Below are 143,840 nucleotides of genomic sequence, written 5' to 3' on the forward strand. Positions count from 1 at the left end.
AGTTGCTCAAAAATGCCTTCCCTACTCACAATCCTCTCAAATGGATTAGTATTGGCATTTGAGGGGTTTTGAGGGATGGGAAAAGAGATGCCGAGAGAATTGACTGAGGCATTTGCTTTTTGGTGTTTGAGTTGTTAAACTTTTCTAAAACACCATAGGCATTTTTCAATGGTTTTCATCAAACTAGAGAATGTGGACACATTATTAGAAAAGCAGAAGGAAGTCTGTAGGAAAATTATTTACTCTATAATTAAAATGCTGCTGCCAGGCTACAGAGAAAGACTCTGACTTAAGCTTCAAGGCAGAGGTGGGGTAAGTGTGCTGGGGTGGGAAAAGTACCTAAACTTTCCCTTCCCTGGGAAATGTGCTTTTGGTCAAGATAAGCAGATCTATCCCAGTCCACCCCTCCTTGCCTGTTGTTTTTAGAGCACTGAGCAAATGCAAAGCCCACACCGAAAGAGCCCCAGGAACTTTTTCCTGCCCCTGGGGCTCTAATGCTGTGATCACTGCTCTTGCCTGCCTTTGTGATACTATAGCAAAGGCCAGTGCTGGGTTAGAAATGGGATTTTAGGCTGCTAACCCAGTTGTCTTGGTAGGAAAGAGCTGGATGGAAGAAGGGAGGAAATGGAAAGGCTCCCTGCAGGCATGGGAAACTGGGAGAACGAGTGAGAAAGTGCTGAAGGGTGCAAACTAGGATGGGTAACATGGGTTTGGGAGGTGTCATGAGTTGAGTGATATCACTCCCAAATAGATATGGTAAGGCCGTAACCCCTACTGCCTGTGTCTGTTAGGCCATTCTTGCACTGCAATAAAGAAATACTTGAGACTGGGTAATTTATAAGAAAAGAGGTTTAACTGGCTCACGGTTCTGCAGGCTGTCCAGGAAGCACAGCAGCATCTGCTTCTTGGGAGCCCTCAGGAAACTAACAACCATGGCAGAAGGCAAAGGGGGAGCAGGCTTATCACAGGGTAAGAATGGGAGCAAGAGCAAGAGAATGGGTGGGCAAGGTGCCACATACTTTTAAGTGACCAGATCTTGTGAGATCTTACTCACTATCTTGAAGATGGCACCAAACCATGAGGGATCCGCCATCATCCAAATACCTCCCATCAGGCCTCACTTCCAGCATTGGGGATTAAAATTCAACATGAGATTTGGGCGGTGACAAATATCTAAATTATATCACTGTGAATGTGTCCTTATTTGGAAATAGGGTGTTTGCAGATGTATTCAAGTCAAGATGAGGTCATTACAGTGAACCCTAATTCAATTAATTCAACATGACTGGTATCCTTATTAGTGGGCAACATTTGGACATAGAGACAGACTCTCACAGAGGGAAAGTGGTGTAGACATGAGAGAATGCAGCCCTGCGAGGGGCCACGTCGTGACGGGATGGAGGCAGAGAGATTGGAGTTGGGTTGTCACGAGCCAGGGAACATCTGAGGCTGCCAGAAGCTGGAAGAGGAAAGGAAAGATCTTCCTCTGAGGCTTCCAAGGGAGCGTGGTCCTGCCAATACCTTGATCTTGGACTTCTAACCTCCAGAACTGTGAGCCAATGAATTTCTCACAGTTGTTTGAAGCCACTCAGTTTGTGATATTTTGTTGTGACAGCCCTACGAAACTGATACAGGGGGTGATGTGGGGTTTAGGGAACCAATACAAAAAAAAAAAAAAGACAAACATTAAAAGACTTCATTGGGAAACCCAGTATGTATAATGTGATAGCATTTATTCATCTATGTAAAATTACAACATATGCATATGTATAAAGAAATTCAAATTAAAAATAGAAAATGAAGAAGAAAAATATCTTCCCCATGTTTTCAGCCAAGTAGAGATTCATTCATTTGGATTCACAGGCATCTATTTTAAAACACAAACATCCCTTGAGATCATTAACTGGAAGAGTTCATTACATTTCATGTAAAGTTTTGTAATTAGCTAATCAAAATACTTAGCTCTTAATGCTCAGCAGAAACCAGTATAGAGGGCCTTCAAATTTTTGCTTAAGAGGAATGGAAGGGCTGTAGTATCTCAGTATGATTAACTTAACCGGGAGTTCAATATTTTTTTTAGGACTAATTCTATTTTTAAAATTTCCCTCGCTATTTGGCTTGTTAAAAATTCTACTATATTTGTTAGGCCATGTGACCTGAACCTTTGCTTGAAGCATGTAAAGTTTGGAGAACTCTGGGTAGAATGAACACCTGGCCAGGCACAGTGGCTCGTGCCTGTAATCCCAGCACTTTGGGAGAATTGCTTGAGGCCAGGAGTTCAAGACTAACCTGGGCAACACAATGAGACCCCATCTCTACCTACCCCCAATTTTTTTTAATCAGTCAGGCGTGGTGACTCACACCTATAGTCCTAGCTACTTGGGAGGCTGAGGCTAGAGGATCACTTGGTCCTACATATTTGAAGCTGCAGTGAGCTATGATCATGCCACTGCATTCTACCTGGGATGACAGAGTGAGAGTCTATCTCTGAAAAAAAAAAAGAAGGAAGGAAGGAAGGAAGGAAGGAAGGAAGGAAGGAAGGAAGGAAGGAAGGAAAGGAAGGAAGGAAGGAAGGAAGGAAGGAAGGAAGGAAGAAGAAAGAAAGAAAGAAAGAAAGAAAGAAAGAAAGAAAGAAAGAAAGACAGAAAGAAAGAAAGAAAGGAGAAAACCTAAATAGTGTTCCTCAGTAAGAGTGCTTTAGACAACAAAGGGACAGGCAAAGGCCAAGTGTCATCTATGGGAGGGTTCCAGTGGTTGCTGCCATGGGAAAAGGGAAAATAAGGTGAGAGAAAAATTTTGCCGAGTTTCATCATTATGAAAACTGCTTCTTGATACCCTTTAATGTCATTTGGCTATTACCTTTTTGACTTGCCAGTATCTGTATTGCTAGTTAACAAACTGTTGCAAAAATGCAACTGCTGATATAACGGATCCTGCATCCTAATTCATCCTAATTCTCTGACCTCAAATTTAGTTTGGTCCCATGCTTGGGTAGGTTGTACTCTCTTTTTTGGTTGATTCGACTAATAACAATTTTTGAATCTTTACACCAAAGCACTTTCCTTTCACTTCTCCTCAAACTAGAGATGTGCGTGGATGTGTGTCCAGCATGAGGGGTGAGGCAATGGTCACTGAGGAGAAAGTTTGAAATGGCCTGCAGCAAGCAAAAAGTTTGGGATTTTTCCAAAAATTATTTAAATTTTACATTCTACTCAGTGCTTTATCAGTGTTTGTTTTAACATTAAAATGTTTTGGCCAGGTGTGGTGGCTCACGCCTGTAAGACTAGCACTTTGGGAGGCTGAGGTGGGCGGATCACCAGAGGTCGGGAGTTTGAGACCAGCCTGACCAACATGGAGAAACCCCATCTCTACTAAAAAATACAAAATTAGCTGGGCGTGGTGGTGCATACCTGTAATCCCAGCTACTCAGGAAGGCTGAGGCAGGAGAATCACTTGAACCGGGGAGGCGGACGTTGTGGTGAGCCGAGATCGCACCATTGCACTCCAGCCTGGGCAACAGGAGCAAAAAAAAAAAGGTTTTCATATTTTAACCCACACATAGGTTAAATAATGTTTTCATTGACTTTCCTATTAGGTTAATTCCCTTTCTCCGTATGCCCCTCTCTTCTGTCTTTGAGCAAAAAAGAGGCTCTGTAAGAAGATATGCCATGTTATGTGCTGTAGCTTAGAGGACCTCCTCTCTTTGGCCACCTCCTTTTTTGTATCCCAGGAGTACATACATTCCAGCTCAAGGGGCATAAAGCTGGCACTGCACATAGGAGCTCAAACCACAGGAGTGACTTAAGGACCACAGGAAATGGGAGTGAGTAAGTCAGTACAGAGAACATTCCAGCGATCTGCTGCTGATGCCCAGCTCTCTTAAGGCCTCTTAAGGAACTCTCAGAAGTGCTACAAGCCCATCAGGCCTGGGCTCACAGCTGAGGTCATCTCAGCTTCTAGCCTAATCAAGATGTAGGACTGGTCTTTGACAAAACTTTGAAGGAGGCAAAGTGTCGCTTCCTCCTGTTGATTCTGCTTTTGAATTGTTGTATAAGACTGCTCTTCCCCAAAGTGCTCATTCTTCAGATATTTGTCCTTGTCTCCGTGTCTTAGTCTATTTTGTGCTGCTATAAAGGAATACCTAAGCCTAGGTAATTTATTTTAAAAAAAAAAAAGGTTCACAGTTTTGCAGGCTTACAAAAAGCATGGCACCAGCAACTGCTTGGCTTCTGGTGAGGGTATCAGGCTGTTTCCACTCATGGCAGAAAGTGAAGGAGAGTCTGTGCAGAGATCATATGGAAAGAGAGTAGGAAAGGTGTGGGGGTTGGGAGTGGGAGGTGTCAAGTTCTTTTTAACAACGATCTCCTGTGGGAACTGAGTGAGAACTCACTCACAGTCTCCCACTCCCAAGGAGGCCATTAATCTATTCATGAAGGATCTGCCACCATGACCCAAACACCTCCCATTAGGCCCCAACTGCAACATTGGGAATCCAATTTCAACATGAGGTTTGGAGGGGACAAATACCCAAACCACAGTGACTAGTTCCTAACACCACTCAACTCTTACCATGGATATTTGCCTCTCCTCTTTACCATTTCTAGGCAATGCCTGCTGAGATAGGCTTTTAAATAGTAGGATTTTAGAAGAGATTTCATTTAAGCATCATGTAGATGGATGAATGTGTTATCCTGTTTGCACTGCTATAATGGAATACATGGCTGGGTGTGGTAGCTCACACCTGTAATTCTAGCACTTTGGGAGGCTGAGGCAGGAGGATTGCTTGAGCCCAAGAGTTTGAGACCAGCCCTGGCAACATAGCAAGACTTTGTCTCTACAGAAAATTTAAAAATTAGCTGGGTGTGGTGGTGTGCACCTGTTGTCCTAGCTACTCAGGAAGCTGAGATGGGAGGATCTCTTCAGCCTGGAAGGTTGAGGCTGCTGTGAGCCATGGTCATGCCACTGTACTCCAGCCAAGGCAATAGAGTGAGACCCTGTTGAAAGAAAGAAAAGAAGGAAGGAAGGAAGGGAGGGAGGGAGGGAGGGAAAAAAGAAAAGAAAAGAAAAAAGAAAGACAGGAAGCAAGGAAGGAGGGAGGGAGGGAAGGAAGGGGAAAAAAGAAAGGAAAGGAAAAGAAAAAAGAAAAAGAGAGAGGAAGGAAGGAAAGAAAGAGAGAGGAAGGAAGGAGAAAGAAAGAGAGAGAAAGAGAGGAAAGAAAAAGAAAGAAAGAAAGAAAGAAAGAAAGAAAGAAAGAAAGAAAGAAAAAAGAAAGAAAGAAAGAAAGAAAGAAAGAAAGAAAGAAAGAAAGAAAGAAAGAAAGAAAGAAAGGGGGAGGGGAGGGAGGAAAAGAAAGGAAAAGGAAAGAAGGAAGGAAAGGGAAGGGAAGGGAAGGGACCTGAGGTTGGGTAATTTATAAATAAAATATATTTAATTAGCTCACGGCTCTGCAGGCTATAAGGAAGCATGGCATCAGCATCCCTGGTGAGGCCTTAAGAACCTTACAATTATGGAAGAAGGTGGCAGGTGTATCACATGGTGAGAGCAAGAGCAAGTAATGTGGGAGATGGCACGCTCTTTTAAAAAAAAAACAAAAAAAACAAAAAAAAAACAGATCTTGCATGAACACAGAGTGAGAATTCTCACCACCAAGAGGGTAGCGCTAAGCCCTTGAGGGACAAGTCTTCGTGATCCAAACACTTCCCGCCAGGTCCCATCTCCAAAATGGGAATCACATTTCAATATGAGATTTGGAAGGGACAAATATCCAAATCGTACTAACAAAGGATACATTTAGAGACAAGCAAGCTTTGAGAATCCTTCAAATTGTACTGGGAAAGCAGCTTCTCTTCATCACCTCCCCTCTACCCTTCCCAACCTCTGGTAACCATCATCTACTCTCTACCTCCATGAGATCAACTTTTTAAGCTCCCACATATGAGTGAGAACACGTGACATTTGTCTTTCTGTGCCTGGCTTATTGCACTCAACATAATGACCTCCAGTTCCATCTATGTTGCTATAAATGACAGAATTTCATCTTTTTTTTTTTTTTTTTTTGAGATGGAGTTTCGCTCTTGTTGCCCAGGCTACAGTGCAATGGCACGATCTCAGCTCACTGTAACCTCTGCCGCCCAGGTTCAGGCGATTCTCCTGCCTCAGCCTTCCCGAGTAGCTGGGATTACAGGCATGTGCCACTGCGCCCAGCTAATTTTGTATTTTCAGTAGAGACAGGGTTTCTCCATGTTGGTCAGGCTGGTCTTGAACTCCTGACCTCAGGTGATTTGCCTGCCTCAGCCTCCCAAAGTGCTAGGATTACAGGTGTGAGCCACTGCACCCGGCCTAGAATTTCATCTTTTTAATGTCTGAATAGTATTCCATTATGTATATATATCACATTTTCTGTATCCATTTACCTGTTGATGAACACTTAGGTTGATTCTATATCCTGACTGTTGTGAATAGTGCTGCAAAAGACATGGGAGTGCAGATAAGTGTTAGACAAGCTTTGTTCAGGCATGAGGTATAGTGCTGTCAGGTATGAGTTCAATGTTAATGAATCAACAATACTTATGCTATGATTATTCTGCTATGGTTTGAATGTTTGTCCCCTCCAAAACTCATGTTGAAACTTAACCCCCAATGTGGGAGTATTGAGAGGTAGGACCTTAAGGGGTGAATGAGGCTGGGCATAATGGCTCATGTGTGTAATCCCAGAACTTTGGGAGGCCAAGGCAGGAGGATTGCTTCAGGCCAGGAGTTTGAGGCCAGCCTGGGCAACACAGTGAGACCCTGTCTCTACCAAAAATACAAAAATTAGCTGGGCATGGTGGCATATGTAGTCCTAGCTACTTGGGAGGCTGAGCTGGGAGGATCTCTTGAGGCCAGGAGTTTGAGGGTGCAGTGAGCCAAGATCACATACTGTACTGCAGGCTGGGTGACAGAGCAAGATCTTGTCTTGAAAAGAAAAAAAAAAAAAAAAGACATAATTGGGACATGAAGGCTCTGTCCTTTTGAATTAATCCATTTATGGATTAATGGGTTAATGGATTAATTAGTTGTCACAGAATGGGACTGCTGGTGGGTTTAAAGGAAGAAGAAGGGAGATCTGAGCTAGCCCACTCAGCCCCCTCACCATGTGATGCCCTGTGCCACCTTGGTACTCTGTAAAGAGTCCCTACCAGCAAGAAGGCCCTCACCAAGTGTGTCTTCTTGACCTTGGACTTGTCAGTCTCCATAATTATAAGAAATAAACTCCTGATGCAGTGGCTCACGCCTGTAATCCCAGCACTTTGGGAGGCTGAGGTGGGTGGATCACCTGAGGTCAGGAGTTCGAGACCAGCCTGACCAATATGGTGAAACCCCATCTCTACTAAAAATACAAAAATTAGCTGGGTGTGGTGGTGTGCACCTGTAGTCCCAGCTACTTGGGAGGCTAAGACAGGAGAATTGCTTGAACCCGGGAGGTGGAGGTTGCAGTGAGCTGAGATTGCGCCACTGCACTCCAGCCTGGGCGACAGGGTGAGACTCTGTCTAAAAAAAAAAAAAAAAAAAAAGAAACTCCTTTAAAAATAAGTTATCCAATTTTGGAATTCTGTTATAAGCAACAGAAAATGAACTAAGACAATGTCATTAAACAAAAACAAACATAAAACAATATTATGTACTGATTGGTTGATGAACATATTGTGACCAGAGGCTTCCAGGAACCTGTGTTGTCCCTAGGTTCAGTATTCTGAACTAAACAATACTGAACAATGATTCAGTGCTCACTGAGTCAGTGTTCATGGTGACTTTCTAGTTACCATGAATAATGAGAATCAACTGTGCCTCTTTTTCAAGGGCTCTGTGAAGATTCAGTGTGAGCATTTAATGTGAGGATTCAGATTTTCTTTTTCTCCCACACTCCCGTGAGTCAGACACATCCATAATGATGACAGCCTTTTGTAATGCGACTTAAGACTGGGAAGAATATAAACACTCTCTTTTAGTATTAACAAAGAGAGTATTGACCATTAAAATATAAAAAGTCTGATTGCCTGCAGATGTGCCAACCTGAGACCAGACCACCACAAAGACTTACTGATACTTGTCTCCTCCCCCATCTTCCTTCCAGCAGTGGAACCAGAAACAATGTCTGGCTCCTAGACTGGTGGCTGGACAGCAAAGGAGGTGAGTGAAGAGCTCGGGAGTGAAGAGATGAAAGGAGTGGACACGGCTCAAATGTGGACAGCACCCTGGAAGATACTCTTAGCCAGCCACGGAGGTGACCATGTAATGTGGTCCCACTGTCCAGGATAAAAGGTCCCCTGGACAGAACTAGAGATAAGTTGAAAGGACCAGAGAAGCTACTTCCTAGTTTCTGATACCTTTGCACTCATTTCTTATTTCTATGGACTCTGTGAGAGTTAGAATATAATACTTGAACTTAAGTAAAAGTCCTAAATTCGTATTTCTCAGAATTTCATGGGTGTGGTTTATAGGCTAAGAGTAAAATCATTTTGAAATGGACTTATTCCTCCACAGTAAGTGTCTTAATACTGGAGTTACATATATAGAACACAGAATAGTATACCTGGCATATAACAAGTTTTCAGAACATGAAAAAATATTGAGGAAAGTGGAGCAAAATGGACAAATAGAATCCTTCACCGATTATCCTCCCTGCAGGAACACCAAATTGAACAATTATCTACACATAAAACCACCTTCATAAAAACCAAAAATCATGTGAGCAATCACAGTACCTGGTTTTAAATTCATATCACTGAAAGAGTTACTGAAGAGGGTAGGAAAGAGTCTTGAATTGCTGACACCGCACCTCCCTCATCCCAGCTCCTGGATAACATTTCTAGACACATGTTGGGCCAGAAAGGAAGGACTCAGTCCAGGCAGGATTTATCACCTGCAGACTAAAGAGTCTTTGGGCCCCAAATAATTAGCAGCATTAACTAGGTAGTACACACTATGGACCTTGGGTAAGACGCTGAGATATACTGGCTTCAGATGTGAGCTATCATATTCACAGCTATGGTGGCAACAAGGATAGACTCCTTCTGCTTGAGAAAAGAAGAAGGAAGAAGAAAGGGGACTTTGTCTTGAAGCTTAGGTAGCAACTTGGCCACACTGAGGAAAAGCACCAAACAGGCTCTCAGTGTCCCCAGTTCCAGCCCTTGGCTTTTGGGTGGCATTTCTGTACCTACTCTGGGCCAGAAGACAGCCCACTGTCCAGAACAGTGAGTCCCATGCCTGGCAGCATCCACCACAAGCTAACTGAAGAGCTCTTGGGCCTTAAGTGAATATCAGCTACACCCTGGAAGTACTTCCTGTGAGCCTGTGCTGGTGGTGGACATGGGGAGAAATTCCTCCACCTGGGGAAAGAGGAGGGAAGAATAGGATGGACTTTGTCTTGTGGTTTCTGTACCAGCTCAGCTGCAGTAGAATAGAGCACCAGGTAGAGTTCTAAGATTTCTGGTTCTAGGCCCTGGCTCCTGGACAACATCTCTGGACCTGCCCAGGGACCAGGGGAACTTGCTGCCCTTAAGGGATGGACACAAGCCTGGCTGGCTTTGCCATCTGCTGATTGCAGAGACCTGGGGCCTTGAGCAAATAGGGTAGACAGGTAGTGGTTACAGCAGACCTTGGGTGAGGCCCGTGCTTGCCGGCTTCAGGTCTGACTCAGCACAGTCCCAGTGCTGGTGGCCACAGGTGTCCCTGCGTCACCCCTCCCCCAGCTCCAGGCAGGTCTGCACAGAGAGCAGCTCCACTTGTTTGGGAGAAAGTAAGGGAAGAGAACAAGTCTCTGCCTGGTAATCCAGAGAATTCTTGCAGGTCTTATCAAAGATCATGAAGGCAGTACCTCTACTCTTTAAGAACCACAGCATTAATCGGCTTGGAGCCCCAAATGCAGATACAACTGCAGTAATCAAAAACTTAGATCACAACACCCAAGTCTCTGTCTCTTTGAATACCTGGAATGCTTTCCCAAGAAGGAGGAATACAAACAAGCCCAGACTGCAAAGACTACAATAAATACCTAACTCTTCAATGCCCAGACACCAATGAACATCCACAAGCATTTGGACTATCCAGGAAAACATGACCTCACCAAACAAACTAAATAAGGCACCAGGGGCCAAGCTTGAAGAGACAGAGATATGTGAACTATCAGAGAGAGAATTCAAAATAGCTGTTTTGAGGAAACTCAAAGAAATTCTAGATAACACATAGAAGGAATTCAGAATCCTCTCAGATAAATTTAACAAAGAGATTGAAATAATTAAAAAGAATCAAAGCCAGGCATGCTGGCTCACATCTGTAATCCCAGCACTTTGGGAGGCCAAGACAAGTGGATCTTGCCTGAGCTCAGGAGTTCAAGACCAGCCTGGGCAACATGGTGAAACCCCATCTTCACAAAAAATACAAAAATTAGCTGGGCATGGTGGTGCACTACAGTGACCCATAGTCCCAGCTACTTGGGAGGCTGAGGTGGGAGGATTGCTTGAGCCTAGGAGCTCAAGGCTGCAATGAGCCATGATCATGCCATTGTACTCCAGAGTGAGACCCTGTCACAAAAAAAAGAAAGAACCAAGCAGAAGATCTGGGGTTGAAAAAATGCAATTGACATACTGAAGAATGCATCAAAGTCTCTTAGTAGCACAATCAATCAAGCAGAGAAAATAATTAGTGAGCTTGAAGATAGGCTATTTGAACATATATAGTCAGAGGAGACAAAGGAAAAAAGAATAAAAAGAATGAAGCATGCCTACAACGGCTAGAAAATAACCTCAAAAGGGCAACTCTAAGAGTTATTGGCCTTAAAGAGAAAATATAGAGAGAGATAGGGGTAGAAAGTTTATTCAAAGGGATAATAGCAGAGGATATCCCAAACCCAGAGAAAGATATCAGTATTTAAGTACAAGAAGGTTGTAGAACACCAAGAAGATTTAACACAAAGAAGACTACATCAAGGCATTTAATAATCAAATTCCCAAAGGTCAAGGATAAAGAAAGGATCCTTTTTTTTTTAAGAGTTCATGGTATTTTTTTTTTTTTATTGTACTTTAAGTTTTAGGGTACATGTGCACAATGTGCAGGTTTGTTACATATGTATCCATGTGCCATGTTGGTGTGCTGCATCCATTAACTCGTCATTTAGCATTAGGTGTATCTCCTAATGCTATCCCTCCCCCCCGCCCCCACCCCACAACAATCCTCAGAGTGTGATGTTCCCCTTCCTGTGTCCATGCTGCTATAAAGACACACGCACACGTATGTTTATTGCAGCACTATTCACAATAGCAAAGACTTGGAACCAACCTAAATGTCCAACAATGATAGACTGGATTAAGAAAATGTGGCACATATACACCATGGAATACTATGCATCCATAAAAAAGGATGAGTTCATGTCCTTTGTAGGGACATGGATGACGCTGGAAACCATCATTCTCAGCAAACTATCGCAATGACAAAAAACCAAACACCGCATGTTCTCACTCATAGGTGGGAATTGAACAATGAGAACACATGGACATAGGAAGGGGAACGTCACACACCTGTTGTGGGGTGGGGGGAGGGGGGAGGGATAGCATTAGGAAATATACCTAATGTTAAATGACGAGTTAATGCGTGCAGCACACCAACATGGCACATGGATACATATGTAACAAACCTGCACATTGTGCACATGTACCCTAAAACTTAAAGTACAATAAAAAAAAAAAACAGGCCGGGCGCAGTGGCTCACGCTTGTAATCCCAGCACTTTGGGAGGCTGAGGCGGGCGGATCACGAGGTCAGGAGATCGAGACCACGGTGAAACTCCGTCTCTACTAAAAATACAAAAAATTAGTCGGGCCTGGTGGCGGGCACCTGCAGTCCCAGCTACTCGGAGAGGCTGAGGCAGGAGAATGACGTGAACCTGGGAGGCAGAGCTTGCAGTGAGCCGAGATTGTGCCACTGCACTCCAGTCTGGGCGACAGAGCGAGACTCCGTCTCAAAAACAAAACAAAACAAAACAAAAACAAATAAACAAACAAAAAAAGTTGAAATTACTTTTAAAAAAAAAAAAAAAGAAAGGATCCTAAAAGCAGCAAGTGAAAAGAAACAAATAGCACACAATGGAGCTCCAATACGTCTGGCAGCTGACTTTTCAGTGGAAACCTTATAAGCCAGGAGAGAGTAACCTGACATATTTAACATGCTGAAGGAAAAAAACTTTTACCCTAGAATAGTAGATCAGGTGAAAATAGCTTTCCGACATGAAAGAGAAATAAAGACTTTCTCAGACAAACAAAAGCTGAGGGATTTCATCAACACCAGACCTGTCCTATAAGAAATGATAAACGGAGTTCTTCAATCTGAAAGAAAACGATGTTAATGAACAATAAGAAATCATCTGAAGATACAAAACTCATTGGTAACTGTAAGTACACAGAAAAACACAGAATATGATAACACTGTGATTGTGATGTGTAAACCACTCATATCTTAAGTAGAAAGACCAAAAGGTAAAACCACCAAAAATAACTGCAACAACTTTAAAGACATAGATAGTATAATAAAATATAAACAGAAACAACAAAAAGTTAAAAAGTGGGGAGATAAACTACAGAGTTTTTATTACTTTTATTTTATTTATTTATTTTTTTTTTTTGAGACGGAGTCTTGCTCTGTTGCCCAGGCTGGAGTGCAGTGGCGCAGTCTCGGCTCACTGCAAGCTCCGCCTCCCGGGTTTATTACTTTTATTTTTGCTCATTAGTTAATTTGTTTATGGTATCAGTGTTAACTTATCATGAGTTTAAAGTAATGGGTTATAAGATACTACTTACAAGCCTCATGGTAGCCTCAAAACATACAATGAACACATAAAAATAAAAAGCAAAAAAAATTAAAATATGTCATCAGAGAAAATCACTTTCACTAAAAGGAAAACAGGAAGGAAGAAAAGAAGGAAGAGTAGCTACAAAACAACCAGAAAACAAATACCAAAATTATAGGAGTAAGTCCTTACTTATCAATAATAACTGAATGTAAATGGAATAAGCTCTCCAATCAAAAGACATAGAGTGACTGAATGTATTTTTCTAAAAAAAGCAAGACACCATGATCTGTTTACAAGAAACACACTTCACCTGTAAAGATGCACATAGACTGTAAATAAAAGGATGGAAAAAAATATTCCATGCAAACGGAAACCAAAAGAAGAGCGAGAATCACCGTATCAGACAAAATAGATTTCAAGACAAAAACTATAAAAAGAGACAAAGAAGGTCATCATATAATTATAAAGGAGTTAATTAAGCAAGAGGATATAACAGATGTAAATATGTATGCACCCAATAGTGGAGCACCCAGATTATGTAAAGCAAATATTATTAGAGCAAAAGAGAGAGATAGACCCCAACAGAATAATAGCTGGAGACTTCAGCACCCCTCTTGCATCATTGCACAGAACATCCAGACAGAAAATCAACAAAGAAACATTGGACAAGAGAAAGAAATGAAAGGCATCCAAATGGGAATGAAAGAAGTCAAATCATCCTTGTTTACAGATGATATAATCTTATATTTGGAAAAATCTAAAGACGCCGCCAAAAAACTATGTGAACTGATAAACAAATTCAGTAAAGTTTCAGGATACAAAATCAACATATAAAAATCATAGCATTTCTATATGCCAACAGCAAATGATCTGAAAAAGAAATTAAAAAGTAATCCCATCTATAATAGCTACAAATAAAATTAAATACCTAGGAGTTAACCAAAATGAAAGATTTCTACCATGAAAACTATAAAACATTTATGCAAGAAATTGAAGAGGACACAAAATATAGAAAGATATTCCATGTTCACGAATTGGAAGAATCAATATTGCTAAAATTCCATTCTACCAAAAGCAATCTACAGATTCAATGCAATCCCTATCAAAATACAAACAATATTCTTCACAGACATAGAAAAGACAATCCTGGCCGGGCGTGGTGGCTCATGCCTGTAATCCCAGCACTTTGGGAGGCCGAGGTGGGCAGATCCCCTGAGGTTGGGAGTTCGAGACCAGCCTGACCAACATGGAAAAACCCCATCTCTACTAAAAATACAAAATTAGCCAGGCATGGTGGCCCATGTCTGTAATCCCTGCTACTCGGGAGGCTGAGGCAGGAGAATTGCTTGAACCCAGGAGGCAGAGGTTGTGATGAGCCAAGATCATGCCATTGCACTCCAGCCTGGGCAATAAGAGCAAAACTCCATCTCAAAAAAAAAAAAAAAAAATGAGAGAGAAAAGAAAAAAAGAAAAGACAATCTTAAAATTTATGTGAAACCACAAAAGACCAAGAAGAGCCAAATCTATCCTGAGCAAAAAGAATAAAACTAGAGAAGTCACATTACCTGGCTTCAAATTATACCTCAGAGCTATAGTAACCCAAACAACATGGTGCTGCCATAATATAGACACATAGATCAATGGAACAGAATAGAGAATCCAGAAATAAATCCATACAGCTATGGTGAACTCATTTTCAACTAAAGTGCCAAGAACATATATTGAGGAAAAGACAGTTTCTTCAATAAATGGTGCTGGAAAAACTGGATATCCATATATAGAAGAATGAAACTAGACCCGTATCTCTCACCATATACAAAAATCAAATCCAAATAAGGCAGGGACACAGATGGAGCCATGAGTAGGCTGTGTGGGGAGGGCCAGGCCAGGCAGGACCCCAGGCAGGGTCCTCTAGTGTGCTAGTAGGCATGAGGAGATGGCAGGGCATGATAGCTGATGCCTGTAATCCTAGCACTTTGGGAAGCCAAGGAAGGAGGATTGCTTGAGCCCAGGAGTGTGAGACCAACCTGGGCAATATATAGAGACCCTGTCTCTACAACAACAACAATAACAAATTAGCAGGGCGTGGTGGTGGTGGTGCATGCCTGTAGTTCCTTCCAGCTACTGAGATGGGAGGATGGATTGAACCCCGGAGTTCAAGGCTGCAGTGAGCTGTAATAGCGTTCGAGGCCCCAGTGCTGCAGTGAGCTGTGATCATGCCACTGCACTCCAGTCTGGGTGACAGAGCGAGACCCTGTCTCAATTTTAAAAAATAAAGAAAGAAAGAAAAAGAACGTGAAACAAATAAGGAGACAAAAGAATTCAACTCAGAGCCTGAGAAGTTCAGCTCAGTTCCAGGCAGCTGGAGCACACCAGAGTAAGGGGACCAAGTCCCAGGTAGCAGCTACCCTCCACTCTACTTTGGTTTTGAGCAGTTTTCCTGACATAGATGGAAAAAGAACAAGCAGGCCAATCCACATACTAGAGAAGTCAGAAGAAGATTAGGTTTTCTGGAAAGAAAAACAAAAACAAAAACAAAAACAGTTTTTATGAGTTCTGGGGTTGACTATTTTAACAAAAGTCAGCAAAGTGAGCCATTCCTTTTTTTTTTTTTTTGAGATGGAGCCTCCCTCTGTCGCCCAGGCTGCAGTGCAGAAGTTGGATTACTTGATATGTACTGGAGATTGAGGCCTGCAGCTGCAGTTGCCTGCTATTTCAGGCATACAATTCATCTTGTAAACAGATGACATAAATCTACAGTGTCTATAAATACATTTACAGTACTGTAAATGTATTTTCTCTTGATTTTCTCAATTACATTTTCTTTTCTCTAGCTTTATTGTAAGAATACAGTACAAGCATACAAAATATGTGTTAATCAACTATTTACATTATCCATAAATGGTCATCAGAAAGCTATTAGTAGTTAACTTAGGCTAACCCTAACCCCTGCATTGTTCAAGGGTCAACTGTAGTTCTTACAGCTATTAAAAGCATCAGAGTTGTTCCCATTGTGCCAATTGGGCTGTAGTAAGAAACACAGAGTAGCAATGCTCCTGGAAGTTTTTGGTGTCTGTCTCTAGGGACATATGAACAAAGAGATTCTGAAGGATTCCACACGATATCCCTTCTGAAAGGTTCTTGAGTAACACTTGAGAGTAACATTTGTGAGTGTGTTGGTTTTCCCCAAGAAGGCTTATTTTTAGAAATTTTACCTAAACTTGCTCTATTTTACATTATTATCACTAAGATCATAGTCACAATTTTTATCTAATTTTTTTTTTTTTTTTTTTTGAGACAGAGTCTTGCTCTGTCACCCAGGCTAGAGTGCAATGGTGTGATCTTGGCTCACTGCAACCTCCGCCTCCCAGGTTCAAGCGATTTTCCTACCTCAGCCTCCCAAGTAGCTGGGATTACAGGCGTCCGCTACCACGCAAGGCTAATTTTTGTATTTTTAGTAGACACGGGGTTTCAACATGTTGGTCAAGCTGCTCTGGAACTCCTAACCTCAGGTGATCACCCGCCCACCTGGGCCTCCCGAAGTGCTGAGGTTACAGGCGTGAGCCACTGCGCCCAGCCTAATTTTTTTTTTTATTGAGATGGAGTCTCACTCTGTCGCCCAGGCTGGAGTGCAGTGGCGGGATCTCCGCTCACTGCAAGCTCCGCCTCCCAGGTTCATGCCATTCTCCTGCCTCAGCCTCCCTAGTAGCTGGAACTACAGGTGCCTGCCACCACGCCTGGCTAATTTTTTTTTTTTATATTTTTAGTAGAGACGGGGTTTCACTGTGTAAGCCAGGATGGTCTCCATCTCCTGACCTGGTGATCTGCCCGCCTCAGCCTCCCAAAATGGTGGGATTACAGGCGTGAGCCACCGCGCCCGGCCCAGCCTAATATTTTTTTTTTTTCTTTTTTTTTTTTGAGACGGAGTCTCGCTCTGTCGCCCAGGCTGGAGTGCAGTGGCGCAATCTTGGCTCACTGCAAGCTCCGCCTCCCGGGTTCACGCCATTCTCCTGCCTCAGCCTCTCCGAGTAGCTGGGACTACAGGCGCCCGCCACCACGCCCAGCTAATTTTTTTGTATTTTTAGTAGAGACGGGGTTTCACCGTGGTCTCGATCTCCTGACCTCGTGATCCGCCCGCCTCGGCCTCCCAAAGTGCTGGGATTACAAGCGTGAGCCACCGCGCCCGGCCCAGCCTAATATTTTTTAAACTGTGGTTTATTGCAAGCTGCTGACCCTGAGCATACAACAGGAATAAAGCAAAGAAAACTAGGAAAATATGTAAACTTTGACAAGCATAAAGTGCAGATGAGCATTGAAAAGAAAGAGACAAAAGTGATTGTATATAACTAGTAATGTATACATTTTAAAATGTTTCATGTTATATCATAAATTTGTTTTAAGATGATTGCTTTTTAAAAAACATTTAGGCCAGGCATGGTGGCTCACGCCTGTAATCTCAGCACTTTGGTAGGTCGAGGTGGGCAGATCACCTGAAGTCAGGAGTTCAAGACCAGCCTGGCCAACATGGTGAAACCCTGTCTCTACTAAAAATACAAAAATGAGCCGGGCATGGTGGCAAGCACCGGTAGTGCCAGCTCCTCAGCAGGCTGAGGCAGGAGAACCGCTTGAACCTGGGAGGTGGAGGTTGCAGTGAGCCAGGATCATACCACTGCACTCCAGCCTGGGTGACAGAGTGAGACTCTGTCCCCCAAAAAAAAGAAAAATTTAAACTTTTATACTAAGAAAAGCTTTTTACAATCCCAAGTTGAGGTTTTAGTCCTCAGGTTAACATTTTGGTGCATATTACATCAGGCTTTTTTCCTTTGCTTATATTATCTGCTTATCTATATAAAGATATAGATATAATTTTACATATAGACATATATAACCATATTTTTTTTTTTTTTTTTTTGAGACAGGGTCTCGCTCTGTCGCCCAGGCTGGAGTGCAGTGGCTCAATCTCGGCTCACTGCAAGCTCCACCTCCTGGGTTCACACCATTCTCCTGCCTCAGCCTCTCCAAGTAGCTGGGACTACAGGCGCCCGCCACCACGCCCGGCTAATTTTTTGTATTTTTAGTAGAGACGGGGTTTCACTGTGGTCTCGATCTCCTGACCTCGTGATCCGCCCGCCTCGGCCTCCCAAAGTGCTGGGATTACAAGCGTGAGCCACCGCGCCCGGCCATAACCATATTTTAATATATAATTACATGTAGTTACACACATAATATATAATAATTATACACAGTTTTATTTATATAACTTTTTATGTATAACTTTTAATAACAACATACTCTATAAATACACAATCTGGTTTTTAGGCTTTTTTTTTTGAGATGGAGTCTCGTTCTGTCGCCCAGACTGGAGTGCAGCAGTGTGATCTCAGCTCACTGCAACCTCCACCTCCCGGATTGAAGCGATTCTCCTGCCTCAGCCTCCCAAGTAGCTGGGACTACAGGTGCACGCCATGACGCCAGCTAATTTTTTGTATTTTAGTAGAGACAGGGTTTCACCTTGCTGCCCAGGCTGGTCACGAATTCCTGAGCTCAGGCAATCTGCCTGCCTCAGCCTCCCAAAGTGCTGGGATTACAGGCGTGAGCCAAGTTGCCCAGCCTAATACTGCATTTTTACATTTGTTTTATTTCTCTTGACTGTGAACGGGGCCCATGTAAGATCTGTGTTTGTGTGTATAATAAGTTCTTATAAATTTTAACTTTTTATAATAGATTTGTGTATTATGTTAGTGAATGATAAAATAGGCTGGTATCTGCATATATCTTATGCATTGATGACATGCCTTTTTCTTAACTTTTTGGATATGTCTAGGCTATGCAGTTCATTTGTCAGTCTTTTGAAACTGTCACAGATCTCCAAAAAATTTTCCAATATATTTATTGAAAAAAATTCGTGGCCAGTGTGGTGGCTCACACCTGTAATCCCAGCACATTGGAAGGCGGAGGCAGGTGGATCGCTTGAGGCTAGGAGTTCAAGACCAGCCTGGTCAACATAGCAAAAACCCGTCCCTACTAAAAATACAAAAAAAAATAGCTGCATGTGAGGGCACATGCCTGTAATCCCAGCTATTTGGGAGGCTGAGGTAGGAGAATCACTTGAACTCGGGAGGCAGAGGTTTTAGTGAGTGGAGACCGCACCACTGCACTCCAGCCTGGACAACAGAGTGAGACTCTGTCAAAAAAAAAAAAAAAAATCATGTATTTTGAACCTGCACAGTTCAAATCCATGTTGTTCAAGGGTCAAGTATATATGGAATGATCACAGGTTCTACTTGTAAATTATTCTTCTTGCTTTTGTCATCCAGTCTAGAGTCCCCATGTGCTTCTGGCTCTGGTGTACCACAGATAGTACAAACAGAGGCTTTTAAATCCCTGTGGGAGTTTATCAAAGTCTGACAGTTGACAACCAAGGTGAGTGATCCTAGAGTATCATAATGTGATTCTCTAGGTTATATGAGGTAAGAGGAGGAGTGGCAAGGAGACTGTGCACTCAACAATGCTAACCTCATAATGTCAAGTAGGCACGATAGGCTGATTATGGCCGAATTTAATGCTCAAATTCTTCAATAATTTAGTTCTTCCTTCTGGATTATAACCATTTGGAGAGCAGGTTTTATTAGAAATTAACAAACACAATAGTAAGCTTAAATATAGGCTTTCTTCCAGTCAGTTTAGGTAGAGCTTGCAACCGGCAGTTGTTTGAATAATTTTGCAAAGACCAATGATTTTCGTAACTAATAATTAATCCTTTCTCATTTGTATAGTGGTTAGTAAGAGGGGGAAAATAAAAATAATAATCTCCCTGCTTCTCATAGATTTTTCTCAAAAAAAAAAAAAAGAAAACACTTTCCCACCTCCCTCCACCTCCCTCTGCAAAAAAAAAAAAAAAGGGGCCAGGCATGGTGACTCATGCTGTAATCCCAGCACTCTGGGAGGCCGAGGCGGGCAGATCATAAGGTCAGGAGATTGAGACCATCCTGGCTAACATGGTGAAACCTCGTCTCTACTACAAATACAAAAAATTAGCCAGGCATGGTGGCAGGCGCCTGTAGTCCCAGCTACTCGGGAGGCTGAGACAGGAGAATGGCATGAACTCGGGAGGCAGAGGCAGAGCTTGCAGCGAGCGGTGATCATACCACTGCACTCCAGCCTGGGCGACAGAGCAAGACTCCGTCTCAAAAAAAAAAAAAAAAAAAAAAAAGAACAAAAGAAATGCCTTTTTCCTTCATTCCAACAAAACAAAACAAACTCTATAACCAATCTCTGGTTAGAAATGTAGCGCGTACTACATATTAGGTGTGGTAAATGCCTTTTCTTTTGTTTACTATTGTTTTAATTATGTGTCAGGGTGGAGAGAAACAACTTTAAATGGAAGAAGGAATTGTGTAGTCACTACCCACATCTTCTCAAGAATTGGTGGAGGCCTCAGCCTAAGTGAATATTTGGGATCCATTCTCCAAGTAGCAACAGGAATGTGCTAGCAGCCACTTTCACATTAATGGGAGAACTGTTATAGCCCTTGAGTGAAAGCATGGCTTATTTCACCTAGTATCCCTGGTGCAGGGCTTAGAGCAGGAGTTCAAAAAGTTAGCAGATCAGAAGTTTTGCTTGTAAAGTATTCTGCTTCTTTTTTCATCCAGTCTTAGAGCCCCTAAAATGCACTCTTGGATCTGGTGCACTGTTGTTGGTACAAACAGTAAATCACAGGCTCTACCTAAACAGTTAATGAATGAACAAAACGTCTTATATAAAAGCTCCATCTTAACAGAAGTTTAAAAAAGTTCTGTGTTGGTGAGGGTTGGAGGAAAAAGTGTACTCCCAAACATATTATTGGGGAAATGTAAATTGTTTAAGTCCTGTGTAATTTGGCAATGACCATTACAGTTAAAAATGTATATACCCTGTGACCCAGCAAAGTCTCTTCTGCTAATTCATCCTGCACAAAAACTCTCATATATGCACAAAGAAAAGAATAGTCATTACAGCATTCTTTGTAATAGTAAAAGACTAGAAACAACTTAAATGTCTCTTCAATAGAGAACTGGTGAAATAAATTATGGCATATACATGTAATAGAATTCTGTGCTGATGTTAAAAGGAATAAGAATTATACAGGTTGACATGGACTGACCTCCAAGATAATACTGTTAAGTAAACAAAGTCAAGTACAAAATCACATGTTCAGTATGTTACAGCTTATGTAAATAACAATAATGGGGAGAAGGAATATAAATATATGTTTCTATTAGAAAAGACTATCTCTGGAAGGTTACATAAGAAACTGGTAACAGTAGTTCAATTTGGGGAGAGGAACGGAGGATTGAAAGAGGAGAAAGGGAGCTTTGTTTTTCACTGTTGTGTCATTTCAGTTTCTAGCCCTATGTAAACCATTTAAAATTATTAAAATAAAAATGTCCAAAGTAAATATTTTAAAATTGATTTCCAAAAAGAATAATACTTTTTTTCTTTTTTTTCTGAGGCAGCGTTTCTCTCTATCCCAGGCTGGAGTGCAGTGATACAATCATGGCTCACTGCACCCTGGACCTCCCAGGTTCAAGTGATCCTCACACCTCAGCCTCTTGAATAGCTGGGACTACATGCACACACCACCAGCCTGGCTATTTTTTTTTTATTACTTTTTGTAGAGACAGGGGTCTCACTGTGCTGCCCAGGCTGGCCTTGAACTCCTGGGCTCAAGCAGTTCTCCCACCAGGGCCTTCCAAAGTACTGGGATTACAGGTGTGAGTCACTGTGCCCAGCCGAGAATACTTCTTTTTTTTTTTTTTTTTTTGAGACGGAGTCTCGCTCTCTCGCCCAGGCTGGAATGCAGTGGCGTGATCTTGGCTCGCTGCAAGCTCTGCCTCCTGGGTTCACACCATTCTCCTGCCTCAGCCTCCCGAGTAGCTGGGACTACAGGCGCCTGCCACCACGCCCAGCTAATTTTTTATATTTTTAGTAGAGACGGGGTTTCACCGTGTTAGCCAGGATGGTCTCGATCTCCTGACCTCGTGATCCACCCACCTCGGCCTTCCAAACTGCTGGGATTACAGGCATGAGCCACCGCGCCCTGCCGGAGAATGCTTCTTAAAGATCCCTAGTGTATTGTGAGTTACATTTGGATCAGAAAAAATAGAGAAGGGGGAATATATCTACATAATCAGTTGTATAAGCATAGAACCACCCTGAAGAGGAGACAGCTAGGGATACAGGTAAAAGGGAAGACTTAGTTCTCTGTATCTTTTTGTACCTTTAGATTTACATACATATCTGTGTATATACATATATAATACATACAGATTATATTATTATATATTATATATAATTGAAATTAGTTTTTGAAGTTTACTAGAAGCATGGAAGTGGAAAGAGAAAGATATCTTGAAGTAGAAACAGCATACTCAGTAGGTTCAGACAACTTTAGTTTCAAATCCTGACTCTCAATAGCTTTGTGATGTTGGGCAAGCTGGTAAATCTCTGGGCCTCTTCTGCCAAAACCCTCAGAAGGATAAGTTGATTAAATGGAAAATATTATATATAAAGCGTCTTTCCTATGATAGCACATAAAGTTCAATAATTTGTAGTCATTATTATCATATGGCTGATGAAATCCTTTCTATTCCAAAACAGTTTCAAGTGTTCCAAAGAAGCCATCCATAGCAAGAACCTTGGACTCAGGAGGGTATTGCTCCTGGAGCTGTATAACAGCCTTACAACATGGTGTTGCTACTGACCTAGATTAGTGAGAAGCCCTGATTTGCCCAAAAGTGGCCCCAAGTGACACAGTGTCACTTTACAGCACCAATTGATTAAATGTTGGCATTGCTTACTCACATGGTGATTTTCCCCAAAAGCTATATCGAATGAACAAAGAAGAGGTTTTTTTTTTTTAAAGATAATTAAATAACAATATAGACTCGTACAACTCACCGAGCATTTAGCACTTCATCTTTTTTTCTTTCCTTTCTCGTCTCCTCAGGGCCATTGTTATAATCCTAGCACTTTGGGAGGCTGAGGCGGGTGGATCACAAGGTCAGGAGATTGAACCATCCTGGCTAACATGGTGAAACCCCATCTCTACTAAAAAAATAGAAAAAATTAGCCAGGCATGGTGGCAGGCACCTGTAGTCCCAGCTACTCTGGAGGCTGAGGCAGGAGAATGGCGTGAACCCGGGAGGCGGAGCTTGCAGTGAGCCGAGATCGCGCCACTGCACTCCAGCCTGGGTGACAGAGCGAGACTCCGTCTCAAAAAAAAAAAAAAAAAATACTATAGCAAACTTATTAGTGTGTTATAAAGTTACCAGCTGTGACCAAACATACTTTTATTTGCTTCTTTGTAGATCTAGGTTGCATCATTGAAATGGATAGATCTCTTACTATTCTGATGGCAAACATATATGAATCTTACCAATCATATTTCTATTGTCGAAAAACCTTATATACGATACCAGGTATTTATCTTTTATCTCAGTAGTGCTTGGATGAGTGTTATACGTTTGGAACTTCAGTACACAAAGGATGGTGCTTACAATGACTCCTCATACACATATCCACACAAAAATGTCTATTTTGAAAATTGCTTTTTACTATTGCCAACTTTATATATTTTGCAGCATGAAACAAAATAATTCTAAATGTACAAATTTTTGTGTCATTTCTTCCTGACCGACGGATGATAATTTTCTAATTTGTTTCCTAGCTTGCATAAATAGCAGTTGCATTTTTTTTTCAATGCTGAACTTAATAAAAGCAGAGACAGAGGATAAGATATGTAACATTTTGTAATAACTGCTGAAATTCCATAACCTGAGTGCTGACAGGGCTGGTGAAGAAAGTAGAGAGGATCTAGCATCACAAGTCCTGGTGCGTCGTTACAAGAATGGAGGACCAGCGACCCAATGTGGCAAAGCCAATTGTTGCACCCGGGGCCACAGGGGAAATTCTTGATGCTTGGATATTACAAAGGATTTTTGAAAGGCTCTTTATTTTTGTAAACTGGATTCGGAATCAACCACTGAGCACCTACTCTGGGCTAGATAAATTTATATACCTGTTACTTCAACATCTTTTGTTTTTAGGTTGACATACCTGATATATTGGTTCAGGAGGAAAATTGCAAGCATTGATAGTTTTGATATGCTGTGCCTTTGAGAACTGAAATAACAGACAATAACCTTGAGTTGTTGTTGCTGTTTAATCTGACTAGTTATTGACAACATTAATATAGGCTGAGCCAAGACTTTAGGGAAAACATGTTAGACAACAGGGGAGAAATATCACTACTCAAAAAACCCCAACCCTCATATATTTTATATTTCATAAAGCAGATTTTCCTGGGTTAGTACTTTTGTTTTAATGTACTTTCAACTAGTTTTCCTAAGAATTGAAGATTGGGAGGCTGAGGCAGGCGGATCTCTTGAGGCCAGGAGTTCAAGACCAGCCTGGCCAACATGGTGAAACTCCTTCTCTACTAAAAATACAAAAATTAGCTGGGCATGGTGGCACATGCCTGTAATCCCAGCTACTGGGGAGGCTGAGGCAGGAGAATCACTTGAACCTGTGAGATGGAGGTTGCAGTAAGCTGAGACCACGCCACTGCACTCCAGCCTGGGCTATAGAGCGAGACTCTGTTTCACAAAAAAAAAAAAAAAAAAAAAAAAAAAAGAATAGAAGAAAACAAACTGCCATACTGTTAAGTCAAAGGAAATAACATCATTAATATGGAGGATGCCCATCCCCTGACATAGTTCTTTTAGAAGGCTGATAGGTTTTCTTTCTGAACAATCCCATCCTCCAGCAATTCAATATTTCAGGGCCAATAGTCTTAGTGTCCTATTACATTTTTTATTGATTAAAATTTATCAAAGGATTCACAAGTGTGCGCTTTTATCTGTGTCAACATGTGATTTGTCCTGAAACATCAGATGTACTGTGAAGTTTATTTCCTTTGAAATTCATTTCAATGGCTTATTATTAAATGAAGCCGTGGTTCCAATGGGACATCAACAGACCAAGCCAACCTGAAATTACGAATGAACAAACAAATGATCTGTTTTCTAGTATTTTTCCAAATTATCAAATGGAGCAAAACCTGACTTTAAGCAAAATCATCTAAGTGTGACTTTCATCTTCTTTGTGCTGTCAGATTTACGATTCTCCTGCACAGTTTGGTTACTCCGCACACAGTGCAGGACAGTCTTAAATCTGGGGAGGAGACAGTCCCATCTCAGGCTTTCCAGAGGCTAGGGGGTGTGGTCCTCATCATCAAGCCTCTCGAACTGTTTTGTTTTAAGATAAACGCTGAACAAGTGGAACAAATATTTTACTCTCTTTTAGCCTAGATAGGTATTTTACTTCTAGGATATATTATCTTCAAACATGAGAGATGTTGGAGATAGTACTGAAGAGAGATATCAATGTTCAGCGATATCAAAATCTAGTTAATTTGCTGTATATAAATTACTTGGCATTTAAATGCTACATTGATTTAAATGGATAACGGTGTATTATAAACTCACAAATAGCGTCTCTTCAATATTTAATTATTACAAAATATCTCAATATTTTATACTCTTCAGCTACTAATCAAACACATCATAAAAACATAGATTGGAAGAAGAAATATTTTGGGGATTTGATATGCATCTACAGTGACAGCTATAATAACGGGGACAACAGTTAACATAGGGTACTTATGCACGCTATGCTGGTTATATTACACATGTTAGCTCAGGTCTGCAAACTCTTCTTGTAAAGGGTCCAGTAATAAATGTATTCTCCAGCTTAGTGGGACACATAGTCTCTGTCCCCCAACTACTCAGCTCTACCCTTACAGAGCAAAATAGTCATAAATGAATAAGCGTGGGTTGTGTCCTAATAAAACTTAGTTTAAGGTCACTGAAGTGTGAATTTCGCATAGTTTTCACATCTCTCTCCTTCTTTCTTTTTCTTTTCTTTTTTTTTTTCAGGGACTTGCTTTGTCCCCCAGGCTGGAGTGCAGCGGGGAGATCACGGCTCGCTGAAGCTTTGAACTCCCGGGCTCAAGCAATCCTCTCGCCCTAGTCTCCAGAGTAGCTAGGCGGCATGCACTACCATATCCAGATAATTTTAAATTTTTTTGTAAAGACGGGGTCTCCCTGTGTTGCCCAGGCTGGTCCTGAACTCCTGGCCTCAAGCGATCCTCCCGCTTGGACCTCCCAAAGTGCTGGGATTACAGGTGTGAGCCACCATGCCCAACCTGTCACATATTATTCTTTAAAATATTTTTTAAAATAATTTAAAAACAGAAATAATCATTCTTAGCTCAAGGCCAAAAAAAAAAAAAAAAAAGGCAGTTTTCCCACCTGCTTCCCCTTTTCCTCACCTCCCCTCCCCGCCCCACACACAAGACTGGATTTGGCCCTAGTTCCATAGTGTGCTGACATCTGCATTATCTCACTGGGTTAATAGGGCTTTTCTAAATGATCAGATATACTGTGATTATATTGTCAAGTGAATGGGAAAGAGTTTTCCCACTAGCTTAGTTTCCCACCCTCTGCCACTGAGGCTGATGGGGTTTTAGTCAATCGTTTCTAAGGTTAAAAGTAGGCACTGCATGTCTAGACTCTAGACAAGGATCAATTACAAGGAGAGGCAGCAATCTTAAGGGTTTGAGCGCTGGAGTGTCCTGATCAGGTTTGGGCGTTTTCACAGATGAAGCTCCCTTGATCAAGAGTGGCAAAGGGACAGAGCAACAAGTTGTTGCAGTAATCTGGGGATAAAGGAAGGTGATCTGGACTAGGCTGGTAGAAATAGGGGACTGAGACAGGCTGTTTTTAGGATGCATATTTAGCATTGGGTGCTTGCTTGAATGACGATTGATTAGCTGTTTTAAATACCTCTCACAGGATAAAAGAAACTGATTTTTTTTTTTTTTTTTTTTTTTTTTTTTTTTTTTTTGAGACAGAGTCTTGCTCTGTCGCCCAGGCTGGAGTGCAGTGGCGCAATCTCGGCTCACTGCAACGCCTCCTGGGTTCAAGCGATTCTCCTGCCTCAGCCTCTTGAGTAGCTGGGACTACAGGTGCGTGCCACCACTCCCGGCTAATTTTCTCATTTTTAGTAGAGACAGGGTTTCACTATGTTGGCCAGGCTGGTCTCAAACTCCTGACCTCGTGATCTGCCCGCCTTAGCCTACCAAAGTGCTGGGATTACACGCGTGAGCCACCACGCCCGGCCTGAAAATTTTTTTTTTTTTTAAAAGAAATGGGTAAGTTTTAAAAGTTTTTAAAGCGCTACCTAGGTTTAGCTGGGATAATGCATCATTTCATTCTTCTTTTACTTATTAATAACCATTTTAAAAATTGGAAGATCCTATCAATCTGTCTGATTTACTGATTCCCCTATTCCAAAGTGGAGCGCAAAATTTTTATTTTTTCAACATAAAAGTTAGTTTAAAATACTTTTTCTTCAGAAAAAAAACAAAGATCCGCATTCCCCACAGTCACTGGACAGGAATCTCGGCGTGGAGAAACCCGTTCCATTTCCAGAGGTCTACCTTCCCCTACCCGGGTTCCCGCCGCTCCTCAGCGCCCAGACGCACCTCCTAGACCCGCCCCCATGCTTCTTCCAGCCTTCCTCCTTCTTCTCCCACTGCCTCCGCCCATTCCCTCGCCCACCCGGGAAGCTCCGCCCCTCCAGCTCCGCAACCCAACTCCTTCTGTCTTGCTGTCGCTTTCCTCTTTCCCCGCCCCCATAGCTGCCTTCGATTGGCTAAACCTGCTGGGCCGCGGCGGGGATGCGGCGCAGCCGCATTCTGATTGGCTAGACTTAGGCCTGAACCCTCGTGATTGGCTGATAGAAGGAGCCAGCAAGTGTGGCTGAGCTCCGGGGTGTGTGGACGCCGCTTTGTTGCCTGAGGGGGGTGGTGGTGGAAGTTAAGGGAGTCAGGGGCTGTCGCTTCTCGGGACTCGCAGTCGCAGCCACTGCAGTCACTTCGCCAGTTAGCCCTTAGGGTAGGAGTCGCGCCGGCAGCAGCCATGAGCGGCGGCGTGTACGGGGGAGGTGAGTGAGTGCGGCCGGACGAGAGAGCGCGCCTTTTCGGCGTGTGGGGTTTGTAACCGCCGCTCCCAGCCCTCCCCTCCCCGGCGTTCCCTTCCGGTCTCCCCCTCTCGGGACCCCGGCCTCCCCGCCCCGTCCCCGCCCCGCGCTCTGCCCGCCCCTGGAGCCCACCCGGCTCGCCGTGCTCTTCGGGCGCCCTGGAGTGGCGGCTTTCTGTGGCCTCTTCCTGCCTCTGTCCCTGGAGGAGCAGGGTTTTGGGGTGCGCGCTCGGTTCTCTAGGGAGCCTCGGGCTGGGCGTTAGGCTTAGTCTAGCCGGCCGCCGGGCCCCAGCTTGGGTGACCGTCCCAGGGTCGCATCTCCCCGGGTGCCTCCTGGACTCAGCTGTGTCGGGGCGCGTGTGCGCGCGCTTAAACTTGGAAGGTCCCGGCGGTTTGCAAGCGTGGACGGAGGGTTCCCAGAGTGTCCCATAGGTGGCAAAGCGAGCCTCAAGCCGTAGAACTGACTAGGGAAGCGGCGGCCACTTAGGGTACTGCCTCCTCCCCGTCTGCGCCCCATGCGCGAGCTGCCTCACCTTTCAGTAACTCCTGCGGGTTTGTTGGCTGCGGAGTCTCCAGAGTGACTTGTGGGCGGGTCTGTTTGAGATCAATTCAGGAGCACGTGTAATTTAAGGATGCCCAGAAAGTTTGCTGGGGGTCGTAGGCGTGTTATTTTTTCACTTTCCTTGATTAGACTGTGGTGCGGTAGAAAAATTACCAGGTGCCGGGGGTTACAGACCTGGGTTGGAATATCCGCCTCACTCTTTATTAAGCGTTTTGGTCTTGGGCAATTTACGTAACTTTCCAACTTCAGGCCTCATTTATGGAATAATTCCTAGCCGATGGGGGTGGGCGTGAAGGTTAAATGAAATAATGCTACATTTGCCACTTAAAGTCTGGTCCATGGACCAGCAGTGTCAGCATCACCTGCAAGCCTGTTAGAAATGCAGGATCTCACGCGTCATTCAAAATCTACTGATTTAGAGCCTCCATTTTTGCGAGATCTGCGGGTTAATGGAAACACTGATACATATAATTCATGTGTTGGGTTGTGTTTGATGAGTTAGAGACCCAGAAAACAAATCCAGACTATTACTATGGTTACTGTGTCTAGTAGTGATGCTGTTTCTATAAAGGATGTCATTTTACAGGTAGGAAACAACAAAAATAAGATTTTTCCTTCATGTTCCCCAAGAAATTCACATCACCCCTAAACTTGGAAGGAGAAAAACATTGAAATCCTCAAAAAAGAAAAAATCCTTTTTAGTAGAGTAGAGGTTCAATTCTTGAGGATTTTTATACACTAGAAATTGCATCCTAGGTTTTAAACATCCAGAGCTCTGTGGTTCTATTAAGCCTCCTGCCTCCCATTGCCACTCTCCTACTTTGGGTTCATGGGGCTTGATTGTTAGTGAAGCAGGGTACAGGAATTAGATGTATCTCCCATCCTGGAAGAGGAACAGATGTAAAATTCTAAGAATTTAGAGTCTTAAATTAAAATTCCACCATATCCAGTTTACTAAACTAATTAGGACAGGAAAATGAGCTGATATGTGGGATTTTTTCTATTTCAAAAAAATATTTTTTGAGTACTTGCTATGTGGCAGGTATAGGCTCTTGTGATCAAGAAGCTCAGTCTTGTAGATGAGTCCGTTAGGTAAATAGATACCGTATTCACTGATTCTTAGTTGTACATTTTTTCCCACATTTAAACTAAGCTGAAGTTGGAATATGTCTTTTTTTTTTTTTTTTTAAATAGAGACGAGTCTTGAACTCCTGAGCTCAGGCAGTCCTCCCACCTCAGCCTCCCAAAGTGCTAGCATTACAGGTTTGAGCCACTGCCCCCAGTCAGAATATGTCTTAACAGTGCTGGCGTGGCAGAGTTTAATTGCCATATTATTTTGTTAGTGATGCAGGAAATAGTGGTGCATCATGTAGTTGATAGCATCTTATATTGATCAGAAATGGTAACTGTAATTCAATGAGACGTTCGTTGATACCAATATGTAGAAGGGGCCAGGTGTGGTGTAATCCCAACACCTTGGGAGGCCGAGGCGGGCGGATTGCTTGAGGCTAGGAGTTCAAGACCAGCTTGGCCAACATGACAAAACCCTGTCCTACTAAAAATACAAAAATTAGCTGGGCGTGGTGGCGCATGCCTGGAGTCCCAGCTACTGGGGAGGCTGAGGCACAAGAGTCACTTGAACTTGAAACTGCACTCCAGCCTGGGTGACAGAGCAAGACTCTATCCTAAAAAAAAAAAAAAACAACAAACATATATATATGTCATATATATGTCATATATATGTCATATATGTCATATATATATATATATATAGTGCAAAGGTAGCTCAGAGAATAAAGTTATTGATTCCGTGTGGTGGAGTCAAGAGACTTTACAATAGAGGTAATGGGGATGATGGAGGAGGAGTGGAAAGGGACAGCATATGCGAAGGTTAGCTGAGTGAGAGTATGTGGTGTGTTCAGGAGATGACATATTACCCAGTAAGTTAGTGTATGAGGCAGGAAGTGAGACTGCTACCAGATTTTGCTACACCTTGAATTTCAACTGGCTAGAGTGATTTAAATTTTATCAAATTTAAATTGGGTCCTAATCAGTATGACTGATGCTTTTAAGAGAAAATTCAGGCCAGACGCAGTGGCTCACACCTGTTAAGCCCAACACTTTGGGAGGCAGAGGCGGGCAGATCACGAGGTCAGGAGATCAAGACCATCCTGGCCAACATGGTGAAATCCCAACTCTACCCAAAATACAAAAAATTAGCTGGGCATGGCGGTGCACACCTGTAGTCCCAGCTACTCTGGAGGCCAAGGCAGGAGAATTGCTTGCACCCGGGAGGCGGAGGCTGCAATGAGCTGAGATCGTGCTATTGCCCTCCAGCCTGGGTGACAGAGCAAGTCTCCGTCTCAAAAAAAAAAAAAAAAAAAAAACAATAACAATAACAACAAAAAAACAGAGAAAATTCAGACTTGGACTTGTACAGAGGGAAGGCCATGTGAAGACAGAGGAGGAGATGGCCATCTACACACAGAGACAGATCTCAGAAGAAACCAACTCTGCTGACACTTAGATCTACCTCCAGCCTCTAGAACTGTGAGAAAACTAATTTCTGTTGTTTAAGCCACACAGACTGTGGTACTTTATTATGGCAGCCCTACAAACTAATGCACACAGTTTAGGAAATTATGAATCCCTTCTTAGAATGTTTTTAAATTTTTATAAAAGAAACCAATTATAATAAAATATAGTTCTACCGTGGAAACTTTGGGAAGGCCACAAACCCATGTTAGGAGCCCCTTCCCTAATTTACCCTTTCCTGGGTAACATATTCTACTCCTATAGCTTCAACTTCTACCTAAATACTGATCTCAAATCTCTCTCTCTCTCTCTCTCAAGCTCTAACCAGTGTCTACATCTGTATCCTGAACTTTTTACTGTACATCAACACAATTGCATCTGATGTCTCATGGGTATCTCAAATTCAACACATCTGAAGCATTGCCTAACACATTGCTGACCACCAGTCCGCATTGGCAAAAACCTGAGAGTTGTGAACACCTCCATCTTTCAAGTTCTGCCAAATATTTCTCCTAAGTGTTTCTCAAATTCCCTCCTTTTTAATACCATTGCCACTGCCTTCAATCAAGCTCTTATCTCAACAGGGAAACTACAATTCCCCACAGATATTGTGCCTCCACCTCTTTGCCTCTTAAATCCACCTTTCCAACTGCTGCACTGTAATCTTTCAATACTGTAACTGTCCCTTCTGGTTGTCTTGTATTTCACCTATATCTTTGCAAATAATTCCCTTTAATAAGTAAACTGAAATTACCCAGTTTTAGTGTACCATTTAACTGATTGAACCTCTACTTAAATACGGTGTATGACTTGTTATATTTTAATTAAATGATTCTTTAAGGTGTATTTGAAACTAGATTCAAGTGAGTAATAATATGAATATAATTGGGCTGAGTGCAGTGGCTCATGCCTGCAGCACTTTGGGATGCTGAGGCAGAGGATTGCTTGAGCCCTGGAGTTTGAGTCCAGCCTGGGCAACACAGTGAGACCTTATGTCTACAAAAAAATTTAAAAAATTAGCTGGGTGTGGTGACATGCATTGTAGTCCCAGCTACTTGTAAGACTGAGGTGGGAGGATTGCTTGAGCCTAGGAGGTTGAGGCTGCAGTGAGCTGTGATTTTCATATGGTACTTTTGCAAGCTGTTAATGCTAATTATCTTTAATCTTTTCAGATGAAGTTGGAGCCCTTGTTTTTGACATTGGATCCTATACTGTGAGAGCTGGTTATGCTGGTGAGGACTGCCCCAAGGTAAGTGTAATGTTAGAGTTAATTGGATATGTAGAGCCATTCATGTAAATTAAATTCATGCAGAAATTCTGATTCAAAACAAAATAGAATAAAATACATTAGTTGGGGAAAAAATGCCTCCTTGATGAAAGGTGAAACTTGTATATCATGTTGCTGACTCTTACAGGTGGATTTTCCTACAGCTATTGGTATGATGGTAGAAAGAGACGACGGAAGCACATTAATGGAAATAGATGGCGATAAAGGCAAACAAGGCGGTCCCACCTACTACATAGATACTAATGCTCTGCGTGTTCCGAGGGAGAATATGGAGGCCATTTCACCTTTAAAAAATGGGATGGGTATGATGTTTTCCCCATGGAATTGATTATGGAGTGTACATGTTATATTTTAGATATAAAGCAGTAGCTTCTTATAAGTTGAACATCAACCATGGTTTTTTTGTTTTGTTTTGTTTTTTATTCCACAAACTGATTTCCAGACACTGAGAATACAAAGATGCATAAGAAATGTTCCTTTTCCTTAAAAGCTTACAGTTAGGGGAAATAGATGTATATATACAAATAATGGAATACAGTGGGATAAGTGCTATAATATAGGTATATGCAGTGAGCAATGAAATTAGAGAGAGGAGGTGTTTGACTCTGGTGTTGGGAGTCAGTGATGGTTTTCACAAAGGAGGTAACTTGTGATGAATCTTGATCAATGAATAAGAATTAGCTTGGCTGACAAAGCTGGATAAAGCAAAGGGACCAGCATGTGTGAAGGGATGGAATTGTGAAAGAAACTTATGTGCTTAAAAATGTAATACAATTAAGTATAGTTGCAGCATTGGGCTCATTAAGGTCAGTATCAGGAAAGGTAGGCAGAGAGCAGTAGCAGGAAAGGTAGGCAGGGAACAGTCATAAAAGGGCTTGTAAACCATCCCAGGGTTGTATTAAGCTAGTGACTGAAGGATAACCCCAAAGGAATTTAAACAGATGTGATGGTAAGAGTCCAGATGAGAAATGAAAAAGGTTTAAACTATTATATAATGCTGGTAGAGATTCTGAAGGGACTTTCCGGGTAACCAGGAGACAGATGGTACTAAATGATCGAGGGAGTGAAAGCAAGAGATAAGTTGAGAAAGTTTCCTAGATTTTTGGTTGGGGTAACTCTGAACAGAGAGTACCATGCATTGAGATAGGAATAGAAAGGGAAGGAGCAAGTTTTATGGTTTTAAAAGGCATGGTTGGCCATGTGTGGTGGCTTGCGCCTGTATAATCCCAGCACTTTGGGAGGCTGAGACTGCAGGTGGATTGCTTGAGTCTAGGAGTTTGAGACCAGCCTGAGCAACATGGTGAAACCCCATCTCTACTAAAAATACAAAAATTTGCCAGGTGTGGTGATGTGTACCACCTGTAATCCCAGCTACTCGGGAGGCTGAGGCACGAGAATCACTTGAACCCAGGATGCAGAGGTTGCAACTGAGATCCCATGACTGCACACCAACCTGGGTGACAGAGTGAGACTGTCTCAAAAAAAAAAAAAGCAAGCTTATTAGGGATAGCCAAAATCACTCTCAGGTTCAATTATTCACCAGCAAGACTCACTCACAGGACTCAGCATATGGTTGTATTCACAGCTAAGATTTATTGTACTGAAGATTCAGATACAAAACAAAATCGACAAAGGGAAAAGGGACAGGGATGATGAAGTCCAGATGCAAGCTTTGGAGAGTCTTCTCACAGTGCAGTCACACAGGATGTGCTTAATCCCTCCAGCAACAAGTTATAACCTGTGTTACCTTCCAGGAGAACTCTGAGACTCAGTACCTAAGGATTTTACAGAGGGGTGGTTATGTAGGTACCATCTACCTGGCATGTAACAAAATTTTAGATTCTCAGAAGGAAAGCAAGTGTTCAGAACAAACCACACTGTATAAACAGTGTAGGTGTAGCGAGCTACTCTTACCATTTAGGGACAAGTTTTATATGAACATAGGGAACTGTTTGCCAGTCATGTTTCCAGACACCAGCTAAGAGTCAGCCTTATAAGCAGGCCTTTCTCAGGCTTGCAGTGTTAACTCTTTCATGAGTAGTAAGTAAAGGATTTTACAGAGGGCTGATTATGTAGGTACCATCTACCTGGCATGTAACAAAATTTTACATGTTCTAAGCACTGAGTTCAAAGTGCTTAGAATATCCAGGTGATAATTCAGTAAACAGGGGAATAAAAGGTTATAAGAAAGATTTTAAGACATGGAGTTGCATTTTATAACTCTGAAAAAATTTGGAATATGAGAAGAGGGTTGAAGATGGAGTTCCTAGCAAAAACTTGTTGTATATTTTAACCAATAGAGAATAAAAGGTACCCTTGAAGGAGAATGAAAGGGAACAATTAGGGATGTAGGAAAAAAATCAGGAGAAGAACAAGAAAAGAAAAAGTTTCTGGAAGCATAAAATTCCAGTTTTTCTCAGTGTTTTCTGTTGTGACATTGAAAGCTTTACAGTAAGAAAGAAGTTAAAAAAATCCAGGTGGGCCTGTGGAAATATATAATTAATGACATTTTTTCTTTGGGCTGTGACAGAAAAGTTTGTAAACTCTTGTGTAGGCAATGCTGTCATAATTTAGAGAAGTCAGATGAGATTAAAAATGTTAAGTATCCACGAATTTGCCTAGTAGAAGATCATTAGTGGCTGGGGGCAGTGGCTCACGCCCGTAATCCCAGCACTTTGGAGGCCAAGGTGGGCGGATCACCTGAGGTCAGGAGTTCGAGACCAGCCTGGCCAACATGGTGAAACCCTGTCTCTACTAAAAATGCAAAAATTAGTTGGATATGGTGGCGGCCACCTGTAATCCCAGCTACTTGGGAGCCTGAGGCAGGAGAATTGCTTGACCCCAGGAGGCGGAGGTTGCAGTGAGCTGAGATTGCGCCATTGCGCTCCAGTCTGGGCGTCAGAGCAAGACTCCATCTCAAAAAAAAAAAAGAAAAAAGAAGGTCATTAGTGACTTATGTCAGTAGTTTTAATAAAATGTTTAGGTGGAAGCCAAATTGAAGACAGATGCGCTTCTTTGAATTTTTAACATGTCTTTTAGTCTTTTTCCAAATAGACTGTAAATTTTTTTGAGTATCGGATCTAGACCATACAATTCTTTCTTTTTTTTTTTTAAATCCAGCTGTAGTATCATCAGAAGGCCATACAATTCTTCTGTACTTCCTATTATCATTCTGATCGCATTCTGAGCCTCTAATAAGTATTCATTGAATTGAATAACATTTACTTCATATTTTAGGTCTGTTAGATTAATTACATTTGGGACAGGTCTGGGGGCTGGAGGGACCAAAAAGAAGTTCTATATATCTAGAAGGCAAAGGTAATCTCTATATAAAAGTACTGTGGTATGAAGTTGATCTGTAAAATCAGTAGGTTCTGTATACTAAAGTATTAATTGTTAAGTCATGGAAAGAATTTCTCAAAAGATGCTGTATTCATCTTCAACTATGCATTGTTTCCAAGTTACTAATCTTATATTCTAGTTGAAGACTGGGATAGTTTCCAGGCTATTTTGGATCATACCTACAAAATGCATGTCAAATCAGAAGCCAGTCTCCATCCTGTTCTCATGTCAGAGGCACCGGTGAGATAAAGATTTTCTTTTTCATGTTTCTCTAGTTGTTTTTTTTTTCTTTTTTTCCTTAGTTTTCTACTCATTTGATGAATATTTTTCTTTAAAGAGGCATAGAAATTCATATTCTGAATTTGAAAATTAGGGAAAAGAATTAATTTTTTAATACTATTGTAACTTTTATTTTACTATTCCAATAAATAAAATATCCAGAGAACAACAAAACACCCTAATGGATTCTTGTGGTTATTTATGTATTTCTAGGGATTTGTTTAACATTTTATTTACTAGGACTCCTTCTCATTTTGAATTATGAATCATTTCTTGTGCCCCAAGAGCAGCGTGTATCTACTTTTATCCAAGTTTCCAAGAGAGAATTGAGATGTTGAACAAGGGCTGGAAATTTCTGGACCAAAGTCTCTTGTGAAATACATTTGGTACATAGACAAAAAGGTCCCAGAAAGCAAGCATAATGGTCATAAATTATCAGTATCTTATTATTACTAACTTGTAGTATTCTTTTATGAGTACCAACTATAAGTGGGAGAATTTGGTGGTCTAAAATTCGTACTTAGGATTTGGATTACAATATTTACTCTTTAGATTTAATAATATGTTTATAAGAATCCTGATTTCCTCATATGTGGAAAAGTCTGTAATTTCTAAAATTTATAGAAGCAATTTTATTATTAAAGAATTTTAATTCTTATCTGATTGATTTATTAAATTTAATCTACATCTAAAGAAATATTATAGAGGTTTTGTTTTTTATTTTTGTGAGCTATTATTATGAAAGATGATTTCCCATGGTATTTTATTCTGTTCTTAATGTTTTATATCTTTGTTAATATAGTGCTAGATTTTATCTGGAGATAAAAACAACTTTTTAATTCTTAATAACTTGCATTTCTTTTTCCCCTCTTCTCAAGTGGAATACTAGAGCAAAGAGAGAGAAACTGACAGAGTTAATGTTTGAACACTACAACATCCCTGCATTCTTCCTTTGCAAAACTGCAGTTTTGACAGCGTATCCTTGAAAGAGTAATACCTTTCCTCTTGAAGTATATATGATACTACTGAATGTGATAACTCTGGGAGAAGACATAAGCCAATTATTGCTTGTTCAGAAGTTTTTTTCCCTTTTCTCTTGCTTTTTAGCTATTCATCTTTTAGTATTTCTTATTAGAACTGATGATACACCAGAAGGTATGAGGGAAATAAAGTAACACTCAAATTCTGAGTGTTAAGACATTTTTGTTTTTGTTTTTAAGAAGGGGCATGTGGATAGAAGGCAATGTTTTAACCAGTTGGTTAGATGAATTGAAAGATTGCCATTTTAAAATTTCCCTCCCTTCCAATATCATAGAAAACTGGAAATTGGCTGTAAATTCATTCTCCTTCAAATTTAGTCAGTCATCAAATCCTACTTATTCTTCCCTGCTATTTGCTTCTCTCTGTCCCACTGACACAGCATTAGGATGAAGCTATTTCCAGGGTTACTGAAGCACATCCTCTTGTCTGCCCATTCTTTACACTGTTGCTCTAATAATCTATTTTTATTTATTTATTTATTTGGTAGAGATGGAGTTTTGCCATGTTGCCCAGGCTGCTCTCGAACTCCTGGACTTAAGCGATCTGCTTGCCTCAGTCTCCCAAAGTGCTGGGATTACAGGCATGAGCCACCATGCTCAGCCTCTAATAATCTTTCTAAAGTGCTAGTCTGCTTTAAGCCAGAATCGTCTTCTACATTTCTTCCTTTATTTTATTTTCAGACCGTACTAAGGTACTTGCAGTTCTCTGACCTGGCTGTGTTCTCTTGCCTCTTGGTCTTCCCACATGCTCCTACTATTGCCCGTTCCCTTCCCCAGATTTTACTATTGAGTATCTCAGGAATAGGTTTCTCTTTTACACCACCACCTTCCCTGGGACATCCTGAGCTTTTCTTTTTACAGCTTTATTGATCATCTACTTCACTAAACAGGATAACCTTCAGGGAAAAGGCAGTTTTGGTGCAACATTATGTGTCTACTGTGTTAAAGGAATTTTAGTGCCAGGTGAGCAGCCTCCCTGTTTTCCTCCCTCCCTCCTTATTAAGCACCAGACTTAGTAGACACCTAATAGATGCTCAGTAAATATTTGATGAATGAGTGAATGTCCCTGCTCCTAAACATCAGTTTAGTATATTCAGGTAGTATAGGCCTTCTGCAGCATAGAACTGTGGAAAATGGGATCTGCCAGTGTTCACCAACTGTGGAATTCACCTGGAATAGTTTTCCCGCTCATTGAGTTGGAGGAGATAGGAAGTGCCACGTGGCTGCCAAACTGCTGAAACAGCTCTTCAATGCTTTGTGAGAATGGTTATAGTCCCTAGCTCAATTGTCACAACCTCCCACTGTTCTTACCAAGTTTCTGTATATTTTGTTAAATAAATGCATCTCAGTTTGCTGTAAGCTCTTTGATCAGTCTCCAGAGACTTTTAGTGATTATGTTAATTTTGACCAGCTTAATAGTAGCTGTTTCTAGGGTAAAGGTTTCCCTGAGTTCCTGATACTTCCATTCTGGAATTCCTGCCTCTTGCTATTTGTTTTTAAGCCAGAAATATTATTTTATACCAATTTTTATCCCTAGATTCACTGTAATACATTTTTAACTATAAGGTACATGTTTAAGAAATAGTTTGTGAAACATTATAAGAGCCTGCACTTTACAATAAACATTATTTTAGCGGCCTTGATACTTTCTTTTCCTTAATGTTTTAAACTAGATTTGCTAATGGTCGTTCTACTGGGCTGATTTTGGACAGTGGAGCCACTCATACCACTGCAATTCCAGTCCACGATGGCTATGTCCTTCAACAAGGTAAATGTATTTAACCAGGATACACTGAGATGATTTTAGATGCCATGAGGATGTACATAATGAAATAAAATGATGAGTAGCACTACTAAAGCATATCAGTTTCTGAATAAGATTTTAAGTATGTTAAAAATCTTTAGTATATAATGTATATTTAAAACTGATGCATGGCTTTATTTATGTGTTGAAGGATAGTTCAGTTCATTCTACCTGAAAAAGTTATTCACATAAACACACCCACAGAGGAAATTCGTTCTAGGAAGTTTGGACTTACTGCTCTCTTAGCCTTGTTTCATCTGTTTCATAGGCATTGTGAAATCCCCTCTTGCTGGAGACTTTATTACTATGCAATGCAGAGAACTCTTCCAAGAAATGAATATTGAATTGGTTCCTCCATACATGATTGCATCAAAAGTAAGTAATTATTGAATTTTCTTTGTAGAACTTACTTCTAGCTCCCCCACCCCTATGAAATGAACTCTGTTAACCTAGCATCTCTTGGTACTCTCAGGAAGCTGTTCGTGAAGGATCTCCAGCAAACTGGAAAAGAAAAGAGAAGTTGCCTCAGGTTACGAGGTCTTGGCACAATTATATGTGTAATGTAAGTAACCCTCATTCTCTTTACAAAAATGTTACAGGCTTTTTGCATGAGTATTAAAAAAAGTTATATATAGGCTGTAAATCCTTGAGTAAAATATGGGCACTTTATATTTTCAAGCTCTTTTTTTTTTTATTACTAAATATATTTTGAAGATTAAATAGAACATGATCTCAGGGTCACACTCTATATTTTTAATGATATTTTACTAACAAAAGAGCCTTGCTGTGAGAGGCATGCTTTTCATATTTGCCAAACAGATATCTCTACAAATTACTACATATTCACTTGGATTACTGTGGTGAGACCTGGAAGGAATTTTGGTTTTATGCTATTCTGAACATTTTTGGCTTAGGATTTGCAGAGGCCTACTAGTATGTCTCAGTTATGTTCTGTTTCCTAGCATTAGTCAGCAGTATCAAAAATGTGTTTTTGTTCAGAACAAGGAACCCATGAGAGATTCTCTCTACTAAAAACCCATCTCTGAACGTATGGCTTACTGATGGGAAAGAGGTTAGTAAAACAACCTGACACCACAGATACGCCTTAATTTCTTTAAAAAAAAAAAAAAAAAACTTATTTTAGGTTCAGGGGTACATGTGCAGGTTTGTTATATAGGTAAACTCGTGTCACAGAAGTTTGTTGTACAGATTATTGTCCCCCAGGTACTAAGCCTAGCACCCAATAGTTATTTTTTTCTGCTCCATTCCCTCGTCCCTCAGTGAGTTCCCACTGTCTGTTGTTCCCTTCTTTGTGTCCATGTGTTCTCATCATCTAGCTCCCACTTGTGAGAACGTGCTGTATTTGGTTTTCTGTTCCTGCATTAGCTTGCTAAGGATAATGGCCTCCAGCTCCATCCCTGTTCCTTCAAAGGACATGATCTCATTCTTTTTTTTTTTTTTTTTCACTTCATAATATTCCATGGTCTGTATGTACCACATTTTCTTAATCCAGTCTTCCACTGATGGGCATTTAAGTTGATTCCATGTCTTTGCTATTGTGAATAGTGGTGCAGTGAACATACGCATACATGTGTCTTTATGATAGACTGATTTATATTCCTTTGGGTATATACCCAGTAATGAGATTGCCGGGTCAAGTGGTAGTTCTGGACCAGGCATGGTGGCTCACGCCTGTAATTTGAGAGGCTGAGGTGGGTGGATCCCTTGAGCTCAGGAGTTAGAGACCAGCCTGGGAAACATGGCAAAACCCTGTCTCTACAAAAACAGAAAAATTAGCTAAGTGGGGCCGGGTGTGGTGGCTCACGCTTGTAATCCCAGCACTTGGGGAGGCCGAGGTGGGTGGATTACCTGAGGTCAGGAGTTCGAGACCAGCCTGGCCAACATAGTGAAACCCTGTCTCTAAAAATATAAAAAAATCAGCTGGGTGTGGTGATGGGTACCTGTAATCCCAGCTACTTGGGAGGCTGAGGCAGGAGAATTGCTTGAACCCAGGAGATGGATGTTGCAGTGAGCCAACACGGTGCCACCGCACTCCTGCCTGGGCAACAGAGTGAGAATCCATCTCAAAAAAAGAAAAAAAGAAAAATTAGCTAAGTGTGAGGGTGTGCACCTTTAGTCCCAGCTATGTGGGAGACTGACGTGGGAGAATCACCTGAGCCCTGGGAGGTCGAGGCTGCAGTGAGCTGTGATTGCACCAGTGCCCTCTAGCCTGGGTAACAGAGTGAGAACCCATCTCAAAAAAGAAAAAAACAAATGGTAGTTCTGTTTTTAGCTCTTTGAGGAATTGCCACACGGCTTTCAACAATGGTTGAACTAATTTACATTCTCACCAAAAGTGAATAAACGTTCACTTTTCTCTGCAGCCATGTCAGCAGCATCTGTTACTTATTTTTCTCGAGACAGTCTTGCTTTGTCGCCCAGGCTGGAGCACAGTGGTGCAGTCTCGGCTCACTGCAACCTCCGTCTCCCGGGTTCAAGCTATTCTACCTCAGCCTCCCGAGTAGCTGGGACTACAGGCGCATGCCACCATGCCTGGCTAATTTTTGTATTCTTAGTTGGCCAGGCTGGTCTCGAACCCTTGACCTTGTGATCCACCCGCCTCAGCCTCCCAAAGTGCTGGGATTACAGGCGTGAGCCACCGTGCCCGGCCCTATTTTTTCACTTTTTAATAATAAATAATAGCCATTCTGACTGGTGTGAGATGGTGTATCATTGTGGTTTTGATTTTCATTTATCTGATGGTCAGTGATATTGAGCCTTTTTTCATATGCTGTTGGCCGCATGTATGTTTTTTTTGAAGTGTCTGTTAGTGTTCTTTGCCCACTTTTTAATGAGGCTTTTTTTTTTGTTCCTTATAGAAGCTGGATATTAGACCTTTGTTAGATACATAGTTTGCAAATATTTTCTCCTGTTCTGTCTGTTGATAGAAATTAATGTGTATCCAGCAAAAGAAACTAAGAGTAAAATTATGAGAGGGATCATATCTATCTGACAGGTTTTAAGAAAATTATTTATATCATATATATATATATATATTTTAAAGACAGGGTTGGCCGGGCACAGTGGCTCATGCCTGTAATCCCAGCACTTTGGGAGGCCGAGGCAGCAGATCACTTGAGGCAAAGAGTTCAAGACTATCCTGGCCAACATGGTGAAAACCCGTCTCTACTAAAAATAAAAAAATTAGCTGAGTGTGGTGCTGAGTGCCTGTAATCCCAGCTACTTGGGAGGCTGAGGCAGAAGAATTGCTTGAACACGGGAGGTAGAGGTTGCATTGAGCCAAGATTGTGCCACTGCATTCCAGCCTGAATGACAGAGCAAGACTCTGTCTCAAAAAATAAATAAATAAATAAATAAAGACAGGGTCTCTCTCTGTCACCCAGGCTGGAGTGCAGTGGTGCAATTGTAGTTCACTGCAGCCTCAAACATCTGGGCTCCCCCTGCCTCAGCCTCCTAAGTAGGGAGGACTACAGGTGCATGCCACCATGCCCGGCTAATTTATTTTTTATTTTTATAGAGACAGTGTCTTGCTATGTTGACCAGGCTGGTCTTGAACTCCTGGCCTCAAGCAATCCTCCTGTCTCGGCCTCTCAAAGTGCTGAGATTACAGGCATGAGCCACTGCACCCAGCTCTATCTGACAGTTTTTGCACCTAAAGATAAAGATTTTGTCTGTGTGTACATATAATATATGAGGAAAAATTAGGATGATTTGTCATTTTTCCTAGATATTAGGCAAGATTTTTCCAGAGGTCGTGTTAGTTCACAGCATTTTATTAAACTGTTTTATACTATGTACAGTCATTAAAAGTTGCACAAAATGTGATGTATATGCACATGTGTATATGTAGGTAATGAAATCTTGCTTCTAATCTAGCTTATTTTTAAGGAGAAAGTGGTGTTCTGAAATTGGTTTTGTTATGCAGGACTGTGGTGCAGGGGTTCCTGCCCCTGCAGTTGTTTATCTCTCGCTTCATAACTGTTGTAACTTAAATGTGTGTAATTTAGCTTCTAATGCAAATGTTTAGAATTAGGTTTCTTGATACTCAGAATCCTTGTTAGGTACATTTATACTCTTGAAATGATTTACCCATCTAGAAACATGGTCCAATTTCATTCTGAAAAGTATTTAAAATATGTTATAAAAGTATCGATTACAAAGATAAATCTCAACCTTGTTTGTTACTTTTTTCTTTTACTCATAGTGTGTTATCCAGGATTTTCAAGCTTCGGTACTTCAAGTGTCAGATTCAACTTATGATGAACAGTATGTTTTCTTATTTAAATTGTATACTTTATAAATGAGGAAAGGATTTGTTTTAAAAATATAGAAAGTACTTAATTGAATGTTTAAAATATTCTTACTCCCCATTTTTTATGTTGATAATTCCCTAGTAGTTAATTTTGAAGAGAATTATTTTTGTCTTTTGTGTAATATGGTTTAATATGTTTTCAGAGTGGCTGCACAGATGCCAACTGTTCATTATGAATTCCCCAATGGCTACAATTGTGATTTTGGTGCAGAGCGGCTAAAGATTCCAGAAGGATTATTTGACCCTTCCAATGTAAAGGTATAAAAGCTTATTTCATAATTAGTCTGGCTTTTCCTATATAGGTAAAGAGCTTTTGTGGCTAAAATGTTTTGGATATGCTTTACTGTATGAAGAACTTCCATGTGACTACTTGTTTTCTTTTGTTGTAGGGGTTATCAGGAAACACAATGTTAGGAGTCAGTCATGTTGTCACCACAAGTGTTGGGATGTGTGATATTGATATCAGACCAGTAAGTGCCAGTCTCCTGTTATGGTTTAAAGGTATCTTTTAGGGGACTGAAATGCCCCCAAATCATTGTTAGATTGACAGTGACCTAATGGTTGTCAGTGTCATTGACTTTGAAGTTCATTTTATACCAGTATATGTAAAAAGATGAAGTACTAGAAAAGGAAAAATGTGCAACTCTAGAGCTATGGTGTCCAGTTTTGTAGCTACCTGCCACATGTGGCAATTTAAATTAATAAAAACATAAAACTCAATTCTTCAGTTGTAGTAGCCTCATTATAAATGTGGCTAGTGGCTGCTGCATCAGACAGTGCAGATATAGAACATTTGCATCATCACAGAAAGTTCTTGTAGACAGTGCTGTGCTAGAGATTTCCTGAAATGTGGCAAACCAAAATATGTGTTGTTGGTGATTTTCTTACAGATAGCACAACTTCTACTTTTATTTTTCAGGAAGGTGTGGTTTAAATTATATGAGTAACTTTCACATGAAGTTTATTTTAAATGACCTTCATATTTTTTGTGCTTTGTCAGGTTTTAAATACTAACTCCATTTATATACTTCACTCATTATTATCAGTGATAGGTTCTTGGAGACTGCAACTTTAACTGAAATGATGTACAGTAGGTCCTTGAAGGACATTGTTTCAGGAAAAAAATTGGTTTTGTTACATGTCATTTTGCTGAAAGTCAGTTTCCAAGGTCATATTGATGACATTAAATGAGGACTTACTTTATCTTATTGAAACCCAATTCAGCTTATCAACCACATACTGCCTAGATTTTGAGTAAATTAATTTGCTTAAAGCATAGTGCTAATAGCTACTATGTTGTTCAAAAAAGGCTTTGAGTGGCTATGGAAATCATACTTTATTTTACCTTTATTTCACCTGGTAACCTAGTAGGCATGTGATGTTTCTAGGACAATAGTAGTATAAGTTTGGGATTTTTTAGCCCAAATACAATTCCACCTTTGGGGGAAGGTAATTGAATTGAAGTATATTTGTTGCAACAGTGATAACTTTGTTTTTAGTGAAGTTTCTCGTTTTAACTAGTGAGATACTTTTGCATTCCATTTTCTGCTTCAAAATTTAGATGATTTAGACATTTGAAATGTTTTAAAAATAGGAACTTACCCACTAAAACAGGTTGACACTTAACTTTCTGATGCATACATGCAAATTCAAAGTAAATACACTCCTTATAAAAGTAATTTATTTTTATTTGGGAAGGCCTTAGCATGTGTGTTTTGGAAAAGCTCCCATGTGCTTCTGATGCTTACCTCTGCAAAAGAGAAAGGTAGCAATAATTTTGGCAAGGAATATGTTCAGAGTTTATCATTGTCTTTCGTAATCATAAAATAATTGTGTAATTTTGAATATCCTAACTTACAGATAAGCATTCTTTTTCAAAATATTTGTAATTTTAATTTTTGGCTGGTGGTTGCTATTAATATTTCCAGATGAGCATTCTAAGATAAAGTCATTATAAAATGTACTTCTAATTAAATATTGGCAGCTATCTGCCAAAAAAAAAATTATGATTTTTAGAATTATTCCTTTAAGTCAGTGGTTCTTAAAACTTTGTGCACATTAAAATAATCTTGGGAGTTAAAACCATGCCTGCCAGGCACATTGGCATGTAGTCCCAGCTACTTGGGAGCCTGAAGCAGGATTGTTTTGAACCCAGGAGTTTGAGGCTGTAGTACACTATGACTGTGCCTGTGAATAGCCACTGCATTCCAATGTAGGCAATATAACGAGACCCCGTCTCTAAAAGTAACCTTGCCTGGATCCCATCCCCGGACATTTTTATTTAATTGACCCTAGGAATTTGTGTTTTAAAAGCTCCTTAGATGAGTTGAATGTATAGCCAGGATGGAGAATTGATGGATTAAGCTATTAGGTCTATATAATAGTAAAACATTTCCAAAAAACGAAAGTGAAAATTGTAGTAGAGCACATGGTTATATTTGTAGTTGTATTTAAAACTTTTGGAAACATGTGGAACTGACTGATTTTTCTTGTATTTTTATCCTAGGGTCTCTATGGCAGTGTAATAGTGGCAGGAGGAAACACACTAATACAGAGTTTTACTGACAGGTTGAATAGAGAGCTGTCTCAGAAAACTCCTCCAGTAAGTTCTGTTTGTTCTTTAATGGTATTCTTCAGTCATATATTTCCTCACTGATGGTGTAATTTTGTAGATAAGGGTTCATTTTTCAATAGATACATGATATTTTGTGTGTGCCTGGTATAGTATCACTGAAGTTAATATCCTTTAACCAAGTTTTCCTAGTTGACATCTATTAGTTTCTCTTAAATTATTTGAATCTCATTTATTAACTTAATATTTAAATATGTATAGTCTGCTAGGCACTAGTCCCTGCACACCAAGGGCTCAGTCTACTAGGATGGTTAGACATGCAGCAAATGGTGACTGTAACATGCTCAACAATTCAGTACGTCATGAACGAGGTGCTGTCGGGAACAGCAAGAAGCCACTACTTAACTCTATAGGAGTATCAGAGGATAGCCTCATGAAGAAGCTATAGTTTGAATGAATAGTTCAACTCATTGCTAATTTATGAAAGGATATCTAGATGGAGGGAATAAAACCATTTACAAAAATACTAAGAGAAGATGGGTATGTTCCAGTAATTCAGAGTAGTTGGCTTCTAGTCTTTACATAAGTGGGGAAAGCAATATGGCTAGAAAGATGGATTAGTTTTCTAGAGCTGCCATAACAAAGTACATGTTAGTGGCTTAAAACAACAGAAATTTATTGTCTTACAGTTCTTGAGGCTAGAAGCCTCAAGGTGTCAGTGGAGCTATGCTGAATCTCTAGGGGAAAATACTTCCTTCTTCACAGGATAAAATCTAGCAGTGGACTGATGAGCCCATATGTTTGTTTTAAAAAGATCAGTGGGTATACTATAATAACTTTTAAAAGAATAGAAAAACTCGGTTTGAGAAGGTAATTTATATAGTACTTCGATAACAGAATGACAGTTACAATTTTTTAACTTTAAAATTTCTATCAGCTGGGCACGGTGGCTCACGCCTACAATTCCAGCACTTTGGGAGGCTGAGGCAAATGGATTACGAGGTCAGGAGACCAGCCTGGCCAACATGGTGAAACCCCGTCTTTACTAAGAATACAAAAATTAGCTGGGCCTGGTGGCGGGCGCCTCTAATTCCAGCTACTCGGAAGGCTGATGCAGGAGAATTGCTTGAACCTGGGAGGCGGAGGTTGCGGTGAGCCGAGATTGCGCCACTGCGCTCCAGCCTGGGCGACAGAGCGAGACTCCATCTCAAAAAAAAAAAAAGAAAAATACAAAAATTAGCCGGACATGGTGGCACATGCCTGTAATCCTAGCTACTTGGGAGGCTGAGGCAGGAGAATTGCTTGAACCCAGGGGAGGTTGCAGTGAGCCGAGATCATGCCACTGCACTCCAGTCTGGGTGACAAAGCAAGACTCTGGCTCAGGGGAAAAAAAAAAAAAAAAAACTTGAAGTGGTTTTTTTGTAAGGTGTTCTGCACTAAAGATTAAATTTAAAAAACATTAGTGGTTATATATGCCCTAACAGTATCTATAAATCTGTATATTTAATAGTCTTTTCGCTTCCCATATAAAAGAATGTTTTACATATGCCACATTTCTATAATTAAAAGTGATATCTAAATATATAGGCACACAGTTGACATCTGCCTTGTATTTTCTAAATTCTTGGAGATCTAGGGCATACCTGAATTATAATACTAATCATTAGATCCACTGATTGATTGATTTGAGATTTATTTATTTATTCACTTGAGACGGAGTCTTGCTCTTGTCCCCCAGGCTGGAGCGCAGTGGCGCGGTATCGGCTCACTGCAACCTCCGCCTCCTGAGTTCAAGCGATTATCCTACCTCAGCTTCCCAAGTAGCCGGGATTACAGGCATGTTCCACCACACCGGCTAATTTTTTTAGTAGAGACGGGGTTTCTCCATGCTGATCAGGCTGGTCTCAAACTCCCGACCTCAGGTGATCCACCCGCCTCGGCCTCCCAAAGTGCCAGGATTACAGGCGTGAGCCACCGCACTGGCCTATAATACTAATGATTAGATTTCATAGAAAGTCCCTGAATAATGAATACAGATAAGCATGACTCAAGGTGTGGTCAAGGCCAGTTAGAAACTATCCTTGTCCTTTAGGAGGTGATAACAATCTACGAAAGAACAGGGAAAAAATTCTATTTAATAGTTACCAATCTTTCTCACCTACAAAAACCCACTTTACCCTATCCCCAGTACCTTCCACCCACCCATATCCCATACTATGCCCACCCCTGCTGTACACATACTTATTTCACTTTGAAAAGCTCAAAAAATGTGTTCATTTATAGAATAATAGGAAGATGTCAACAACTTGAGAACTATCCCCAGAGGCAGATTCCTTGGTAAGAGAAAGAAAAAAACCTCTTGATATAGGAAGTGAGATAGGGGATCGTACTGTGCAATAAAGTTATGTGTTACCAAGAGAAAATGAGAGTCAGAACAGAAGCACTAATTTGGAAGGAAAGTAGTATGAATAAAAAACTAACCTGAAATCTGATGGATGCGTTTTTATTTGGAACGGTTGGGGTGAACTAAGGAGGGATTAGGATAGCAGGAAAGCCTAGAAAAGAAGCAGTTAGAAGGATGGGGAGGACTACAGAAAGGGAGACAGATTGGGATGATAATTAGGTTGGTGTTGGATGAAATGAAATAATAAAGACTTAGCACAGCACCAGATTTATAGTGTTAGGTGTGGATTTGCTATTTTAGGATGGAAATTGTGAATGCTATACTTCAGTATGCAGTTTTTTAAAGTTTGTATATTTTCCATCATATAATTGCATATTAAAAGCCATAATCAAAGTACTTTAAAAGTCTATATATTAGTCTAACCTATGCTTGTTATCTTAGCTATTTCAAAATTACCATATTTTAATCAGTGTTTGAACCACAGGGAGCCATTAAGAAGTCTGTCAAAATTGAATTTCCTGGCTGGGTGCAGTGGCTTATGCATGTAATCCCAGCACTTTGGGAGGCTGAGATGGGTGGATTGCTTGAGTGCAAAAGTTGAAGACCAGCCTGGACAATATGGCGAGCAAAACCCTGTCTCTATTTAAAAAAAAAAAAGAAAAAAGAATTTCCTAAGTTGAGTCACAAGATTTGATTGTACTAATGCATATTCTTCTATTTCAGAGCATGCGGTTGAAATTGATTGCAAATAATACAACAGTGGAACGGAGGTTTAGCTCATGGATTGGCGGCTCCATTCTAGCCTCTTTGGTTAGTTGATGAGCTACTCTGCAAAAGTGTTCTTACTGAATTATACTAGTAAAAATACAAAAAATAATTCCAGTGCTTCATTTATCTTTGCATTTTATAACTGTCAAATGAGTGGAGGACCTAATAGAATAACCAATTTTATGTGTTCTGATATAACAAAATGCCTCTTTGCCTAATTAGTGGACATTTTCCAGCCTAATTTCAATGTCCCCTCTCAGAGGTGGAAATATGTTAATGTATGCATGCCTTTTCTAATAATACCCCCCACTGGCACTGGTCAGGGCTTGTCTGGAGTGCATTTAAAATTAAAACATTCCTTCTCAAGTTCTGGTCATTCCCCAGTCTACAGTGAGGTCTAGGAAGTCAGGAATTGGTCTTGGAGCAAATGGTGAAGTCATGGTGCTGGCTGTAAGATGTTGCTTGGACTACCATCTGCCTTGAATAAGGACAAAAAGTCCTTGTACTTTTCTGCATCCTGGACTTAGAGCATTTCTCCCTTTATATACAGTTTATATACTTATATATATATATACAGTATATATACATATATACACACACATATATACTGTATATATACAGTTTATATACATATATATATATATATACTGTATATAAAGGGGCGGATGCCCTTTACCTCAGAGCAACAAAAGTAAATGTCATTCAATAGTCAGTCAAGCCTTCTGACAATTTCTGTTATTGCCTTAGGTTGGCATCAAACCATCACACCTAAACCCTCAGTCTTGCCAGATATTTTCTAAATCCTGTACAATGTAACAGATACAGAAGGACTTGGTATTCTTTTTAACCATAAAGGCAAGGCTAAATAGTGTTTGGATGGTTCTAGAGGAGGGCAGAAATAATCGAGTACTATTTTGGGGGACGGGACTCTTAAGTGAATTATTCAAAGTTTAGGAGTTATGAAAATAAGATATTAAAAGAAAAAAAGGCTGGTGCAGTGGCTCACACCTATAATTCCAGCACTTTGGGAGGCTGAGGCAGGAGGATCACAGGTGCCCAGGAGTATAAGACCAGCCTGGGCAACATAGTGTGAGATCCCATCTCTACAACAATTAAAATTAGGCCAGGTGGCACGCCCCTGGAGTCCCAGGCTGAGATGGGAGGATCCCTTGAACCAAGGAGTTCGAGGTTGTTGTGAGCTACGATCATGCCATTGCACTCCAGCCTGGCTGACAGAGCAAGACCCTCTCTCAAAAAAATAAATTAAAAAAAGCCATTTCTAGCAAGAAGTAAGGCATAATTATATAAATTTCTTTCCATTTTACAGGGTACCTTTCAACAGATGTGGATTTCCAAGCAAGAATATGAAGAAGGAGGGAAGCAGTGTGTAGAAAGAAAATGCCCTTGAGAAAGAGTTCCCAAGCTTCTACCTTCCTTTTGTCACCTTACGTTTCATAGCTTTAGTATACTCAGGAAAAGAATGACCATCTTTTGTAGAATGTTTATACATTTTTGCATATTTCAATTTCCACTTAAATTTTTTAAAGCTTTAACTGGCTCTATAAATTAAGATAAGTTTGTGCTTTCCTTGAAATGCACTTATTCTTATTACAAGCATTTTATAATTTTGTATAAATGTCTATTTTCTCTAAATATTTTGCTTTCAGTAAAATGCTTTCCAACTCTGTTTAGTGTATTAATTACCAGTGGATTGGTAGAATTGCTTTTTATTGACCAGTAAAAGTTACTGCCTATTCTTTTTACCTTAGGCTTATAGAATCAAATAAAAATTAGCCATTCCAGAAATATATTTTGGACTGTTGTGCACTGTGATTACTACTTTAAGGACTAAATGTATTTCTGATTATTTTGAATCAAAGTACTCACTGTTTATTAACAGCAGTACCCACATCCTCTTCATATCCTATTAACAACAGAGTTAAAACTGTTATTCAAATTCAAAAACTATGGTATTGTCTTTGCTGTGGCAGTTACCATCACCCTTACACTCTAAGGTAGCAGGTGACATTTAAAGCCTGCTTAAATGTCAGAATTTATAAAGTGAGAATTTAATCTGAACTTTATACCGATTTTTAGAAGCAAATTAGCTTCTACCAAATTAGCTAATTAGCATGCCATATTCACACTTAGAACAACTGATTAATAAAGTCACTTGACTAAAAACAGAATTTCTTTATAAACCACTTAACATATTTACTCTTGTACACAGACTATTCAAGAAAAACAAAATGGTAAATTTAAGAGTTCAGACATCTTAGACAAGACTTGACTTCTGGGCTTCAGCAAGATGTGGAAACTTTTTTAGAAGAATTTTTGCTTTCTTTCTCTCTAAATTTTCCTTCCGTGCTTTGATGCGGGCTCGTTTCTCACGTTCCAGTCTAGAATAAAAAAAGCATTAACAGCAATTTATACAAAAATATTTCTTTGTTATTCAACACTATCAAAATATGCATAAATCAATTACATCAAAGCCTCAAACATGCCAGTCTCTGGTGTGTTATATATATTACTAAACTTGAATAGTAATCACTGTAAACCTACACAAGTCAAGAGCATCTGAAACCCTATACCAACTATCCCTATTTCCTGACTAGAAAGAATGTCCAGATCTTACGAACCTGTAACAAATTGGGCCTTAAGTTCAATCCTCATATGACTAAGCATCATCTCTTAGCAGAGTGTTAATCTGTGTATAGGGGAAATGATAAGCTAGATTGAGTACTATTTGAAAGTAGGGAATTCCCATAAGTCTCAGGATGTATCTCATGACGTCAAAAATAAATTCTTAGGCTCTGGCTAGACTTACTATTCTTTAAATCAGTTTGTTCCCATACATCAGTATCCCAGGGCATGACACATTTGCTGCATAAATTACAACATAAATTACTTGACCTGTAGGGTCAACTTGGGAGTTGTAAAAATTGAAAATGAAAAAAATCCTTGCATACCAAGCTCTATTTGAATTGATATCTTACAGGATATTTGTCAATAGAAATAAGCTTATATAAAATACAGCAATAAAGAGATGTACTGCTGAAGTTACTAAAAATGAGGTTTTGGGGGAAAAAAAGACAATACAATATGCCAGTGCTATGGGAGAGGTCATAGAAAATTGAGATAACACGTATTACAGCTGGGTGAAGTAAAAAATATGCACATGTAGGAAAAGTATAAAGGCTAAACAAAGTCAAAATGAGATTACTCATTCTATTCATCAGTCTTTGCTTCAACTAAATTTTGACTACAAAAACAAAGACCCATCTGAAAGAATAAAGTTTTGCTATTCTTAATATTAAGATGATGATGCTACATTCTGAAGGTGAGGCTTAAAAAGGCAGTTTCAAAAACAAAATCATTAGAATATGTATAAAACCTGCAAAAGTGATACTGGATTGATACATTCTCATAAATTATTTTAAAAGTTATGGCCAGGTGCAGTGGCTCACACCTGTAATCCCAAACTTTGGGAGGCCAAGGTGAGAGGATCATGAGGTCAAGAGATCAAGACCATCCTGGCCAACACGGTGAAACCCTGTCTCTACTAAGAATACAAAAATTAGCCAGGCGTGGTGGCACATGCCTGTAGTCCCAGCTACTCAGGAGGCTGAGGCAGGAGAATCGCTAGAACCCGGGAGGCAGAGGTTGCAGTGAGCCGCGATCGCACCACTGCACTCCAGCCTGGCAACAAAGCAAGACTCCATCTCAAAACAAAACAAAACAAAAGATTTATAACTTCACCCTGTATGACTAAGGGACAAAAGGATCAAACAGCACAACCCTGGGCTTGGAGCAATCTCAGAGAAAAAGTGCAGTCAGATTTCTTCAGTTGCTTAGCATCTCAACTGGGTGGGTCTTAAGTGTGAATAGCAAGGATTTAAAAGCTGTAGCAACAGAAGAAGCAACAGTGGAAAATAAGCAAGAACACTTAGGAAACAAGGCAAGAGTTCTGACATCGATGGAGGGTAGGTAGCTAAGACTTGTAGGAATGCTGGGAGGAGAAGAATTTAAGATTTTATCCTGTAGACAAGAAGCTGTTGTATGTTTCTGAACAGCCCTGATGTGATTTAAAAAAAAAAAAAAAAAAAGTCTTGAGGAAAATTAGCCAGGAAGCAATACTTGATTGGACTGGCAGAGTCAAGAAGATGTTCGGTAATTCAATTTGATGAAGACACAGACTGCACTAGGGCAAAGACAATGGGAGAAGAAAAGACAGATCCTGGAGACATTCTGCAGCAAGAATTAAATCAAGGACTGATTAAATATATAGCAATGGTGATGAAAAAGATGACGGATGGTTTAGTGCCTATGTGGACTGGATATACTACAGATAAAATGAGGAGAGGTAGCTGGTTCAGTAGGGAAGATGAGTAATTTTAAACGTGATTCTAAAGTGTACTACACACTTTAAAACCAAGCTTAAAGATACATTCCATTCCTATTTAAATTGTTTTTAAAAGTTTGTTTTGGAAAATCAGGGAGGGAAAATCAGTTTTTGAGGAACTTGCTAAAAGTAGAATGTATTATTCAAGAGTTGTTAAAAGCTGTGGTTCTTGTGCTGCTATCGTGCTACTACGATTTCCCCTTTAATTTTCCAGCTGCCTTCCCAGCCTTGAATTTGATTTCTAGCACCTTTAGCCAGGAGCCCTTTGGTTCCTCTGCCCTGTCTCTCTCTGGAGCCACAGCAATGGGAGCTGAGTAGCACCCTTGGCCCAGGAAACCATAAACTAGCAATACTTTTCCCTTCTAATTGCAGTTTTGGGGATTAAACTATATCCTCTGGCTTTGTCTCCTTTTGGATATGGCCCAAGTGTTCTAAAGTAGCTCTTTAAAAAAAAATCTTAAGTTTGTATAGTTATCAGCGAGCGGTTCATGGGAACACTGCACTCCTCTATCATAACAGAAGCCCTATGTTCTCCCTATTGAATGATAAACCTAATGCAGGAAAAATGTGCTAAAGGAAGTATTTGGAGATCAACATTCTGCAGGACAACATAAGTTTAGGTATAATACAACAGACTTCTCTTCCTAGCCATATTTCTTTTCAACAGCCTTGCAATAACATGAACTCACATTGTATGCAACTGAATTATTTGGACCTTCATTTTAACATAACAGTAGAAATTTTTCCATTTACATATAGATACAAGAATAGAAAGGCAATAAAACTTTTGAAAGGATACATACTATAATGTTAACAGTGGCTATTTCTTTTGTTTGTTTGTTTTTTGAGATGGAGTCTCACTCTGTCGCCCAGGCTGGAGTGCAGTGGTGCAATCTCAGCTCACTGCAACCTCCACCTCCCAGGTTCGATCAATTCTCGTACCTCAGCCTCCTAAGTAGCTGAGATTACAGGCACATGCTACCACGGCCGGCTAATTTCTGTATTTTTAGTAGAGATGGGGTTTCGTCACGTTGGCCAGGCTGTTCTGAAACTCCTGTCCTAAAGTGATCCGTCTGCCTTGGCCTCCCAAGTGCTGAGATTACAGGCATGAGCCACTGCGCTTGGCTGACCGTGGCTATTTCTGATGGTGAGCTTATATATGACTTCAACTTTCTTTTTTACCTGACTTTCCTATTTTTTTGTTTGTTTGTTTTTGAGATGGAGTCTCACTCTGTCACCCAGGCTGGAGTGCAGTGGCACGATCTCTGCTCACTGCAAGCTCTACCTCCCGGGTTCACGCCATTCTCCTGCCTCAGCCTCCCGAGTAGCTGGGACTACAGGCGCCCGCCACTATGCCCGTCTAATTTTTTGTATATTTAGTAGAGACGGGGTTTCACCATGTTAGCTGGGATGGTCTCGATCGCCTGACCTCGTGATCCACCCACCTCGGCCTCCCAAAGTGCTGGGATTACAGGTGTGAGCCACCGCGCCCAGCCTGACTTTCCTATTTTTTAAAATACTTACATAATAACAGAAATTAAAATTTAAAGACAGCTTAAGCTTTCTTTATGTCATCTAGTATGATATATGACCATATGTCATCTGGTATAAAGATAATATGTTTTATTAAAGGTACTTGTGCTCACCTGAGAAAATGGTCCACATAAGGCATGGCAAAGAATCGTTTCCTATTGTATCTTTTATTTAGGTGCCAAGGTATAACCCACTGCTTGAACTTGTGCCTGCCAATAAAGAAGTTATTTGCCTTAAAGATAACATTTAATACATTTTCACTTTCCTAATTTACCTCAAAAGGATTAGTCCAAATAAACATTAGTAGAAAATAAAACAGATAAACGTTTTTAGTGAGATGCTTTGGCAATTTCTTTTCTGTGTTGGACTTAAATCCCATTAAAAGAACCTACCAAATGAGTTATGAGTTAAGTGGTATAATGTCAAGAGTACAGGGAAGGTCTCTAACCAAAATGCCTTCCCCATTCTGCCTCTGTTTAAAAGTCTAATGATATTTCATCTTGGTTGTTCAGCCCAAAGGTAAATAAACCTCCCCCCCCCTCCTTCTGAGGGGAGGTTTATTCACCTTTGGGCTGAACAGCCTCCCCACCGAAGGAGGTTTATTTACACCAGGTCTTCTCAGTTATTTACACCTCAGCATGAATGCTGATTATCAGATCCTTTCCCAAAGGCTGACAAGACTCTGGGATTTGAATGTAGGAGAAAGAAGGAGGTATAAAAAATAAACTATTTCATAATTTGCCCTAGGGCTTATCCTGATGGCAATGGGAGCAAACTGAAACTGGTTCATGTGACATTCCCTGAGACTTAAAAAAAAATAGTTCCAGGTTCTCAATGGGCAAAGAGGGCAGGTGTGTGTCCTGAAGTTAGCTTCATGGATTTTATACCTTTTGAAGTGATATGTGTACATGTACATTTTTCTGAGGAAACGATCCATAACTTTCATCAAATTCTCAAAAGGCCTTGTGATTCATATAAGACTAAGAACCACTACAATAAAGACTTATAGGTAACTGAATCGTAGGAATGAGATGTCTGGGCTGGTTTCACCAGATAAAGCTACCTTCATTCATATCCTCCTTCATTAAAGTCCAAAGGGGTGTGGCGCCTCTTCTTTTATTAGATATATCTCTAATATTATCTCATATGGTGCAAGTTTTTTTTTTAAAAGATATTGGGCAGGGGAATGAGGCATGGATTTCCACTCTCATCTTAGAAGAGCCACAGTGTTAACTACATACCAGATGATCCTTCCAAAGATGTCTCTTCTCCAAGCACCAGGTCTAGCTCTTTCCTGACCAGTCTGAAGAAGCCTTAGGGCGTCTTCTCTTTCCTGGACAACTTTATCTAATGCATCCATGGAATCTACTACCTGAAAAGCGAATAGAAAGATACAATTTCAACAATCACCTACTACAAAATTCCTAAAAAAGAAATGTATAAACACTTCTGCTACAGAAAATTTATAATGAATATTTATGCCAAAGAACCACTCTGTTAAGTATTTCCTAAAAATCTTTTTGGCACAAGTATGTCTACATGGGTGTCTAGATTACCACTTTCTATATTTTTAAAAAAGCTTGTAGTTTTTTAATATAATTTCCATATATTAGTTTTGTTTGGAGATACACTTATATAGATTCCTTTTGGAGACCCAATTTGATTCATATTATTTCAAAACTCAATGAGCTAATAAGAAGTGGTAACAATTTGCTATTTTCATTATATTAAAAAAGACATGTTCTGGTCTCAACTAATCACTGTGTCCCTGACATGCAGACACAGATATTGCGGCCTGCTTGGTAACTGTTGCTACTACAGGGAAAGGAATAGCAGTCCATCCAGATATGAATCTCCAAAGATTTATCAAGATGCAAGATGATACTATTAAACTTCTATTTATTTTTACCTCTTTAAGATTTCTATTGTTTTATAATGTATATATTGGCAGAGTAATGTAATATATATATATATATATATATTTTTTTTTTTTTTTTTTTTTGAGACAGTCTTGCTCTGTCATTCAGGCTAGAGCACAGTGGCATGATCCTGGTTCACTGCAACCTCCACCTTCCAGGTTCAAGCGATTCTCCTGCCTCAGCAGCTGGGATTACAGGCACCCGCCACCACGCCCGGCTAATTTTTTGTGTCTTTAGTAGAGATGGGGTTTCACCATGTTGGCCAGGCTGGTCTCAAACTCCTGGCCCCAGGTGATCTGCCCACCTTGGCCTCCCAAAGTGCTGGGATTACAGGCATGAGGCACTGCACCCAGCCTTATATTTGTTTACATATAAATATTCATATGTTGGGGACTGTAATGTGAGATGGGCCAAACTTTTTCATAGTCCTAAATACATACTGAGAGCCATTTTATGTGTATGTCCCTTAGGCATCACAAGAGATATCAAATACTGCGTAAGCACATTTGTTTCTCATAAGAATCCTCAAAAAAAGCACAGATTATAATCTCCCAGGTAGCTATGAGACCTGAAAAAGATGTGAAAGCCACAAATTTAGATAAATTACTTCATGTTTCCTTTTTGCTTTTTGAGACAGGCTCTAGCTCTGTCACCCAGGATGGAGTGCAGTGGCACAATCTTGGCTCACTGCAACCTCTGCCTCCCAGGCTCAAGCAATCCTCCCACTTCAGCCTCCCAAGTAGCTGGGACTACAGGCATGCACCACCACACCCGACTAATTTTTGTATTTTTTTGGTAGAGAAAGGGTTTTGCCATGTAGCCCAGGCTGGTCTCAAACTCCTCAGGCTCAAGTGATCTATTTGCCTTGGCCTCCCAAAGTGCTGGGATTACAGACGTGAGCCATCACACCCGGCTCATAACCTGCTCAGTACAAACTCAGCACTTCTGCTATCCTCAATTTCACTAAACACCTTACAGTAGCTGAATTCACACGCCTTCCTCTTAACTATTTATTTTCTACAAAATCCCTGAAAAAGAAAAGATTACTAAGACAAATTCTATTTTGAAGACAAGCAAACTTAGCAGAGTAAAGGGACCACACTGATAAGGGCTTTCTATAAAACTCTCTAATCTTTAGAAATTTTTAGTAAATCTGGTTGTTCACTAACTACATTAAGGAGTTTGCCTAAGCAAGGGTAAGATTTGAGGCTTCCAGCTGAAATCCAGTGTTAGCTCACAAAGAAAGTAAATGGCTACCAAGTCCACAGAATTAACATTCAGAAGTTCATGACAAGAAATGTGAAGGAAAACCAAAAGTATTATTTAGATATACCTTATTGAAAACAAGTCAAACTCAAAGAGCCTTCTTTTCTATAAGTTTCTCAGTGCCAAGAGCGTCAGTTGAGAGAATATAAAATTAATAGGACTGTGTTCCAGGGTAAGAGTATACACTTCTCTTTACAGCCAAGAATTAACATTACAGAGTACCCCTTGAAACACATTTTTTTAAAAGAGACAAAAAGATACACTTGCAAAATTATAATCAATCTTTTATCATTTGCCTTGTTTCTGCATTTCAAACACAAGGGGACTAACACGTCATTTATTTGTGTGATAAATAGGTACTAATACTCTGAAGAGAAGCACATATAGTGAGCGTCTTTTATCTCAAATGGATAGTTAATACTTTAGTTACAATCATAGCTAACTATTGTGCCAGAATTATATAATTTCTCCCTTGTTATATTATTCTGTAAATAAAATCTGTCTGTAATATGCGTCAACTGGGTATCAACTCAGATCAGCCCAGTGATAAGAATTATATCCCAATTATAATTCTTCTTTTCCCTTTTACTCTTCCTTAAACAGTTTCATATCTTCGGTTTCTATCTTATATTGAGAGTTTTTTTTACATTTTTGCTTAATAAAGTTTCCTTAGTAGTATGTCACAAAACACTGGAAACACCAGATATATTTGAAGTTTGAAAAAATTATGGTCACTTTCAGCTTCTCTGGAGTAAACTTTTAATATTTTGGGTTCTACTGATTGAGAAACTGCAGTACATATGACCTATTGGGCTGAAGTTCACCTCTGAAATATATATTTAAAGCAGATAATCCACTGTTGAAGTTCAAAAGTTCTATAACAGCACCATTATAGCAAAAGCTTTTTCATCAAATAATGTGTTCTTTATAAAGCATCCTTACTTGTCAATGCACTTTTTACTTTTTATTTATTGCAACAGGGTCTTGCTCAGTCACCCAGGCTAGAGTTTGGTGGCGCAATCGTGGCTCACTGCAGCCTCAATCTCCCAGACCCTATACTTTTAAAACAGTTCAATGTCAGGAAACACAAAGAAAAACTGAGTCTCCAGATTAAAGGAGACTAAAGAGACACATGACAATTCATGATGCAGAATTTTCTTTTGCCATAAAGGACACTTGGGATAACTGATAAACTCTGAATAAGATCTGTAGATTACAGCTAATAGAATTGTATCAATGTTAATTTCCTGATTTTGAAATTTACATAGTGATTATTAAGGGAACATCCTGGTTTTTCTTAAGTTTTTATAGATAAAGGGATGTCATGTGTACAACTTACTCTCAAACATTTGAGAAAAAATAGTGTGTATGGAGGACTGATAGATGCATAGAAGGATAAGGTAAATGCTGCAGCAAAACAGAGGAATCTGGGTAAAGGGTATATGAGAATTCCTTCTACTATTCTTGTAATTTTTCTGTGAGTCTAATATTATGTCAAAATAAAGATAAAAGAAAAAATGTTATATAACTCAACTTTCACTACATCAGAATAACCTTTTCCATAATTAGGGTAAATCAATGAGGTTTCATTTTATACCTTCTTTGATTTTCTCCAGGGAAAGTTACGTCCTTCCATCTTAAAAGCAGTGTGGTAATAATGGCTGCGACTGGTGTGAGGAAAGGAAACTAAAGCAGCAAAGGTTAGGCAGCAGGACTAATGCTATTATAAAAACTGAGTTCTGTTCTCACTACTTACTATGCCACAGAAAAAATCAATAAAGGGTTGATCCTGAAAGCAATCGAGTAAAAACATAAATCTAAATAAAAACATATGTCTTTGGCCGGGCGCAATATCTCACACCTGTAATCCCAGCACTTTGGGAGGCCGAGGCGGGCAGATCACGAGGTCAGGAGTTCAAGACCAGCCTGGCCAACATGGTGAAACTCCATCTCTACTAAAAATACAAAAAATTAGCCAGTAGTGGTGGTGTGTGCCTGTGGTCCCAGCTACTTGGGAGGCTGAGGCAGGAGAATAGCTTGAACCCGGGAGGCAGAGGTTGCAGCGAGCTGAGATCGCGCTATTGCACTCAACAAGAGCGAAACTCCGTCTCAAAAAAAAAAGTAACCAACTTTTCACAATATTGTAAATATATTAAACACTACTGACTGTTACACTTAAAAATGGTCAAGACAGTAAATTTTGTTACATGAGTTTTACCACAGTTATTTTAAAAAGCAGTAAAAAACTGATCTAGATACTAACGAAATGGTTAAACCAGGAAGTAGAAATGTAAAGTGGTATAGCTACTTTAGAAAACAGTTTGGCAGTTTCTTAAAATGCTAAATATAGATTTATCACATAAGCCAGCAATTTCACTCCTAGGTATCTACTCAAAAACATTTGTCCACATGTACGTTAGAAGTTGCAGGTAGGTTTGGGAAGCCAAGGTGAGTAGGTCACTTGAGTTCAAGAGTTTGAGACCAGCCTGGCCAACATGGTGAAACCCCATTTATACCAAAAATACAAAAATTAGCTTGGCATGGTGGTACGTGCCTGTAATCCCAGCAACTTGGGAGGCTGAGGCAGGAGAATCGCTTGATCCTGGGAGGTGGAGGTTGCAGTGAGCCAAGATATCACACCACTGCACTCCAGCCTGGGGGTGACAGAGTGAGACCCTCCTGCCACAAAAAAAAAAAAAAAAACCATGTTGCAGGTAGAAATGAGGAATGACTGCAGATGAGTATGAGATTTCTTTTAGGGATGATGGAAATGTTTCCAAATGAGCTATGATGGTTGCACTACTAAAATTTACTAAAAATCAAACAAATAAGAAAAAAGAATCTATTTGACAAGAAATACAGGAACCACATACTCACTCCTTTTAGCTGTAATCATGTATACCACTCTCCAGCCTCCCCAGTCCTTACCTTATCTAACCGCTCTGGACTTGGCATTGGCAATCTCTGCCGCTTGGCCTCCTGCTCTAGGGTTAGAAGCATGTTTCTTTCTTTCAGTAAGACATACCTATACAAAAGAACACAAACCTTGTGATGCTATTCTGTGGTTATGTTAATGAAGTTGTGATTTCTGACATCAAAATTAATTATCTGTACTTGAAAGTCACTTAAGGGCGAGGTGCTGTGGCTCACACCTGTAATCCCAGCACTTTGGGAGGCTGAGGTGGGAGGATTGCTTGACCTCAGGAGTTCAAGACCAGCCTGGGCAACACAGCAAGACTCCATCTCTACAAAAAATAAAAAATATAATTAGCCGAGCATGGCAGCACACACCTTAACCCCAGCTGTTTGGGAGACTGAGGCAGGAGGATTGCTTGAGCCTGGGAATTCAAGGCTATAGTGGGCTAAGATCGCACTACTATACTTCAGCCTGGGGATAAAGTGAGATCTTGTCTCAAAAAAAAAAAAAAAAAAGTCATATTAGAAATCTCAATATATAGAATATGATTACAAAGAATAATCCTTTATACACAGCTATCTTTGCTTATCTATTTGCTCAATAAACTTTCCATCTGTCACATGTATTAAGGCTAAGAGAGTTACAAAGAGGTGTAAAACATAGTCCTTACATTCTGAGGAGAGAGTAGAGAAGGCAGATGGAAGATAAATAACATTTACTGAGTACCTATTATATGCCAGACAATGTGTTAAACATTTTATATACACTTATTTCATCTAGTTTTCACAACCACCTTCTGAGGTTGGTATTATTTCCACTTACTAAACGAAGAAGCTAAGGCTAAGAGAAGTAAGGTATTCTGGGTCATACAGATAATTCAAGATTCAAATCCCTGATCTCCGTGTACAAAATCCATTCTATTTTAACTCCACCATGCTGCTTCTGAAACTGTAATGTGATGTGGGATAATAAGTGGGACAGGCAATAAGTACCAGAAGAATTAAGTGGGGGAGATGAGAAACATCTCTTCTAGCTAAGATGACCAGGCAAAGAGTCATAGAGATGGAATTTATGATAGAAGGGACAGCAGAGCAAACATAATCAAAGGTACTGAAGCAGCAGAGCTAAAGTGAAGGCAGATTTTCTGAATACATCTATTTGAGAATACGAGTTGGGGCCGAGTGCAGTGGCTCACACCTGTAATTCCAGCACTTTCAGAGGCCGAGGCGGGTGGATCACTTGAGGTCAGGAGTTCAAGACCAGCCTGGCCAACATGGTGAAACCCTGTCTCTACTAAAATACAAAAATTAGCTGGGCGTGGTGGTGCGTGCCTGTAATCCCAGCTACTCAGGAGGCTGAGGCAGGAGAAGCTGGAAGGCAGAGGTTGCAGTGGGCTGAGATCACGCCACTGCACTCCAGCCTGGGTGACAAAGTGAGACTTTGTCTCAAAACAAACAAACAAACAAAAAAACAAAAAAGAGAAATGGCAAAACTTTGGTTGGTTGCAGCCATGATGAATGTTGAAATAGCCTTAACTATCCTTTCACTGATAACCCAAGGTAACTAATAGTGCTTTAATACACCTTATGTTTTTATAATGAATAAACATAGTATCAGTGGTTTTTATAAACACTTTACAATTCTTTAATTTGTCATGAAAGATAAACAATGCTTTACATCAGGGGACAAAAAAATGTTGGCCGGGCACAGTGGCTCATGCCTATAATCCCAGTACTTTGGGAAGCCAAGGCAAGTGGATCACTTGAGGCCAGGAATTCAAGACCAGCCTGGCCAACATGGTGAAACCCCATCTCTACTAAAAATACAAAATTTTAGCTGGGCATGGCAGCGTGGGCCTGTAATCCCAGCTACCTGAGAGGCTGAGGCATGAGAATTGCTTGAACCTGGGAGGTGGAGGTTGCAGTGAGCCAAGATCACGCTACTGCATTCCAGTCTGGGTGACAGAGTGAGACTGTGTCTCAAAAACAGAAAATTTAAAAAAGTAAATGTCTACTAGAGTCCCTAGGCAGATAACAATTATGAAGGAAGTAGACGTAGTGAAAGAACCACAGGGTGGCTGAGAAGTGGTGTGTCCCTGCTCCATCTAGAAGGGGCAGTTGCTCCACAGACCAGCCAAGTTGTTGCCATGTAGGAATGCAGGACCAGTGTTGCCAAATCACAGGTCTCATTATTCAAGAGCCGACAAATAATATTTTCTGTGTGAAACTTCCCAATTTAAAAAACAATTACGGTCCAAACAAAACATATCTTTGGGCTACATATAGTACATTAAAAATGCAACCCTGTCTTAAATCCTCTTAACCCTCTCTAATTCATCAGAGCCTGCCAGAAAAATCTACCTAAATTCTCAATTAAATGCACCCTCCAACATACCTTTCCAAAGCAAATACGCTAAAGATTGCAGGTCATGAAAATGTAATAAAAAGGAGAGAATTCTAAATATAACCAATGGCTGGGTGCAGTGGCTCACGCCTGTAATCCCAGGATGTTGGGAGGCTGAGGTGGGAGTATCACTTGAGCCCCAGTGAGACCAGCCTGGGCAACGAAGGGAGACTTGCTCTCCACAAAAAGCAAAAAAATTAGCTGAGTGTGGTGGTGAGTACCTGTGGTCCCAGGTACTCAGGAGGCTGAGGTGGGGGATCACTTGAGCCCAGGAGGTCAAGGCTGCAGTAAGCTGTGACTACACCACTGCACTCCAGCCTGGGCAACAGAGTGAGACCTTGTTTCAAAGAAAAAAACAAAAGCAAACAACTATTCTCTGTTTCATTTTATTAATTGACTGAAATTGCTAGTATAAAGGTGTTAGTAGGACCAATGTAAATTACAGTAAAATTTCTGAATTCCCAACTACTTGAGAATTGTGACATTTGTCATAATCTAACCTCTGTCATATAAAACCTTTCATGATCTTTAACATCAGATTTATCATCCATAGTACTACAAAACAAATCGCTTTACTCAATTTCTTATATCAGATAGATTTAGTTTTTACCTCATTGTTACACTATAACTGCTTCAAACGTCTAGATGTTAATGTACTTAGTATACTTACCAAAGTTTGTGTAAATCTTCATTACTTTTGTTCCTCAGTTGCTGACAGGTCCATGCTGCTCCTATTAAAATAATACATAACATTAAATAATATTTCTAGCCATGTGCCCTTTGGCAAATTATTTAAGCTCTCTAAACCTGTCTAAACCTGTTTCCTTATCTGTAAAATATATAACAGCTTTTTTATAGTATATAACATGTGTAATTAGAGATAAATTAGGTAACATACAAAAATACTATTAACATGACTGGCAATAGCTTCAAAAAATGTTAGCATTAGTACAGAATGTATTTCACACCCTAATGACAAAATACTTTATGTCATTATAAATTAACCGGGGCGGTGGCTCACACCTGTATTCCCAGCACTTTGGGAGGCCAAGATGGCGGGGATCACCTGAGGTCGGGAGTTCAAGACCAGCCTAACCAAGATGGCAAAACCATCTCTACTTAAAATACAAAATTAGCCGGGCGTGGTGGCACATGCCTGTAATCCCAGCTACTCGGGAGGCTGAGGCAGGAGAATCGCTGGAATCCGAGAGGCAGAGGCTGTGGTGAGCCGAGATTGTGCCACTGCACCCCAGCCTGGGCAACAAGAGCAAAACTCCATCTCTAAATAAATGAATAAACTTTAAATTGTCATTAAAAAATAAAATCTAAAATAAGCCCTAAACCTTACTTTAGTTAGCTTGCAGTGAGCCGAGATCGTGCCACTGCAGTCCAGCCTGGCACGACAGAGCGAGACTCCATCTCAAAAAAAAAATAATAATAATAATTTCAACCTATTCCTTTTCTAACCATCTTGCCAATCTGCCAAGGAACAATTAACTCTACTATTATATTGTCCCTTTAATTTTCTCTAGTAGACAGTCCCAAAGAAAACTGAAAAAGGAAACATCTAAATAATTCCTAAACTGGATATATAATCCTAGAACGATGGGGGGGTTCCATAAATATATTTAATGTTGACAAATCCAAGTATCTCACCAGATTTTACTTTTTCTTCCCCCCAGTTTTTTGGGTCATCAAAAAATTCTTCTAGTCCTTTCCTTGACAATGTGGTATGAAGTAATCTATATTGGTGAAAGGATGTCACATTTGGTATACTCTTAGGCAACAAACTAAGAAAAAACCTGCAATTGAACACACATAAACAAGTAAAGTTTTATAATATCTGGATTTTATAAGCCATAAACATTATCATAATAAACATAATCATTTTGTCATCTATAACGTTTTAAAAAGCTACTCAGGGTTTCTGCACAAGAATTTTTTTTTTTTTTCTTATTTAGAGACTGGGTCTCACTATGTTGTCCAGGCTGGTCTCGAACTCCTGGGCTCAAGTGATCCTCCCACCTTGGCCTCCCAAAGTGCTGGGATTACAGGGATGAGCCACCATGCTTGGCCACAATAAATTTTGAAAATGCTTTAGAAAGTATTTTTAATACTGCATTATAGAAGCTGCTACCTTACAATTTCAGAGGTAACAAATTTACACAACTATATTTTAAGGTAACATTTCTGGGTTCTTCTTACATTGCTAATGGGTGCAAACGCAGGTAAAAAGAGCAGTCAATTTTGCAACATGTAGGCTGGGCACTGTGGCTCACACCCGTTATCCCAGAAATTTGGGAGGCTGAGGTGGGAGGATCACTTTGAGCCCAGGAGCTCAAGACCAGCCTGGGCAACATGGCAAAACCTCATCTTTAACAAAAATACAAAAATTAGCCAGGCGTGGTGGCACGTGCCTTATAGTCCCAACTACTTGGGAGGCTGAGGTGGGAGGATGGTTTGAGCCTGGGAGGCAGAGGTTTCAGTGAGCTGAGGTCACACCATTGCACTCCAGCCTGGTCGACAGAGTCAGTCCCTGTCTCAAAAAACAAAAACAAAAAAACCTCACAATTTTGCAACATGTATCAGGAGCCTCAAATACTTCCTCCTTTAATTCAGTAATTCTACATCTAGAAGTTTCAACTGAAGAAATTATCATAGATGGGAATTTATAAATTAAGATGTTTATTAAAGCACTATATAGATATCAAGTTTTTAATTATGTAAATACGCAGCTGAGAATGGTTTAAAAATTACTGTACATCTGGATAATTATTAATTCAAAAATTCTGTTTTTAAAAAATAGCTAATGACCTGAGATGATCTGAAACTAAATAATGAAGTTTATCACAAGTGTTGTATCCCTACCGAAAATATTTAGCCTAAATCTAATCATGAGGAAACAATCACACAAATCCAAATGAAGAAGATTCTTAAAAAGCTAATCTCATCGAAATGTCAAGAACATTAAGAGAGAAAAAAAAGAAATCGTTCCGGATTAGAGACTAAAGAGTCATGGCAACCAATTTAATAAATGATCCTTCACTGGATCCAGGACCAAAAAAATAAATAAATAAAAGAAGTTACTAAGTTACCAGTTACTTTCATTGTAACACATCCTGTAAATACAAATATCTCTTCTTTTTCAATCCATCCAAACTTGACAGACTTGAGTATCATAACAAAAACATCTTCGGTAAAGTTTTTCGCACCTCACCCTGCCCAGGAGGATGCTTCTGTACTTAAAGGTTTATTTACTTCAACAAATGCTGGACATCTACAAACCCCATATACTGTCTTGTCCACAGCAGGCAGCAACAAAATGAGGAAGGAATAGAAATGTCGGAGGTAGGCGACTTCTCCAAGGTCACTCACTCCTCACCAAAGTGGGCTCCGGCTCTGCCATCCAGGCGGCCGTTCCATTCTTGAGTTGTTCTAGGCATCTCGGCAACCAAACAAGATGCAAAGTTGGAGAGGTGGGCAAACCTACTTTATACATCACTTACCCTGTGCAGGCAGGGGCCTGAGGAGTTATTAACGATCGGGAAGTTTTCAGGGCGGATGAAACTCTCCTACAAAGAAGGGCCAAAACGGCCGCAGCCATGTTTTCGCATAACTGGCAAAACGCGTTTCCGCCAACGATAGCGTCACTTCCGGCGTCTCAAGCCGGCGGTGAAGAGAATAGAAACTTGCCCTCACTTAAGAGGGCCACATCCTGCCTTTGTCCTCATTGGTAAATTGGCTCTCTCAGCTTCCGTGACCCGCCCCCCTTCTTCCTCTTGCCCGTAGTAGCCATGGCGGCCATGAGTTTGTTGCGGCGGGTTTCGGTTACCGCGGTGGCAGCTCTGTCTGGCCGCCCCCTTGGCACTCGCCTCGGATTTGGGGGCTTCCTCACTCGTGGCTTTCCGAAGGCTGCTGGTGGGTGCTGGTCTAGGGAGAACGGGCGTGAAGCGGGTGCGGGGCGAGAAAAGGGAGGACGCTTCAGGGTGACCTTGGTGGGATCCGGCGGGAGCCGGGACAAATTGTGGGCTTGGGGCTTGAGAGGAGAGACGAAGCACGAGCTGTATGAGGGGTTTTCCTGAAGTAGCCGGATAGATCGTGTTTACATTATTAGCATTTCTAAAACGTTGTTATTCACCATCCCAATTAATGTTAATTTGCGGAAGCTGAGTCTAGAAAGGTATAGGGCTGAGACCTGTATCTCCAGGGCACAAGCTTATTGTTGAATTCCACCTGCCCAAAGGCTAGGTTCTAGTCACAGATGCAAAGTCATCTTGCTGAGAAGCCCACCTATGCTAAGGAATATGAAGACAGGTAATATGTAGACAGGTAAAGAGGCTCAGGGCCAACTTATTCTTTAGGCACAGTAAGTACCGTGCCGCCCAATTATGAGATGCAGATGAACTGGGGAGGAAGAGAGGGTTTTTTTGTTTGTTTGTTTGTTTGTTTTTGGAGACAGAGTCTCACTGTTGCCCAGGCTGGAGTGCAGTGGCGCGATCTTGGCTCGCTGCAACCTTCGCCTCTTGGGTTCAAGCGATTCTCCTGCCTGAACCCATGATAGTTTTAGGGGTCCACGAAAGTCTTTTAATTTAAATTTCTTTTTTAAAAGGACCATAATGTTTATGAATATGATAACGAATTCAGCCTGTATTATGTTCGTTTTATACCAATGCAGTCATAAAATATTATTTTTAATAACTTAGAGGAAGGGGCCCTTGAAGGCAAAAGTGCCTAGGTCTCAGGAAAGTCATAATACAGTCTTTTTTTTTTTCTTTTGAGACAGAGTCTCACTGTGTCACCCAGGCTGGAATGCAGTGGCACCATCTTGGCTCACTGCAATCTCCACCCCCAGGTTCAAGCGATTCTCCTGCCTCAGCCTCCCCAGTAGCTGAGACTACAGGTGCACACCACCACGCCTGGTTAATTTTTGTATATTTAGTAGAGATGGGGTTTCACCATGTTGGCCAGGCTGGTCTCGAACTCCTGACCTCAAATGATCCGCCTGCCTCAGCCTCCCAAAGGGCTGGGATTATAGGCATAAGCCACTGCACCTGACCAATACAGTCTTAATAGGGCTATTTGGACCCCTTTGGAGACAGTTTCATCATGGCAGTGTGAATAATCAGCAAAGATCAAATGCTTGGTATTCAGTGTACTTTATTATCTCAAAGACTCTGCAAAGAAATTACAATGTTATTTCCATTTTACAGATGAGGAAACTGACTCAATTATTAAATATTGTGTCACTGTACTAAATAATAATGACAGCCAGCATTTACTGAGCACCTGTTATGTGTCAAGCATCCTTTTTTATTATTTTTTTCAAGACAGAGTCTTGCTCTGTTGCCCAGGCTGGAGTGCAATGGCATGATCTTGGCTCACTGCAACCTCTGCCTCCTGGGTTCAGGTGATTCTCCTGCCTCAGCCTCCTGAGTAGCTGGGATTACAGGTGCACACCTCCATGCCTGGCTAATTTTTTGTATTTTTAGTAGAGATGGGGTTTCATCATGTTGGCCAGGCTGGTCTCGAACTCCTGACCTCATGATCCACCCGCCTCGGCCTCCCAAAGTGCTGAGATCACAGGCGTGAGCCACCGCACCTAACCTCAAGCATCATTTTAAGGGTTTAAAGTATTAATTTATTTAATCCTCTTCGTTAAACATATACTGTAAGCCATTTGCCCTGTGCAATAGAAGCAGGTAAAGAGGAAGTGAAACACTTAAAGTCAGAAAGTTGTCTACAGCCTCAAAATATCTTGTTCTGTTTTTACCCCTATTCTCCCAGTTTAATTTGAATTATGCCACTCCACAGGGTGAGGCAATATACATAGGGATTTGCTGGAAACATGATGCAAAGAACCAGTGATATTTAACAAATTTCCAGCAGGAATTTGAACTTGATACAAAACTAGATAAGCTCACATTCCTTGATGAAAATCCCTTTATAAGCCATTTCTGATTACAGATATCCTCATATAGCCAAATACAAATCCTTCAAATACTCGCCCTGGTAGTATTCAATCAAATCTAGCTGGAGATAAACTGCAGCAAAATTTCACTCCCAGTTTCTCTTTCTACATTATTGCCCTTTCTTGGGGTTCTCAAAGGATCATTACCGTGTTCTGCGCCCTTTCCAATCAGAGCAGGGAAGGATCTAATAGCTATCTTTACTAAAGGTTACTGTGTTTTTAGCTGTGTACCTGCTTTCAAAGGTATTTTGCATCAGTCACTGTGATATGAAAGCTTTTAATCTCTTATATGGTTGTTTATATCTGTCCCTACAAGAACATAAGCTCTAATGTAGTAGAGAATCTGTCTTGTTTTGTTTTTTCTGGAGATAGTCTACCTATCTTCAAATTCTGGCTCTAGAATTCAGAAGCCATGTCTGTGAACATCACATCTTGGAAGCTAAAGTGGAAGACACCTAATTGCTCATAACCTGCATTTCCTCCTCTTTAAAAAAGATGAGAATTTTAACCTGCCTCAAAAGGTAGTTGTGAAGAGTGAGTGGAAAAAATCAACAGTGCCTGGCAGCAATAGCCTTTAAAAAAATTGTGGTAAAGGACGCATAAGATTTACTATTTTAACCATTTTTAAGTGCACCGTTCAGTGGTATTAAATACATTCCTAATGCTATGCAACCATCACCATCATCCAACTCCAGAACTTTTTTCATATGGTAAAACTAAAACTCTGTATCCATTAAACAATAACTCTACATTCCCCTTCCACGTAGCCTCTGGTAACCACCATTCTGCTGTCTGTCTTTATGATTTTGACTACTCTATTTCTCATGTAAGTAGAATCATATAATATTTGTCTGTCACTTAGCATAATATCCCCAAGGCATATTTATGTTGTAGCATATATCAGAATTTCCTTCCTTTTTAAAGCTGAATTGTCCATTGTCCATTGTATGTATTTACCCCATTTTGCTTATCCATCATCCCTCAATTGGGTTGCTTCTAGGTTTTTTTTTTTTTTTCTTTTTTTTTTTTTGAGACAGTCTTGCTCTGTCTTCTAGGCTAGAGTGCAGTGGCACTATCTTGACTCACTGCAACCCCTGGCTTCCGGTGTTCCCGTATCAAACTGAGGGTCAGGCTGCTATTTCTTGCCATCCGATAATGAGATGCAGATGAACTGGGGAGGAAGAGAGTTGTTTTTTTTGTTTTTTTTGTTTTTTTTTTTTTTGAGACAGAGTCTCACTCTGTTGCCCAGGCTGGAGTGCAGTGGCGCGATCTTGGCTCACACAGCAACCTCTTCCTCCTGGGTTCAGGCGATTCTCCTGCCTCAGCCTCCTGAGTAGCTGGGATTACAGGTGCACACCTCCATGCCCGGCTAATTTTTTGGATTTTTAGTAGAGATGGGGTTTCACCATGTTGGCCAGGCTGGTCTTGAACTCCTGACCTCAGGTAATCCGCCCGCCTTGGCCTCCCAAAGTGCTGGGATTATAGACATGAGCCACCATGCCCTGCCAGAAGAGTTTTTATTCCTGTAACCGGTTACAGGGAGAAGTCCTGGAAATTATCACCAGACCAACTTAAAATTACAGTTTTTCAGAGCTTGTAGACCTTTTAAGCTATATGTCTACATGTAAGTGTGCACTCATCTAAAGACAAAAGTGACTAACTTTTTAAAATCTATAATTAAGGTCTGAGTCCTGAGGACCTTCCTCTGGAGCCTTAGTAAATTTACTTAATGTAAATGGGACCAGGTGCTGGGCTGATTACCCTTATCTTGTCTCCTGCTAAATCACGGGGGTTTGGGAAGTTCCTTCAGACCTCCAGTAAACTTGTTTGTGGAGACCTGGGGAGTTTCTTCAGACCCACAATAAAACTTGTTTAATCCTAAATGGGTTCTGTTAAGAATTCCTTCAAACTCCTGTCCTCAAGTGATCCAACTGTCTTGGCCTCTTAAAGTGTTGGGATTACAGCTGTGAGCCACTACGCCAAAGCACTTGCAGATTTTAATTACTGTAAAGCTTCACTTAAAATCATTGGCTCTTGAAACTGCGACCGTCAGAACCTATAATAAAGAAGGAAGTGACGTTGTTTAAGGACCTGCTGTATGTGGTTTCACTTAAAGTCACAGTTTCCAAGAACTTATCAGTGACATTGAGTATGACTTGTGTTGTGAATAATGTTTCTGTGAACATGGATGTACAAATATCTCTTCTGAGACCCTGCTTTCAATTCTTGTGGGTATATCTGCAGAAGTGTAATTGCTGGGTCATGTGTGTCATGGGTGTTACTGGCTGGGATTGGCATTGTGGATGGTAAAAGAATTTACCAAGACAGTCATAGGTAAAGAGGACAGATTTATTAGAGAAAACACGAAGATCGAGTTGGAAGAGAACAATGGGCAGCACAGCAGAGAAGGGGCTATCTGCAGAGTGAGGGACTGGAGGGAAGTTTTATGGAGTCATACTGAAGGGGCTATAAGCAGAGAAGATGTGCAGATAAGGTCACTCTACTGGGGCTATGTGTTGAACGAGGTATTTGGGAACAGGATGTTGTGCCTGTGGGTTGCCTGTGATTAGCTGTGTCTCAGCAGAATTGCTTTCCTCCACCTGGGGCCCCTTCCTTGTTGCTTATGTATCTTGCTAGGACTCCACAATATGGTAATTCTGGTTTTAATTTTTTGAGGAACCCTCCTGCTATTTTCCATAGCAACAATACCATTTTACATTCCTTTGTTTACCAACAGTGTACAAGATTCCAGTTCCTCCATATTCTCACTGACACTTGTCATTTTCTGGTTTTTTCATAGTAGCTATTCTGATGGGTATGTGATGATATCATTGTAGTTTTGATTTGCATTTCCCTAATTAGTTTTGTTGAGCATCTTTTCGTGTGCTTCTTGGCCATTTGTGTATATATCTTCTTTACAGAAAAGTCTATTCAAATCCTTTGCTTATTATTTATTATCTTATTATTTTTTAACTTGAGTATGAGGTCTCCCTATGTTGCCCATGCCGAACTTGAACTCCTGGACTCAAGCAATCCTGCTTCAGCCTCTCAAGTAGCTGGGACTACAGGTACATGCCACTCTGCCAGGCTATTTGCCTATTTTATTTATTTGTTTATTTTTGACAGGATCTTGCTCTGTCACCCAGGCTGAAGTGCAGTGGCGCAATCATAGCTGACTGTAGCCTCAACCTCATAGACTCAGGTGATCCTCCCGCCTCAGCCTCCTGAGTAGCTGGGATGACAGGTGCACACCACCACACCCAGCTAATTTTTTAAGTTTTTTGTAGAGACGAGATCTTGCTGTGTTGACCAGGCTAGTTTCAAACTCCTGGGCTCAAGAAGTTCCCTACCTCAGCCTCCCAAAGTGCTGGGATTACAGGAATGAGCCACCATGCCCAGCCTATTTTTAAATTGGATTGTTTGGTTTTTTGTAGTTGTTGAGTTTTCTATGTGTTCTGAAATCAGTGCCTTATCAGATATATGATTTACGTATATTTTCTCCCATTCTGTGGGTTGCCTTTTTACTCTGCTGATAGCATCCTTTCAGACACAAAATTTTAAAATTTTCATGAAGTCCAGTTTGTCTAGTTTTTCTTTTTTTGCCTGGGCCTTTGAAGTCCTGGCATTAGCCTTCTACAAATTCCTGTAGCCTCATCCTTCCTAAAAATCTAGTGCTGTCATGTTCTTCATCACCCTCTGTAAACCTTTCTCAGAAAATCAGCAGATAAGGCTATTCTGTTTAATTAAATTGTTTCTTAAACATCAAAGATGGTATAATTCCAGAAATGAGCTAAGTTCTCCCCTCAGCTGCAGGTAAATTTAATTTATAATTGAAGACTGATATGCATAAATTATGGTTTTTAAAAATGTGAAGAGTATTAATATGGATGTATAAACAGAGTGCTGTGGAGTTAATCCAGACATGGAATAGATGGGGCATTTTAACTGAATTATAAGGATAGTTTTAATAGGTGGAACTGGCAGAAAAGTAAAGGTTGAGTTTTTTTTTTATTGGATATGTGACTCTTGGGGTAGGTAGGTGTTGGGAGAAAAGGCAAATAAAGGAAAGTTGGGACCAAATTCGGGGAGGGGAGGGACTGACTACAAAGCCAAAGTGTCTTCATTTGATTTTGTAGGCAACAGAGTGTTGTAGCAGAAGAGCAATATCAGGAGTGTGTTATAGGAAGATGCTTCTGAATATTGGATGGCTTATAGGGGATGTTGATTACCTAGGCCAGTAAAGAAAAGAAGGCATGGAATGGAATGGAGAATTTAACTCTTAGAATCAAGAGGCCTTGGCAAATGATGAATGAAGGATAGATGCAAGGAAGATGATTGAGATTTTTATCCAAGGTAATTGAGATGGTGGCGCCCTTTACTGGGAATGAGGGAAAGAAAATGACTAATTTTCAGTTGTTGTCTTTTTTTTTTTTTTTTCTTGAGACAGTCTCGCTCTGTCACCCAGGCTGGAGTGTAGTGGCGCGATCTTGGTTCACCACAATCTCCGCCTCCTGGGTTCAAGCGATTCTCTTGCCTCAGCCTCCCGAGTAGCTGGGATCACAGGCCTGGCTAATTTTTTGTATTTTTAGTAGAGACGGGGTTTCACCATGTTGGCCAGGCTGGTCTCGAACTCCTGACCTCAGCCTTCCAAAGTGCTGGGATTATAGGTGTGAGCCACTGCGCCCAGCCCAGTTGTTGTCTTTGACACACAAAAAGTTCCTACATTATCTTATTCAATTCTTATAAAAATCGCAATCGTCAAAGGCTTAATAACTTTTCTGAGGCTATTTGCATTTTTAAAAATTAGTCATTGAAGCCTTGGCCCTATGAAATTAATGAGTACTTAATGGAGAAATTTCAGGCTTTAGAGAGCAGTGAAAGGTGCCTATTTTTGGTGTCAGGAGGATCAGGGTTCCAGAAATCTTGGTAGTCACCTCATTGTAAGCAATGTTCACCTTAATAATTTAATTTTTTTTTGAGGGGGAAGGGTCTAGCTATGTTGTTCAGGCTGACCTCAAACTCCTGGGCTCAAGTGATCCCCCCGTCTCAGCCTCCTGAGTAGCTGGGAGTACAAGCACACACCACCATTCCTGGTTACACACTAATATTTTTAGATTTAAGCAGATGGCCCTACTACATCAAAAATCATGAAGGCTCAAAACATTTAAAGAGAGTTAAGGGCAAGTCGGTTGTGGTGGTGCGTGATGTAATCCCAGCTACTCCGCAAGCTGAAGGTGGGAGGATCTCTCGATCCCAGGAGTTTGAGACCAGCTTGAGTAACATAGCAAAAAACCTTGTCTCTGGAAAAAAGAAAAAAAGAGTTACATGCTATGAAATATACCTTGAAACAATATTAATAAGTTATCTAGGACTTTTAATGACATGACTAATTGTTTAATAATTGGGTAATATGTGTAAAGAAAGAGCAAGCAGTTCACATTACTAAGTGCATTAAACTTTTTTTTTTTTTGAGACGGAGTCTCACTCTGTCACCCAGGCTGGAGTGCAGTGGCGCGATCTAGGCTCACTGCAAGCTCTGCCTCCTGGGTTTACTTACGCCATTCTCCTGTGGCCTCCCGAGTAGCTGGGACTACAAGCGCCCGCCACCGCACCCGGCTATTTTTTTGTATTTTTAGTAGAGATGGGGTTTCACTGTGTTAGCCAGATTGGTCTCAATCTCCTGACCTCGTGATCCACCCACCTTGGCCTCCCAAAGTGCTGGGATTGCAGGCGTGAGCTACCGTGCCCGGCCAAAAACTGCAATTACTTTCAGTTGCAAAAACTGCAATTACTTTTGCACCAAACTAATACTAAGCTGAAAATAGATTGTCCCTCTAAGAGAGTATGCTCTTGAATGGACACATTTCTGCAGGTGTAGTCAGGGGATAAGGGACAGGGAAGATCATCCTGTTTTGACCCCATACTTCTGGTGTATCAGATTGACTGATTTGGCTTTTTTGTGAGCAACTAAATTTCTGGGAGTTCCAGGCGGAACTTCCACTTACCTTATTATATTGAATCCTTTTAGATTCAGCCTTTTGTAATGTGTGTAAAGACTCTTTTGGGACCCCATTTCATCAGTGCCTTAGCCACTCTTGTAGCAGTAGCTTTGTGTTTCTAAGACTCGACAAGTCAGGAATGCTGTATCCACCTCATCTAAGCCATTCATAGAAACCTTGATGCTGCAGGGCTTTTGAGAGATCCCTTTGCCAGGTTACTGCAGTAATTAATCAGTACCTTTTGGTTACAGTCAATCAAGTACCCATTACAAATTTCTCTAACTTGCTATTTCTCTCAGCTTATAATGTCCCCTCTTCCCAATCCCCCCATCTTGTCTAAATAGGAACTTTTCTTCTGGGCCACTGTATGCTATTTCTTTCCCTTGTTACCCTTACAGAGTTGTAATTATTTGTGTAGTGTGTATTTCTCCCAGCAAGATCTATATCCCTCTTAGACCATATATAGGTCTAGCATAGGATCTGCACATAGTATGCAATTAAATATGTATTGAATTAATGAGTACTTGGTACTGTCATCCAACCCGTTTTCTTCATCTAGTCCACAAAAAAAATTCTATTATGTATCTTTCAGATGATTTGCTGAAGTCCATACTTACTTTGTCAAATTCTCTTAATCTTGTTATTTAAAAAGCCTTAGTAGTATGAATTATATGTAGTAAATTCATGCCAGTTTCTAATTCTCTTGTGAATCAACCTCCCAAACTAACTGCAAGCTGCTGCAGGTGTTACCAAAATTAAGAAGCTAGTTCCTGCTTTCAAGATATTTATACTTAAAAGTGGCAGCAGTGAACACAAATATACATGTCACAATAACATACAGTAATTCAAAAGTAGGAAAGATCTCGTGTGGTTGGGAAGAATGTTGGAATCTTGGAAGATAAGATGTTATCTGGGCCTAACATAGATTTCAGGAGAGGGGACGGCATTCCAGACATTAAACATGAACAAAAGATTCAGATCTTTCTGACATCTATTATGACTGAAATTCCTTTAATGGGAAATTAAAGTTTTTTATTCCACAGTGACTCACATGCAAAATATCCTTGAGAGTAGTTACACAGTGAAAACATAGGAACCTTCAGTTTCTAAGTAACAGCTAGATCCTTTCCTGTTCCCAGTGGAAACGGCTTGGAATGCCTCTAGTGATCCTTCCAGACCTTCAAGAGGAAGAATGTAAAAAGAGGATCCAGAAGTGAAATTTTGCCTCAGTTTACTTCCAGCAAGGCTTGATTAAATTCTGTCAGGGGGGAGACTTGAAGAGGATATTCTTAATCAGCAATGGGTTACCACGTGATTTTATCAAGATATTTTAGAGTGTGTAGTTTGATAACAAGTTCTAATTCCTGCTGGTGATTTGTTGAATAAATACTGCTGGTCCTTTCCATCTATTTTGCAGCATAATAATACAGATAATGTGTCATGTGAAATGGCATAATGGAATAATTTAAATTAAATGTATTTCTTTTGCAGCATTAGCAAATATTTGTTGCAGAGGAGACACAGATAAGCAGCTCATTAAGTACCTAACCTCCCTACCTGCTATTGAAACAAATTAAAATGATTATTTAGATACTTTAACTTTGAATTAAAATGAGGAAAGTTATACTTTAGAACAGTAGATCCATCTTTGTTTAAAGATATCCTGTCTGACCTGGCCTTATTACTCAAATAAGACATTTTAAAATCTTAACTCATATTAAACATCTAAGAATGTATATTTTCTTCTTGTTTCATGTCAGATGGGTAATGTGCCTACCTCATAACAAGGTTTGAGGGAGGCACATCTCACACATGAGTGTGAAAACCCAGTCATCCTGCTTATGAGCTACAAAAGGATCCTTGTATTTTTTTTAATAATCTGATTTTAACTCAGAATATAACAGTATACCCATATGAACCTTGTATGAAACAGGGTAATTCAATATTTCCAGCTCCTGTTCGACACAGTGGAGACCATGGGAAAAGACTATTTGTCATCAAACCCTCTAGATTCTATGACAGGCGTTTTTTGAAGTTATTGGTAAGTTTAAATTTTTTGTTGAATTAAAGTCTTTGCATGTAACAGGGAAAAAATTTTTGCCTCTTTAGAAAACATCTTTCATTTTATGAAATATTTTATTTTGTAAATTTATATTTCTTTCTGTAGAAGATACTGAGATTGTAAAGTCTGATTTGTTATTGAATTTATCTTTAAATTAGGGAAGCTTTCCTTAATCACAAAAGGATTTACACTAAATGGAGGTAAAACTTGAACCATTCCTTTCTTCTGAAGATTATAGCGTTTCGAAATAGAATCTGTGTTCCTATAACTAAAATATTCTTTAAATTACCAAAGAACTTATTGAAAGACTTGTTTAAATAAAGGAGCTACATTATTTTGGGATATGATTTTATATTTATATGTTGTTCAAGAACATTGATTTCAGAGAGTAACAGGGATCTATAGTGCAATCTTAATTTAGCAATAATATAATTACATTGCTTATTTAGAATGCTGACTATATTTCTGTCTCAAGGCTCTGTAGGAACAAAGTAGAGGCTTAGAAAATGGGAGATTGTCTAGACCATCTGCCACTGTAGATAAAGCTCTGAATCATCATTTGAGTACTGACCTTAAAACTTTCTCTTGCCCTTCCATTGTGTTTAATGACCTTTTTCATCTCCTTGGTTGAGCCCTTACTTTTCTTGTTATAACCAGCTCAAATCCTGTTAAGTGGTAGAAATCACCCTGATGTTTTTACACTTTTGTTCTTAACGTATTATTTTCTTTCATGGCATTGCTTTACCAAAAAATAAAATCACAGAAATCAATAATTTGGTACTGTATGCCCAATTTGGCAAGTTTATTTTATAAGAAATATGAGGAAATCATATGAGGATGATTTGTGTGTGGGGAGAGTTACGAAATGGTCATGAGAAACACTTTTTTATTTTTTATCTTAGAGATTCTACATTGCATTGACTGGGATTCCAGTAGCAATTTTCATAACTCTGGTGAATGTATTCATTGGTAAGTCACTTCCATCCCCTGCCAGCACCACCAGATGGGAAAAATTTTTTAAACATATGTACATTAATATAAAAAAGAAATTATGGATATTGTAATGAAAAGCTCTTTAAATAATTAAATAAGCATAAGCATGGCAGTTTATCTTAAAATAACCAAATCTCAACTAAGAATTTTTTAATCCGTCCTAGAACATATAAAGCTATAATCCTCAGCTGGGCACAGTGGCTCACGCCTGTAATCCCAGCACTTTGGGAGGCTGAGGCGGGCAGATCATGAGGTCAGGGGTTCGAGACCAGCCTGGCCGACATAGTGAAACCCCATCTCTACTAAAAATACAAAAAATTAGCTGGGCGTGGTGACGGACGCCTGTAATCCCAGCTACTTGGGAGGCTGAGGCAGGAGAATGGCTTGAACCCAGGAGGTGGAGGTTGCAGTGAACTGAGATCGTGCCATCGCACTCTAGCCTGGGCAACAGAGTGAGACTCTGTCCCAAAAAAAAAAAAAAAAAAAAACACACACTATAATCCTCTTACAAAAAATGAAAATGTCAATGACAGTAAACATTAGATTTTCATGGGAAATTTTGTTCAAAGTACTTCTAACACCTTGAATCCTAAAATGTTTTGTATCATAGGTATAGGGAAGACCAGAAGGAATAATATGTCTTTTATTATATCTTGTTACAGTATATAAAAACAAAATGAGAAACTCATGGAATACCTATAAATAATGCCTTACACAGAGAGATGTCTAAAAATGTCTAACAAATGAATTGATTTTCAACCAGATTAAAGTGAATTAAAAATACTAGATAGCTTCATTGGTACAAATTTTTTAAAGGATCCTTTAAAACCACAAGAAGTTGGTTTCTTACTTTAATGGTGAAGAATTAATTTTATAAACTCCTCATGCTAAAGTTGAACTTAACCATTTTTTCTTATTAGGTCAAGCTGAACTAGCAGAAATTCCAGAAGGCTATATCCCAGAACACTGGGAATATTATAAGGTTTGTATGGGACATTGACAATTACATACTGTTACATGCCTTGTCAACGCACTAGTTAATGTCTTAATTCAATTATGATATAATCAGGTATTTTGTTTTGTTTTTTTGAGACAGCATCTTGCTCTGTCGCCCAGGCTGGAGTGCAGTGGCACGATTTCAGCTCACTGCAACTTCTGCCTCCCGCATTCAAGCGATTCTCATGCCTCAGCCTCCCACGTCGCTGGGATCACAGGTGTGTGCTGCCACTCCTGGCTACTTTTTTTTTTTTTTTTTTTTGAGAGTCTTGCTCTGTCACCCAGGCTGGAGTGCAGTGGGGCAATCTCGGCTCACTGCAAGCTCCACCTCCTGGGTTCACACGCCATTCTCCTGCCTCAGCCTCTCCGAGTAGCTGGGACTACAGGCGCCCGCCAGTACACCTGGCTAATTTTTTGTATTTTTAGTAGAGACGGGGTTTCATCGTGGTCTCGATCTCCTGACCTTGTGATCCGCCCGCCTCGGCCACCCAAAGTGCTGGGATTACAAGCGTGAGCCACCGTGCCTGGCCTCCTGGCTACTTTTTGTATTTTTAGTAGAGACAGGATTTTACCATGTTGGCCAGGCTTTTCTCGAACTCCTGGCCTCAAGTGATCCACCCACCTCAGCCTCCCAAAGTCCTGGGATTAAAGGTGTGAGCCACTGTGCCCAGCTGTGATAGAGTTTTATATTTCATTTTTTATATCAAGCAGATACATTTTTTGCATACTTTTTATAAACAACTAGTTTTAGTACTTCATTTTTTTGAAAATCATTTTAAGCTTTACAATTTTTTAAAGAATGATTGCAGTGTGTTCTCAGCCTAACAGAGTAACATAATTTATCCTAAGTTCAATGCCTTAGGAAAGATTTCGCCAATGGTAATGCTAGCTGTCAATTATTGAGCACCTACTGTGTAACAGGTACTGTGCTGAGTGTTTTACAAATATTTATTATTTCATCCCATGTAAAATGTACTATTATTATTCCCTCTTTGGAGATGAAGAAACTGAGGCTAAGAGTTAAGTGACCTGTCTAGATAGGGTCACTATTTCAACCCAGACAACTTTGACTCCAGAGCCTGAACTGTTGGTCATTATACCATACTGCCACTGCTACCAAAACCCAAAATTAATTTTGTTATTTGTTTTTACAAGTGTTATTGTGAGCCTTGAATAGAGTATGTCCCATCATGTTTTATTATCTGAATGAATTATATTTTAAATATAAATCTTAAACCATTAAATCTTAAGGCAGACCTTATACTTAGTTCGTTTATGCTAACTGGTGCAAAGAGCTCCATTTTTGAATTACCAAAACCTGGGTTTGGCTTCTGAATCTGCCACCTAAGGTACTCAGCATAGTGTAATGGAAAAGAGTACACAGCTTTGGAGTCAGACAGACCTGGTTTGAGTCCAGGTGCTGCCATTTATTAGCTGCGTAACTTTGTGCAATTCACTTATCTTTAAAATGCGGACAAAAATAGTATCCACCTAATCTGTTAAAATTATTTTATATATATGTATATTAGTTACATAGATGTTATTGGTTTATCTAACTGAAATGATAATTTTAAAGAATAGTCAACTAGAAAAGCAAAGTATTATTCAGAAATGGACTAATATTAAACGAATTTTCTCTTATAGCATCCCATATCGAGATGGATTGCCCGTAATTTCTATGATAGTCCTGAAAAGATGTATGAAAGAACAATGGCCGTCCTTCAGATTGAAGCTGAAAAGGTTGAATTACGGTAGGAAAAAAGAGGGGGTAGGTGGGAAAGAAAATCTTCCTAAGGTTGCAAACCACCAGAAAAAAAGAATTAATAAAACTATTAATATTTCAGCACTGTAGGATGCTTTATGTAAAAGGATAAAGATACATCCAGATGCAGTGGCTCACACCTGTAATCCCAGCACTTGGGGAGGCTACAGAAATCAGCCGGGCGTGGTGGTATGTGCCTGTAATCCCAGCTACTCAAGAGGCTGAGGCAGAAGAATCACTTCAACCTGGGAGGCAGAGGTTGCAGTGAGCTGAGACCATGCCACTGCACTGCAGCCTGGGTGACAGTGCGAGACTCCGTCTCAAAAAAAAAAAGGGATAAAGATAGAATTAGCTTGTTTGGAGTGAAAATTAGAAACTGGTGACAAGGAGACTATTAGGAGATATGCGTCAGGTTAAAAGGAGTTCGTTTTTAAATTTCTGAAATTTTTTTTTAGAGTGGAAGTCTTGCTCTGTTGCCCCAGCTGGGAAGCAGATGGATGGATATATCCATCCAATGAAATATATAATGTGGCCATTAAAAAGAAAGAGATATATGCTGTTATGGAAAGCTATGTGGATTTTCTTTCTTATATATTATATTTTATATACATACTGAAAAGGTAGACATACATATTTTTTCCCCTCTCTTATGGTGCTGAGTGCCTGGTTTTTTTTTTTTTATATATACTTTAAGTTTTAGGGTACATGTGCACAACGTGCAGGTTAGTTACATATGTATACATGTGCTATGTTGGTATGCTGCACCCATTAACTCATTATTTAACATTAGGTATATCTCCTAATGCTATCCCTCCCCCCTCCCCCCACCCCACAACAGGCCCCGGTATGTGATGGTCCCCTTCCTGTGTCCAGGTGTTCTCATTGTTCAGTTCCCACCTATGAGTGAGAACATGCAGTGTTTGGTTTTTTTGTCCTTGTGATAGTTTGCTGAGAACAATGGTTTCCAGCTTCATCCATGTCCCTACAAAGGCCATGAACTCATCCTTTTTTATGACTGCATAGTATTCCATGGTGTATATGTGCCACATTTTCTTAATCCAGTCTATCATTGTTGGACATTTGGCTTGGTTCCAAGTCTTTGCTATTGTGAATAGTGCTGCAGTAAACATAACATGTGCATGTGTCTTTATAGCAGTATGATTTATAATCCTTTGGGTATATACCCAGTAATGGGATTGCTGGGTCAAATGGTATTTCTGGTTCTAGATGCCTGAGGAATCGCCACACTGACTTCCACAATGGTTGAACTAGTTTACAGTCCCACCAACAGTGTAAAATGTTCCTGTTTCTCCATATCCTCTCCAGCACCTGTTGTTTCCTGACTTTTTAATGATGGCCATTCTAAGTGGTGTGAGATGGTATCTCATTTTGGTTTTGATTTGCATTTGTCTGATGGCCAGTGATGATGAGCATTTTTTCATGTGTTTTTTGGCTGCATAAATGTCTTCTTTTGAGAAGTGTCTGTTCATTTCCTTTACCCACTTTTTGATGGGGTTATTTGTTTTTTTCTTATAAGTTTGTTTAAGTTCATTATAGATTCTGGATATTAGCCCTTTGTCAGATGACTAGGTTGCAAAAATTTTCTCCCATTCTGTGGATTGCCTGTTCACTGTGATGGTAGTTTCTTTTGCTGTGCAGAAGCTCTTTAGTCTAATTAGATCCCATTTATCAATTTTGGCTTTTGTTGCCATTGCTTTTGGTGTTTTAGACATGAAGTCCTTGCCCATGCCTATATCCTGAATGGTATTGCCTAGGTTTTCTTGTAGGGTTTTTATGGTTTTAGGTCTAACATATAAGTCTTTAATCCATCTTGAATCAATTTGTGTATAAGGTGTAAGGAAGAGGTACAGTTTCAGCTTCCTGCATATGGCTAGCCAGTTTTCCAAGCAGCATTTATTAAATAGGGAATCCTTTCCCCATTTCTTGTTTTTGTCAGGTTTGTCAAAGATTAGATGGTTGGCCAGGCGCGGTGGCTCACGCTTGTAATCCCAGCACTTTGGGAGGCCGAGGCGGGCGGATCACGAGGTCAGGAGATCGAGACCACAGTGAAACCTCGTCTCTACTAAAAATACAAAAAAAAATTAGCCAGGCGTGGTGGCGGGCGCCTGTAGTCCCAGCTACTCGGAGAGGCTGAGGCAGGAGAATGGCGTAAATCCGGGAGGCGGAGCTTGCAGTGAGCCGAGATTGCGCCACTGCACTCCAACCTGCATGACAGAGCGAGACTCCGTCTCAAAAAAAAAAAAAAAAAAAAAAAGATTAGATGGTTGTAGATACACAGCATTATTTCTGAGGGCTCTGTTCTGTTCCATTGGTCTCTATCTCTGTTTTGGTACCAGTACCATGCTGTTTTGGTTACTGTAGCCTTGTCAGGTAGTGTGATGCCTCCAGCTTTGTTCTTTTGGCTTAAGATTGACTTGGAGTGCCTGTGTTTTTTTTAACCAGTCCCCTATTGCTGGTACTTGGGTTCTTTCCAAGTTTTTTGCTATTATACATACTGCTGTGTTTAATTTTCCCCCATATTGTTTACATATTTATGTAACATATCTGGAAAATAAATTTCTGGAAGTGGCATTAATAAGCCAAATAGCACATGCTTTTAAACTTTGGGTAGATATTGCCGAACTCTTCTCCAAAAAGTTGCACCAGTTGTTTCTTCATCAGTTTCCATGTTTCAGTTTTCCATGTTTCTCTGTAATGGAATTTATCAAAGTGAAACATTTTTGCTGATATGATAATTGAAAAATGTCACCTCATCATTTCAATTTTATATTTCTTTGTAAAATTGAGTAGTTTTTTAATATATCTATTAGTTGTGTGTATTTCTTTTCTTTTTTTTTTTTTTCCCCCTGAGACAAAGTCTTGCTCTGTTGCCCAGGCTGGAGTACAGTGGCATGATCTTGACTCACTGCAGCCTTGGTCTCCTGGGTGCAAGCTGTCCTCCCACCCAAGCCTCCCTAGTAGCCAAGATTACAGGTGCGTGACACCATGCCCAGTTAATTTTTGTATTTTTTGTAAAGACATGGTTTCACCATGTTGCCCAGGCTGGTCTCAAACACCTGGGCTCAAGCGATCCACCCTCCGGGCCTCCCAAAATGCTGAGATTACAGGCGTGAGCCACTGCACCTGGCTGTGTGTATTTCTTTCTCTATATATTGTCCTTTGGCAGTGTAGAAATTTTTGCAACACAGAGTGTTTTTACATTTTCAGATAACAAATCTGTAATAGTAACTAATAACATTTTCTTTTTTTTTTTTTTTTTGAGACAGTTTTGGTCTATCTCCCAGGCTGGAGTACAGTGGCGTGGTCTTGGCTAACTGCAACCTCTGCCTTCCGGGTTCAAGCGATTCTGCCTCAGCCTCCCGAGTAGCTGGGATTACAGGCGCCCACCACCACGCCCTGCAAATTTTTGTATTTTTAGTAGAGAGCAGGTTTTGCCATGTTGGCCAGGCTGGTCTTGAACTCCTGGCCTCAAGTGATTTGCCTGCCTCAGCCTCCCAAAGTGCTGGGATTACATACGTGAGCCACCATACCTGGCCGCTAATAAATTTTTGAGTACATTTTGTATCAGTGTTTTAATTACTTTCTATGTATTTACTCATTTATAATTATTGTCAGGTTTGACAGTCTTTAGCTTTTGGGATTTTGTGTCATACAGAGATCTCTGATGATAATTAAATCAGTAAATATATAATTCCAAAATTTTTTTTTTAATATTCACCCATGTTTTCCTTTTCTTTTTTTGAGACAGGATCTCGTTCTGTTGCCTGGGCTGGAGTGCAATGTTGCAGTCATGGCTCACTGCAGCCCCGACGTCCTGGGCTTAAGCAATCCTCCAGCCTCAGCCTCCTGAGTAGCTGGGACCACAGGTGCTGGCCATCATGCCCAACTAATTGTTTGGGGGGTTTTTTTTGTTTGTTTGTTTGTTTTGGTAGAGATGAGATCTTGCTCTGTTGGCAGGCTGATCTTCAACTCCTGGGCTCAAGCAGTCTTCCTGCCTTGGCCTCCCATAGTGCTAGGATTACAGGCATAAGTCAGCTTGCCCAGCCTGTTTTTGGCTTTTGTTTTTGTTTTTTTTTTATTTGACATGGGGACTTGCTGTGTTGCCCAGGCTGGACTTGAACTCCTGAGCTAAAGCAACCTTCCCACCTCAGTCTGTAGCTAGGACTACAGACATGTCACTGCTCCCAGCTTACTATTTTTTAATGAAATAGGAAGGTGCTACACATGCTTATTTTATACCTTGCTTTTTTAAAACATAACAGTATATGTAGCATCTCCTCCCATGTTACTACATACAGATTCTCATTATTTTTAGCAGGTACATAGTAGTCCATTATGTGGATGAATCATAATTTAACCAGTTAGTCTCATGTTGATAAATATTTTAATTACTCACGGTTTGGATAGTTATACTCTATAAAGAGTAGACAAGAAAGAGAACTTTATTTAATCCTTCAAAAAAGATCAATAAACATACCCTCACAAAGGCATATAATCTCCCATAGGGTAAGTGAGCTGGTTGAGGTTCATAAAGTGACTTATTTAACTGTGATAAATTTTTAGTCCTATGAAAAAGTATGTATTCTATAAAAACAGAAAATAAAAGGTTTGATGGAGAAGGGACTACTTCAGGAATGTGTGATCGTTTGTGCAAAGACTTAGATATGGAAGAGGGAAAGCACCTGTATAAAATAAGAGATTATTCAATTTGTGAAGAAGGACAAGGGCAATTAAGTAGATGTTAGAGTTGGAGAATATTTTTCTTAATCTTGATTTTTCTTGCTTTCTATTTATGTTTGTATAAATATTGACTGAGTGTCTGATGTTGACTGGGCCTGGTATAATGCTGGTGAATAAAAAACCAGTTCTGCTCTCGGAAAGTTTTCTGTCCTAATGGTGATAGGCAGACACAAGATGTGAAACTCCAAAAAAGCTTATTCACTTGTTAATTCCTAGCACCTGGCACAGCCTATGGCCATAGTAGTAGACATTCTGTAAATGACTCTCCTAGCATCTAAAAGGTGAGAAGATAGGAAAAGCACTGAACAATTCAGATGAAAGTGATCTGTGCAGGCACAGTGAAGGAGAGAATTCGTTATCAATTCGAGTAATGTTTTGGTGTTAAAAACTGGTAAGCCAGGTGCAGTGGCTCACGCCTGTAATCCCAGCACTTTGGGAAGCCAAGGCAGGCAGGTCACGAGGTCAGGAGTTAGAGACCAGCCTGGCCAACATGATGAAACCCTGTCTCTACTAAAAATATAAAAATTAGCTGGGCATGGTGGTGGGCCCCTGTAGTCCCAGCTACTTGGGAGGCTGAGGCAGGAGGATCACTTGAACCTGGGAGGGCGAAGTTGCAGTGAGCTGAGACTGTGCCATAGCACTCCGACCTGGGCAACCGTGCAAGACTCCGTCTCAAAAAAAAAAAAAAAAAACCGTTTGATAGCTACCTACATAAGCAACATAATAAAAGTCTAAAAACGAGTCCCAAATTTTGCTTATAGATGTATACCACATGTATGCCTACATAAGGGTCTGTGGAGGGACATTATACTTTATATAAAAGCAGACTCCAGTGATTGTCCTTTATGGAAATGGCTCATTACATTTATAATTGGAAGTGCTGGAATCTCAATATTGCTGTTCCATTTGTTACAGGTTAAAGGAGCTGGAAGTACGAAGATTGATGCGTGTGAGAGGAGATGGACCGTGGTATTACTATGAGACAATTGACAAGGAACTTATTGATCATTCTCCAAAAGCAACTCCTGACAATTAAGCACTTTTTTTCTCCAAATACAAAGTATATTCTTTTTATTGGAAAATAAATTAGTAAATATATTCTGTATTTTTGCTCTCCGTGAAAAACGAAAGAGCTTCTGACATTACTGTCTCTCAGTGTTGGTTCAGACTGAGGCTTTTGTTTGGGGGGTTTGGCTTCCAGTCCCCAAAGAAGGTTTAAAATGTACTAATAAAAACTGGAGAAATAGGAATTTGTGAACTCCTAAAATTGTAGCAACTTTGAAAGGTTAGTGTTTTATTTACCTGACAAATGGAAGTTATAGAAAAGAAGTCTAATAATGTTAAGCACCAGTAATTATAGTATTTTGTACAAATGCCTGTACTGTAGATGTATGTATTATTGAGGGGCAACTCAGGATTTTAAGTTCCATAAAGTATTGAACCAACTCTAAAATGTTAACTCCTTAATAAACAGATTTTCAGTAAACAAATTTTAAAGTTTATAATGCTTTCATGGTTTTTTTTTTTGGCATGTATTCTTTTTTAAACTACACACATACACACAGACACGTATACACACACACACACACATGCACACGCACATGCTCTTTTCCTGGATGCAATCTCTGGGATCCCTCAGAGTCCTTTTTTGTAAACACTGGGGAAGTAGTTCCACTAGGTAATGTGATTCCTGCAGAGATTATAAAATGTGAGTAAAAGCTAAAAATGACTATCATTTATTAAGCATTTATTGTGTGCTAGACACTATATTAAATAACTGCATTTTTTAACATTATTTTCTTTTTTTTTTTTTGACGAAGTCTTGCACTGTCACCCAGGCTAGAGTGAGTGCAGTGCCGCGATCTCGGCTGCAACCTCCACCTCCCAGGTTCGAGCAATTCTTGTCTCAGCCTCCCAAGTAGCTGGGATTACAGGTGCCCACTACCACACCTGGCTAATTTTTGTATTTTTCAGTAAAGACTGTTTTGCTGTGTTGGCCAGGCTGGTCTTGAACTCCTGGCCTCAGGTGATTGGCCTGTCTCCACCTCCCAAAGTGCTGATTACAGGCCTGAGTCACTGCACCCAATATTATTTTCAAAATGACTTAAGAGGTAGTATTACTCTCTTGAGTTTCACACATTAGAAACCTGAGGCTCAGATGTTAAACACAAACTCAGTATTTACAAAAATAAACATTTAAAACATTTACACTTCAGCTTCCAAAATGGCTTTTTACCATAAGCATTCAGGATTTTCAAACCTGTAACAGCTTATCAATGCATCTCATCTTAGAAGTATGTTTTACATTCTTCATAAAAGTAAAAATGAATCCAGGCTTCCTAAGATTCAGGCCAGTGGGTCTCCACTTAAGGCCAAATGGAGAAATAATTTTTTGCTGCCTAAACACACAAGTGAATTGAAAAGCCACAGGCCATTCATTCAACAAATAACTTTATTATTTTTATTGATAATGTACATGTAATATGCTATTTTGATACATGTATGCAATGTATAATGGTCAAATCAGAGTATTTGAATATATTTTAAAATATATATTTCAAAATAAGATAACAAGTTATAAGTATATATAAGTATATTATATAAGTTATTGCTAACTATGATTTACTTACTGTACTATCAAATACTAGAACTTATTCCTTGTATCTAAATGTATTCTTGTAACCATTAACTAACTTTTCTAAATTTCCTACTCCTTCCCTTCCCAGCCTTGTAACCACCTTTCTACTCTGCCTCCATGAGATCCGTTTTTTAATCTCCCACATATAAGTGAGAACATTCAATATTTGTCTTTCTAGGCTTGGCTTATTTCACTTATCATAGTGACCTCCAGTTCCATCCATGTTGCTACAGATGACAGAATCCCATTCTTTTTCATAATATTGTCCATACAGACCACATTTTCTATATCCATTTATCTGTTGATGGACACAGGTTGCAAAGGGATTGCTGGATTGTATGATAGTTCTATGTGTAGATTTTTGAGGAACCTTCATGGTGTTCTTCATAGTGGTTGCACTACTGTACATTCCTACCAATGGTGGATGAGCGTTCCCCTTTCTCCACATCCTCACCAGCATTTGTTATTTTTTCTTTTTTTTCAAATGTCCATTTTAACTGGGATGAGATGATATCTTAATGTGGTTTTGGTTTACATTTCCCTAATTATGGTTGAGCATTTTTTCACATATCTAATGGCCATTCATATGTCTTCCTTTGAGAAATGTCTATACAGATCTTTTGCCCTTTTTTTTTTTAATTTTTGCTTTTTATTTTTTGAATTGGGGTCACCCAGGCTGGACGTGATCTGGGCTCGTTGCAGCTTCCGCATCCTGGGTTCAAGTGATCATTCCACCTCAGGATGACCGAAGTAGCTAGGACCAAAGGCATGTGCCACCATGCTCGGCTAATTTTTTTGTATTTTTTGTAGCGACTGGGTTTCACCGTGTTGCCCAGGTTGATCTTGAACTCCTGTGCTCAAGTGATCCACTCACCTTGGCCTCCCAAAGTGTAGGGACTTTAGGCTTGCCTGGCCTTTTTGTCCATTTTATTTTTTTATTTTTTGAGACGGAGTCTCAATCTGTCACCCAGGCTGGAGTGCAGTGGTGCGATCTCGACTCACTGTAACCTCTGCCTCCCAGGTTCAAGCAATTCTCCTGCCTCAGCCTCCTGAGTAGCTGGGATTACAGGTGTGCACCACCACACCCAGCTAATTTTTTTGTATTTTTAGTAGAGAGGGGGTTTCACCATGTTGGCCAGGGTGGTCTTGAACTGCTGACCTTGTGATCCACCCACCTTGGCCTCCCAAAGTGCTGAGATTACAGGTGTGAGCCACTGTGCCCAGCCTGTCCATTTTTTAATTAGGTTATGGGTTTTTTGCTATTGAATTGTTTGAGTTCCTTATATATTCTGGTTATGAATCCCTTGTTAGATGGTGTGTTAGGCCATTCTTGTGTTGCTATAAAGAAAATCCTGAGTCTGGGTAATTTATAAAGAAAAAAGGTGTAATTGGCTCATAATTCTGCAGACTGTACAGGAAGCATGGCACCAGCGTTGCTTGGCTTCTGGGGAGGCCTCAAGGAATTTTCATAGCAGAAAGCAAAGCAGGAGCAGGCACATCACATGGCAAGAGAGCAAGAGAAAGAGGTGGAGGACGTGCCACACACTGTTTTAAACAACCAGATCTCTCAAGAACTCGTTGTTAGAAAAGGAATTAAAAGAAATTAAAGAGTGCGTAAGCAGAAACTCAGTTGTATGTAAGAAAACCCAATTCCCCCTGAGAAAGAGAAAGAGCTGGAGTCCTTTAAAAATTAACTGCCTGTTTTTCTGGTGGCTAGTGAGTGTTCTCTCTCCTCCCTTCCCAGGCATTGTGAAGACCCTGTTTCCCTAGCTGGGTAGCTGCAAGGTCACTCGACAGATAAACTCAAGTCGCAAAACATGTTTTTCCTTGAAAAGTAAGAAATGATGTAATGCATGTCTTGACTGAATAACTGTCTTTGTTTCTTGCTTTTGTAATATGCTTCCCCCTGTACAGATCTCCCCCCTTCCCCACAAAATGCTTAAAAGCTGACTTAACTCTTTGTTCAGGGCTCAGTCCTTTGGATGTTAATCTGACTGGGCTGGTGCACCTAAATAATAAATATCCTCCTGAACCCCATTGGTCTTTCTGATTCCTTAAAAATCCCAGAACATTGCTGGGGGCTCGCCTGGGTTTGGAGACAACAGATTTATTGTCTCCTTTGCCTGTGGGACTAGAGCCCTGGGGCTGGGGGAGACCCGGCATCCAAGGCATGCTGCAGGTTAGCTTCACCCGGACGGAAACCAGCTCCCACATCCCAGTGGCCTGCCCAGCAGGGCAACAGAACTGGGAACAGGGTTGCAGGATGATACCAGCACTTCAGAAACCATGGTAAGGAGCAAGGGCCCAAGGCAGGGAAGCCTGTCCCATAGGGATGAAGGGAAGCTTGATCACCTCCTGGGGAACAACCACTAATCAACCCAGAGTGGCTGGGGGTGGCAGGAGTGACTTGCCAATTTGGATGAACCTTTTGTCCCCACTAACAAAGTGAAAGTGGCTCATGGATCTGAAGACAGGAACTGGGAGTGTGTGGGTGTGTGTGAACCCACTCGGGACACAAGAGAGGCTCGTTTCATCCAATGAGGAGTCCTGGGGCGGGGGAGGTGTGTGAAAGTGTGTGAAAGAGACGGTCTTGGGAGAGGCCAATGCAGAGAGTGACGTGGGGAGGCACAGATCTCTTAGCATGGGCTGTGTGCTCCGAGGCAAGTGCGGGGGAAATCAGACCTAGGATGCTGCATACGGCTGATAGGACCGGCTGATAGGACCGGCTGATAGGACCAGCTTCACAGCCACAGCAGGCTGTGACAGAGGAAAGCACGTTCCCGGCTAAGCAGCGTCCGAAACTCCTGTAATAGGACCCAGTCTGGTGGACCCGAGAGTGAAAGTGTGCCACAAGGGAGGAAATGGGAGGGAAAGCGTGAAAACCAACTCCTTCGGAGTGCATGATAAAGAATTTTATAAAAGGATTTAGAGGTGATTATGGGATGAAACTGGATACTCAAAAGTTAAGGACATACTGTGAGATAGACTGGCCTGCTTTCAATGTGGGGCGACCCTCTGAAGGTACAATAGACAGGGAATTAATTGGCTGTGTGTTTAAGGTGGTCACTGGAGTTGGAGGACAACCAGGATACCCAGACCAGTTTCCTTATATAGACTCTTGGATCAGTGTGGCACAAACTCACCCCAAGTGTCTACAGCTCTGCCTAGAAGGATATTACAAGGCATTAGTGGCTCGGGCAGCCCAACCAAAGAAAGAAAGAAAAACCAGAAATAGAAACAGAGACAGCTCAATTTATAGCTGCTGCACTAGCAGAAAGTAACCCTGGATTTGCTAGAGGGCGTAGCTGAGGCAGTGGCCAAGGAAGGGGGCAGACAACACCGGGAGAGGAAAGCCAGTCCCAGGTGGACAGGAACCAATGTGCAAGGTGCAGGCAAACGGGCCACTGGAAAGATGAGTGCCCTGAAAAGGAAAAGGATGGAAATGATGGTCAATGGTCTAACACCCGAGTGCAGCATTTGGTAGCTAGTCATGGTACCTCAAAGGCAGATCCTGATCTGATTGGCTTAGCGGGGACTGAGAATTTTGAGGACTGAGACAGTCTGGGCTCCATCTTTTTAGGCCCTGGGGAGCCTATGGTCTCTATGGAAGTAGGGGGCCGGTTAATGGATTTTTTACTAGATACTGGTGCTGATTTCTCTGTGGAAATTCACCCAATTAGCCCCGCACAAAGAACTGTGCTACTATAGTAGGGGCTACTGGGGCCAAAGAAAAGAGACCTTTTTGCAAGTAAAGGAGATGTGTTATTGGGGAGCAAAAAGTGCAGCATGAGTTTCTTTTTTATTTTATTTTATTATTTTTATTTATTTATTTTTTTGAGACGGAGTCTCACTCTGTTGCCCAGGCTGGAGAGCAGTGGTGTGATCTCGGCTCACTGCAAGCTCTGCCTCCCAGGTTCACGCCATTCTCCTGCCTCAGCCTCTTGAGTAGCTGGGACTGCAGGCTCCTGCCACCATGCCTGGCTAATTTTTTGTATTTTTAGTAGAGACAGGGTTTCACCATGTTAGCCAGGATGGTCTCAATCTCCTGAACTCGTGATCGGCCGGCCTCTCAAAGTGCTGGGATTACAGGCGTGAGCCACCACGCCCTGCCAAGATAAGTTTCTATACATGCCAAATTATCCAGTGCCCTTGTTGGGGAGAGACTTACTCCAGAAACTTCAGGCACAAATTTCCTTTACACCTAAAGGGAATATGACACTGAAGTTTGGAAAGTCTAAGTCAATGGTATTGACTTTAACTGTCCCAAGGGCTGAGGAATGGTGGCTCTATGAACTGTGTGCCAGAAGGCCACCTGAGCGGACCTACACAATATGTGGGGGATGCTTTTCAAGGTCCTGGGTGTATGGACTGAGGATAACCCCCCTGGACTTGCTGCAAACAGACCCCTGATGGTAGTAGAGCTTAACCCTCATGCTGTCCCGGTATGAGTCTGTCAATAATCCACTACTCAGAGAGGCAATTGATGGAATAACAAAGCATCTAAATCAGGTTTATACACATGTAATTATAGTAAAATGCAAGTCCTCATGGAATACTCCTCTGCTGCCAGTGTGCAAACCAAATGGAGAATACAGGCCAGTGCAGGATCTCTGGGCAGTAAACAAGACCATTGTCACTATCCATGCCATAGTACCCAACCCATACGCAATGCTGGGACAGATTCCTGCTGATGCCCCTTGGTTCACATGTCTGGACTTAAAGGATGCCTATTTTTTTATTATTATACTTTTAAGTTCTAGACTACATGTGCACAACGTGCAGGTTTGTTACATGTGTATACATGTGCCATGTTGCTGTGCTGCACCAGTAAGATGCCTTCTTTTGTTTGAGGCTTGCTCCCCAAAGTCAGCCTATATTTGCCTTCCAGTGGGGGCAATTGCAATATACCTGGACAAGGATGCTGCAAGGGTTTAAGAATTCTACCATTTTTGAGGAGGCCTTGGCTACAGATCTTGAGGGTTTTACGCCACCTAGTGACAATTGTGTGCTATTACAATATATTTATGATTTGTTATTCGCTGCCCCCATGAGGGAGGAATGCCTCCGAGGAACAGAGAGGCTTCTTCACCTGCAGTGTGAAGCTGGTTATAAAGTGTCCAAGAAGAAGGCAAAAGTCTGTTTTCGGGGAGGTTGGATATGTAGGATTCATGGTATCCCAAGGCCAGCGCAGGCCTGGAAGTGCACACAAGGAGGCTGTATGTGCATTGCCCACCCCAGTTACAAGGTGGCAGGTCAGGGAATTTCTAGGCACGGCAGGATTCTGCCAAATCTGGATTCTAAACTTCTTCCTTATAGCGAGGCCCTTATATGAGGCTACCAAAGGTAAGGAAAGAGAGCCCTTCCTACTGGAAGAGGAAAAGGCCTTCAAGGATATAAAGGAAGCTCTCATCCAGGCCCTGGCACTAGGGTTGCCAGATGTAAAAAAGCTCCTCTTTTTGTATGTGGATGAACGAAAGGGAATGGCAGTCAGAGTCTTAACTCAGTTGTTGGGCTCTTGGCATCGGCCAGTAACATACTTATCCAAAATACTGGACTTGGTGGCCTTAGGTTGGCCCTACTGCCTCAGGGCGTTGGCAGCTAACACAAACCTTATAGAAGATGCCAACAAGCTAGCCCTAGGACGGAAGTTAATAGTTCAGGTGCCACACACTGTAGTCGCCTTAAGGGAGCAAAGAGGACATGGTTGGCTGTCCAACTCTAGAATGCTAAAGTATCAAGGACTTCTGTGTGAAAATCCTCAGATAACACCAGAGACTGTAAATACCTTGACTCAGCTACCCTACTGCCTGTGGAGGAACCCGACTGGAAGGACGGTGGGTTGCCTCACTGCTGGCAGGACGTTCCCCACTGTCGCATAAATACAGTGGACGAAGTGTTCTCGAGACGGAAAGACCTCAAAGATACCCCTTTGGAGAGCCCAGATGTTGAATACTTCATTAATGGTAGCAGTTTCATAACAGATGGGGTGCAATATGCAGGGTATGCAGTAGTTACCCAACACTTGGAGGTCAAGGCTCAAGCCTTATCTTCTGGGGACTTCTGCTCAGAAGGCTGAATTAATAGCATTAACCAGAGCACTGTTATTGGCCAAAGGGAAGAAAGTAAACATATATACTGACTCTAAATATGCTTTTGCAACTCTGCACACCCATGGGTGATAGACAAAGAGAGAGGACTTTTGACTACTGAAGGAAAAGAAATAAAAACTAAAGAGGCAAGATGGCCAAATAGGAACAGCTCCGGTCTGCATTTCCCAGCGTGATTGATGCAGCAGACGGGTGATTTCTGCATTTCCAACTGAAGTACCTGGTTCATCTCACTGGGACTGGTCAGAAAGTGGGTGCAGCCAACAGTGGGTGAGCTGAAGCAGGGCGGGGCATTGCCTCACCTGGAAAGCACAAGAGGTGAGGGGATTTCCCTTTCCTAGCCAAGGGAAGATGTGACAGACTGTACCTGGAAAAATGGGACACTCTTGCCCAAATACTGCGCTTTTCCCAAGGTGTTAGCAACTGACAGACAAGGTGATTGTCTCCAGTGCCTGGCTTGGCAGGTCCTATGCTCACGGAGCCTTGCTCACTGCGAGCGCAGCAGTCTGAGATCGAGCTGCAAGGCAGCAGTCTGGCTGGGGGAGCGGCATCTGCCATTGCTGAGGCTTGAATAGGTAAACAAAGCAGCCGGGAGACTCGAACTAGGTGGAGCCCACTGCAGCACAACAAGGCCTACTGCCTCTAGACTCCACCTCTGTGGGCAGGGCATAGCTGAACAAAAGGCAGCAGACAACTTCTGTGGAGTTAAACATCCCTGTCTGACAGCTCTGAAGAGAGTAGTGGTTCTTCCAGCATGGCGTTTGAGCTCTGAGAAAGACAGACTGCCTCCTCAAGTGGGTCCCTGACCCCCGTGTAGCCTAACTGGGAGACACCTCCCAGTAGGGGCCAACAGACACCTCACATAGGCAGCTGCCCCTCTAGGATGACACTTCCAGAGGAAGGATCAGGAAGGACGACAATTCCAGAGGAAGTGTCAGGCAGCAATATTTGCTGTTCTGCAGTATTTGCTGTTCTGCAGTCTCTGCTGGTGATGCCCAGGCAAACAGGGTCTGGAGTGGAACTCCAACAAACTCCAACAGACCTGCAGCTGAGGGAACTGACTGTTAGAAGGAAAACTAACAAACAGAAATGAATAGCATCAACATCAACAAAAAGCTTATCTATACCAAAACCCCATCTGTAAGTCACCAACATCAAAGACCAAAAGTAGATAAAACCACAAAGATGGGGAGAAACCAGAGCAGAAAACCTGAAAATTCTAAAAATCAGAGCGCCTCTTCTCCTCCAAAGGAACGCAGCTCCTTGCCAGCAATGGAGCAAAGCTGGATGGAGAATGACTTTGACGAGTTGACAGAAGTAGGCTTCAGAAGGTCCGTAATAACAAACTTCTCCAAGCTAAAGGAGGATGTTCGAACCCATCAAAAAGAAGCTAAAAACCTTGAAAAAAGATTAGACAAATGGCCAACTAGAATAAACAGTGTAAAGAAGACCTTAAATGACCTGACGGAGATAAAAACCATGGCATGAGAACTTCATGATGCATGCACAAGCTTCAATAGCTGATTTGATCAAGTGGAAGAAAGGGTGTCAGTGATGGAAGATCAAATTATGGAAATAAAGCGAGAAGACAAGGTTAGAAAAAAAAGAGTAAAAAGAAACGAACAAAGCCTCCAATAAATAAGGGACTATGTGAAAAGACCAAATCTACGTTTGATTGGGGCACCTGAAAGTGATGGGGAGAATGGAACCAAGTTGGAAAACACTCTGCAGGAGATTATTCAGGAGAACTTCCCCAACCCAGCAAGGCAGGCCAACATTCAAATTCAGGAAATACAGAGAACACCACAAAGACACTCCTCGAGAAGAGCAAACCCAAGACATATAATTGCTAGATTCACCAAGGTTGAAATGAAGGAAAAAATGTTAAGGGCAGCCAGAGGGAAAGGTCAGGTTACCCACAAAGGGAAGCCCATCAGATTAACAGTGGATACCTCAGCAGAAACCCTACAAGCCAGAAGAGAGTGGGGGCCAATATTCAACATTTTTAAAGGAAAGAATTTTCAACCCAGAATTTCATATGCATCCAAACTAAGCTTCATAAGTGAAGGAGGAATAAAATCCTTTACAGAGAAGCAAATGCTGAGAGATATTGTCACCACTAGGCCTGCCTTACAAGAATTCCTGAAGGAAGCACTAAACATGGAAAGGAACAACTGGTACCAGCCACTGCAAAAACATGCCAAATTGTAAAGGCCATCAATACTATGAAGAAACTGCATCAATTAACGGACAAGACAACCAGCAAACATCGTAATGACATGATCAAATTCACACATAACAATATTAACCTTAAATGTAAATGGGCTAAATGCCCTAATTAAAAGACACAGACTGGCAAATTGGGTAAAGAGTCAAGACCCATCAGTGTGTTGTATTCAGGAGACCCATTTCATGTGCAAAGATGCACATGGGCTCAAAATAAAGGGATGGAGGAAAATCTATCAAGCAAATGGAAAGCAAAAAAAAAAAGAAAAAAAGAAAGCAGGGGTTGCAATCCTATTCTCTGATAAAACAGACTTTAAACCAACAAAGATCAAAGGAGACAAAGAAGTGTGCTGTATTCAGGAGACCCATCTCACGTGCAGAGACACACATAGGCTCAAAATAAAAAGGATGGAGGAAGATCTACCAAGCAAATGGAAAACAAAAAATGGCAGGGGTTGCAATCCTAGTCTCTGATAAAACAGACTTTAAACCAACAAAGATCAAAAGAGACAAAGAAGGCCATTACATAATGGTAAAGGGATCAATTCAACAAGAAGAGCTAACTATCATAAATATATATGCACCCAATATAGGAGCACCCAGATTCATAAAGCAAGTCCTTAGAGACCTACAAGAGACTTAGACACCCACACAATAATAATGGGAGACTTTAACACCCCACTGTCAATGTTAGACAAATCAACAAGACAGAAGGTTAACAAGGATATCCAGGACCTGAACTCAGCTCTGCAACAAGCAGACCTAATAGACATCTACAGAACTCTTCACCCCAAATCAACAGAATATACATTCTTCTCAGCAGCACATCACACTTATTCTAAAATCGTCCACATAATTGGAAGTAAAGCACTCCTCAGCAAATGTAAAAGAACAGAAATCACAACAAACTGTCTCTCAGGCCACAATGCAATGAAATTAGAACTCAGGATTAAGAAACTCACTCAAAACTGCACAACTGTATGGAAACTGAACAACTTGCTCCTGAATGACTACTGGGTAAATAATGAAATGAAGGCAGAAATAAAGATGTTCTTTGAAACCAATGAGAACAAAGATACAACGTACCAGAATCTCTGGGACACATTTAAAGCAGTGTATAGAGGGAAATTTATAGCACTTTATAAATGCCCACAAGAGAAAGCAGGAAAGATCTAAAGTCAACACCCTAACATCACAATTAAAAGAACTACAGAAGCAAGAGCAAACAAATTCAAAAGCTGGCAGAAGGCAAGAAATAACTAAGATCAGAGCAGAACTGAAAGAGATAGAGACACAAAAAACCCTTCAAAAAATCAATGAATCCAGAAGCTGGTTTTTTGAAATGATTGACAAAATTGATACACTGCTAGCAAGACTAATAAAGAAGAAAGAGAGAAGACTCAAACAGACACAATAAAAAATGATAAAGGGGATATCACCACCAATCCCACAGAAACACAAACTACCATCAGATAATACTATAAACACCTCTACGCAAATAAACTAGAAAATCTAGAAGAAATGGATATATTCCTGGACACCTACACCCTCCCAAGACTAAACCAGGAAGAAATTGAATCTCTGAATAGACCAATAACAGGCTCTGAAATTGAAGCAATAGTTAATAGCCTACCAACCAAAAAAAGAGTCCAGGACCAGACGGATTCACAGTAAAATTTTACTAGAGGTACAAAGAGGAGCTGGTACCATTCCTTCTGAAACTATTCCAATCAGTAGAAAAAGAGGGAATCCTCCCTAACTCATTTATGAGGCCAACATCATCCTGATACCAAAGCCTGGCAGAGACACAACAAAAAAGAGAATTTTAGACCAATATCCCTGATGAACATCGATGCAAAAATCCTCAATAAAATACTGGCAAACCGAATCCAGCGGCACATCAAAAAGCTTATCCACCACAAGCAAGTCAGCTTCATCCCTGGGATGCAAGTCTGGTTCAACATACGCAAATCAATAAATGTAATCCATCACATAAACAGAACCAATGACAAAAAACACATGATTATCTCAATAGATGCAGAAAAGGCCTTCAACAAAATTCAACAACACTTCATGCTAAAAACTCTCAATAAACTAGGTATTGATGGGAGGTATCTCAAAATAAATAAGAGCTATTTATGACAAACCCACATACTGAATGGGCAAAAACTGGAAGCATTCTCTTTGAAAACCAGCACAAGACAAGGACGCCCTCTCTCACCACTCCTATTCAACATAGTTCTGGCCAGGGCAATCAGGCAAGAGAAAGAAATAAACAGTATTCAATTAGGAAAAGAGGAAGTCAAAGTATCCCTGTTTGCAGATGACAGAGAGCCAAATCGTGAGTGAACTCCCATTCACAATTGCTACAAAGGGAATAAAATACCTAGGAATCCAACTTACAAGGGACGTGAAGGAACTCTTCATGGAGAACTACAAACCACGGCTCAACGAAATAAAAGAGGACACAAACAAATGTAAGAATATTGCATGTTCATGGATGGTGGCTGTTCTCTGACGGGAGGCTGTCCATCCCAGAGACAATAGCCCCAAGATTTGTGAAGCAGATCCATCAAGGAACACACACTGTAAGGACAGCCCTAGAGACATTGATAGGTCGACACTTCTATGTGCCATGGTGCTCTGCCATCACCTGTGCTGTTTGCAAACAATGTCTATCCTGTGCCCAGAATAATCCAAAACAAGGATCTACTCGACCCCCAGGAATTCAGGAAATAGGTGCTGTGCCTTGTGAGAACCTGCTTATAGACTTTACCGAATTGTCTCAAGCAGGAGGTTACCGGTATATGCTAGTGTTTGCACCTTCTCAGGGTGGGTTGAGGCCTTCCCCAACAGGACTGAAAAGGCACGAGAGGTGACAAAGGTGCTATAAAAGACATCATATCAAGATTTGGATTGCCTTTAACCCTAGGATCAGACAATGGTCCTGCATTTGTGGCAGAAGTAGTACAACAGCTGACTCAACTTTTAAAGATCAAATGGAAACTGCACACAGCCTACCGACCACACAGTTCAGGGAAGGTGGATGGGATCAGGTCTTGCCCATGGTCCTCCTCCAGGTCAGGTGTACACCTACAAAACAAACTGGGTATTCGCCCTATGAAATATTGTTCGGAAGGCCACCCCAATCATTAATCAAATTAGAGGGGATTTAGAGGAGTTAGGAGAGCTAACCCTTACAAAATAGATGCAGGCTTTGGGAGTGGCAATGCAGGAGGTGCAAGGCTGGGTAAGGGAAAGGATACCTATAAGTCTAACAGACCCAGTGCATCCACGTAAGCCGGAGGACTCTGTCTGGGTTAAAAGGTAGACTCCAACAACCCTGGGGCCCCTTATGGGATCGGCCCCACCTTGTGATCATGTCTACTCCCACTGTTGTTAAAGTTGCAGGTGTCACACCTTAGATTCACCATAGCTGGTTGAAACCAGTGGCAGCAGTGACTCCTGACGATGACCAGTGGATTAGCCAACAAGACTCGGATCATCCCACCTGAATAGTCCTACAGTGAAACCCAACAACCAGTAAGAAGGTCAACTGCCCTGCTCTAACCACACTGGAAGTTGGTCAGTCTACGCACGGCTGAAACTTGAGGATCGTGCAAGCTCTGCTCTAGTCACATCCTGGAAGCTGAGTAGTCTATGCACAGCTGAAGCTAAGAGGACCATCTCCAGATAAGTAAATGTGGATACAATTCATAAGCCTAGTTATAATTCTGTCAATACTGATTTTTGTGTTGTTATGTTGTTGCTGCAAATGCTGAAAATGTCTGCGCCCATGTGTAGTGTAAGCATGTTTCTATTACATACACTAATGTTCTTACCATTTCTGCCTATACTAAAAGGGGAGAAACCTCTAGAAGGATGCCCACACTGTGTACACACTACCTGGGTAAGGAATACCATAGTTAAAACTCTACTGAACCATTCCTACTGTGAATGCACAGGAACCAAGTTAGGAACCTGCACATACAACCAGACCACCTATTCAGTCTGTGACCCAAGAAATAATCAGCTATATGTATGTTATCACCCTAAGCTCTTACCCTATGAATTCTGGTTTGAAATACATATTAAATTAGAGGGAAAAAAAGGAGAGCTTATAGCTCGAACCAAAGAAGCCCCTCCCACCTATAAAAGGCCTATTTCCTTGTACTTTGGTGCCTGCCATGCCGCATATGTTCATAATCCTAAAAACCAGAAGCAGTCTGCAATGTTTTGACACAAGAGAGGCTTAGCAGCAACAGTCCTAAACATCTGTATGGAGAACCACAAATCGGATGCACAGACTGTAACATCCAGTGGTCTACGCTAACACAGCTCCAACACTTACATTCAGGAAGGACTGCTCTGCTAAGTAGTACGTCAACCAAACCAAATTGTAAGACAAGGACATGCAATCCTTTAAATTTTACTATCTTGAAGCCAGAGCTACCTTTTTGGTCTACGGGACAGACAGTACTATTATGAGTTGATAGACAAGGAGCAAGACTTGGAGTTCCACTACTAATTGTCAAAAAGACTAGGAGGACTCAAATGCATCCAACCCCGCAACTCTGTGTCCATAAGTCATCCATAAGCATTTTGATCAGCTAGTGCCTGAGCTTTCCCCATCAACCAAAAACTTATTTGCTCAACTAGCTGAAAACATAGCTGGCAGCTTAGGAATTTCCTCATGCTATGTATGTGGAAGAACTAATATGGGGGACCAGTGGCCATGGGAGGCAAAGGAATTAATGCCACAAGATAATTTCACTTCGCCTAACCCTGCCAGTGAACCAACAGCCTCAGCCAGTTTTTGCTTGTTAAAAATCTCCATAATTGGAAAGTACTGTATCGCCCGATGGGGAAAGGCTTTCACAGAGGCAGTAGGAGAAACAACTAGCCTAGGGCAACAGTATTATGATGAGACTAAAAACAAAACTCTATGGAGAAATGCCCAGAATGACTCCTACTTACCAGATCCAAACCCTTTTTCTTGATTTTCTACTCTAAGCCACACTTGGCATCAGCTAGACGCTCCAAATGCTTGGAAGGCACCCTCTGGCCTATATTGGATCTGTGAAGCATGGGCATATAGGCAACTGCCAGCTAAATGGAAACGCGCATATGTGTTAGGAACAATCAAACCATCCTTCTTTCTAATTCCTCTAAAGCAAGGGGAACTCTTAGGATATCAAGTTTATGATGAAAATAAAAGAACTAGAGGAAGTATAATCACAAAAATAGACACAAATATCAAAAAGGATGTGGACATAGTGTGTCCGGAATTGGTTCCTTCCGTTGGGTTCTTGGTCTTGCTGACTTCAAGAATGAAGCTGCAAACCATTGTGGTGAGTGTTACAGTTCTTAAAGATGGTGTCCGGAGTTTGTTCCTTCAAAAGTTCAGATGTGTCCGGAGTTTCTTCCTTCTGGTGGGTTCGTGGTCTTGCTGACTTCAGGAGTGAAGTTGCAGACCTTCGCAATGAGTGTTACAGCTCTTAAAGGTGGCACGTCCAGAGTTGTTCATTCCTCCCAGTGGGTTCATGGTCTTGCTGACTTTAGGAGTGAAGCAGCAGACCTTTGTAGTGAGTGTTATAGCTCTTAAAGGCAGCACGTCCGGAGTTGTTCATTCCTCTCAGTGGGTTCGTGATCTTGCTGGCTTCAGGACTGAAGCTGCAGACCTTCGCAGTGAGTGGTACAGCTCGTAAAGTTAGTGCAGACCCAAAGAATGAGCAGCAGTAAGATTTATTGTGAAGAGCAAAAGAACAAGGCCTTCACAATGTGGAAGGGGACCTGAGCGGGTTGCTGCTGCTGGCTTGGGTGGCCAGCTTTTATTCCCTTATTTGGCCCCACCCACATCCTGCTGATTGGTCCATTTTACCGAGTGCTGATTGGTCCGTTTTACAGGGTACTGATTGGTCCGTTTTTACAGAGTGCTGATTGGTCTGTTTTTACAGAGTGCTGATTGGTGCATTTACAAACCTTTAGCTAGACGCAAGCACTGATTGGTGCATTTACAATCCTTTAGCTAGGCAGAAAATTTCTCCAAGTCCCCTATCCAATTAGCTAGACACAGAGCGCTGATTGGTGCGTTTACAAACCTTTAGCCAGACAGAAAAGTTCTCCAAGTCCCCACTCGACCCAGGAAGTCCAGTTGGCTTCACCTCTCAATAAGAGACTGGAAAGATAATGAATGGCCTCCTGAAAGAATCATTAAATACTATGGACCAGCTACCCGAGGGCAAGATGGGTCATGGGGGTACCACAGCCCAACCTATATGCTCAACTGCATCATAAGGTTGCAGGCAGCCCTAGAATTTATAACCAATGCAATGTCAAGGGCACCAGATTTATTGGCAATACAAGTAACACAAATGAGAAATGCTATATATCAAAATAGATTGGCTTTAGATTACCTCTTAGCCTCCGAAGGAAGAGTATGTGGAAACTTTAATTTAACCAACTGTTGCCTAGAAATGATAATAGCTGAGCTGTCATGGAAATCACAGCTAGAATGCACAAGTTGGCCTATGTTCCGTTCAGACTTGGTCCAGGTGGTCCCCAGATTCCTTGTTTGGAGGACGGTTCTCAACTTTGGAGGATTCAAAACCCTCATTGGTAGGTTCTTGCTTATTCTTGGCATCTGCCTCATCCTCCCTTGCCTTTTACCCCTGTTTATTAGAAGTATTCAGTCAACTATAGAGGCAATAGTAACCCAATACACTACTGTGCAGTTGATGGCATTAACCAAATATCAGCCACTGCCAGTAGAAGAAGCAGCTCAGCTCCATGAGGAGGTGGCAAATAGTGGTGCTTTCTATTAACACCTTTGTTATAAAAAGCATCAGAGTGGGGAATGGAACAGGAATTAAAAGAAATTAAAGAGTGTTTAAGCAGAAACTCAGTTGTATGTAAGAAAACCCAATTCCCCCTGAGAAAGAGAAAGAGCTGGAGTCCTTTAAAAATTAACTGCCTGTTTTTCTGGTGGCTAGTAAGCCTTATCTCTCCTCCCTTCCCAGGCATTGTGAAGACCCTGTTTCCCTAGCTGTGCAGCTGCAAGGTCACTAGACAGATAAACTCAGGTGGCGAAACATGTTTTTCCTTGAAAAGTAAGAAATGATGTAATGCATGTCTTGGCTGAATAACTGTCTTTGTTTCTTATTTCTGTAATATGCTTCCCCCTGCACAGACCTCCCCCTTCCCCACGAAATGCTTAAAAGGTAACTTAACTCTTTGTTCAGGGCTCAGTCCTTTGGATGTTAATCTGACTGGGCTGGTGCACCTAAATAAATATCCTCCTGACCTCCATGGGTCTGATTCCTTAAAAATCCTGCAACATTGTGAGGACAGCACCAACGGGATGATGCTAAACCATTCATGAGAAATTTGCCATCATGATCCAATCACCTCCCACCAGGCCCCACCTCCAACACTGGGAATCACATTTCAACATGAGAGTTGGGGAGACAAATATCCAAACTCTGTCATATGAATAGTTTGCAGACATTTTCTCCCATTCTGTAGGTTGTCTCTTCACTTTGTTAATTGCTTCCTTTGCTCTACAGAAGATTTTTAGCTCAACATAATCCCATTTGTCTTTCTATGCTTTTGTTGCCTGTGCTTTTGGGATCTTACCCAAAAAGTATTTGCCCAGACCAATGTCCTCTATCATTTCCCCAATGTTTTCTTTTAATAGTTTTATAGTTTCAGGTCTTATGTTTGATCTTTAATCCATTTCGAGTTGATTTTTATATATAGTGAAAGGTGAGGATCTAGTTTCATTCTTCTGCATATGGATATCCAGATTTCCCAGCACAATTTGTTGAAGAGACTAGCAGCTATGTGGAATCTTTTGTAGTTCCACATACATCTTAGAATTTCTTTCTATTTCTGTGAAGAATGTCATTGGTATTTTGATAAGGATTGCATTGAATCTGTAGATTCCTTTGGGTAGTATAGACATTTTAACAATGTTGTTTATCCCAATCCACGAGTATGGGATATCTACCTTTCCATTTTTTGGTGTCCTCTTCAATTTCTTCCATTAGTGTTGTATAGTGTTCCTTGTAGAGATCTTTCACTTCTTTGGATAAATTCATTCCTAGGTTTATGTTGTTGTTAGTTTGTTTTGTTTTTAGATTTCCCTATGCAATCTAGTTACCACCTCATAATTCTACCAAAGGATTTGGGAGAAGGGCATATTTTCTCTAAAGCCCCTGCTTATGCAAACCAGTTTGTAGAAGAGGGATAAGGAGATTGAAGCAGATAGGTCTCATACATGGTGATAGTAAATGATCCTAGATTTATATACGTAGATATATTCACCTTAAAAAAATAGCCTACAAGATGTTTTTTGACAATTGTAGGTTTTACTTTATTTTCTCTTTTCTATTATTATAAATGTAAGAAAAGCTTAGAATAAAAAATATGGAAAGTATACAATAAATACTGATAATCCTAATGTTCATAAAGACATTTCAGAAGTTTCCTCTAGGCTTTATTTAACACAGCTGGGATCACGTATAAAAAATGGGATCGGCTTTTTTGGCGGAGTGCGTGACTCACACCTGTAATCCCAGCACTTTGGGAGGATGAGGCAGGCGGATTGCTTGAGGTCAGGAGTTCAAGGCCAGCCTGGCCAACATGGTGAAACCCTGTCTCTACTAAAAATACAAAAAAATTAGCCGAGCCTGGTAGCGTACGCCTGTAATTCCAGCTACTCAGGAAGCTGAGGCAAAAGAATCGCTTGAACTTGAACTTGGGAGGCAGAAGTTGCAGTAAGCCAAGATTAGGCCACTGAACTGCAGCCTGAGTGACAAAGCGAGACTGTCTCAAAAAAATAAAATAAAATAAAATGGGATTGACCTTTTTTTCTTTTTTAAGTTGTAAAGTGTTTCTTGGGGAAAAAAGTGTTAATTAAAGCTAATATATGAGTTTATATTGATTCGTATGCTAACTTTTTAAAAGTTCAAATATTTAAACTTGTTCAATATTGGTCAAAGGAAAGAAGTAGGCACTTGTAGTAACCTATGGGATCCCAAGGTAGCCCAAGGATTACTGGAATGACTGTGAGCTGTAACCCGAGGATGCATGGAGGGAGGGGAAGAATACTATATTCCAAGCAGAGAAAATAAGAGGCAAGAAAAAATTGAAGTGAAAACCGGTTAGAGAAGCCTGAAATATAGGGCATGAGTGGGATGAGAGTGCAGATGACATTATTTGCACTATTGCAGCTCTCGGTGAAGATTTGGATCTCATCCTAAGGACCATGGGATGTCATTGAAGTGTTTTAAAAGGGGAAATGACATGATTAGATTTGTTTTTTAAAGATCACGCTGGCTACACGGCCGAAAACAAATTAAAGATAATGAGTGTAAATTATTCATTCTCAATGGAGTCAATATTATCCTTAAAGGGGACAAAAATTGGTTCTTGGGGGATAAAAAGATCTTACTTTTTTATGTATAAAGCATAGCTATACATACATGAGCAGATATATAGTACATTTGTGGTATTAAAATTTTATGGTGAGGGAAGGAACAATTTGGGGAAAAAAATCTAACATGCTCCATAGGGGGCGATAGTGGAAAAAATGGTTGAGAAAAACTGACATAAATGCAGGGAAAACTAGTTAAAAAGTTGTTCCGGTCATCCAAGTGAGAGATGGTGATCACATGGCTAAGCCAGTAGCGATGGGGATGGATGAAAAAAAATGTAGGAAATTGAATGATATTGAGGAGATAGAATTAACAAGACTTGGTGAATCAACTGAGTGTTTTGGGAAATGGGAATAAGGAGTGAAGCATATATCCTATTTCTGGATTAACCAATGGGGTATTGCTGCTGTTTGCTGAAATGGGGAGGATTGGTAGGAGAAACAGGTTTGATACAGAAGACAAGTTCAGTTTTGGACTTGATTTCAAGGTGCCTCCAGATCCCTGCAGACCTTCTCTCCCATATAGAGTAGGGAGATAAAAGGACCTAGGACAGAGTCCTGGGAGACAGTAATATTTATAGCAAAAGAAAATGAGAATGTGATGTCACAGAAGCAAAGAGAAGAAAGTGTTTTGAGAGGGAAAAGTAAGGACTAAAAGATTAAAAGAGTTGATTTAGCAACCTGGGGGCCATTTGTGACCTCAGTGGAAACAGATGCTATGGTTGAGTGGAACAGAAGCCAGTTTAGGCTGAGGAAGATGGGGAGTGATGGAAAGGAGGCAACTTCAAGAAATTTGGCAGTGCAGAGGAGAAAAGAGGTAGGTAGATTTAACAGCACATGGAGGAGCTAGTCAATGGACAGTTTGTGGGGAGAAGCTTCCATATATTAAATGCTGAGCAGAAGGGGCAGTAGAGAGGGAGAGGTTGAAGATAGAGATAAAAAAAGGAGTACTGGATGGGCTGAGATATCTGGGAAGGCAGGAGGAAAGGAGATCCTAGGGAGGTGAAAGGAAAGATTAGGCAGTAGGTTTGGTGGTAGGAGGCTGGCATAGTTCTTACCTGATAATTTCTTTTTTGCTGGTGCAAGAGGAAAGGTCATGTGCTGAGAGTATATGGGGAAGTGGGACTTTGAGAAAACTGAGAAAAGAAAGTAGTTGCAGAGAATAGAATAGTGAGATAACATGGGGAAGGTGGTCTTTTGACTAAGCATCATCGAGAGCCCATTTGAGATTGGTGACCATTTATTCATTGTGGCACTACCTGTGAAGTTGGTGGCCTCTTTTGGCAGCACTTAGTAGCCTGAGTGCATGTGCAGGGAAGGTAGATGTTGGAGGATGAAGGTTGCTTGGACAGGAGCAATGGAAGGACCATGGGGAAAGGAAACCTATGGCCTTAATGAGAGTGTCTGACACAATGAACCAGGAAATAATCTGCTTAGGGGAGGAAGTGAAGTGGGAAGGTGTGATGTTTAGATTGAAGAACTGGTGTATTATGCAAAACTGAGCATGGAAGCTGGAACTTCCATGGAAGGATTTGAAGTTGTCTTCAAAGAGTGGACTCTCATTCCATTCTGCTTCTAATTAGCTCTTTATATCCTTGCTCATCTGGTATAGATCCCTGTTACTCAACTAAATTATATTGGTATCCTTCCTTCCAGTTTCCCCTTACTGCAAACCTTTCCCCATACTTACCCAAAGTGATCTTTCTAATTTTTATATCTAATCACACCCTCTGATCTTTAATAGCCTTCAGGTAGTGGCCTGAAACACTGTCTAATCTTTTTTTGTTTTTGTTTTTGAGATGGGAGTCTCATTCTGTCACCCAGGCTGGAGTGCAGTGGTGTGATCTCAGCTCACTGTAACCTCTGCCTTCTGGGTTCAAGCGATTCTCCTGCCTCAGCCTCCTGAGTAGCTGGAACTACAGGTGCCCACCACCGTGCCTGGCTAATTTTTGTATTTTTAGTAGAAATGGGGTTTTGTCATGTTGGCCAGGCTGGTCTTCAACTCCTGACCTCCGGTGATCCACCTGCCTCAGCCTCCCAAAGCACAGGATTACACAGGTGTGAGCCACTGTGCCCAGCTGAACACTGTCTAATCTTAACCCCCTACAAGTTCTCACATCACTCTGGCCCATAAACTTACTAAGCAACTTGCTCTTCCCAGAATAAGCCACATTGTCACATCTGCCATCTCATCTGCCATTTGAATGACTGATCATATTCTCATTCTTCAAGTCTTAGCTCAGAAGCTACCTCCTTTATGAAGGCAAAGGTGAACGCATGCCATCCTGAATTCTTCCATAGGATGGCATTTAAAATCTGTTGAGTGGATGATATATGGGATTAACACCGTTTGGGGTTATCTTTATTCTTTTTATTTTTTACACAGTCTTTCTCTGTCACCCAGACCGGAGTGCAGTGGCAGGATCTTGGCTTACTGCAACCTCCATATCCTAGATTCAAGTGATCCTCGTGCCTCAGCCTCTGGAGTAGCTGGGATTACATGCGTGCACCACCAGGCCCATTTAATTTTTGTATTTTTAGTAGAGACAGGGTTTCGCCATGTTGGACAGACTGGTCTCCAACTCCTGACCTCAGGTGATCCGCCCACCTCCCAAAGTGCTGGGATTACAGGCGTGAGCCACTGCACCTGGCCAGGTTTTGGGTTATCTTTAAATAATCTTTTTTCTTTTCTGCAATTCTACAGGAGCCTGGCATTATAAAAAGACATGGTGTAGGTTGAACAGACTTCAGACTAAATCCCGTCACAAAGAAACATTGAACAAACAAACAAACAAAATAATAAACACTTTATTTTGAAAACTGAAAGAGTGGTCCATGTTGGTGTATTGTTGCAGTGCCTGTGTAAGGCGGGCGAGGAAGGCGGACGGGTTTTCGTGTTTTTCTTGGATGATTTTGTGGCGTTTATCAAAATTGACTGCCTTTTGAGCTGCCTTCCAGAGACCTGTTATTAAACAGGTGGCAAAGTGGTCTCGGGCTGTGACACCGTCTTGGGAGTTATAATTGCAGCCAGGATTGTGGTCGGGGACTGCCTGCGCTCTGATGGGTAGGGCTGGGGTTGTTGGCGGCGGCGCGGTGGCGGAGGGGCAAGGTTGGGGATGGTGATATGGCGGCGGTTCGTCAGCAGGGTTAACATCGGAAGTAGGAAGGGGAGAGGGTTGGGAAAGGCTTTTGGAGTGGAGGCCAGCCATGACACTTGTTGTGGTTAGGGTTAACAGGGACAGAAAGAGGTGAGGCTTATCGTCTAATAGGATAAGTTAGGAACATGGGGGATCTCTGCCCAATCTCCCGTGCGCACAATCATTGTTAAGGGCCCTGGGGAATTTCAGGGTCTAGGGTCCCATAAGGGGCCATTCATTTTGGTTGTCTAGGGGGTAGGTCGGCCAATCTCGCGTGCAGAATTTGATTAAGCATTTAGGTTTGAGGTCAGCGGCAAGGCCTAGGGTAGCCAGATTGTCTAGAAGGCATTTTAGAGGGAGTCGGCCGGCAGGGATGCGGAGCCTCCCATGGTCGGAGAGGCAGTGAGGGCTAAGAGGGCGTCCCCTAGTTAGCCGAACACTGTAATCAGGTTCAGGGCCTTCGGTTGGTCGTCACCAAGGCAAAGGGACTGAAGGGCCAACAGCATGGCCGAGGGACTGTGAGCCACTTGGTACCAAGACTTTTGTCGCCAACAGTATGGCGCGGAGGCTCAGGCCGGAGGAGCGAGGGGGAGAGGGAGAAAAAGTTCCCTGTGGGTCGAGGAAGGGAAGCAGGAGTCTGTCGCCACAGTATAGGACTAGGCGGCAGACTACGGAAGGGGACTTACCAAACAGGAGCCGGTGGTGGATGCGCTGTTCGGCGGACGGGAAATTGGGCGAAGGCCGGCCGGGGCCTGGTCTGAGTCTGAGGGGGACTGGGGTCCCGCCAGAGGCGGGGAGTCCCAATCCGAGTCACGGCACCAATGAAAGAGTGATGCTCAGACTTAAGACCACGGCACACCGGCTCGGCCAAGAGATCTTTATTGGAGGCAGCAGGCTGGGCTGGGCAGGAGACAGAGAGAGAGAGCGGTGGGGGGTTTGCTTCTTTTATGCCCAGGAAGGCTGCGTGGATGTTTGTGATTGATTGGGGTGGGGCTTAGAGCGGGGCGGGAAAAATACCTCTCTCTGATTGGTTTTTCCTTTGGCGGGTTTGCATTGAGGAAGAAGAACCCGGAACCAGCGCCATTAGGGTGCTCTAGTTACCTAACAAAAACAGTGAGTGGACTGTGTTCATTAAAAATGTGAATATAGGCTGGGAGTGGGCTCACGCCTGTAATCCCAGCACTTTGGGAGACCGAGGCAGGCAGATCACCTGAGGTAGGGAGTTCGAGACCAGCCTGACCGACATGGAGAAACCCCATCTCTACTAAAAATACAAAATTAGCCAGGTGTGGTGGCGCATGACTGTAATTCCAGCTACTCGGGAGGCTGAGGCAGGAGAATCGCTTGAACCTAGGAAGTGGAGGTTGCAGTGAGCCGAGATTGCACCATTGCACTCCAGCCTGGGCAACAAACACAAAACTCTGTGTCAAAAAAAAAAAAAAAGAATATAATCCAGGTGTGGTGGCTCATGCCTGTAATCCCAGCACAGCAGTTTGGAGGCAAAGGTGGAAGGATTGCTTGAGGCCAGGAGTTCAAGACAAGCTTAGGTAACATAGTGAGCAAGACCCCATCCCTATAAAAAGAATTTTATCACCTGTGGTCCTAGTGAAGCGCTGTTGTTCGTCTGGGATAATATGTGAGGTTGGTTGCCTCACACCAAGGAAATCAAGGATGAAGACACACAAGGAATGAGGTTAAGAGTGGAGGTTTAATAGGTGAAAGAAAAAGAAAAGCTCTCTCCTGCAGAGAGAGGGGCTCCCAAGAGCACGTCTTCTGGAGGTGAAATGCACAGGGTTTTATAGACTAGCTTGAGGTGATGGTGTCTGATTTACACAGGGCCCAAAAGATTGCTCAGATCAGGTGTGCCATTTACATAGCACGAAGAAGCTGGCCACCCCACCACAATCTTTTATTATGCATATGGGTTCTCTACCTGGCCGGCGCCCTGCTGACTGTTCCTTTACTGTACATGTGGTGACAAAGAAAAGGGAAGACGGAGCCTCCATGTGGAACATACCTGACTTCCAGGTAGCCCTTTTCTATTGGCACAGCTACCGGCATTCACCCGTGTAAACTTCGAGCTTGCTTCCAGCTTGCTTATCCATGTCTGCTGCTCGATTTTACAGGCTGTTCTTTGTTAGAAAAGAAGTGATTTGGCCGGGCGCGGTGGCTCACGCCTGTAATCCCAGCACTTTGGGAGGCTGAGGTGGGCGGATCACGAGGTCAGGAGATCGAGACCACCCTAGCTAACACAGTGAAACCCTGTCTCCACTAAAAATACAAAAAATTAGCCAGGCAAGGTGGCAGGCGCCTGTAGTCCCAGCTACTCGGGAGGCTGAGGCAGGAGAATGGCGTGAACCCCGGGAGGCGGAGCCTGCAGTGAGCTGAGATCACGCCACTGCACTCCAACCTGGGCAACAGCGAGACTCTGTCTCAAAAAAAAAAAAAAAAAAAAAAAAAGAAATGATTTGGAAGTTGCTTTTTGTTAAAAGGAAGCTGTGCTGAGAACTCGCTTACCTTCACTATCTGCCTAAATAATTTCTTTTTAGCTTCTGTATCACTAGCTACTCTGGAGGCTGAGGGGGAGGATCACTTGAGTTCAGGAGTTTGAGGCTGCAGTGAGCTGTGATCATGCCACTGCACTCCAGCCTGGATAACAGAGCGAGACCCTGTCCCTTAAAAAAAAAAGTGAAGGCCGGGCACGGTGGCTCACGCCTGTAATCCCAGCACTTTGGGAGGCCAAGACGGGGGGATCACCTGAGGTCAAGAGTTCGAGACCAGCCTGACCAACATAGTGAAACCCCATCTCTACTAAAAATACAAAAATTAGCCAGGCGTGGTGGCATATGCCTGTAATCCTAACTACTCGGGAGGCTGAGGCAGGAGAATCACTTGAACCTGGAAGGCAGAGGTTGCAGTGAGCTGAGATCAAGCCATTGCACTCCAGCCTGGGCAACAAGAGTGAAACTCCATCTCAAAAAAAAAAAAAAAAGGAAGCATATTCTTATTCTCAGAAAATAGATGCTGAAATATATTTAGGACTAAAGGGTCATGATGTATGTGACACCCTCAAAATTGTTCAGAAAAATATTATATACATATATATGGGTGTGTTCATGCATATATATATATATATATATGTATATAAATATACACACATACATACATATGTATAAATGTGTTATGGACCAAATCATGTCCCCCTCAAAAATCATATATTGAAGTTCTAACCCCTAGTACCTTAGAATGTGACTGTATTTGGAGATAGAATCTTTAAAGAGTTAATTAAGTTAAAATGACATCATTAGGGCGGTCCTAATCCAACCCACTATGACTGGTCCCCTTTTATGAAGAGGTAACAGACACGCAAAGAGGACAGACCCTGTGAAGACAGAAGGAGAAGATAGCCATTTATAAGCCAAGGAAAGAGGCCTCAGAAAAAACCAACCCTTTTGACACCTTGGTCTTAGACTTCTGGCCTCCAGAATTGTGAGAAAATAAATTTTGCTGTTTAAGCCATTCAGTCTGTGGTACTTTGTTAGGGCAGCCCTGGCAGGCCAATACTATACACACACACGGTGTATATACAATATATAGTCACACACACACACACACACACACACACACACACCCAGAATGCAAGTAAAAGCAGATGAAATAAAAGGTTTATAGATAATCTCAGTAAAGGACATGGAGGTGTTCCTTGTACTATTTTTATTTTGCAACTTTTTGTAAGTTTGAAATTACATTCACATTTAACATTAAAAAATATATTAATAATTAAAAATAAATATATGTATGCCATAATTGCAAACATGAAAAAAACCTAAAAGTCAAACAAAAAGATAAAATGGTTGCCTGAGGGAGGAGGAATTCTTTTTTCCTCAAACATCCAACATCCTGTGATGTTATTTTATTGCTTTTTACGTAGCTTTTTTTTTTTTTTTTTTTTTTGAGATGGAGTCTCACTCTGTTGCCAGGCTGGAGTGCAGTGGCGGGATCTCGGCTCACTGCAAGCTCCACCTCCCTGGTTCAAGCGATTCTCCTGCGTCAGCCTACCGAGTAGCTGGGACTACGGGGACGCACCACCACGCCCAGCTAACTTTTGTATTTTTAGTAGAGACGGGGTTTCACCACGTTGGCCAGGATGGTCTCGATCTCTTGACCTCATGATCCACCTGCCTTGGTCTCCCAAAGTGCTGGGATTATAGGCGTGAGCCAGCGTCCCCAGCCTACATTGCTTTTTAAATAAATTAAAACTAACTATCAGGCTGGGCGCGGTGGCTCATGCCTGTAATCCCAGCACTTTGGGAGGCTGAGGCGGGTGAATTATTGAGCCCAGGTCTTTGAGACCAGCCTGGGCAACATGGCAAAACCCTGTCTTTATAAAAAATACAAACCAAAAACTTAGCCCGGGGTGGTGGCTCACACCTGTAGTTACAGCTACCTGAGAGGCTGAGGTGGGAGGACCCCTTGGGCCCAGGAGGTTAAGGTTGAAGTGAGCCATAATCTTGTCTCAAAAAATAAAAATAAAAACCAGCTATTATTTACTGAGTCCAATATGCAGCAAACATGAACTAAACATTTTGTATACTTTATCTTATTTATTTCTTTTTTTTTTGAGACAGAATCTCACTCTGTTGCCAGGCTGGATTGCAGTGGCACGATTTCAGCTAGCTGCAACCTCTGACTCCCTGGTTCAAGCGATTCTCCTACCTCGGCCTCCCGAGTAACTGGGATTACAGGCATGCACCGCCACGCCCAGCTAATTTTTATATTTTTAGTAGAGATGAGGTTTCACATGTTGGCCAGGATGGTCTCGATCTCCTGACCTCGTGATCCACCAGCCTCAGCCTCGCAAAGTGCTGGGATTACAGGCATGAGCCACCACACCCGGCCGTTTATTTCTTTAGAATAGGCTTCAGTGTAGATATCACTATCCTCAAATAAGAAAACTGATGCTCAGAAAGTTTAAATAAAGTAAGTACCCTAAAGTCACATCTAATAAAAGTTATACCATATTTTTATGATTTATTTATTTATTATTTATTTATTCAGACAGAGTTTTTGCTCTGTTGCCCAGGCTGGAGTGCAGTGGTACGATCTCGGCTTGCTGCAACCTCCGCCTCCTGGGTTCAAGCGATTTTCCCGCCTTAGCCTCTTGAGTAGCTGGTGAGCTACTCGAGTGCCACCATGCCCATCTAATTTTTTGTATTTTTAGTGGAGACAGGGTTTCACCATGTTGGCCAGGCTGGTCTTGTACTCCTGGGCTCAAGTGATCCACCTGCCTCAGCCTCCCAAAGTGTTGGGATTACAGGCACGAGCCAGTGCGCCCAGCCCATATTTTTAAAATGAATAGAAAATAAGTAAAAAGCCGACTAGTCTTAGGAAAGAAGTGACAGAATTAGGTCTTGGTATGTTGTAAGGTGACTCTCACTTGGCACCTCTGTCTCCTAAGTGCCCAGTGCTCTCTTCCTTTCCCTTGGAAGTATATCATTTCTTTAACAATCACCCCTCCACCCCTTTTCTGACATTTACTTTATTTCTAATCTCATAGCTACATATTTGTATGCATCCCTATTGGCTCCTTAGTATAAATTGCTAGAAGAAAAACCTTTAGTCACAGAATGTTTTTAGGCTGTTGATACATGTTTCAAGGTTGGCCTCCTGGAACATTGTAACAATTCACACTCCCATTGGACAGCACGAGAGGGCATCAATTTTCTCAGATTTTCTCAGGCCGTAAAGTTTATTTTTATTTTATTTTACTTTTTTGAGATGGAGTTTCACTCTTGTTGCCCAGGCTGGAGTGCAATGGCGCCATCTCAGCTCACTGCAACCTCTGCCTCCCAGGTTCAAGCAATTCTCCTGCCTCAGCCTCCCGAGTAGCTGGGATTACAGGCATGCGCCACCACGCCCGGCTAATTTTTTGTATTTTTAGTAGAGATGGGGTTTCATCATTCTGGCCAGGCTGGTCTCAAACTCCTGACCTCAGGTGATCCACCTGCCTCAGCCTTCCAAAGTGCTGGGATTACAGGCGTGAGCCACTGTGCCCGGCCAGTCCTAAAGTCTTAAAGACTTTGTGTCTTGTCAGACTGATGGTAGGATTTTATGACAGTTTCTTTCAACACCCTCAAAGTCTTTTGAGCAATGCCATTCTCAAAAAGCATTTCCCATTCAGCACAGACCTTATACCTTTGCTCAGTATTCCAGATCTTGGCAATTTGACTCTGTTTATGAAATTGCTTGATGTACTCATTAAATTGTAATAAAAGGTAATTAATGCCAACAATACGAAATTATTCAGAAAGTAGCCTTCAGTTCCTTTTTTTTTTTTTTGAGACGAAGTCTCACTCTGTCGCCCAGACTGGAGTGCAATGGCGTGATGTTGGTTCACTGCAACCTCCGCCTCCCAGGTTCAAGCGATTCTCCTGCCTCAGCCTCCTGAGTAGCTGGGATTATAGGCATGCACCACCATGCCAAGCTAATTTTTGTATTTTAGTAGAGATGGGGTTTCACCATGTTGGCCAGGCTGGTCTTGAACTCCTGACCTCAAGTGATCTGACCACCTTGGCCTCCCAAAGTGCTGGGATTACAAGCATGAGCCACTGCGCCCAGCCCCAAAAAACCTTTTTTTTAAAAGCCCCCTGCAGTTGGAGACTCTGCCTTTGTCAAACACCTTTTAGGTGATGGAACTGAAGAAGATAGAGACAGCAGTCAACATGTTCAGCAGTATAGGTTTACTGTATTCCACATTGTCTCCAATTTTAAACAGGCCCATGCACCTCAGGCTTTCTTTTTTCTTTTTTGAGACGGGGTGTTGCTCTGTCACCCAGGCTGGAGTGCGGTGGTGCCATCTTGGCTCACTGCAACCTCCACCTCACGGGTTCAAGCGATTCTCCTGCCTCAGCCTCCAGAGTAGCTCGGACTACAGGCGCGTGCCAACATGCCCGGCTAATTTTTTGTATTTTAGTAGAGACAGGGTTTCACTGTGTTAGCCATGATGGTCTCGATCTCCTGACCTCGTGGTCTGCCCACCTCGGCCTCCCAAAGTGCTGGGATTACAGGAGTGAGCCACTGCACCCAGCCAGAAATATTGAAACAATAGACACTAAGACATATCTTGGTTAAATGATTGCATTTTAGAGCTTAAAAATGGGGGTGAGGGGGAAAATTTCTAAGCAGAAAAATCACATCATTTATAAGGTAGAAAAATCAATCTGGCTTCAGGTATTGCATGCTCCCATTTCTTTTTAGCCATCCAACCATCCATCCACCTTTCTATCCATAGATACACATAGAGAGACACTGTATCCGGAATCTAGTTCATGTAGTGTTCACTTTTATTTTTTATTTTTATTTTTAGAGATGCGGTCTCGATATGTTGCTCAGGCTGGAGTGTAGTATGCTATGGTCCAGTGGCGTGACCATAGCACACTACAGCGAAGAACTACTGGACTCAAGAGATCCTCCCACCTCAGCCTCCCAAGCAGCTGGGACTACAGAGGCACACAACCACACCCGGCTGTTCATGGAGTATTAACAGTAGTAATTCTGAATACAAAAATCTTGGATGATTGGTATGATTTATTCCTTGTAACTTTTGTTATGACTTGATTTTTTCATATTGTTTCTGTTTTTGTTTTTTTTTTTGAGATGGAGTCTCACTCTGTCACCCAGGCTGGAGTACAGTGGCGCAATCTCGACTCACTGCAACGTCTGCTACCTGGGTTCAAGTGATTCTCCTGCCTCAGCCTCCCGAGTAGCTGGGATTACAGGCACCTGCCACTGTGCCCGGCTAATTTTTGTAGTTTTAGTAGAGATGGGGTTTCACCATATTGGCCAGGCTGGTCTTGAACTACTGACTTTGTGATCCATCTGCCTTGACCTCCCGAAGTGCTGGGATTACAGGCATCACCACCGCGCCCAGCCTTATTGTTTCTGTTTTTAAAACTACTGTGGTGGAACATTTTGAGAGTCATTTATTATATTTGAGTGAACTAATGTTCAGTTTACAAAAACTTTTTTGTTCATATTCTTCAAAAATAGAAAAAGAACAGGGACAGTTTAAAAATAGTTTAAAAGATACTGCTTTTTGTCAGGGAAATAACAGAAAAAGGAATAGAGTTTAGCAGAAAACCTGAATGCCATTTTAGTCTGGATTAGTCAGCTTCTGCTGTGGTAACAAACACTCCCAACATCTCAATGGCTTCAATAATGAACAATTGTTTTCTTGGTCTTAAGGGCTGAGAGTTAGCTTTCGATCTCCTGGGCTCTGCTGGTATCATGTGTCTTCTGTTTCCAAGAATCCAGATTGGAAGAGTAACCTTTGATGATACTGATGTGGATAAAATACTTGGCCCATAGGTAAGCCTGAGAAGGGACAGGCAGAAATAAGTAAGTTTGAGTAAACACTGTAATATACCACATGGGCCTTGATTCCATACTGTCTTATCTTATTTATTCATTTATGTCACTAATATAGTTTGGATGTGTTTCACCACCCAAATCTCATATTGATATATAATCCTCAGTATTGGAGGTGGGGCCTGGTGGGAGGTGATGGATCGCCAGGGGCAGATTTCTCATGAATGGCTTAGCACCATCCCCCCTTGGTACTGTCCTCATGATCTCATGATAGTGAATTCATTCTTGTGAGATTTGGACGTTCAAAACCGTGTAGCACCTTCTCCCCTCCCTTCCCTTCCCTTCCCTTCCCTTCCCTTCCCTTCCCTTCCCTTCCCTTCCCTGCCCTGCCCTGCCCTGCCCTGCCCTGCCCCCTCCTCCCCCTCCCCCTCCCTCCCCCTCCCCTCCCCCTCCCCTCCCCCTCCCCTCCCCTTCCCTCCCTTTCCCTTCCTTTTTTTTTTGAAATGGAGTTTTCACTCTTGTTGCCCAGGCTGGAGTGCAGTGGCACGATCTTGCTTCACTGCAACATCCGCCTCCTGGGTTCAAGCGATTCTTCTGGCTCAGTCTCCCAAGTACCTGGGATTACAGGCATGCTCCACCACGCCTGGCTAATTTTGTATTTTTAGTAGAGATGGGGTTTCACTATGTTGGCCAGGCTGGTCTCGAACTCCTGATCTCAGGTGATCCACCCACCTAGGCCTCCCAAAGTGCTGGGATTGCAGGTGTGAGCCACCGTGCCTAGCCCCACCTTGTTTCTTGCTCCCACTTTTGCATGTAAGATGCCTGCTCCCACTTTGCCTTCTGCCGTGAGTAAAAGCTCCCTGAGGCCTTTCCAGAAGCAGATGCAGCCATGCTTTCTGTACAGCCTGTAGAACTGTGAGTCAATTAAATCCCTCTTATTATAAATCACCCAGTCTCAGATATTTCTTTATAGCAATGTGAGAATGGACTAATACAGTCATGTATTAAACTTTGCCCTTCTATAAAACTATACACTTCTTGAGGGCAGGCATTAGAGCTTTGGATTTCAGCTCTTTCATTTCCTACCTGCTAAATGATGACAAAGGGCTAGAAATTCCTTAGCATAACATAGGGGAAGGGACTCAATGGACAGAAATGCTGAATTTGCTCTATAAGAGATATTTGCATTGGGTCTAGAATCTTTTTTTTTTTTTCTTCGTCATGATAGTGTCTTGCTTTGTAGCCCAGGCTGGAGTTCAATGGCAAAACTTTGGCTCACTGCAACCTCTGCCTCCCGGGTTAAAGTGATTCTCATGCCTCAGCCTCCCAAGTAGCTGGGAGTACAGGCGCCTGCCACCACGCCTGGCTAATTTTTGTGTGTTTGTATTATTATTATTATTATTATTATTTTTGAGATGGAGTCTCGCTCTGTCGCCCAGGCTGGAGTGCAGTGGCGTGATCTTGGCTCACTGCAACCTCCGCCTCACGGGTTCAAGCGATTCTCCTGCCTCAGCCTCCTGAGTAGCTGGGACTACAGGTGCATGCCACCATGCCTGGCTAATTTTTAGTATTTTTAGTAGAGACAGGGTTTCACCATTTTGGCCAGGTGGGTCTTGAACTCCTGACCTCAAGTGATCTGCCTGCCTCAGCCTCCCAAAGTGCTGGGATTACAGGCATAAGCCACTGTGCCCAGCCTAGAATCTTTCAAAGGCAAGTTACTAATGATTCCAACTAGTCCAGAATGCTGGTGACAGGATTTACCCATGTGGGCTTTCTGATCCCTGTGGGGATGGGGGGAGTCCTGGGTGGACATTGTGGGTGGTAGTGATTCACTACCAGGAGGAAAGCCAGGATGGTTATGATATTAGGCAGTGGTCTAAATGTGATTAGCAAATCTCAGGGAATGGCTAATTCACAGATAACTCTGGCTGTGGTTCATCATGGGGGTCCCAGGAGTGTAAGCAGTGGGCATACCACTAGGATCTCATATCCCACCATCCCCAAGCTCAGCAAGCAGAGGTCTGAATCTAGCCACCATGCTAGATAGTTGTGATCACAGCCAGGAGTTAATTGGCACACCCAGAGTTCCTTGACTGAAGGAGAGGGAGAGTACCTTGAGGAAAGATGCTGCAGAACTATCAAATATGGACAGTGCATAGCTGGGTGTGGTGGTGTGTGCTGATAGTCCCAGCTATGTGGGAGGGTCACTTGGGTCCACAGTTGGAGGCTGTGAATAGCCACTGCACTTCAGCCTGGACAACATAGTGAGACTCCCATCTACAAAAATATATATGAGCAGTGTGAAACTTCCTCCTGTGCTTCTCTGCAGCCACTCCCCTAGTGACTGTGCTCTCCAAATCTTTTACAGCAAAACTGGCTCAGAGCAAAACTGGAGCCAGTTGGAACACCATTCCCATCTGCCAGCGTGGAGGCTTATTGGGGGCTGAGTATATATGGGGTTCTGATCCTACTTCATTTCATGGTAGGCCCACTGGGACCCTAAGCTCATCCTGTGACTGCAGCACAGTTCCTGAAAGTATTATTGGAATTCATAGCTGCAACAAACTCTAGAATCTTCACACTGGCTCCCTGACCTGTGAAGTAATTACTATAGTAGGAAGGACCAAGAGGATGAACTGGTGTTCCCCATCCCTAACAAAATAGAAATACGAAACAAGACTGCAATCCTAGTGGAACTGCAGGAATTTATACCATTACCAAAGATCTGGAAGAAACAGACTTTGTGATTCTATTATATTCGCACCCTATATCTTGGCTTTAAATAGAATAGAGAATGATGATGGGTTATGGTAAAGTTAACAAGGTGGTGATTTCAATTTGGTTAATATCCCAGGGATGGTCTTCTCACGGAAGCAAATTAATGTATCTCCTGGCAGGCCTTCGGTTTGCCACTGCTCATCTGGTGAAAGCATTTTCCCCATTAGGATAAGCAGGTTTGCCATTACTTGAGGGTATGCAGCACAACTTTACTGTCTTACTCAAGGTCAAGTTCATCATCTTCAGCTCTTTACCACTAAGAATGAGGAACTCAGCCGGGCATGGTGGCTCATGCCTGTAATCCCAGCACTTTGGGAGGCCAAGGTGGGAGGATCATTTGAGGTCAGGGGTTCAAGACCAGCATGGCCAACATGTTGAAACTCTGTTTCTACTAAAAATACAAAAATTAGTTGGGCATGGTGGCGGGTGCCTGTAATCCCAGCTCCTTGGAAGGCCGAGGCAGGAGAATCACTTGAACCCGGGAGGTGGAGTTTGCAGTGAGCTGAGATTGCGCCATTGCACTCCAGCCTGGGTGAAGACAGCAAGGCTCTATCTCACAAACAAAAACAAAACAAAAAAGAATGAGGAACTCTTTGGTGAGCTTCTTTGGATTTTGGAGGCAATATGTATCATATTTAAATAGCTTGCTTTGACCCATTTACTGGGAAATCTGAAAAGCAACATTTGGTCCCATGGTTAATATTTTATTACTGTGTCCACACTGAGCTTCTGTACCTGAGTGGAGGACAAGACTCCTTGTGTGTGCATGGAACTTGTGGTGGCCATGAGGAGGGATGGTGCTGTCAGAAGGGCCTGAAAGACAATCTGACTACCTCTGTATCTTATGAGTCAGGCTCCTGGAAGGACTGTGGGGAGTCTTTCACAATATGAAACCAGAAAATGTGAACAGGCATCTCACATTTCCTCTTAAGCTGAATAAGAGCTTACCTCATCCTGATGTTAAGAGCTGCTTAAGGAGTTTGTTCATTCCTGTGAATCTACCTTGTAGCTAGGTGGCTCATTTATAAACCTAATAGCAGAAACCTGCTTACTTTTAAATAAGCAGTGAAAGGGGGAAGCAGATGAGAAAGATGGCAGTTGAAAGTGAAAACTGATATGATCAGTGGCAGTATATAAAGTTAACCTTTCCCTCTTATTCACAAAAAGAAGTGGATACTCAACTGGGTGTGATTGGCTCATACCTGTAATGTCAGCACTTTGGGAGGCCAAGGAGGGCAGATCACTTGAGCTCAGGAGTTCAAGACCAGCCTGGACAACATGGTGAAATCCAGTCTTTACTGGAAATACAAAAATTAGCCAGGCATGCTGGTGAGTGCCTGTAGTCCCAGCTACTCGGGGGACTGAGGTGGGAGGATTGCTTGAGCCCAGGAAGTCAAAGCTGTAGTAAGCCGAGATTGTGCCACTGTGCTCCAGCCAGGGTGACAGAGTGAGACGCTGTCTCAGAAAAAGAAAAAAGAAAACAAACAGAAAAGACTGGGAGCGGTGGCTCACGCCTGTAATCTCAGCACTTTGGGAGGCCAAGGAGGGTGGATCACCTGAGGTCAGGAGTTCGAAACCAGCCTGGCCAACATGGTGAAACCGCCGTCTCTACTAAATGTATAAAAAAACTAGCCTTGCGTGGTGGGGCGTGCCTGTAATCCCAGCTACTTGGGAGGCTGAGGCAGGAGAATTGCTTGAACCCGGGAGGTGGAGGCTGCAGGGAGCCAAGATTGTGCCACTGCACTCCAGCCTGGGCAACAGAGCAAGACTCTGTCTCAACAACAACAACAAAAAAGTGGATACTTAACGCAAAAGACTAAGTTAACAAATAAAAGCACAAAGAAAAAACCAACAACAAAAATAATTTTATCACCCGGAGATAACCATTGCTAGCATACACTCTATTCCAATCTAGTCTTTTTTCTATGCTATAAATATGACATATGTTTATGTATTTCAGCAGGATAGAAGTGTATATGTTTATTTTTATTTTTATTTTTTTCTTTGAGACGGAGTCTCGCTCTGTCACCCAGGCTTGAGTGCAGTGGCGCGATCTCGGCTCACTGCAAGCTCCGCCTCCCGGGTTCACGCCATTCTCCTGCCTCAGCCTCTCCGAGTAGCTGGGACTACAGGCGCCCGCCACCACGCCCGGCTAATTTTTTTATATTTTTAGTAGAGACGGGGTTTCACCGTGGTCTCGATCTCCTGACCTCGTGATCCGCCCGCCTCGGCCTCCCAAAGTGCTGGGATTACAAGCGTGAGCCACCGCACCCGGCAGAAGTGTATATGTTTATTTATAGTCTGTTTTCAAAGTTTTTATTATGGTTATCATCTTTCCATATCAATACTTTTTTTTTTTGACAGAATCTTGCTCTGCCGTCCAGGTGGGAGTGCAGTGGTGTGATCTCTGCCTTCTAGGTTCAAGCAATTCTCTTGCCTCAGCCTCCTGAGTGGCTGGGGATACAGGCATGTGCCACCACACCCGGCCAATTTTTAAAAATATTTTTAGTAGAAACGGGGTTTCACCATGTTGGCCAGGCTGGTCTTGAACTCTTGACCTCAAGTGATCCACCCGCCTCAACCTCCCAAAGTGCTGGATTACAGGTGTGAGCCACCACGAGGCCGTCAATAAATATTCTTATGCCACATAATTTTCATGGCTACATAGAATTCTCTGAAACAGAAAATGGCATACATTTCTTAACCAGTGCCTTAGTGTTCTACACTTAGTAACCAGTGCTTCTTGCAGAGTCTACCTGCCATTATAGAAAATTTTATGGGTATGCCTCCACAGTGAGTCTCACCATATATGGCTTTATATGATCCCTGCATGTTACTGGAAGACATCTGAGATTAAGAGTTATTCTATGTATTAAAATAATTAGGATTTTCTTCTCTGTAGATTTCCCCAATTCCCCTTTTTGACATGAGTCATAGTAACTAATATTTATATCACATTTTAATGTAACCTCTGTCAGTTCTTGGAATAACATTCGTGCAGCAATTAATTTTCCTAAAAGACACAATGCAGACTGCAAAACAATTTTATTACAATGTCACTGTTGTGAGTCATTCATTTGGGAGATACTTATTGAGTGCCTGAAATAAAACCACCTAGCCTGGCAATATTCTACACTGAGCTTCCATAAGGTACAAGGATACTAAGAAATATAACTTATTTTGAAGGATTTTGCTTTCTACATAGACGTATAAGACACAGAACCAAGACTAATTAAATAACAGTACAAAAGAGGTCATAAGGCAGTTTCCAATGATGAATACAACAGGCAATAGGGGCTGTAATTGTTTTAAAGATTGATCCTTAAGGATGGGAACAGTCAGAAAAGGCTTCATGGAGAAAACACTACATCTTTTTTTTTTTTTTTTTTGAGAGGGAGTCTCGCTCTGTTGCCCAGACTAGAGGGCAGTGGTGCGATCTCGGCTCACTGCAACCTCTGCCTCCCGGGTTCAAGCAATTCTCCTTCCTCAACCTCCCAAGTAGCTGGAATTATAGGCGTGTGCCACCATTTCCAGCTAATTTTTTGTATTTTTAGTAGAGACGGGGTTTCACCATGCTGGCCAGGCTGGTCTCAAACTCCTGACCTCAGGTGATCCACCCATCTCGGCCTCCCAAAGTGCTGGGATTACAGGCGTGAGCCACCGTGCCCAGCCTTCACTTTTTGCTGAGAAGGCTGAGGTGGGAAGGATCACTGGAACCCAGAAGCCCAGGAGTTTGAGGCTGCAGTGAGGTTTGATTGTGCCACTGTGATATATAGCCTGGGCAACAGAGTGAGATCCTGTCTCTAAAATAAATAAATAAATAAATTCATATGTAAAATCTGCAAAATTAAGTTTAAATATTCCAGTAATTGAACCACATGTTTTCCTAAAATGTCATGATTAACACAGTGGTCATACTTCAGTGAAGCTTCTTTTACTAACATTTTTGTCTTGATAACTTTTTTTTTTTTTGAGATGGAGTCTTGCTCCATCGCCCAGACTTGAGTGCAGTGGCACGATCATGGCTCACTGCAACCTCTGCCTCCCGGGTTCAAGCAATTCTCCTGTCTCAGTCTCCCAGGTAGCTGGGACTACACTACAAGCGCCTGCCACCACGCCTGGCTAATTTTTGTATTTTTGGTAGACGTGGGTTTTCACCTTGTTGGTCAGGCTGGTCTCAAACTCCTGACCTCAGGTGATCCACCCACCTCGGCCTCCCAAAGTGCTGGATTACAGGCGTGAGCCACCGTGCCTGGCTGATAACTTTTTATGTTACAAAACAAATGTGATATCATTGGAAACATTTTGAAAATAGAAACAAAATCTTATAACCTAATCCCAAACATAACTATTTAAATTTTCCCGTCATGTCAAAATGGATATTTATTTTTACCCAGTTGCAATAATGTTATATAAGCATAGCAAGCATGTTAAGCAGCATTCTATAAACATATTAAATCAATAATTTTCATAATTATCATTTTAAGTTTGTATAAGCATCTTTGATTAGATGTATCTAATTTAATAATTTCTCTGTGTTTAGATGTTTTCTATTTTTCCCTGGTTTGATTAGAACTTTCCATCTGGTGTGCCATTGGCATTCTGGTGCACAGAGATGGATTCAGGTGTGGTATCTCCTCAGTCCTCTGAGAGGCCATGGATGGGACTGTGCTGATCAGAGTCCTCAGATTAGTAGGCTCTGGCTGCAAGACACATCCTTGACTGATTATTTCAGTGGGTTGTACAAATATCATTTTCAATGTGTGCCATTATATGAAAAAAGTTGGAATGTATTTTTATAGTGATGCAACTTCAATTTCTATTACTATTACTAGTCATTGAAATTGTAGTGTTTTTACAATTGAGTTTTAATTAATTTTTTATAGTTTAATGTATTTTAGTAGAAAACTTAACAGGAATAGCACAGAAGACAGACAACATTAAAAACATGGGCTGGTTGTGGCGGCTCACGACTGTAATCCTAGCACTTTGGGAGGCTGAGGTGGGTGGATCACAAAGTCAGGAGTTCAAGACAAGCCTGGCCAAGATGGTGAAACCCTGTCTCTACTAAAAATACAAAAATTAGCCGGACATGGTGGTGGGCACCTGTAATTCCAGCTACTCAGGAGGCTGAGGCAGAGAATTGCTTGAACTCGGGAGGTGGAGTGAGCCGAGATCACACCACTGCCCTCCAGCCTGGGCGACAGAGTGAGACTCTGTCTCAAAAACAAAAACAAAACAAAACAAACAAACAAAAAACCAAAAAAAATGTACTTGCATGTAGGACAACTCAGAAAGTATAGTGAATGGATGGAATATACTGTATGATAAAAATGCTACAAATACCATTTAGTTGCTGTCAATAAGAAATTTACTTGTTTTAAAAAAATCCAAATGCTGGCATTGTCCAGAAAAATTTAACAGGTTTATTATAATTATTATAAAGTTGAACTGCTGAAACTTGTTCACTGAAACATTTTGACTTGCATTAATGCTTTACATCCCCACATTTATATTAAAAATTCACACACAAATGAAAATGGAAAAACTGCCAATACCTGATTTCTGTCCCCTGTTTTTCCACTCACAATCATATATACTTAGGTACCTTTTGACCCCATGGAAAAAAAAAATAGATAACGTTCAGAACTACCAATAATAGGAAAAAGAGAATTTTTTTTGTTGTTGTTAGAATGAAGTGTTTCCCATCATAGTGGATTCTTTTTTTTTTCTTTCTTTCTTTTTTTTTTTTTTTTTTTTTGAGGCGAGGTTTTGCTCTTCTTGCCTAGGCTGGAGTGCAATGGTGCGATCTTGGCTCACTGCAACCTCTGCCTCCCAGGTTCAAGCGATTCTTCTGCCTCAACCTCCTGAGTAGCTGGGACTACAGGCATGCGCCACCACACAGGGCTGATTTTGTATTTTTAGTAGAGATGGGGTTTCTCCATGTTGGTCAGGCTGGTCTCGAACTCCCGACCTCAGGTGATCCGCCTGCTTCGGCCTCCCAAAGTGCTGGGATTACAGGCGTGAGCCACCGTACCCAGCATAGTGGATTCTTAAGCACATTCTCCACTTATGTGGTGTGTTAGCTGGATGTCTTTTGGCATAACTGTTACATGTTCGGCATAACTGTTACATGTTCGGCATGGATAGCACACAGGTTGGTGTCTTCAAAAAGGCCAACCAGATAGGCCTCACTTGCCTCCTGCAAAGCACCCACAGCTGCACTCTGGAAGTGCATATCTGTTTTGAAGTCCTGAGCAATTCCTCGCACCAGACACTGGAAGGAAAGTTTGCGAATCAGAAGTTCAGTGGACTTCTGATAACGTCTAATTTCACGAGTGCCACAGTACCAGGTCTGTAATGATGAGGTTTCTTCACCCGTCCAGTAGAGGGCGCACTCTTGTGGCGTTTGTAGCTAGTTGCTTCCTGGGTGGTTTTTTTTTTTTTTTTTTTTTGAGACGGAGTCTCTGTCCCCCAGGCTGGAGTGCAGTGGCGCGATCTTCGCTCACTGCAACCTCCGCCCCCCAGGTTCAAGCGATTCTCCTGCCTCGGCCTCCCCAGTAGCTGGGACTCCAGGCGCCTGCCACCGCGCCCAGCTATTTTTTTTTTTTTTTTTTTTTTTGTATTTTTACTATGGACAGGGTTTCACCATCTTGGCCAGGCTGGTCTTGAACTCTGGACCTCGTGATCTACCCGCCTCGGCCTCCCAAAGTGCTGGGATTGCTTCCTGGGTTCTTTACCACCAACTGATTTTTGGGCAGTCAGCTTTGTACCAGCCATGGTATAGAGACCTCCTTACTTAGACCCGTTCTTCTGCTGGAGCGCAGCGAGTGACAGGCGGCGCTGCTGTTGGAGAGCGATGGCTGAGTTTTAATTAATTTTTAAAGCAATACTTGATGCGGGGCACGGTGGCTCACGCTTGTAATCCCAGCACTTTGGGAGGCCAAGGTGGGAGACCAGACTGGCCAACGTGACGAAACCCTGTCTCTACAAAAACAAACAAACAAACAACAACAACAACAACAAAATTAGCCGGGCGTGGTGGCGTGCATCTGTGGTCCCAGCTACTTGGAAGGCTGAGGCGGGAGAATCGCTTCAACCCAGGAGGCGGAGGTTGCAGTGAGCTGAGATCGCGCCATTGCAGTCCAGCCTGGGCGACAAAGGGAGACTCCATCTCAAAAAAGAAAGGGGGGAAAAAAAACAATACTTGCACATAATACAAATGGAATCATACAGAAAGCTAAAAAGTGGTAGCGTAGTAATCTGTTTTCATGCTGTTGACAAAGACATACCTGAGACCGGGCAATTTACAAAAGAAAGTTTTATTGGACTTACAGTTCCATGTGGCTGGGGAGGCTTCACAATCATGGTGGAAGGTGAAAGGCACGTCTCACATGGAGGCAGACAACTGGAGAGAGCTTGTGCCGGGACACTCCCGTTTGTAAAACCATCAGCTCTTGTGAGACTTATTCACTATCACAAGAACAGCACGAGAAAGACCTGCCCCCATGATTCAATTACCTCCTACTGGGTCTCTCCCACAACACGTGCGAATTCAAGATGAGATTTGGGTGGGGACACAGCCAAACCATATCAGGTAGTAAGTTCTCCTTTTACTTCAGGCTTTCTGTTCTTCTCCACAGATCCTGACCATCACTAGTTTCTTGTGTATTGCTCTAGAGACATCCTAAAGCCAAACAGGTGGGCATGCATACAAATATGTATATTTTAAGGCGCTACATTAAAAATATTTACCACAGGTACAACCAACTGGAATGAAGGCCCATGGTATACAGGATGTGCCAAAATGCCTACTGCATATTATCCGCCTTGCATGTATTCCTTGCTTTTATACACTAGTTTGCTTAAATTGCTTTTTTCATCTAGTAATAATTTGGAGATTGTTCCACATCAGCACATGTAGAGCGACTTCATTCTTTTCAATGGTACTATATTTTAACCACTTTCTACAGAAGGATCTTTAGGTTTTCCCCAGACATTTGTTACTCGAAACAGTGCTCTAACAAATATCTTTACACAGCCTGAATTTATCCGTTGCATAAATGTCTAGATAAGGAAATGCTGGGGAAAACAGTATGCACATATAAAGTTATGACTGGTATTATTACATTTCCTTGCAAAGAGGTTTATCGTTTTTATCCCCACCAACAATGTACACGAGGGTCTACTTCCCAAACCCATGCTAACTCAATATATCTTTACCAGCCCAAAGGATGAAAAACAGTGTCTCACTGATTTAATTTGCATTTAATCTAAGATTAAATTTTAAGTTTTGTAAAACCAAGTTTATCTCTGTAATTGGGGAAAACATCATCCATGAACCTGAAAGGTAATAAGCTGATGAGATTAAATTCAAAGCAAAAGCTCGCTGAGAGTATCTGCCCAATGATGAAGATGACAATAGTGTCAGATTTTTTGCTCAGTGCCACCTCCTTCTCCGTTTCCAACAGATAGCATTTGGGAGTGCTGAGTGATAAGAAAGTGTGGTGCGCTGAGGATATGGAAATCTTGAGATAGGTCTGGAGAACCAGGGAGAGTTAATAGAGAAAAAATGTAAGAAAAAAAAAAAAAAGAACTTATGGACTATCTGATCTGGGAGAGGCTTACAAAAATTAGCGTTTTGGTTCACTATTTCTTGCTCTTTCTGCGTTTCATTAACTGGCAGGGATCCCTGGATACCCTGCCATGAATATATATGTTGGGTGTAGTTAGAGAATCTCAATGTCATTGAACCCGTCTTGTGGGTTTTTTGGAGAAAATGAGAGTATGCTGGGAGACATGCTCTGCTTGCAAATGATCAACCCCCCAGCCCAACCCCATTCATCATTTATTTTGAGGAACTGATGATCAAGACAGGAATATGTATGTCTGCCTACAAAATCCTCAAATCAGGCCACTGAATGTTCGACATGAGAACTTTGAATCACATAGAAGATACTCCAAAGGCAGAGAAAAATAGAAAGCCTTCCAACGCCCTGAAAAAATCTTGACCATCCCTGACTACCCCCAATATGTAAGAAAACCTGTATTGTTATTACACACACACACACCCACACACACCCCCCCCCCCCCCCCCCCCCCACACCCTCTATCCTCACTCGATCTTATTCTATTCTCTCTATTTTTGAGCCTTGGATGTTAAAGTAAGGAACGAAGCTTAGTGGGGAAGCACTGAAGTGCATGGCGCAAATTTAGATTTAAGCCTCACGTTAGATTTCAGATTTGCACATCGAGTCCCGCCCCTACCCAATCCGGGGACGTCACCGCTCTAGTCTTCGGCTGTTTTAAAAGCAAGCGGTTTTTAAAACCCCCAATCCTGCTCTTTGTGTTGGCCTCCTCGAAGTTGCCCCTCTGCAAGCCAACAATTCGGGATAGAAAACACCTCCGTGGTGTTTTCCCGGGGCTCTCCCGCGCCGCGTTCGGCCGCCAGCCCGCTCGAGCTCCCGCGCCGACGCCTCAGGGGTTCGCCCTTCGCCCCCCGCCGCCGAGCCCGGCCCGCGCGCAGGGCCCCTCTCCAGCGCCCCCTCCCCGGCGCGCTGCGGCTGGCGCTCCCCAGCCCCGCCTGACGCTGCAGCTGGGCCGGAGACTCGCCATTGGATTAAAAATAGCAGCGTCGCCCGTCCGCCCCGAGCCCCTGGTGCCCGCTCCCGCCCCGCGGCCCGCTCTCCCCGCCCGCCCCGGCTCGGCCGGCTGCCGTTGCCCGCGCAGCCCGCCCGTCAGCCCGCTCGCTGGCGCCGCCGCCGCTGACAGACCCCGCGCTCGGCTCCGGCTCCGGCTCGCTCGGCTCCGGTGAGCGCCGAGGCCATGCAGCGCCGGGGCGCCCTGTTCGGCATGCCGGGCGGCAGCGGAGGCAGGAAGATGGCTGCAGGAGACATCGGCGAGCTGCTGGTGCCCCACATGCCCACGATCCGCGTGCCCAGGTCCGGCGACAGGGTCTACAAGAACGAGTGCGCCTTCTCCTACGACTCTCCCGTAAGTAAGGCGCCTCGGGGCAGGGTCGCGGGGCCGGCGGCCTGCGGCACGTGAAGCCGGGGGAGAAGATGCGCAGTGGCGGCCGGGGACCTCTTCTCTTCCTCCGGGCGGCAGAGTTGGCTCGGGAGCACTGCAGTTCGGCAGACACTTAGTGAGCGCCCCAGGGCTGCTGCAGCCGAGGACTGGGTCGTGCTGGTGGCTTTGCTCCGCCGGCCTCCCCAGGCTGGAAGGGCCTGATTCCCAGCAGCTTGCACACAGCCCCGCCGCCGTTTAAAGATAGATGAAATACAAGAGTTCCCTGTTCCGAACTGCACGTTGCAAATCGTTTGCGTCCTCCCCGGGGCAGAGCGCAGGGCAGGTAGGTGGATGGGATGATCCCCCCACACCCCCGGACACACAGTCCTTCTTTTTCTGGGACCACTTGCTTTGCTCAGGGATCCCCACTCCTGAACAATTCTGATTTGCTCTCTGAGCTTTTCTTCCACCACTTCCCATTTCACCCCACTCCTTTTCTTGCCTTTAGAATGTCAGGGCCAGGCGCGGTGGCTCACGTCTGAAATCCCAGCACTTTAAGAGGCGGAGGCGGGCGGATCGCTTGAAGTCAGGAGTTCGAGACCAGCCTGGCTGATATGGCGAAACCCCATCTCTACTAAAAAAAACCCCAAAAATTAGCCGGGCGCAGTGGCGGGCTCCTGTAGTCCCAGCTACTCGGGAGGCTGAGGCTTGAGAATCACTTGAACAGGGAAGGAGGAGGCTATAGTGAGCCGAGATCGCGCCACTGCCCTCCAGCCTGGGCAACAGAGCGAGACTCCGTCTCAAAAAAAAAATGTCAGACGAAATCTTCCGGTGCCTCCACTTGGGCAGCAGAAATAGGGGATCTACTGGATTGTGATGGTTTTCTTAAGCCTTCCCCCCCTTGCCCTTCTAAATGAGTCACTTGGACTGACATGCGCAAGTATAAATTATTAAAAGTTCAATCCCGAGTCGTGACCTCGGAGAATGAGGAGGAAGCTGAGAGGGATCGCCGCCTTCCACCCGGGGCGGTTGGTGGTGGGTTTCACCTGGTTCTATGTGAATGTGTGAGAAGCAGCAGGAGGGTGAATGTCCCTTTCAAAAGTCAAAATGGGCTTCAAAGTGACTCAGCTGTCTGGCGTTTATCATGTCTTTTTGAGGACCAGGTTATTTTTATCCACCCACTTTAGATCTCATATGTCACCCGGCAGATCTCAATGCATTAGGAGTGCATGGGTTGGATGGACTGAGGCAGGTCTCGCAATGGTCTAATGCGTTTTATTCATAGCATGTGGAGTATTGTCAGAGGGGAAAAGAAAAGTCCAAATGAGCGGCAACATTTCCAAAGTTTCTTTTATTATCTGTGGGTTGATTTTGGCTGGCTTCAAAGCACTTTTGCTTGATACACACTGGAGTATCAGAGTTAGTATCCTCTCTGTGACATTTAGTTTTTTTATTTATGGTAATTCTATATCATTTGAGGCAGAAGAATCTGCCTCTTCAATCTGCCTCTTCCATTTGAGGGATGAAACCTAACTTAATTTTTGATTGCTTACTTTTTTTTTCTTTCGAAAAGATCCAAAGAGTGGAGTGTGACAATCGGCAGTCCTTTTTTAGGATGTTATCCATAAATTATTTGAAAATGCCATTTTCAGATTGTATGGCCAGTGTTGGGCAGTTCCCACTAATAGCTTCTAAAGGTGGAGAGGGATGATGGTCCTAACTAACCTAAGCAATTGAGAGATTGTTACCTCCAGGAAGAAGAAAGTGGCCTAAGTTTTTTAGGATAGCACGACATGGAAAGTGGGTCAAATGACTTTCCCCATGTTTGATTTGGGCCCTTCTTCAAGTTCTGCTTACAAACTTCGCTGCACAATGTAGTGGATAGCAGGTGTGGGAAAAAAGGCTGATTGTTTTAATTCACTCCCACAAATAGTTATTGGGAGCTTACTGTGTGCGTTTCTAGAGTGTTACTATTCTAGAAACATCTCATCCAGTGTAGACTGATGATTTCAATCATATCACAGCAGTTCCTTGGGGGAGACTGGGATTATTTACAAGGCTGATGAATCAGTATATTTCATTATCTATGTTTCACGGGAGGAAGGGAAGGAAGGTTTGATAATATTTATCATAAAGCACAGTGCGTGATAATGGGAAGTTTTTTTTTTTTTTTTTTTTTTGAGATGGAGTCTCACTCTGTCGCCCAGGCTGGAGTGCAATGGCACAATCTCAACTCACTGCAACCTCTGCCTCCTGGATTCAAGCGATTCTTCTGCCTCAGCCTGCCAAGTAGCTGGGATTACAGGCGTGTGCCACCACACCCGGCTAGTTTTGTATTTTTAGTAGAGGTGGGGTTTCGCCATGTTGGTTAGGCTGGTCTCGAACTCCTGACCTCAAGTGATCCACTCACCTTGGCCTCCCAAAGTGCCAGGATTACAGGCGTGAGCCACTGCACCCAGCCAGTATTTTGTTACGGTATATAACACTACACTATGAATCCAATAAGGGTTTCTTCAGCACCTACTATGTGCCATCTCATACATGCACGACTGTAAGGAGCATAAAGAGCAAAATCCATTGGTGCTAAACATGCCAGAAACTTTAATCCACAAGTGCCATGGGATGTCTTAGGGAAAAGGCCAAAACCAGCTGAGTGGAAAAAAAAAATCATCCCTGCATTGGTTACTTTTGAAAAGGGTTATGTACAAAGATGGCTAGAAAATAAGGGAGATCAACATTCCAGGCCAGGGAAATTATATGTGCAAAGAAGCTATAACGTGTGAATATTTCCCACTAATTTGCCTGTAATGTATTTGGAATAAAAAGATACATTTGGCAAGTAGCAAGAAGTGAGGTAGAACCAAATAGAGAGTAGATGATGGGGGCCTTGAATCTGGAAAACATTTGATCTTGATTTTATATGGTCAGTTATGGAAAGCTATTCTTGGTCATGTGATTTAAAGTGGTGTTGGAGGAAGAGTGTGAATCAACAAATCTTTATGATGTACCTACCATGTCTAAGGCACTGTCTGTAGACCTTTGGCATTCTTCACCTTTGTGGGATATCAGTAGTGTATTAGTATCTCTCTTCCCTTCTTCCCACCTCCTAGGGCTTAACACATAGCAGATGCTCAATAACAGCTATTTTGGGATGAGTGAGAATTTGTTTTTCACCTACCTCTTTGATTTCATCCTGGACCCACCCTCCTACCTTGATGTGTAGGTTCACCTCTCCATGGTTTGGTTCATTGCGCAAGGTCTGTAATGCACCTTCCCAGTGGAGCTTCTTTTCAAGACTGAATTCAAGTGGTTCTTGCTCTATGAATCATTTCCGTATTGCTTCCCACTAGACCCCATAAGCATTCCTGTCTAACCCCCAGTGACATGTTCACGTGCTTGTCTCTGCCTTTGAGTGCGACCTTCCTGGAGAGTGGGGACTTTGTGTTATTTCCAGCAGCTGGTCTAGCATCTGGTATATATACCAGGAGCTCAGTGAATGCTTTGGAAATGTATGAATTCCATGGAGTTACAGGCCCTGCACATGGTGAGGATAAAACATATGGGAAATGTTGAGAAAGGAATCTTGGGGGATTATCACATAGAATGAGGTGATTTCATTGATTGTTGGGGTCAGTCATGAACGAGAGAGCCCAGACCGGCAGTGTTTGAATCCTATCTCTGTCACTCGGTGTGTAACTTCTCTGAGCTCCAGTTTCTCCATCTGTAAAATGGAGACAATAACAACCTTCCTCAAAAGGTTATTTTGTGGATTAAATAAATTAATATGTAAAGTGTGTCTGGCCAATTAGTAATCACATACACATTTACTTTAAAAAAGGAGGAAAGGCCGGGGCGCGGTGGCTCACGCCTGTAATCCCAGCACTTTGGGAGGCCGAGGCAGGTGGATCACCTGAGGTCAGGAGTTTGACAGGAGGTGGAGCTTGCAGTGAGCCAGGATTGCACCACTGCACTCCAGCCTGGGCAACAGAGTGAGACTCCGTCTCAAAAAAATAAAATAAAATAAAAAAATAAAAAAGGAGGAAAGAGAGAAGAATGGAAGGAAGAAAGAAGAAAGAAAAACAGTCAGTCATGGCCAGGTGCTGTGGTTCCCGCCTGTAATCCCAGCACTTTGGGAGGCTGAGGCAGACAGATCACGACATCAAGAGATCGAGACCATCCTGGCCAACATGGTGAAACCCTGTCTCTACTAAAAAAAATACAAAAATCATCTGGGTGTGGTGGCACTCACCTGTAGTCCCAGCTACTTGGGAGGCTGAGGCAGGAGAATCGCTTGAACCTGGGAAGCAGTGGTTGGAGTAAGCCGAGATTGCGTCACTGCACTACAGCCTGGTGACAGAGGGGAACTCCGTCTCAAAATAAAAAGAGAAAGAAAAAGAGTTAATCACAAGTTGTAAGCCCAAGAGTCTGGTTGTCAGGGGTTGTGTAGGGAGTTTTGTGTGCTTAAGTGGAGGAGGGATGTCTTGGTTCACACTTCCGCTCGTAAGCCTCCCTGGACCAGCATGGAAATCTCCTCTCATCTCTTTGGTTGTTGAGCTCCTCATTTCTCTGGGTGTACTTTGTCCTGTGTCTCTTCAGTTTCCAGGTGGTCAGTTCCAGTGAGGCGAGTCTCTGGCTTGTCCATGTGTAAGACTGATTTCCTTTTCTTTCTCAGCCTCCTGAGTAGCTGGAATTACAGGTGCCCACCACCATGCCTGGCTAATTTTTTGTATTTTTAGTAGAGATGGGGTTTCACTATGGTGGCCAGGCTGGTCCTGAACTCCTGACCTTGTGATTCGCCCACCTTGGTCTCCCAAAGTGCTGTGATTACAGGTGGGAGCCACCGCACCTGGACAACTGATTTCCTTTTCTAAGACCACCTTCCTCTTGTGATCGTTTGTCTGGGCTCTCTCTCAACCTTCACCTTCTGCTTCAGACTTCATCCTTCCCTCTGAATGCCTGCATTACGGAGAGTCTGTGTCATGCAGCACAGCGATTCTAGTCTGTCCTCATAGTTTGCTCTCTTGTGCTAATTCTGCCCCCCTCCCCACCTGCATTGTAAGTGGAGCTGTTTATGCCTTGCCTTAGCTTGGGTCAACTGAAAATGGGGAGGCTTAGACAAGGCAGTTTATTTTGGAAAGTTATCCCAGGGAACAGAAGTGGAATTATGAGCAAGAGAATAGTGAAAAAGAGAAAGAAGGAAAGGCAGTCCAAGAGTGAGTTATGGAGCTGGCTTCCACAGTGGGCAGCTAGAGCTAAACCTCACTGGGGACTCCCTGGGTAACTCCAGAATGTGCCTCAGAATCGTCCACTTGAGATGGAGCCGGGGAGAGTACTGTATTTATCCACTGGCTCCCATCCCCCATCGGTCAAGGTTTGTTCTAGGGGTGGAAAAGCCCTCACTCTTCCAAGTCTGTATTTATAGGCACTAAGCCTGCAAATGGGAAGTATTTTGACAGGCTGAGCAGGACCAGCAGCAGCCGAGAAGCAAGAGGTCCTCAGTGCAGCTGAGGCTACGACTGTTGGGCCACACCTGCTGTGGCAATCAGCTGCATACAGTGGCTGAACCAAAAAGGTGGCCAGAGGGGATATGAGACTCAGCATAAATGGTTGCCCTTACTCCCACCTCTTCTTCCCTTCTCGCATCAGGACTGTTTTGTAAAAAGGAGCTTTTTTCCCATTTTGAAAGTTCTGAGACGGCTCGGTGATACTGAGATGTCACTGTTGGTTCTTTGTCTTCCTGGGAGTCTTTGGAAAACTGTGATGGACAGGGGCCTGGTGGGAGTGGCTGGTTTAGATATCCACCAGGAAAGACTGAGATCTCCATCTACTTGCGGGACCACTTCATGTTAGGGGCTCAGTGAATCCTCTGTCTTTCTGTCCTTTCTTCCACAAGTATTTATTGATGTGTCTGGTATTCTCTCAGGCATTGCCAGTAATAATAATGACATCTCACATGTATATAGAGCAGTTTTCAAAGTGTGCTCCCTGAACCAGCAGCACTAGCATGTCTTGGGAACTGCTAATTCTTGGGTCCCACCCCCAGATCTTCTGAAACAGAAGATCTGGGGGTGGGGGTGTAGCAGTCTGTGTGTTAATAAGCTCTTTGTGTGATTCTGAGACATGCCAAAGTTTGAGACCGAGTGATAGGGCACTTACTAGGCACCATGCATCATTCCAAGCCTTCTAATTATTGCATATATTATTATACCTATATGAACTCATTTAATCATCACAACAACCCTATGTTATATACTATTACCATTTTGCAGATCAGGAAACTCAGGTACAAAGATCACACAGATAGTAAGTAGTAGAGCTGGGATATGAATCTGGATTGTCTGACTCTAGAATCTGTTTTTAAAAAACTATTTTGGCTGGGTGCAGTGGCTCACACCTTTAATCCCAGCACTTTGGGAGGCTGAGGTGGGTGGATCACCTTATGAGGTCAGGAGTTTGAGACCAGCCTGGCCAACATGGCGAAACCCCATCTCTACTAAAAATACAAAAATTAGCCAGGCTGGGTAGCGGGTGCCTGTAGTCCCAGCTACTCAGGAGGCTGAGGCAGGGAGAATCGCTTGAACCCGGGAGGCAGAGGTTGCAGTAAGCCAGCATCCCACTATTCCACTCCAGCCTTGGCGACAGAGCGAGACTCTGTCTCAGAGCGAGACTCTGTCTCAAAAAGCAAACAAAACATTTTAACTCGTTTAATTGTACAATTCAGTGACATTAAATTACTTTCGCATGGAAACATTTTAACTCGTTTTAATTGTACAATTCAGTTGCATTAAATTACATTCACATTGTTGTGTAACTATCACTACACATTGTTGTGTAAATATCACTACTGTTGATCTCCAGTTTTTCATCATTCCAAACTGAAACTCTGTATCCATTTGACAATAAACCCCCACTTCTCCCTGCTCCTAGCCCCTTGTAATGTCCATTCAACTTTCTGTCTCTATGAATTTGCTTATTCTAGGCACTTTATGTAAGTGGAATCACACAATATTTGTCCTTTCATATCTGGCTTATTTCATTTAGCATAATGTTATCAAGGTTCAGTGTTGTAGCACGCATCAGAATTTCCTTCCTTCTTAAGGCTGAATAATATTCCATCATATATTTGTACATGTATTACATTTTATTTGTCCATTCACCTGTTAATGGACATCAGGTTATTTCTACCTTTTGACTGTTGTGAATAAAGCTGCTTCAGTTGTTGGTGTACAAGTATTTGTTTGAGTCCCTGTAGATTCTCTGCATTTTACCATTGTACTATGCACGTTGCCTTGCAGGCAATGAGACTTCCCATCATAATGTTTACTTGTAGGGAGAAAAAAAAGTTAATTTAGGATCTCTGTGGAAAACTCTTCCTCCTAATGGATAAACTGATACAAGGTAGTAAAGCAAAATTTCAGAGCAGACAGATTTTTTCCAGTTTGAAGATATAAACTTAAAGTAAATCTTATTAGTTTCACATGTCAAAAGCTTCCTTCCAAAAGCAACTAGCTGAAAAGTTGTTCTCGAGAAGTGATTCTCAAGCTTTTTGACCTCTTTATACTCTTAACTATTTTTGAGAACCGCAAAAAGCTTTTGTGTGATTTCTGTTGCTGTTTACCATATTAGAAATTAAAACTGAGAAAAATTTAAAACAATTCGAACAATTACATTCTATTAGCTTTTGAAATGATGTCATTGCATGTCATGTAGCCTTGGAAAAATGCCACAGTATGCTATGAGAGAATGAGAGAGAGAAAGGCAAGTAACTTCATGTTATGAAAATACTTTTGACCTCCCAAGTTACTTAAAGACTCTGGGGTTTCAGAGGGTTACCAGGCCTTACTTTGGAAACCAAAGTTCTAGAGTTTAGGCAAGAAGATATAACCACTTATTCCAGTCACTTACCTCACCTGAAATGTAGCCTATGGGTTCACATTAAATTATTATCTTAATTGTAGCTCAACCATAGATGTCATATGTTGCATGCACGTTCTTTTTGAAGCAAATTAAAATTTAGAGAATTTGATTGACACTTTTTGAAAAAATTAGAGCTACTTGAGTTGGGAATTTACTATTTCATAGATAGGAATTTTTTTTATTCTCTGAACTGTGAGTTTCATTGTAGGGTGACCTGGCTGGGCTGTTTCTTTGGGGAAGCTTGAATGTTAGTGTCTTGATTTTTTTTTTTTTTCCCCTTTGGCTACCAGTTAGGAGACTATTCTAATCTCTTGCCTGGAAAGTACAGGCCTGTCTGCCAGTATTTAGGGAACTGAGTGGGAGCAGAGGGTGAAGGTGGTCTCAGCATCTGGGTATTGGATACCAGCTGGATATTGCCTGTAGGTTCTCAGCTGTGTCCCTGCTTTGCTAAGCTTCTCCCATCATTGCAGGGGTTGGCTCCTGGACATTGCATTTCCCAGAGTCCCTTGGTGGCAAGATTCTGATATTGATTTTTCCAGTAAGAGATTTAGAAGGCAAAAGAGAAGGAGAAGCCACTTTGCTATTGCAACTGTGGCACCTGGTCGACGTGAGGTTTTCCTAGCAGCATCTGAGTGTCCTTTTGGGACACAGTTACCTCAGTGGTGGGGGATCTGACGTCATCTGTGCAGTTTCTTGTGACGCTTGTACATCCTGATTTCCTGAACATAGGCAGTGATTTCTCTGACTGTGGCTCTCACTGCCCTTCCCATGATTTTTTAAGCTTTTAATTTCCTGCATCAAATCTCTTCCTGCCTGTAATACCTAGAATAGCATCTATTTTCTGACCAAATCTGGACTGATACACATACATTCTCTTAGTCCCCATGTTCATGAAGGTGCCCCTATTCTTAACTAAGTCCATTCTTCCCCAGCGCTGAAACCTTTGTTTTCATCTGCTTTAAAGAATCACTCTCTAGTTCTTTGCCAGGAGAGGGAGGGGCCTCTTGGAGTGGAGATGAGATTTGGGGCTCTGACAGCTACATAGAAACCCTTTCTCTTTATTTTAGCTCCTACTTCGCCCCATCTTCCAGAGTTATCTTGAATTGCCAGTTCTGGAGTCTTTTGGGCATTCTGGGGTGAAGATCAGGTTGGATCTTGGCTTTCCCTGCTGCTGGCCTAGGATTCAGCTCTGTCGCCATCTTAGTCTTTTAGCGTTCATTTATCTGCCGTCCAGCTTTCCAGACTTTAGTGGTATAGTTTATGTCTTGAAAAAATCCCTTTGCTGTCCTTTGATTGGGGTTTCAGAAAGGAGTGAAATGGATGTCTTTGTGTCATTTGCCCTGTGTACCCTAAAATCCTGCTTTTCTAAAATCATAATCAAGAAGTCAATTGCTGTCCCTTTTGGACAGTAGTTCATTACCTTTAAAGTTGTACCATTTTTAGAGCTTTGGAGTGTGAGAGATGATGCTGATCCTGTCAGAAGGACTTTCTGGAAAAGTTCCTGTTCTCTGCTCACTTTGAATCTGGACATCTGTGCAACTCTGAATTCTCTTTTTCCTCCCCTGCATTCCTCTGCCGATGGACTGGAGCTCAGTTAAAGGAGCGGCCACCCATTTTAGTGCCCCAGATTGAGAGGTGTATGGTATCATCCATTCTACCTCCCTCTCTCTCTTTTTATTTTTTAAATTGTGATAAAATACATATAACATAAACTTTACCATCTTAAGCATTTAAAAATGCACAGTTCAGTGGCATTGAAGTACATTCACACTGTTTTGCAGTTATCACCATTGTCTGTCTTCGGAATTCTTTTCATCTTGCAAAACAGAAACTCTGTACCCATTAAACAATGACTCCCTGTTCTCCCCTTTTCTCAGCCTCTGACAACCACCATTCTGCTTTTTGTCTCTAAGATTTGACCACTCTAGGTACCTTATACAAGTGGAATCATGCAATATTTATCCTTTTTGACTGACTCATTTCACTTGGCATAATGTCTTCAAGGTTAATCCACGTTGTTGTGTCAATTTTCTTCCTTTGTAAGGCAGGATAATATCCCATTGTGTGTATATACCGCATCTTGTTTATCCAGTCATCTGTCAGGGACACTGGGTTGCTTCCACCTTTTGTCTTCTGTAAATAGTGCTGCCATGAGCATGGCTATCTCACTGTCTCTTTTAGGATCACATCTCTTTAGGTACAAAATTCTGGTATATCCTCCTCTCTCCCTTGTGCTGCTAAGGCTCAGGCCCTCATCCTTTCTCGCCTGGACTGTTGCAGAAGCTTCCTAACAACCATCTTACTTTCCCTTCCAGTCTGTCACACTGCACTCTCAGATATTTTTAAAATAGAGGTCTGATCATGTCATTTTCCCACCTTGAAATCCTCAATGGCGTCATTCAGACTTTTCTAACATGGCACATCACCTCAGTTTACCTTGTTGATCCAGCTTTCCTGCTGTCTGCTTACTTTCTGTCTGTCCCAAAGGACTTTCCATTCTCTAGGTGCTCCGTGCTCTTGCCCCTCCATGTGCTTGCTCATGCTCTTGCATTGGCCTGGAATGCCTTCTTTCACCCTCATCTGCCTGGAAAAGCCCTGTTGGTCCTTTAAAGCCGGCTCAGATGTTCTTTGTGAGGACTCCTCCCATCCTCAGAAGCTGAGTTAGATATTTGTTTTCCTTTGCTTTCACTTTGTACATCTCTGTCATGGGTGGGATACAGATTGTAGGGATGTGGAATAGCTGAGGTCTTGGAGAATTGAAAGGAAAAGAGTAGAGAACTGAAAACTACACAGTTTCTGAACCTGTGCCATTAAGCCTGCATCTTTTCTGATTTTCTGGGTTTTTTTTTTTTTTTTTTTTTTTTGAGTCTTGCTCTGTCGCTCAGGCTAGAGTGCAGTGGCATGATCTTGGCTCGCTGCAACCTCCACCTCCTGGGTTCAAGCTGGGATTACAGGCGTGTGCCACCATGCCAGGCTATTTTTTTGTATTTTTACTAGGGATGGGGTTTCACCATGTTGGTCAGGCTCGTCTCGAACTCCCGACCTCAAATGATCCACCTGCCTTGGCCTCCCAAAGTGCTGGGATTACAGGCACGAGCCACCGCACCCAGCTGCCAATATGATATTTTCATGTTATCTTATTATCTGAAACATCATAGGTTTGACCCTTGAAAAGCCAGGGAAAAGTGTCTTGGGTACTTGCCGCGTGTTTTATGTGTTGTGATTCTAGGGTGCTTGGTAAAAGATCCCACATTGGGCCCCTTAGGGAGATGACAAGAGGACTGGGATCTGTGGTTGCAGATCAGGCCTCTGTCTAGTCTGTTCACTATTGTGGTGATCAGTTAGGACTCCCCTTGTTCCCAGGCACAGGGAAGATGTGAACAGGAACACCTATTTTTAGGGCTAGAACAACAGGACAATGTAACAATGATAAGAATTTAATGAATCTGAATATGCCTCTGGACAGAGATGTTGCTTGAGGTGCAGGATAGTATGTGCCTCATGTGGTAAGATTTAAAAGGAAAGCTGGTGCGCAGTGGCTCACGCCTGTAATCCCAGCATTTTGGGAGGCCGAGGTGGGTGGATCACCTGAGGTCGGGAGTTCAAGATCAGCCTGGCCAACAAGGTGAAACTCCGTCTCTACTAAAAATGCAAAACTTAGCCTGGCATGGTGGCAGATGCCTGTAATCCCAGCTACTCAGGAGGCTGAGCCAGGAGAATTGCTTAAACCCAGGAGGCGGAGGTTGCAGTGAGCCAAGACTGCGCCACTGCACTCCAGCCTGGGCAACAGAGTGAGACCTTGTCTCAAAAGAAGAAAAAAAAAGGAAACATTCTGCTTTGTGTTAGTTAACAAGTGTTAATACTGACTTATGGCTTCCTGTGTACTCTGCACTGCGGTTGGTATTATAGGGGTAGAGAAGGTGTAAGTGGGAGGGAAACAGAGGACGATGGCAGGATCTCTATCATAGTGGAGTGTGTATGCTAATTTCAAGTATCTATTATAGAAAGTCTGGCATGAGGACGTAACCGCTTGAGCTAACTCCAATCCGTCAAGTGTCTATTATGAGTCAAACACTATGCCAGGCACTTTTATGTACGTCATCTCATTTAATTATGATAGTAATTGGCTTACATGTTATAGTTACGATTTTGCCCCTGTTTTACAGATGAGGAAATGGAGAGTCAGAGAGGGTAGGTAATTTGTTCAAGGATTTGTTCAAAGATGGCTTCATGACAGAGGTGGTCTTTAAACCCTGATGAGTCATGAAGTTAGACCCTGCAGCACTTATAGGAGATTTAAGGCTTTTCTTTTTTTTGAGACAGAGTCTTGCTGTGTCGCCCAGGCTAGAGTGCAGTGGTGTGATCTCGGCTCACTGCCACCTCCGCCTCGCCGGTTCCAGTGATTCTTGTGCCTCAGTCTCCTGAGTAGCTGGGACCACAGGCATGCACCACCACGCCCAGCTAATTTTTGTATTTTTAGTAGAGACAGGGTTTCTCCATGTTGGCCAGGGCATTCTTGAACTCTTGACCTCAAGTGATCTGCCTGCCTTGGCTTCTCTAAGTGCTGGGATTACAGGCATGAGCCACTGCACCCAGCTGGATATTTAAGCTTTAAACAGTGTGGTGCTTAAAATTTGTGAGAGGAGATTTTAGACCTGGGAATAATCAACAAAATCTAGTAGAGTTACTGGCCTGGACAACTGGATGGAATCCGAAGAGGCAGCGCTTTGGAGGGGTAGGGGCGGACAAAGGTATGGAGTTGGGACCAACTTGGCTCGTATGTGAGATAGTAAATTGTCTTATGGAAGAGAAGATTCCTGAGGAGACTGGAAAGCAAGGTTGAATCCTCTGTGGGATGTAAAAGAGGTTGGTCTTGATAAGATTAGACCTGAGGGACCAGCCAATTATGAGCAAGGGAACAGCATGAGGATGGTGGTCATTCTGGAAGTGGAATGAGGAATAGCTGGGAGTGGCTACAGGTAGCAGGGTTGAAAGTAATTCACATATTGTATCACTTGTGTAAAGCTGCTGAATTGCTCCTTTGGAGGTGCCATTTGGGGCAGGTTCTGCCATTGAGTGTCCGGCCTATTCTTTGGAAGAAGCCTCAGTTGGTGTGAATTTTCTCTCTAGGTCCCCAGTTTCATTGCTGGACATAAGCTGATTAGGGCAAGTAGGCTGTGAGAGCCTCTAAGTCTTGCAGGTCCTTCACCGGTGTCTTGGAGCCCAGCACTTTGGGTCTTGCCACTGTTTTTGTCAGAGAGCTGTCAATCTGGAGTGACCACTTCCCAGGGACTCCAGCTGTCCTTTTGCATTTGGAGAGTGGGGCTGGCAAAGCCTGCTGAAACCTCTCTCCTGCCCAGCAGGAAAGCTTGGCAGGGTGCCTGGCGCAGGCTGCTTACTTGAGTGGGGCTGC

The 143,840-nt window shown here is 41.9% G+C and overlaps 4 protein-coding genes, 1 non-coding gene and 1 pseudogene across 11 annotated transcripts in view; 4 read left to right on the forward strand and 2 right to left on the reverse strand.

Annotated features, from left to right (window-relative positions):
• Window positions 1-27,678: 27,678 nt before the first annotated feature.
• ACTL6A (actin like 6A) lies at window positions 27,679-50,640 on the forward strand. 4 transcript variants are annotated; one of them, XM_032174036.2, is made up of 14 exons: window positions 27,679-27,870; window positions 32,175-32,251; window positions 32,418-32,592; window positions 35,772-35,872; window positions 36,790-36,887; window positions 38,625-38,719; window positions 39,024-39,130; window positions 39,228-39,317; window positions 42,981-43,042; window positions 43,232-43,346; window positions 43,478-43,558; window positions 45,595-45,690; window positions 48,788-48,874; window positions 50,160-50,640. In XM_032174036.2, exons 1-14 carry the CDS (start codon window positions 27,846-27,848, stop codon window positions 50,238-50,240), a joined length of 1,290 nt encoding a protein of 429 aa, XP_032029927.1. In that variant the 5' UTR covers window positions 27,679-27,845; the 3' UTR covers window positions 50,241-50,640. The 4 variants fall into 4 exon arrangements, with proteins under 4 accessions (XP_032029927.1, XP_058282605.1, XP_058282606.1 ...); XM_058426622.1 differs by lacking the exon at window positions 27,679-27,870 and adding an exon at window positions 28,043-28,126; XM_058426623.1 differs by lacking the exon at window positions 27,679-27,870 and adding an exon at window positions 28,343-28,393.
• Window positions 50,641-51,010: 370 nt separating this feature from the next.
• Window positions 51,011-66,924, reverse strand: MRPL47 (mitochondrial ribosomal protein L47). Of its 2 annotated transcripts, XM_032174037.2 has the most exons (7): window positions 66,779-66,924; window positions 64,929-65,074; window positions 63,943-64,003; window positions 60,881-60,977; window positions 56,009-56,139; window positions 54,881-54,976; window positions 51,011-51,231 (listed from the first exon to the last, which is right to left on the reverse strand). In XM_032174037.2, exons 1-7 carry the CDS (start codon window positions 66,874-66,876, stop codon window positions 51,108-51,110), a joined length of 753 nt encoding a protein of 250 aa, XP_032029928.1. In that variant the 5' UTR covers window positions 66,877-66,924; the 3' UTR covers window positions 51,011-51,107. The 2 variants fall into 2 exon arrangements, with proteins under 2 accessions (XP_032029928.1, XP_032029929.1); XM_032174038.2 differs by lacking the exon at window positions 64,929-65,074 and having other exon boundaries at window positions 66,779-66,867.
• Window positions 66,925-67,024: 100 nt separating this feature from the next.
• NDUFB5 (NADH:ubiquinone oxidoreductase subunit B5) lies at window positions 67,025-87,318 on the forward strand. 3 transcript variants are annotated; one of them, XM_032174039.2, is made up of 6 exons: window positions 67,025-67,190; window positions 77,192-77,280; window positions 78,204-78,270; window positions 79,215-79,276; window positions 80,935-81,041; window positions 86,729-87,318. In XM_032174039.2, exons 1-6 carry the CDS (start codon window positions 67,067-67,069, stop codon window positions 86,847-86,849), a joined length of 570 nt encoding a protein of 189 aa, XP_032029930.1. In that variant the 5' UTR covers window positions 67,025-67,066; the 3' UTR covers window positions 86,850-87,318. The 3 variants fall into 3 exon arrangements, with proteins under 3 accessions (XP_032029930.1, XP_032029932.1, XP_032029931.1); XM_032174041.2 differs by lacking the exon at window positions 80,935-81,041; XM_032174040.2 differs by lacking the exons at window positions 77,192-77,280; window positions 78,204-78,270 and having other exon boundaries at window positions 67,033-67,190.
• Window positions 76,994-77,097, reverse strand: LOC116481355 (small nucleolar RNA U13). The gene has a single exon (XR_004251519.1). It is a non-coding gene; the product is annotated as a small nucleolar RNA U13 (small nucleolar RNA).
• A 1,341-nt stretch (window positions 87,319-88,659) lies between the features above and the next one.
• On the forward strand, window positions 88,660-89,434 carry LOC131380987 (zinc finger protein 277-like; annotated as a pseudogene).
• A 40,285-nt stretch (window positions 89,435-129,719) lies between these two features.
• The window catches only part of USP13 (ubiquitin specific peptidase 13), a 137,874-nt gene continuing 123,753 nt past the window's right edge, over window positions 129,720-143,840 (forward strand). The window contains exon 1 of the mRNA XM_058426198.1: window positions 129,720-130,495. Coding sequence (XP_058282181.1) covers window positions 130,328-130,495 — 168 coding nt within the window. The 5' untranslated portion in view covers window positions 129,720-130,327. The remainder of the gene's footprint in view (window positions 130,496-143,840) is intronic.

This window comes from Hylobates moloch, unplaced genomic scaffold (assembly GCF_009828535.3).
Source record: "Hylobates moloch isolate HMO894 unplaced genomic scaffold, HMol_V3 SCAFFOLD_13, whole genome shotgun sequence".
NCBI classification, from domain to species: Eukaryota; Metazoa; Chordata; class Mammalia; order Primates; family Hylobatidae; genus Hylobates; species Hylobates moloch.

What these genes read in the sequence shown, in the direction of transcription:
- MRPL47 (XM_032174037.2), bottom strand. Translation starts at nt 66,876, where the DNA reads ATGGCTGCGGCCGTTTTGGCCCTTCTTTGTAGGAGAGTTTCATCCGCC. An exon ending in CAGGCCCCTGCCTGCACAGG is followed by an intron (nt 65,075 to 66,778) that starts GTAAGTGATGTA and finishes GTTCAATTGCAG; the next exon opens with GTTTTTTCTTAGTTTGTTGC. An exon ending in GGAAGAAAAAGTAAAATCTG is followed by an intron (nt 64,004 to 64,928) that starts GTGAGATACTTG and finishes TTATTTTAATAG; the next exon opens with GAGCAGCATGGACCTGTCAG.
- ACTL6A (XM_032174036.2), top strand. Translation starts at nt 27,846, where the DNA reads ATGAGCGGCGGCGTGTACGGGGGAG. An exon ending in TGGCTATGTCCTTCAACAAG is followed by an intron (nt 38,720 to 39,023) that starts GTAAATGTATTT and finishes TCTGTTTCATAG; the next exon opens with GCATTGTGAAATCCCCTCTT. An exon ending in TGTCTCAGAAAACTCCTCCA is followed by an intron (nt 45,691 to 48,787) that starts GTAAGTTCTGTT and finishes CTTCTATTTCAG; the next exon opens with AGCATGCGGTTGAAATTGAT.
- NDUFB5 (XM_032174039.2), top strand. Translation starts at nt 67,067, where the DNA reads ATGGCGGCCATGAGTTTGTTGCGGCGGGTTTCGGTTACCGCGGTGGCA. An exon ending in TGGCTTTCCGAAGGCTGCTG is followed by an intron (nt 67,191 to 77,191) that starts GTGGGTGCTGGT and finishes CAATATTTCCAG; the next exon opens with CTCCTGTTCGACACAGTGGA. An exon ending in GGCGTTTTTTGAAGTTATTG is followed by an intron (nt 77,281 to 78,203) that starts GTAAGTTTAAAT and finishes TTTTTATCTTAG; the next exon opens with AGATTCTACATTGCATTGAC.